Genomic DNA, 144,179 nt, shown 5'->3' on the forward strand with positions numbered 1-144,179 from the left:
ACACAGGAAAACAGAAGCAGCTGAAAAAACTTCACAGCAATGATGGAAAGGAAATAATACTCTCAGTCCCCTAATTCAGTTCTCCTCATGATCATGTGGAATTAGAAATTGCTGAAACTGTCCTACCTTATGCAGATTTTCAGACGAGGAGATGCAGAGCTGTAGTGTCAGGATCTAGCCTTGATTTTGCTGATGAATTGTAAGCAGAAATACTTCACAAGATGCAGAAAAGGCCCACCTGGTCTTCAATCCCTTCAGGGATGCAAACCCAATGCAAGTTTCCTTTCCATAATGTAAGAATGTGATTAAAATGGCACAGAAAAGGAATGAGGGCATTCTTGCCTTTGCTCAGTTTTTTTCAGCTTTCCTTGCAAGGAACTTTCTTTAAATTCTTGTTTTTATTTTTCAGATGTCACATTAACTCCAAAGATGTGTCACCTTCTCACATGGGTGTGGAAACAGAACCTTACCATCTCTTCCTCCCCAAAACTTCCCCCCTCTCCTCCGAAGGGCATGAGACAAACAGTGCGTTGCAAGGAAAGCTTCATACATAATTGATAAGCTCTGTATGCTTACGATTAAATTGTCACAGCTCTTCTTCAGTAATGCAAGGAAGCAAGAGAAAAGCCCTCCAGAGATAGGGGAGTAGGGGGGGCCCTTCAATTACTTACATAGATAAAAGAGCAAAGAGTTTGCTATTCTCACACAACCAGCACGTGGTTGGAGGGGGCACTCAACTCCATAGACAAATTTCTCTTTGACTAGCTGAGTAAACTGATGCCTCCTATCACGGCAGTGACACTGGTTCTATACTGTATGAGACACAAAACCTCAGCCTGATCTAGAGCTGGCAGGTGAAGGCTCCCTGTGCTCCCACCACTACAGATCCCACTGCTATGTCTTACCTTTTGGGTGCTTTTCCCTTCTCCTTGCATGCTAAGTGCAAACGGCATCAGCTATGAGGTATTTAGAAATCTCAAGTGATTGAAAACAGATGCAGGCTTTGGGTTTTATAGCAGATATAATTTAACAAAAATTCAAAATATATTTTTCTGACATATTTTTAACAATAGTTTTAAAAATTATTTGTCCAGGTCAGGTTAAAATGATTTAAAAGCATAACTATCAGGAAGCACTCTTCAAAAGTGACATTTCACAACATCATAATCTTTTCCATTAAAGCAAAGGTCATGGTTCTAACACGTTTTCAAATACAAACTTAACTCCAAATATTAATTAAGAAAACACTGAGTAGCAACACTTATTCTTCAAAAATCTACACATCTCCAAAGGTCAGTCCTAGCCCATTGCCACCTTTACTTTTTTTGCACATTCTAAAACATATTAACACAGGACTAAGGGAATCAGACCCAGTGGAGAACAGAAAGGAGAAAGAAAATTGGGAGAGATTTCCATAACCAGAATTGTAGACCTGCTGGTAACACTACCTGTAATTGCTGCCTTTCTCACTGAACTGGCTGCAGTAAAAGCCAAACCTCCTGTTGTCACCAGCTCAGATTGTACTAAGACTGTATACAGCCTACCTTCCCCTTTCCTTTAAGGACATAAAAATTCAAATCAAGTTTTATCATTAGAGTATGCCCACAGTGAATTTTACCCAGTAACTTTTACCCATCACACAAAAAGAAGTAATAAACAGAACTATTTCAAAACTAATTAACTTCTATTAATACAGAGTAAGAAAAAATAAGTAAGAACGTGAGGAAACAAGATCCAAGACAAGATTCAACAGTAACTAACTGCACGTTAACAGAGCAAACATTTTGCTTTGTGCCTGCACAACCAAGACACAGGCAACATCCTCTGATACTACGTGTCTTCTAGCTGAGTTCCTTCATAAGCACTGACAGCCTTGATACGATTGTCCTTGCTTTTGTCGCACTGAGTGATCTTGCTTAGTTATCTAATTTAATTTTATTGATTTCTTCTTCTTGGCTGCTTGTTTGGACACGGTACCCAGAGCAGATTCTGAAATACCCACTGCTGTCTGAGGCAGGAGTAGTTTTCCAGACTGTGTTGGGTACTTGGTTTTCATAAGGACTTTAAACAGTGGCTGGGACAACATATGTTTTAGTTGTTTTTTCATCCCCTTCAGCATCTTTTGCTTCTGGCTTTCTTCTTGCTCACTAGCTTTTCTTCCTTGGGGCAGAAATCAAAAGATACAGAATGTTACAAGAGAAGAACTTGCATTGACCTCTTTCACCAGGCTTTTGTAGTGCTAGGGGCAGATGCTAATCTCATCTTTCTCTCTATAACAAGGTCACACAACTCCCATACAGTCTTCCAGTCATCTGTGACACTTTCAGATCACCCAGGCTATCCACAAGGTAACAAGATCAAGAAGAATCCTGACTACTGAGTAACTATACCCCAGGTATCATTCTCCTAAATCATTCAGGTGGCTCTCAATCCAGAACAGACTCGGGAACAAAAGGAAAGGGAGCCCAGAAGATAAGGTATTAACCCAGGGCTTCTAGCTCAGGCAGAAGCTTCTTCTGTGAATTTCATTACTTTATGCATGCCTCATTTCAGCGCATGTAAAACAGGAAGCCCTTTCCTCCTTATACATAAAAAACAATGAGGTGCTCAGATTTAATAACATAGAAGAAGGGCATAGAAAAGACTGGAGATAGTTAATATGGTCAGAGGCCTGAAATGGAGAGAATAAATGAAATCAAGGTTGCTGTAATGTAAATTGAAAGGACATTACTAAATCCTTTGTAACAGAATAAGAGGCATTTCATTTATGGGAGGAATGACTGAGATTTTAATTGGTCTCCAACAAGCTACAGAACAATCGGAGACTGAATGCATTTTAAAGCATGAATCTGGCAAGATTCTAGGTGGCAATTACAAAGTGCTTCACTCGAGAGCCACAACTTACTTGGACTGGATGTGCTGTTTCGAAACTCATTTGAAAGCACTGCATACTCAGATTATGTCAAAACAAGACAGCAGAGTGCTAATTATCTGAGAGCGCTCCTCTGTTTGGACAGAGACGTTTAGTGCTTGTTTGCAAAGTGGTTGAGAACAAGCTAGTCCAGCCATGAATAAAGGAAGGAAAAAAATTAATCTGAACGTGCTTAAAAATTAAGGCATCTGCATATTTAGCAGCTAACAGGTTAGAGACATCTTAAGCTGAAGTGACCCAGGCAGCACTGCTATTCAGCATGCCCTCAAAGAACTGGTAGGAAATCATACTTTCAGCTCCTAAAATTTGAACACAATGTGGCATTTTACAGTGCATCTAAGCAGTGCAAAGCTTCATGGCACTGAACTAACAGGCACCTGTAATTGCACAGCTGTACACATTCTCTCAGGTGCAGGCTGCAGAACATTTAATTTTAAAAATGTAAGAAATTATTTACTTCTAACACACCACCAAAAACCTCCGCAACTTGAATGTAAGTATTGGCCATTTAGTCCACACAACTCAACCTACATAAGGCTCACATAATTTTTGGTGTTTGCTAGTGTTTCCTGGGTGTTCCCACACAGAGCTGTCAGGCTCCTGTCCTGCTGCCTGACTACAGGGGGGTGGGAGAGATAAGCCGAAGTGGAGAAACTGCTTTTTCTTTGACACAGAGGGGACAAGACTCAAGCAGGACATACTGGGCTGTTAGATTACCCTAAAATGTTTGCCAGAAGCTAAACAGTTCTTGTCCTACGACACGTGGACTTGTCTGTGACTTGCCGGAATTGTCATACCTCAGTTCCTCAGCTCCAGCACTATCTACTGCACAATCATCCTGAAAACACCAGCAACACCACGTACTAAGTAATGACACTCCTTTCCTTCCCCTTCTGCCCTGCAAGTTTTAAGAGTTCCTCTGCCACGGTGGGGCTTCTTCTGGACACCAGTGCTATGGGACCAACTGAGTATACCCATAAACAAATATTTCTACTTGCCCATAAACATGTCATCATCAAGATCAATCTCAAGAGCCTCTGCAGCTTGCTGGAGCCAGGAGTTGTGTTGCTTTGCTCGACTGTTGAAAAATTCTGCCTTCTCAATCTGCCGCGCCAAATTCATCCGCTCCTGCAACAAAAGTACATTGTAGACATTATCATCAGCTTTAAACGTGGGGCACTTCAGCAGAATCAGTGTTTGAGAGCATGCATTACAATGCAACTGAGGTGCAGAGACACTTTTGTTCCCTACTGCTGTCCCAGCAGATGCCCCACATAATAAAGACGTCATCATTTGCTAAAGTGTTTTCCTTCTTCAGATCCATGATAGCATCTAACTTCTAAAACATCTCAACTACTAAACATGCCTGAATGTTAACTCCTCAATCTTTAAACGAATCACTACAAACACTTGAGAGACATCAAGGACAAATCATGATTCAGATACCAATCATTTCCAAGTTACATATTTACATAGTACAGCTGGATCTTAAAGTTACTAGTCTCAGCAATAAGGGGCAGCTGCTAGCTTCTTCCCACTCTGAAGTAGTAAGCTCCTGCAGGCCATATGGAAGGAGCTACTCATGTTTTCAGAAATGCACCTGATCTTGTTTAGGCACAGGACAAAATGTCCTGTAGTTCTTCCCAGCTGCACACACATGGAACAAAGATGTCCAGCAAACCTAACCCAACCCATAGCCTTTCAGCTGGGCCAAGCTATCTTAAATACCTAATTCATTATGGAAAGAAAATCTGCACTAACAGTAAATAATAATCAACCCAGCAGCAAGTTCTGCTGTTTGGAATGTGCCTGTGGTTGCACAAAAAAAATCCTGGGCAGGACACCCTGACCACCCCAATGGAATAGTCTGGTGCTACACACTAAGAGCATCAGCCAGAACTGCCAGGATAATTAAAACGCAAAAAGAGAGGAAATTAAACTTGCAGTTGACTAATAAAACAAGTCAGTCACTTCTCCTTAGATCATTACAAGAAATTTTAAATAGTTTTTTCCATCTTTGTAAAACTTGACTCCTCTTTTGGTCTCTCCTCTACCCTGGTTCACCAATTCTATTCCTCTAAAGTGTGAAATACCTTCAGACTTTTCCTGAACTTCAATAAAGGCATGCAGAACCAGGGAAGGAGCGTGCCAAAGGGACAGACTTAAGAACCAGGAGCACTATTAGTCCCAACTACAATGGCTTTGTGATTAAGCCCAGGGCAAAGTGTAAATGAGACCTGACTATATGAAGGGCCTAGGAGGCTGGAGTCCTGTAGTTACAATTACAAAGACATCTTTTCTGGGGAGAGGAGCACTATTATGGATAGGAGAGAAGATCGTGAGATGGTGGCAGGAAAATTTACGTGTGGAAACAATATTTATTTGCCCGTTAATTGACAGAGCATGGTAAGAGCCAAGAACTACTCATCAAGAAACACAGAGGGACCTCTGAAGAAACAGTCTGAAAACAACAGATTTCTTTCAGTAACCAGAAACATTTGGTGGGTGGAGGGAGGCGGGGGAAAGATGGAAGAAAAGAAAAAAAAAATTCTCTTTGTTACTACCAAGAGGAGAAAAATGAGTCTGTGGAAGCATTTCTTTGATTTTCTTCCTCTTTCAGAAAGCTGCATCTCCTGAAAGATTCACACTAAATACCCCATCTGCAGCAAGCCTGGGCTTTGAAACTTGCTGAGATTATTCGCAAGGTGAGGATACCGCTGTTGCTGCTGGGGTAGATACTGGGCTCAGTCCAAGCCAACTGGATAAACATGAACCAGAATACCTTAAGGAAGATATCTGTTGCATTATCTGTTTGCGTTTTTCTCCTGTTCTCAATGACTGTGCAATATTCAGACACTCCAACCCCAGCTGGATTCCTTTTAAATGCAGTATTTAAATATGTCCCATTTGTACATGCCTGATGTCACCCAAACTGTTAAGAGAATGCTGAGACATCAAATGGCCTCTTGTTCAAGAAGTAGAAAATCTGTGGTGACTAGATGCTTTCTAAACTATATTGTTTTGTAAATCGTACCCATCTTGTGAGTTAGTGAATGACTGAATTCTCCTTAAAATGGGCAATAACCTAGAAAAAGGAAACATACCTGGTTTGACAGGGTTCAGTGGCAGCCATGGACTCACAGTATAGGAACTTTTAGAAAAGCAGACAACTCATTATTTCAACTGAGAAGAGGCAGATGAAGACCACTGAAGATCCCTGGACCTGCTACTGTTCTCGTCTGTTCCTAACACAAGAGGCTTTAAACAACGTACTTAACAGAGCCATCCCAGCTCCCCAGCCACAAAACATACTCGCTTCCCTGTACTGTTTTTGGGAATCCAGTCATGAGCAGCTCTACATAACAACATGCAAGAAAAAAGTGATGTTTATGTTTGAACACCTTTCTTGGGCCAGTTATTGAGGAGAAATCACAAATATTGCTTAAAAAAAGATAACGTGTGATTAACTTCCTTTTCAAATCCACATCCCGAAGAGTAAATTTCATCTGAAACGTGGAAAGAATGTGATGAGTAATGCAGTAATGTAAGTAAGGAAGCAACTACTCGAGCTGTAAAGAGATTGTTGTTTCTTTACCTTGACAGAAGTCATGCACTTGGTTTCAACTGGGAAAAATGGCAGCTCTTCACTCTTCTCCAATGTTTTATAGATTTTCCTAAAATTGATCAAGTCATCAGGGCCGATAAGCAATAGGCTAAGGCCTTCGTTGGCAGCTCGGGCTGTTCTGCCACTTCTGTGTACGTACAACTCAGAAGTACGAGGAACCTGCAAATATTCGGAAAAAACATGAAGCCGGCCACGGAAAGCTAGCAGCAACCTGTCATGCTTTGGCCAAGAGGTTGCCAGAGAATATTGTTTTTTATATACACATGGTACATTGCATGTAACACAGCTGAAGGTAAAGTAAAAGATAATGTCTGGAGACACTTTTTGTTCTCTAGTCCAGTATTCTTCCTTGCACAATCTTTTGTGAGTCTCTCCTAACTTCTGACCCTCTGCCATTTCATTTGCAAAGCCAGAAAAAACTGTATGCGTCCTCAGAGAAGAGTTATAGGGCTGAGTCATGTGACAACTTTGGATATCAAAATTAAGCAAAAAGCAAGGAGAATCATATCTGTTATGTCATTTCTCATATATAATCACACATTCATGAAGTGCTGCTACCTACCACAGTCAGTCACTGCAGCAATGAGATCCTTAAGTACAAAGCACTACAGGGCAGTTAAATTAATAATGATTAAATCTCTATACTTGGGACTATACTATACACAGGACTGAGAAGCACAGCTTTATCACGTTCAGGGTTTGGATCAGCAAAAGCTTATTTCAAAACCAAAACAGTAAAAGCAAAAACATGAAAAATATTTAACCTGATAGTGGATGACATGCTGCACGTTGGGAATATCAAGACCACGAGCTGCAACATCTGTTGTCAGGAGGACACAGCTGAGAAAGTGATAACATTTAATGAACATAAAATTGAAGAGTAAACCATCTGGCAAGGAACATAAAATACAGTGACCTAGAATTCTACCACAGCAATTTAAGGAACAGATTTGTACTATATCATCTGCTGAAAATATGCTATTTGTTTGCCCTTACAGAAAACGATACCCAATATTACATCAGAGGCAGTCTTGAAACAGCAATTCTTAAAAGAAAAAATGCAAATGTTACCTTCAGCAGGTCTATTCTGTTTCCAATAAAGAAATTCACTACCTCACTGGATCCTGTTTTCCTATGCTTTTATTCTCTCCTAATTCACAGGAACGCTAGCACAAATCGCTATTCAATGACCTAATCCAACCACTTGGCAGGGGGCTATGCTCCCCTTCATTACATTTCTCACTGCTCTGCCCAGGCTGGGTTTAAAAATATCTTTAGCTTGATATGATCATACCATTAACAACACAGTTGATCTTTTGGCAGGACAGAAAGGTTATTACAAGTTTCACCAGTTGAGAAAAATCACATTATTAACATTATAGATTTAATTAACAGCTTTTTGGGCTGAAATATCTTCTACCAAGTTGCACTCAAATAAGTTCTCTCAGTAAATTAAAAGCTAGAAATATAAAGGGGAGGGATTCTGTTCTGACAATTAGTATTTCTCCTTACCCCTAGAAATGAAGAACTACTCAAAGAAGTCATTCTTTTCTATAAACAGTCTACTACAGAGACAAAAGTCTCCCTAGGGCATGGAACAATTCATTTTAAAAAAACCTCCCAGCAACTGAAACGAATTACTTGTAGGTAACACGAATCTGTTAAGATTTTATGGCATCTGACTGCATACTTTATTGCTACAAGGTTCAAAGCAGAAGTAAACAGAGAAAATTCTACGGTTTGCAATCTGCAGGAGGCTGTGATAGATGGTCTCATAGATTTCTTCTTGCATTCAAAATCTACAGTCTCTGAAAATGCCCCGTCTGGCCTAGGCCAATGTTATCGATACTACATTTTGCCAAGGGATAGTGCAGATCTATCATGGCAATTCAACCTCTGTTTTCCCTGCCTATTACCAAGGTACAAATTCCCACACAGTCAGACAGCACGCAGCACTTCACAGCAGGACTAAACTGCGAGCCTTCTGGATTATGGAAGTACTGAGACCACCAACCTCCTCCCAAAAGCCATCCCAAAGCCAGCAGCAAAACAGTAACTCTTAAAATGGCAGGACAGGCCTGCCTGGGTAAACCTGACTGCCCACTGCTCCTGAAAGGCACAACTGCCCCTTCTCTTGCATTGCTCTAGGATACCTTGACCCTCAGGAAGCTGATTCATCTAATGAAACCCACAAAACCCTAACCCAGCAAAAAGTGGTTAGTTTTCTGATGGCTTAGTGAGATGAACCAACTTACAGAAGAATCAAATGAGCTGTAGAGCCAGGGCACAGGGGCAGAGAGGTGTGCAGGATGGTTGTAAAAGCATATGGCTGAAAATGGGGCAAATGACAGCTCTTTCAGCAGCAATGAGCTGCCAGACCACAGGATAATTCAGGCTCCAAGGGACCTCAGGACGTCTCTAGTCCAACCTCCTCCTCAAAGCAGGATTAGCTATAAGGTTGGACCAGGTTGCTCAGGGCTTTATCCAATCGAGCCTCAAAAACCTTCAAGAACGAGCAGCCTGTTCCAATGCCTGACTGTCCTCACAGAGAAAAAGCTCTTTCTTATATCCAGCCTGAATCTCTCGTTTCAACTTGCACCCATTATCCCTACCAAGCAGCACTGTGAAGAGCCTGGCTCCACCTTCTGGATAACCTTCTTCTAAGATATCGGAGGGCTGCCATTAGGTCCCCACAAAGTCTTTTTCCCAGGTGATATAAACCCAGTGCCTTCAGCCTCTCTCCTTGCAGAGCAAGTGCTTCTTGACCATCTTGGTAGCCTTCCACTGAACTCGCTCCAGTTCATCACCTCAACCATCCTGTGAAACCTCACCCTTAATCGTTAATAACCTGGGCTCATGAACAGGGGACTTGCATCCCCAGCTGACTCCCCCAACCTGCTCCTACTCTAACAGAGCTGTTTCCTCTCCCCACTATCCTTTACATGATTTCTTTTCTTCTCTGCTGGAAGTAGAAAATCAACTCACCTGTCCCGCTCAGCAAACCTTTCCAGGTTTTTCAGCCTTTGCTTTTGGTGCATGTTGGCATGCAAAGGAAGAGGATCGCAATTTAAGATTGTGAGGAGAGAACTGAGGCGTTTTACACAGTCTATGCTGTTTGCAAAGACCATGGTTCTTCCTGGATACTGGAGAAGAAAGTAATAGAGATAATAGTCCTTCTCGTTTGTGTTACAGTGGATTCTGGTTTCTGTCAGAGTCTCAACAGTAGCCTCTTTCCTTGTTAAGTCTATCACTTTGGGTTTGCCCTTTATTCCTACTTTTTCCATTAACAATTCTAGTTTGGTCTTCTTGTCCATCTTTTTAGCATTCTTTTTTTGTAAAACTCTTGTGGGAGTCTGATGGACTAAAGTCAAAGTGGCAGAAAAAACAAAAGTCTGTCGTTGAGGATTATACTGTGAATCATTTAAAATTTCCAGCAACTGAGACAGCTCTAAGAAGTGACCTTTCTCAACCATTCGGTCTGCTTCATCAATCACAAGGCACCTGTCAAATAGAAAACACACAGTAAAAATACACTTGTGCAGATAAATACAAATCTGATACACTTCAAAAGAACTTTTCCTGCGAAACACATAAGGGAAGTTCTGCATATAAAACCCAAAGGAACACAGGTATGCCGGGGTAGCTACAGCAGCCTTCCACTTTTCTTTCTGAAAAATCAGATTTCTAAAGGAAAAATGAGGTTTTTGCTATTGGCTTTACTTGACATTTCCTTCCATCAATATAACCACTGTGCATTTCAATAAAACACTCTGGCAAAGAAATAAGTGATCTTACATAGTCTAAATTATTTAATCAGTTAGTAAACATAATCTGTATGCAGTGATGCCTAGTTCAGTATCCAGCAGTTAGTCTAAAAGGCACCTTTACCTGAGCTGCCGAAGATTTGAGAGATGTGGGTGTCTCTCTTTAACTAACTCCCACAGACGGCCTGGGGTTGCAATTACAATTTCTGGCTTTCGATTCAGTACACGTTCTTGCTTCTGTGCAGCCATGCCTCCAACTAGAATTGCAGTCTTAATACCTAGAACATACAAATAATAGTTTTTAATCTCACTAATTTATCAGTGAATGTCTTTACATACCTCCACTCAAAGAAGTATTTTAAAAAGTCTATACTGCAACTTGCAGCAAGCATTTTGGCCAGGAAACTTCAGGGGTTTTATACAACACTGAGCACACAGCAACGCCCTCAATTTTACAGAAAAATCCTCACTGTAGTTAGACGCCAAAAATAAAGCAGTCTTTCTTTTAGTGCACCTGTCTTCCAAATGCAGGAAGAATCATTTATGTCCTCCATAGCTGTTAGCTTTGTTTACCCATACTTCAGAATCTCATGTTTTGTCAATTATATCTGCATGAACAAGCATTTTCCTGTTACGAATAACCAGCGGGCCCCTCCAAAAATAAGACTGTGAAATGCTTGCCTTGCTAATAACTGCTCATTTGCTATGGAATAATCCTAACAAGAATGCTCCCTCCCAATCAATGATTCTCTGGACTGCACAGTAACGCAGTGACTCTAAGTTAGCTTTAAGCAATTTGCTCAGATACTAAAAAGAGTTTAGCTTTGGAAGCACAGACTCCACACATGGCTTACTTCACTCTACTTCTTCAAAGAATACACTGGCCTATGACAAACTCCATGCTACTGTGCAAGTATCCAAGCTACCACAGATCTTTCTTCCCTACTACTTGTGGAACCCCATGCTTCCAGGTGGGGGTTTTTTTCAAAGTGAGTTTGAGACAATAAAACCAGCCCACCTCAAAATGTATTTTCTCTTCTGCTGCAGCAACTATACATCACTTGGGCAGCAGATTTTTTACACACAAATAGCACTGCTCCTATCAGAACTGTACTGACATAAATTGATTATTTCAGGCTAGGAGTTAAAATTAGCCTTGTAATCAGCTATAGACTGATGAGCACAGCAGGACGTATAGACAGCAAAGGAAGATGTGCTTGAAAGCAGTTCACTGTGCTACATATCCTCTTTAATAAATAAACAATTACTACTATTGGAGAAGTGGGAAGTTGTTTCCCAATTCTCCCATTTTGAACAGTTTCACATCCTCAATCATTCACTTAACAGATGTGCTGACCCCTGGTTTGGAAGAGAAAGGAACAGGATGGAATTGCTTTCATCAGGCATGTTACCCAGCAATATGCTGTGGCCTGACTGCTGTAAGAGGTAAGTCAGACAATCCAGCAACGCCTTCTACCCTTAAAATTTATGGCCATAATTTCTTTTTTTGATAGATAGAGCAAAATGATATACATAGATATATCTATTATCTATATAGATTGATATATCTGTCAAAAAAGGAAATTATTAAAAAAAAAAATATATATAATGAAATTATTTTCCATATACAACCTACATCATCCAAAACCAGGACAAAGTTAGCTGTGGCTGGGTATCTAGTACTGATTCTGCGTTGCTAAAGCATGAGTCAATAGCTATTTGAAGGAAGAAACATTTTAAAGCAAAATATCCCACGTTAACTGTTTACTTCCACATGCATCTCACTGAAGAATCTTAATGCATTTCACAAATATTAGTGACTACAAACCCTAACCCTTCAAAAGCCACCCCAATTTTATGATGCGGAAGAAACTGTGGCACACATTCTGGCTCAACACCAATGCCAAGATCCAAACCCAGCGTAATCTGGGACATGGCCTGTGGGGTCTACATACCTGTAAACTTTGCAACTGCATCGATGTGGTGTTTTACTTGTACAGCTAATTCTCTTGTGGGAGTAAGGACCAGTCCTAAAAGAGGTCTCTTTTTATGGGAGCCAACAGTATGTGTCTCGTCACCAGAATCAAATTCAAAATTTTCCAGCACCTTCACACAGCCTGTTGTGAAAGATGCATCATCTTCATCTCCACTATCTTCAACCTGCTGATGGGCCAGTTTTTCTGCTTCATCCTCATTTTCCCATCTTGTTTCATCATGATGCTGATGGGACTCTTTAGAAACACTGTCATTTCTGGTTGTTGAGCTATTTGATTTTTGCCACTGCAGCACAGAGTGAATCATTGGAATTGCAAATGCAAGCGTTTTGCCGCTTCCTAAAAAACCAAACAAGAATAATAATACAGACTGACAAGTCATTTATTTGAAAAGATGAGAAAAGCAACAGCCAATCACACACTTTTCTTAACACATACAGTTGTAACAGACACAAACTCTTGATCTTTAGAAGACCAGAAACTTGCAGCAATAGCATCTTTTCTCCTGTTCCCTTTATACATCTCCTTGAGGTCACCAACAGCATACTTCCTGGGGAACAGGTATTTTTCCAATCTCTAGCAGGTCAGGCAGATTCATTTGTTCTGAAACTGGTTTTTAAAAGCTGCAGTTGCAGCCAAGATATTTTTAAAGAACTGTATGCCCGTAAGGAGAATACCATGCCCTAATTGACAGTTCTGATCAATGTTGTCCAAATAAAGGAATAGCAAATGAGGCCAAGGACAAACTGGAATGTATTTGAAGGATTCGCTTCCATCTTCAATTTACAGTACTGTGTTTATGACTTTCTAAGAAACTGTATTTTGAAATACTCCACCATCTAATTTCCTGATCTATCACCAGCTCACATTTTTATAATCAAAACACATAAATCTGATTTAAAACAGACAATCCACTTTGGAGAGAAGGGGGCTGTCAAATACAAAAATGCTCCCCTAACTTTAATTTCAGGGGTTCACTGTACCAAACCGCAAGTCACATCCCTGCCACATACTCCCTTCTGAACTATCTGTCACTAATAAAAACGTTAGGAGAAGCCTGGTAGCACATCCACCCCAGCTAAGATTCTCATAAATATCAGTTCATTGATCACAAAAGCAGCATCCAGAGCACAAGACACTATTACACCATTCTTGTAACAGGCCACTGCTGGGAAGCAGTCCTCTGGAAATCTCATCTCCATTCCTTGAGCACCGTTTGTCTGTATCACAAATGGTTTGCCAAATTCAGCAACACGGAATTTTGCCTGTTTAGGGAAGAACCTTAATATTAGTTAATAAACAGCTAAGCCCAGTATCCTGACCAATACTGCTGCAAAGTCTCCTCGCACCCACTCCCCCACCATTCTGCATGTCTGGGAGGTCTCTTCTGACTTCTGCACTTGAAGCAGAAAATGTTTACAATCTGCATTTGCAGAGCACTTATACAGTAAGATTCTGTATTACCAGAACATCTGCTTTTAAGGTGAAGAACACTGCTGATCTTCAATTAAATGTAACACAATTTGGCTGGTGCAAATGTCAGTAATACACCCAGCTAGATTATGGCTGTGATAATCAGGACTATTCTGCAGGTACTAGATTCACCCACAAATTAAACAAATAATCACCTCACAGGGCACGTTATCTTCACAACACACAGATCACATACCATAGCCAGGCCTGCAAAACCAGGAGAAAAGTATATCTTGGTACCCTCAGATACTACAGCTCTGGCTAATTCATGCTCTTTTAAACGGTTTTAGATTGTAAGATTTTACAGAGATAAAATTTGGTTCCTTAACCAAAAACTTCACTAGTTCTACATGGTAATGAACAGAACTGGTTAGATCCACCGCAAAAACAACAAGCCTTGACATTTCCTGCATCTGATCTCCACAGGGATCTACCGCCGTATCAAAATCTTGCCATTCTCCCCTATGTTGCCACCAAAAAGGGAAGATGAATAGCTGTTTCACCTGTCACCTTCCTCCCTCAGGCCCAATGCTAAGGGAAGCTGTAGGATGTAGAATAAAGAACTGGAGAGTTTCAGCCTCTCCCAGCTGCAGCACTTCCTAACAGACAATTGTCCATATCTTCTCACAAGTTTCTGCAGGAACACCGATGACCCACTAGGCTCTCTGGAGAGAACCTGGCTTTCTTTCATGGAAGAAGAAAATAAATGAGCAAAACGCAGTCCTACTACCTCAAGGTTATGCAAAATTAGACAGCAACAACACAACCTGCTACCAACCATGCTTTCTATTCTGCAGCTAGAGAGGGATTTGCTTTCCAGCACTGCCAAAATGGCACATTTTTGCAGCACAAAAACACCATGTAAATTTTCAGTTCCATTTTCGAAAACACTCCCTGAAGGGTTTTCTAATCTTATTAAAGCTAATAGCACCAGCCTAGCTTCTAATTAAAATAAAAATGCAAATGACTGCGTATCTTATTAGTTACTATACTTTCATGTTTGAAAGCAGTAAATGGCTTTACAAGACAAGCAGTGAGATAAGGCAACTGGAACAGAAGAAAAGAATGCAAAAGAAGCCTTTAAACCAACACAGCTTCCAACTGTGCTTCCTATTTTTAGTTTTTATGGGGAAAAAAATGTTACACTACTAAAGAAGACAAAACTTCAAAGGTATGAGCAGCAAAAAAGTTAGAGGGAAAGTAATGCTCTGAGACTTCACAGCATTGTTTAAGTGAAAAAGAAGCTATAACAAATTTCACAAAGGCTAGCAATGCTCAAAGACAAAGGCATGAGCTGATCACAAGCTGGACAAGAGACTGTACCTCTCCAGTTAATGGATCAATGTAATACTTTAAGCACAAGCAGTGAGAAGGGCTGGTGACAACGTACAGGCCAAGCCCAGAGACAGGGCACAGGGTGGGCCTGTTTTGCTATGATAAAGGCCTAGGCCATATTCACAATGCCTAACACTGTGCCTAGTATTTATTTGCCACTCCAAGCTAGTACTGAATCACCTTCAGAGGAACCTAGTTCTCTGCTTTGCCTTGGCATGGGGACATCCACAGAAGTTAGGCTGTTGGAACATGACTCTGTTTGTTTCAACAATTCTGCCCTTTGCAGTGTATTGCCTTACAGTTCCCAAACTAGGAAACAATTTGAGAAACAACAGAAAAAGAGACTTCTGTCAAAAGCATAAAAACTCATTGAGACTTCAAAGCTTTGCACATTGTACTTTGTAAAGATGGAACATCCTGCGTTTGTAAGTTACAAAGTTTTAATACTTCACAATGAATCACTACTAATATATTGGATACGCAGAAGATACCAGCTCTTCTCCTAATATAAGTGCTTCTTCTGCTACATGTAAAAACTCGTAACAATAAGCTGCACTTAAAGAGGGGAGATGTGAAGCTCCCAGCATATACAACCAGTTTAACAGATTTGTACCTGTTTCTGCAGCACCAAGAACATCCATATTATCCCGGATGGCAGAAGGCAAGGCTAAGGCTTGAATAGGAGTTGGAGCGCTAAACCCCAGGTAGCTTAAGGCTCGCAACACTGGTTCAGGTACAAACAGGTCTTTCCATGCAGACACATCAGCTTTGTGATCAGTTGAGGCAGATAAAACTTCTGTTGTCCAGTTTTTAACTTTTTTAGAAGTAGTTACTGGTGGAAGAGCTTCTTGAGCTTGAGAAGCCTTATTTTTAGCTACCTTCTTTTTCTTTGGAGCATCTTTTGTGCTTGAAGTGCTCTCAGCCACATGTCCATGGTCCTCACAATTTGCTGCTTCGATTATTTCATTGCACTTTGCCTCTTTATCAACCAACACATCCATTTCTGTTGCATTAGGATCATTGCTTTTATCTGTTTTGCTTCTCAAATCTTTGTTTTTCTTTTTCTTTTTGGGAGGGACGACGGGTTCTTCCTCCTCCCCATTGCCTTTTTCTGAAACACTCTCAGCCTTTCTCTTCTTCTCTTTTACTTTCCCCACTTTGGTAGAACTTACTAGTTTGTACTCTGTAAGTTCCTCCAAGCACACTATATCTCCAAACTCCTCATCAGCAAATAGATTGGGGTCGATTTGCACAGTTTTCCATTTTCCTATTACTTCAATGCCTTTTTGTTTCAATTTAAAGGAAGATTTAAATCTCCCTCCTTTTTTGGTCTTCATTTTTACCTAAAAAGAAACTGGGGGGTAAAAAAGCAGGGCATCAGATCAAAACAATGAGGATTACGTTCATGAATTCAAACACACGGGAAGGCAAGGCATAATTCTTTTCCTTTGGGGCAAATAATATGAACGGCCTTAAGTGTGACTACAGCAGGCCAGGCCTACAGCCTCGCTCGTGTAACAGCTCCGGGGATACAACTAAAATCGCCGGAATAAGTCCCCGCAGGCCGCGAAGCGCTCCCGCCCCTGCCTACCCCGGGTACCACCCGCCGAAGGCCCGGCATGGCCCGGCGCGGCCTCCGCTGCCGCACACGCGAGCTCCGGGCACCTGCCGGGATCCGCGGCAGGCCCGAGGGGCCCCCCCGACCTGCAGCCCCGGGGCGAGGGGCTCCCCTCAGCGCTTACCGCGCTCTGCGGCCCCAGGACAGACAGGAACAAACAGCGACCGCGGGGCCACCGACAGCCGCCACCGCTAAGGCCGCCGCCCGCCTCGTGCGCTTGCCGGCGCCGCCATTACCGCGTGACGTCACCGCGCGGCGCCCGCGAGAGCGTTTCCAGGGGGCGGTGCCGGGTCGGCGGGAGGAGGTGGCGTGCGCATGCGCCCCTGCGGTGGCGGGGGAGCCGGGGGGGAGCGCTGATCGCCTGAGGGCGGCGGCGGCGGCCCGGTGTCGGGGGCTGCCCCGGTCCTCGTTCCCTACTTGTCCCCGTGCCGGTGGCTGGCTCTGCGGGAGCGTCCCGGGGTGCCCTTTCTTCGCTGGCCGGGCAGCCGGCCCTGCGGAGCAAAGGGCTCGAGGGCAAGCGCCTGCGGTAATCGGCCGGGTTTCCGCGCCGCCCGTCAGGTGCGCCTCGGCAGCGAGGGGAGGGTGGTGCCTCCGGGGGGGCACGGGGCGCCCTGGCAGCCTGCTGTCTCGGCTCGTCTCGTCCCTCAGCGAGAGGGCTGGCTGGGGACGTGCGGGGCGGAGGGCGGTGTTGCTGGCTGGGCCGTGCTAAGAGGTGCCGTGCAGCCGCCGGTGTCTGCTGTTTCTCCCAGAGGTAAAGCGTGCGTGCTGGTCAAGGGCGAGGGTTGTTCTCAGCAAGGCCTTAATTTAGGTGCTCTAACGTGGCCCCTAAGAGTGCTCTAGACTCCCTCTACGTTTGGCTATATGATGAGCTTAAGGACAAGCTTTCTAATGTGTAGGCAACTAAACTGAAGGAATGAGGATGCTCCCTCTTCTTTCCTGTTTTTGGGTTACTGGAGAGTAACGTCTGCTTGCTGGTGTTACTATCAACCTAAATTCTTACTGCAGCCTACATTTTAAACAAAGCAAACAGCAGGCTAGCTGTGGCTTGCAATTCCCTTGGACTGACGGTGCTGGTCGTGACAGCTACTTCACCAGCGTGGAAGAGGACATACCTTTTTTTCTAATCGGGCACTGCCTTTATCTTTCACAAGTGCATTAGTAGCTATGGCACTGTTTGCATAAATAATACTAAAATGTAGATTAGACATACTGCTGCAGCCCTGACAAAGAAGGAATAGGAAAATTTGTTTACGTTCCTGCAGCTGAAAATTTTCTTTCAAAATATAATCAACATCTCTATAGTTCATTTGTGTATTATTGTGTGCATAATACATCTCATTTAAGAAAGAATGCATAAAGGGCCTCTTAAATTTCAACTCTAAAATTAGCAGCTAAGGTTGAATGTCATCAGCATTGCTCATTCAATTAAAAAACTTGTTACTCACGCTTGCTGATGTGTTAATGTGTTCTTTATTATTCCCTGTTTAGAAGAGTATTGTGGGTAAAGTAAAGCAATTTGGAGACAAGTTACAAACAGCTATAGAAGCAAGCATACCACTGAGGTCACAGCATGATTTTTTCTCCTGTGTGATCAAGTGCTCTTTGCAGCTTGATCTTTGTGTAGGAAGAGGACGTCATAAATGATATACTACAATAATGGAATATTTTTATTTCTGCTAAAAGATTGGCACATGCTCTGAACAGCTTATTTTGCTATGAGACATGGGGAAGAGAGGAAAAAACAGGAGCTTTCAAGGTGGTAGAGACCAGGACAGTAGATTAAGGTGCAATTACAGCAACAATTACAATTACTTATTCTCTGTGGTATCTGCAGGTGCTTCTTGGTTCTGTGAGAAGATGGGAAAATGGAGGGTTGTGGGTTTTTGGGTTTTTTTTAATGTGTTAAGGCCAAGGGCAGAAATAAGCATATTAAATGTTTTCAAGGACAGTTTCAGTTCCAGGTAATCATCGTTAATGATCTGCCAATGCGCAACATGAGGAGTTGCTTCCAATTCGTATCCTCATGTAAGCAAGGCTAAAGGGCATTTGATGCTTTGTCCTCATATTCTGTAAGAAATTAGTTGAAATCAGTGAGAGTCCCAAAGTGAGTTCAGAGAGCAGGATTTGATACGGTAGCTTTAACACTTCAACCAGTAAACCTTATTTATGTAGTACTGAACTGGAGATAGCGATGACTGATAGTGCTAGCTCGCTGATAGGAGCTGTGACTGCATCTTCATGGTCAAGTTTAATGAGGGGTCTCAGCAGTCTATGCATTCCTTCATTAAAAGTCTCTTTCCTTCCAGGTTGCGTAGATTCAAATTTATAAGTGACAATTTTGCTAGTTTACTGTTTTTCCACTTTATCTCTTTTTATTTTACTGGTTATTAGCAAAAGCAAATTTGCAGAAGAAGAAGAAACTGATTACTTTCAAATTCTGATGTGGCTGACTTAATGCTGATCCCGAATAAAGAGTAAAAAAAAAAAAAAAAAATTGGACAGGAGAGTTCTTAGCCATTAATCTGTCCTTACATAGTTTCAGAGTTTACAGCTCTGTCCTGAAATAAAGATTTACAGGGAAATGACTTGCGAAATTATGTTGAATTACGCTTTTTAATGTAATTACGGACATATTTCTACAGGGCATAGGAATATTCTTATTTTTTTTCTCAAGAATCCATTTGTGGATTCAGCTGACTTTTCTTCTTGATCAGTATTGAGCTCTATATACTATTTATAGACTAAGGGACTGAATTAGAGGCCCTAAATCTTAATTTGAAAGAAGACACGTGCCTATTTGTAATGAGCGTGGAGGTTCAGAACAGTCTCACCTACATAGAGGTGCCAACTCTTCTTACTGCCATGGTATGAACTGGTTGTACAAGAGGCATTAATTTTCTGAGTTGCTTTGAAAAGGGATAACAAAGGGAACTAAACATTCGCTTAGTTTTAGAATAACATTCATCTTCCTGAGCCTTTGTAACCTGGAAGTGACACAGCTTTGGTATGTTGTGACAAGGCTTTGTCAACAAGAAGTGCACATTTGTGTCCTACCAGAGATTTGGCTGTTACACTCTTGGTAAGTACAAGTCCATTATTGACAGTGCAAGGCAAGCTCTTGGTTAAAATGCCAATGATAAAGGAAGCAGAAGTCTGCTTCCCATCCCCACCCCCCAAGACTTCTTTAGATCAACAGTTATTTAAATACCAGGAAATTGTGAATTGAAGATAATAACGTATTAATAATAGTTAAGGAGTCATGCCGTTTGTGTCCTTGCATAGCTCACGTCAGTACCTACATATTTGATTATTTTATCAATAATTTCCAAATGATTTAAGCCAGTATGTCTGAGGGCCCAAGAGAATTTGAGGGGTTTGATGTCTTTATTACAGAACTTTAGCTGACAACAGATCCTTCTGTCCTTCCCAGCTGTAAACTTACAGTCCTGCAGATCAGTAGCCCAGAGATCATGGTTTGGTCCGTACTGTGCAGTATTAGATATTAGATTTTTATGTTTTGTCAATTAATATTTTGATGTTTTGTAAAATATAAAAGATTTCTCCTAAGGTAGGTCAAGCCAGAGATCTTTTTGATCAATACCTTTAATTTTGGGTATTCGGGTAGCTGAATTCAGCACCAGGAACAGTTGAATCTGCATGTGAGCAACTGATGTAGGCTTTCACTTAGTAATCAATTTCTTTGGTTTCTCTCTTGTTTTTTTGTCTCTCACAGGAAGATCAGTATCTGCTTAACTACTGATTTTAATAGCCATTACTGGTAATAAAAGAATGTCACCGTACTGTGATTTATATTAATACTCATGGTGCATTTTGCACATTAAAAACATGCAGCCACTGGCCTGTGGGGTACCTGATGCCTCCTGTGCTTTGCAGGCTGTAGAATTTGCTCTTCTGTCTTTTCTGGCATGACAGATGAGGCCCGTCGTCCTGGACCTGAAGTGGGAAGGTAAAATCTTGGTTCTCTTGGGCTCAAGGCCTTTGTTCTCATATTCAGAAGTTCTGGAATATCGTTCTAGCACTGACAGGATCTTAAGACACAGCACCATAAAAAGAATAACTCTGGGAGATGGGTTGTTAACTGGAGTTTTAGGTTGGGTTCTTCTTTCTGTCTTCTGCAGCATTCTGGAACATTTTTCCTATGTTTCTCCAGTTTATTAGTTCTCTATTGTTAAACGTCATTTGAAAACATATACCCCTTTGCCTGTGCTGCCTTTTTTTTTTCCTCTCTTTGTTCTTTCTTCTAACTTCGCAGATGAGTTGCTTACTTATCTCTCTGAAGCATTTTTGGTATATAGTATGCTTTGTCAAAGACATAGTGCTGCTTCGTCAGCTAATGCATTCACAAAGCCAGGAAAACAAGATAATCTCCAGGCATGAGATTTAAGAGTACGGGCACATTTAACTCCAGTTATAATAGCAAAGACTTTTTCAAGTACAGATATATCAGGGTGAAGATTTTTCTGTGTGATTGAAGAACAGCAAAGACACCTTCATTTAAGACGAGGGAAACATTTGCCATCGTTGCAAATGCAGTCAGATGCAATAGATACCTCAGAATGTATTTTGAAGGGAAGAATGATAAAGGAAGTTATGAAGATAACAGGAAATTAAATAAAAGGCTGTATTGGTTAACCAAGGGGAAATGGGAAGTCAGGCCATGTCACTTGATGGGGCAACTGGTGTTCTGGGCAGAAAAATGAAGTTCATCTAATCTATCTGGACATCCTCAAAATATTTTTTTATATGAGAAATGATTAATAACAAGGAATAGGAGAGAACTTTGAGGTGAAAGGAGTTGGCTAAAGAGGAGGGGAAATGCATGTTTCATTTGGGGGAGCACATTGGCGTGTATATTGATAGATTAACCTATCAGGTATATGGAGTTTACTCAAAGAGTTTCTTAAATTCTTGTGAACTAATCTTACTTCATTAATAACTGTGATACAATATTAAATTTGCTGATGACACAGTTATTAATACATAGGGGAATTGTGATATCAGGCAGATTGAAAGGACCTCGAGGACCAGGATGATTGGATGAATTTACTCATACAAAGTGCAGCACCATTCAGCTAAGGCTAATAGTGAGAATTTATACTATGAAGATGGGAGTTAATTAGTTTTAGATCACTGTGGATGAGAATGACCTCATGTGTCAATTGATCACAAGATAACTGTGAGCTGCCAGTGTAGTATATTTGGTAAACTAATTCCTGTACAGACAGTCATTCTTCACAGGAGGCATTACTTCCTGGAAATTTTTATTTGCAGTACTATATTCTGATCACCTTAATTCAAGAGAGGTGAAGTCAAACTGCAGCAGATGCTGAGAGGACTGCTAGGGTGATCAGGGGAATGAAGAGCCTGTTTTAGGAGTGAAGACTAAATGCTGAGCTTAGCTCGTTTAACCCAGGATTAGAGCAGGTATGACTGCAGTCTTTAAATACCAGGAAAGGAAAAATAATTTAAAGGACAACACTGGCACAAGAAGAAACTCGGTAAACTGGCCAACAGTAATTTTAGGTAGGAAATCTGAAGTTTCTATGGCAACCAATGAGTAAAGAATACTTGAAGGCAAAAAGTTGTTAGTTTTAATAGAAAGTTTGACATGCGTATGACAGATAGTGTTCATGGTTGTCATAGCAAGGAACCGGACTCATCGGCTACCTCTGTGTTATGAATATAGCAGTGCCAGTCTTTGGCTCTGAGGCAGACCATCCTCCGTACTGGTAAACTCTCTCAACCTCCCGAGTTAGGGCGCTTGCATCCTTACTGCCTATGGGGAAGTGTCTGGGCTGGCGCTAACCCAGGGAACCATGTGGGAGAGTGCAGGCTGGCCTTGGGGACCGCACTGGCAATTCCACTGTGTGAAAGATTGAGCTCCAGTCCCTGTAGCGTGCCCAGTATTGTTTAATGTCTTACTGGTTCCAGAGATGTTTTTCCTTCCCTGTTCATTGTAAAGAGTTTAGAAAATTCCTAGTAGAATATGCTATAGACCTCCCTACTGACATACTGATGGCACTGAGATTTTTGCCATTATTGTTCCTATTTCTGAAATGTAAATAAATTCTGCTTTATGTGGATATTTGAAAAAAAATAGTAAACCTGGGCAAAAAAAGTGTTCTTTTTTTACAATAGAAAATAACTCAATTAAACTTCATAAAGTAATTTGCTATTAGATCCTACTCTCAGGTCAAAAATCCGACAAATAACTGGAAGATATGAGGAAAAATGGCACTTACTATTTGCTCTGTTGTTACTCTGTCTTTGTGCATGTGCTATTAACTACTCTTGGACAGAGGGTAGCAGATTAGACACTGTAGGAGGAGAACATTACTATTTCTTACAGAAAGACATGAAGAATGCAGTGATTGCACTATTACAAATTTTGTATATTATGTAAAAACAAATGTAAGGATCTTTTCTGTGTTCTTGTAAAATAATCTTTTTGGTTTTGTAGATCTTATTGGAGGGTAGTAAGTTACAGGAGAGAATATGGGAGACCAGTTTACAGACGACGAAAGCACAGTGAGTACATTCCAGTGTTTTTTCTTTTATACCCCTTTTAATTATATAGCTGTTGCAACGAGATGACCAAAGTGGCAAAAGAACAATCAGAAATTTTCTGCAAATGACAATAGTAAAATGAAGCAACAGTTTCTTAGCAACAAACTGGAAAATATGCTAAATAATATTTTTTTTCTGCTGAGGTTTGTGTATGCTATGTTCCAAGCATTGTTCTGAAGTAGACTTTTGTGTGTGGTTCTTTTGATGATTAATGTTCTTACAGGTTTGCCTCAACATGGAGTTTTTCTGAAGAACTATTGTTCGTGGAGACATTCTTACTTGGAGTACGAATGGAATAAAAAAAAAATCTTGTTTTGTAAGGCTAAGGCATTAGATGGAAAATTAAAGCTGCAACCTTTAAGGGTTTGGCGAACTGTGGGGTTTGTTTTTTTTTAAAAAAAAAAAAAAAAAAAAAGAGGCAAACCATTCCACTCAGAGGTTGCTCATTTGGAAGTGGTGAGCGACAGTTGATCCAGCTCTGGCCGTGTCTCAGTGGTGGTGAACAGACTGAACTGAACTTCTGCACAGTTTAGGTGCTGAGTCCTGAGCAGAACTGTGATTACACAGCGCATAATCTACATAGTGTACATTATGAAAGCATATTCATTTTTTGTGGAATATTACATTAACAGAAAAAAGGGGAAAAGAAGAAGAAAATGTTTAACTTAATTTTGACCTTTATGGAAACTCCTCAGTAGTCTAAATTAAAAAAAAAAAAAAAAAAAAGCCAAAAAAACCCCAAAAGAAAGCATTACTTTCAAGTTGACCCAAAATCTATTGCCTTCCCCCCCCAACATAATCCCATAATCCAGAAATATTCTGCTAAATTTTTAATCCTTTTTGGTTTGGCCATAGCATAAGAAATTCTGGCTTTTAATCTGGAGTGCACACATTTTGCTTGAACGCATTTCTTGGCATGTCTTTCTATATCCCCCAAACCAGTTCCTTCATATTCCAGCTGATTCAGGCATTGCAATACATGCTGAGACTTCCTAAATTTTCAACTTCTCTGTGAATAATTTGATTTATAGGTTAATTCTTTGGGAACATGTAACGGGTAAAGTATGAATAAAATATGAATGCTGTAAGAAGAATGGGCGGGGAAGACGACCGGCCTGGCTGAACAGGGAGCTTTTGCTGGGACTCAGAAAAAAAAGGAGAGTTTACCACTTGTGGAAGAAGGGGCAGGCGACTCAAGAAGAGTACAGGGATCTCGTTAGGTCATGCAGAGAGGAAATGAGAAAGACAAAAGCCCAGCTAGAACGCAATCTGGCCGCTGTCGTTAAAGACAACAAAAAATGTTTTTACAAATATATTAATGACAAAAAGAGAGCCAAGGAGAATCTCCATCCTTTATTGGATGCGGGTGGGAACATTGTCACCGAGGATGAGGAAAAGGCTGAGGTACTCAATGCCTTCTTTGCCTCAGTCTTTAACAGGCAGACCAGTTATCTTCAGGGTACTCGGCCCCCCGAGCTGGAAGACGGGGACGGCGAGCAGGATGAACCCCCCATAATCCAAGAGGAAGCCGTTAATGACCTGCTACACCACCTGGATGCTCACAAGTCTATGGGGCCGGATGGGATCCACCCAAGAGTGCTGAGGGAGCTGGCGGAGGAGCTCGCCAAGCCGCTCTCCATCATTTATCAGCAGTCCTGGTTAACGGGGGAGGTCCCGGACGACTGGAGGCTTGCCAATGTGACGCCCATCTACAAGAAGGGCCGGAAGGAGGATCCGGGGAACTACAGGCCTGTCAGCCTGACCTTGGTGCCGGGGAAGATTATGGAGCGGTTCATCTTGAGGGCGCTCACAAGGCATGAGCGGGACAACCAGGGGATCAGGCCCAGCCAGCATGGGTTCATGAGAGGCAGGTCCTGCTTGACCAACCTGATCTCCTTCCATGACCAGGTGACCTGCCTAGTGGATGAGGGAAAGGCTGTGGATGTGGTCTACCTGGACTTCAGCAAGGCCTTTGACACCGTCTCCCACAGCGTTCTCCTAGAGAAGCTGGCGGCTCACGGCTTAGACAGGTGTACTCTGCACTGGGTAAAAAACTGGCTGGACGGCCGGGCCCAGAGAGTTGTGGTGAATGGAGTTACATCCAGTTGGCGGCCGGTCACGAGCGGTGTTCCCCAGGGCTCAGTTTTGGGGCCGGTCTTGTTCAGTATCTTTATCAATGATCTGGACAAGGGGATCGAGTGCACCCTCAGTAAGTTTGCAGACGACACCAAGTTGGGCGGGCGTGTTGATCTGCTCGAGGGTAGGAAGGCTCTGCAGAGGGACCTGGACAGGCTGGATCGATGGGCTGAGGCCAACTGTATGAGGTTCAATAAGGCCAAGTGCCGGGTCCTGCACTTTGGCCACAACAACCCCATGCAGCGCTACAGGCTTGGGGAAGAGTGGCTGGAAAGCTGCCCAGCGGAAAAGGACCTGGGGGTGCTGGTCGACAGCCGGCTGAACATGAGCCGGCAGTGTGCCCAGGTGGCCAAGAAGGCCAATGGCATCCTGGCCTGTATCAGAAATAGTGTGGCCAGCAGGGGTAGGGAAGTGATCGTGCCCCTGTACTCGGCCCTGGTGAGGCCGCACCTCGAATACTGTGTTCAGTTTTGGGCCCCTCACTACAAGAAGGACGTCGAGGTGCTGGAGCGTGTCCAGAGAAGGGCAATGAGGCTGGTGAGGGGTCTGGAGAACAAGTCTGATGAGGAGCAGCTGAGGGAACTGGGGTTGTTTAGCCTGGAGAAGAGGAGGCTGAGGGGAGACCTCATCGCTCTCTACAACTACCTGAAAGGACGTTGTAGCGAGGTGGGTGTCGGTCTCTTCTCCCAAGTAACTAGTGATAGGATGAGAGGAAATGGCCTCAAGTTGCGCCAGGGGAGGTTTAGATTGGACGCGAGGAAAAATGTCTTTACTGAAAGAGTGGTGAAACATTGGAACAGGCTGCCCAGGGAAGTGGTGGAGTCCCCATCCCTGGAAGTATTTAAAAGACGTGTAGCTGCGGGCTTAGGGACATGGTTTAGTGGGCATGGTGGTGTTGGGTCAACGGTTGGACTTGATGATCTTAGAGGTCTCTTCCAACCTTTATGATTCTATGAATCGCAACCCTTTTAGAGCAATTTCCAGAAGGCAGACACCTAAGTGCTGGGTAGCAAAGGAGAACTGTGCATCCGTGCAACATGACAAATCTCTTCACCCAAGAGTCCTTAGGTTGAGTCAGCGTACCTGAAGAATCCTTCAGCTACAAAGTCCTCCCATCTATTTTATCTTTTTTTGATCTTAGTCTGTATTGCATTTAGAGTTCATTGTTTGAGAACACATGAATAACACTATTTCTCTTCTTCATTAGGTATGAGTGCCATTTTCCCAGGTGCTCTGCAGTTGTCTCCATCAGTGAAGGATTATTTAAAATCAGCCCTGTTTTGGCTTCGCAAGCTTACAAAGCTCCTGTGTTAAAATGGAGGCTCCAATTCGCTCTGGATTTCACAAAAGCAGTATGAAATAGCTCTTTATTCTATTACAATAGCTATGACAAGGTTCGAATGAAGCTGAAAGTAGAGCTTTATTTGGGAGAAGAAAGTAGTGGAAAAGGGAGGAGCTGAAAGCAGCAGCAGTAGAAGGGAAGTCATGCGTGACACTGATCGCAGATGAGGATGACAGACCACTTGGGGAGAATATACCTGCAGATTTACTATCAGAGGGGGTTAATTTTTATATATGTGGTTTTGGAAGAAAATATGCAAGCTTTTTTTTTTTCTGTGTGGCAAATGTGTGGGTCAAAAGGCGATACGTTGATACTGAATCTGGGCAAGCTAATTCCATGATCTTCATTCTGGTCCAGTATTCAATTTACAGAAAAAATTAATCTTATTTTTATTCTGCTTTTCACATTTCCAGGATATTTGTAGATCTCTCTGACATATCTACTGATTTTAAAATTAATGGGAGTAATTCCTGCACAGCATTTCCTGGACTGAGTTATAAGGACAGGTTTTTAAAGGCATTAAGGGAGCTGTTTACATGTTTATAAAAAACCCTCTTCTTCAGTGGCTTACAAAATTTATGTAAAACATAATATGATAAATCAGCCTAATTGTATATCTAAACTCCACATTCTTCAGCCTTTAAAACTGAGTTATGAAATACCTGATTTGAAAACTGCAATGAGTTACTAATTCAAGGCACACAAAAGAAAATGTTTTTGGTCTCATAAGATCTTTAAGATACACGGGAACTATTTGCAAGATGAAATAACCACAAATGGCTGTGAAAGAACTTGCAAAAGAATTTTCCTAGCTAATTGAGATTGGGATTTCAGTATGTTTTCCTAATACTTATCATTGGCAGAAGCCTGCATGTCAGGTTTCTGAATTTAAGAGAACATTTTATAAAACTCTTTCTTTTTTTTTTTCCCCCCCTCATGGAGCTAGTTAGTTAACTACTCTGAGAGGACTTAGGTTCAGTTATAACTATCATAGTTGCTGTCTGATGATGTTCCCTGGTTAAAAGGATAATGCAAAGGAGATGTTCAAAATAGCATTTCTCATTTTAATTAGTCATCATGCCTTGAAAACTCCAAATGGTTTTGGTTTTCTTTTACATAACAGTTTAATTATTTATATGTACTTTGGATTAGATTTTTCTGCTAGTAATTCTGTTGTACATTGAAATTAATGGAGATGCTTTAATTTTTTACTGTTTTGCTGGTTTAACTGACCACAGGATTTGGCCTAACTAGTACACAGAGAAGTAACAAAGGACTGTGTTTATTTTTTTTGCTAAATAAAAGCTGAGGTATTTACTGATCATAAAATAAAAGTCAGTCAAATTCTGGGCAATATACTACATAGTATTATCTAATCCTTACGATTTCTGGAATTATTTTTATCCTTTATCAACAAAACTTACTGCGTCATGTGGGCTTTTCACAGTAATAGCGAAACGTTGCACCCACTCAAATAAGCCCTTATACAATATTTACGGGGGTTTTTTTAACTCCTGGTGCGAGTGTGATTGTTTCGTTGTGTTCCATATAATCATTGCAAAGGCCACTGTCTTGAGGCCTGGAGAATTACTTAGCTCAGTAAATGCTAAGTGCAACTGTGTGTTGATTCTTGTCCTGCATGCATTTTGCATCACTAACCCACCCCAAAAGAAGCTGTCTTACTAAATTTTTTAAAAAGATAGCATTTTCCATGCTTATTTGTCCATCAATCGGGGACAAAAATGGCATACCTTTATTTTGAAATAAATACTCTCCCTTGTACCCCCAACGTAGTCTGTATTTGTGAGCCAGAATGAGAAATGCTACAGCATCCAAGGCGTATCAGGAAGAATATCCATATTGAAGTCTGCCCTATTGTAAGCATGAGCAGTGTGTAACCTGAGTCAAGGAAAAGGGCAGTAAAGGTGAAGAACAAGAAGTTACGAAGAGTGGAAGTGATGCCTTCGGTGTAGATTCACGATGCACTGCCAAGAATGTCAAAGGTTTTTCTTTGGGTTGGTTTTTTTGGTTGTTTTTTTTTTTTAATCAATATAGAAGCTTTCATGGGAGGGGGAACCTGCTTTGGACTTTTCATTAAAATCAGCATGTTTATAGGTTTCTTCTGTGTAATTCTGCTATGAAATAGTTGTGACAGTGGGGCAGGACACTGGTGAGGTGTCCTAGGACAGCTGGAAAGGGATGTTACCCGAGCTGAGGGGACGGTAGCATTGGACGAGGAGCCCCGCGAGGGAGGCCGCAGCAGTGGAAGAGAAGCGTCAGGTGGGCTGTAGCCGTGGGAGGGACAGTCCATGGAGGCCGCAGCAGTGGAAGAAGAGTCCCGCGGGGGCCACAGCAGGCCAGGGGGAGCCCGGCGGGGCGGGCTGGGCTGCGTGAGGCGGCGGGGGCTGGGGTCTGGCCCTTCGGCGGGAGGCGGCTGGCAGCGGGGCCCCGCGCGTGGGTAACGGCCGCTGAGAGGGCGGCGGCGCCCACCGCGCCTTCGCATAGTGCCGCGCTCGGGAGCTGTTTTGCCCCGCGGAGGCCGCTGTAGCGCCGCGTTGCCCCGGCGACCGGCTCGGCGGTACTGGGGCGGCCCCGCCGCGGGGGCCGTCGCCGTGCGGACCGCGAGCCTGTCCCGGCCCGGCCCAGCCCAGGTGCCGTGGCGCTCGCCCCCGCGCTGCCGGGGAGGGAGCCTGGGGGGCTGCGCCGCGGGAGCGGGACGGGGGCGGGGAGCGTCACAGCACCACAGCGACCGTCCCTCCTCCCGGGGTGGGGGGGGCAGAGGCGGCACCCGGGCACCGCGGCGGGGGGCTGCTGCGCTCCGCGCCCTGCCCCGTCGGTGAGGAGCAAGCCCCGCGCCCGGGCGCTGCGCGGAGGAGCTCCGCCGTCCCTTCCCCGCGGCCGGAGGCAGCGTGACCCCCTCCCCCACCCCTGCGGACAGGGGCGGCCCGCGAAGAGGGGAAACTTGGCTCGAAACTTCCCCCCCCCCCCCCCGCCGAGGTACCAGCGGCTGCACCGGGCTCCCGGCGCCGGAGGCTGCAGGCGCCGGCCCCGCTCCCTGCCCGCCCGGGCCAAGCGGAGCGGCGCGGCCGGAGAAAGTTTCCCGGCAGGAGGCTCGGCGGGGGCGAGCGGCGGCGGGCGGCCGCTGCCGCAGTGTGTGCGCTGAGGCGAGGCTGCTGGCGGCGGCCTCCCGGCGGCAGGAGGCAGGCGGCTGGCGCGCTCGGAGGGGGTGTTGCGCGGTGTCGGTCCTGCCTCCTTCAGTGCGATGTGAGACTCGGGGAGAGCATCGGTTGCCAAAGGCTTTAGTTGTTACATGCATCCAATAATCTTCTTCTCCAAAATGGATTTTAGTCAGAGCAATTTATTTGGATACATAGAAGACCTGCAGGAGCTAACTATTATAGAGAGGCCAGTACGCAGGAGCCTGAAGGTATATACTTCAAAATAGAACGATGCTTTAAAATCCACTTGAAATTGTGTCTGTTTTATTTATGCACAGCTAACTGAATAGGCAGCTTATTTTTTATGGCACCAGGATACTAAAAATTGTTTTCAGTCATTTTGGAATAAACAATCTCGAATTCTATATAGCAGGGACTTAATATTTTCAGTATAAGAATATTAAGCTGGAAAATACAGACTAGCTTAGGTCTTTAGATTAATTTATATGTGACTTGCTTATACTTTAAGTGATTAATAGTGATAGTGTCTGACATGGAACTGTACTTCTATTGCATCCCATCTTTTCCTGGCGAAAGGTTTATTTGATTGAATTTGAAATGTTGGCTAGAGATTTCAAGGATTAGATTCAAATTACTCAAGGAGCTATCCCTGGATGTGGGGAGGAAGGGGTTGTTTTACAAAGATTAAAATTAGGAAATAGTAAGGCATTGTAAACTCATAATCTCTATTTCACGCTTGACAGACACCAGAAGAAATAGAAAGATTGACAGTTGATGAAGAACTCAGTGATATTGAAAGGGCTGTTTATCTACTCAGGTATTTCCTAAAATATTACTGTGAAACATCGTGCTTACATATAGTTTTTTTAGTGTTTTACTCTTCACTCCTTTTATTTTCTTTCAGTAGTAGTTTTTTACTTTCTGCTACGTTAAACGCATAGACAAGATAAAAATAGGTACTGTAATTTTTTTTAAAAATGCCTAGAATAGGATGTCTGTGTACATGTATAAACATTTCTTTTCTGAGATTCTAATATGGCCCTCACCAACACTGAGTTGGACTTCATCTTCTTTCCCCCTGCAGTTGATTTTCCAAGATTCCCCGAGTGTTAACATTAATAACACCAATCATTCAGTGACTTCATATTCACTCTAAGGCATGAGCAGTTACCACAGACTGATAACAGAGCTGTTTGAGCATACTGTATACCTCTGGGCTTTCAGAAAAGGAAACTTGAGAGATTAGTTTTATAGTCCTTAGGAAATACTGTAGAAGATACTATATTAATACTTCCCTGTGTTCTGGTTTTTACCTCCTTGTTCTTTAAAGTATTTATTTGCAGCTACTTGAATAACTTAAATTTCGATAGTTTAAAATACAGATCTTTCAACTACTGTGTAAGTCCTCTTTGAGAGTACAAATGTTCGGAGGGATTTTGATTTGAATATGCATTTTTAAACAATACCTAGTAATTGGAGAACCAGCTGCAGCTCCCTCTGCTTATTCTGCTATTTTAAGTGCTCTTCTAGTCTATGCCTGTCCTCAACGTTTAGAGTACATATTCTCAGTGCCTTGATTTTCTCTTTTTGGGGTGCGTGGCATTATTTTTAGGTAAGCATATTTGTCCACTGATACTACTTTTGATACCAAATTTTGGTTTTTTTTTTTTTTAATGCTGAACTTTATTAAATAGTGGATTTTAAAACTTGCTTTTCTAATAGTTCCTGTAATCAAAGCAGTCTGTTGACTCTAGGGAAATTCAGAGGAAACAGTTTGCATGTGGTGCATATTATTGCAATGGATGCATATCAATTTTGGTTTTTACCTCACAGCAATCGGCATAGTTGACTCGTGGTTTTGTTGGTGGTTTTTTTTTTTCTTTTTTCCCTGTGTGGCAGCAAATTTCTTTGCTCTTTTCCCCATTAAAGATCATGTTTCCAGCAATATGTCTTTACTGGATCATTGCCTTGTTAAAGGGTAAAAGGTTCCATTTAGTATCTTTCATCTTACTAATTGCTTTTCAACCTGGCCTTGAACTTCTCCTGACATCTTCATCTGCTTTCTCTCTACTTGAGCAGCTGTTCTGGGAACATAACATTGTTTTCCTTGTGATGAAGTTTTCATTTTTGGCTCTGCATTGTCCTCATTGCTGAAAGGTAGCTTCATCTCTGCTTGATAGGCTTTTCGTAAGGCAATCACTTGCTGTGATTGTCCAGGTGTGTTAATACAATAATCCAGTGGAAGCTTTTGCTGTTCAATAGTATATTGCATTCCCTGTACTGAGTGGAGTATAAGCAAACAGAGTTGAAAAACTGCCTGTAACACAGGTAGTATCCTTTATATAATGTACAAAGGTATGTACTTTTGGCTTATCTGGTGTTTTTTAATCTGTAATAATACAATACCCCTGCCTGTTCCTGTTTGACAATAACGTCAGTCTGGTCTTTTCATGCCTCATTTTCTCACACAGATGCATTATTTCCTGTCCTTCAGTTTGTCCCTTATGTGGCACTCTCCTTGATGTTATCCAAAAAGACACTGCCTTTTCTGAAAATCCCACTGTAAAAATTGATTTGGTGAGATTGAAATGAGTTGTTAATGATGTCTGTGTCTTGTGCTCCAGTTGGAAAGGATGATGCTATCTCCATATACATAAAAAAAAAATAAGCAAGAACAATAATAGAAGGCGAATCTCTTATCTTAAATATCTACAAATAGTATCAAAATACTTAATGTTGTTTCAGTCTTATATTGTCACTTATTTATGTAACCCTAATCTGCAAGTTGGAGATTTTTAATTTACTGAGGAGGATATCTTTAGCGTTGCTTGTACAGTACAATGAAGCTGACTAATACTGAGTGAAACCTTTGTATGATACAGCAAAGCTAATGTTTAGTAATTATTTTCTGTGAAAGTCCAAAAAGAGTCCTCACATTTTAATGGCTTTCATTCTGAACAAAAAAGCCCAAACACTTTCTTCTCTTTTTGCATTCTCCTTTCCCTCCAAAACCTGCCCCCAACTTCTCCTCCCCACCCTTGAACTTGGATACTCTGGTCTGTTTATATGTGGAGTTGTTGTATATTTAGTAGATACTTGCTTTTTCTAGATTTCTGCTTCTGAAGTCTTTACTATTGTAGTCTGAAAACACGTACATTGACATCCTAGTTGGAGAGAATAGTACAGCCTTCTACTGTCTGACTTTTTGTGCCTGAATAGTGTTTTTTGTTTGTTTTGTTTTGGGTTTTTTTCTTTTTTTTCTGTGATTGATTCTTGCTATACTGTCTATATGAGGAGGTATTAATTTCCCAACTCTCATCAGTTTCATCAGTTCATTCTTTTTTCCTCTTGTATTACTTCTTATTTGCCAGTAATACCATGGGATTTCTGGCATGCTCTTTTACTTCTTGGTATTGTAAAGTTATTGGTTTTGCTCATCCAGTATGTATTCGTATCCATCTGATGATTATTTTGCATTTCTGCAATGTCTTGTCTGTCTGTATCTAGTCATGATGTATTGTCACAGATTTTGTAAATTTCTGTTCACTGTCTTCTCATAAGTATGACACAAATATGTCTACAAATGTTCTTAGCACATGGCGAGTACATTGACACATTAATCCTGTTTGAAACCTCACTTTCACAGGAATGTGGCTTCATTTTAGTTGGTTTTCTATTGTTACCTATCATAGTTTGGTTTTACATTCTAAAGTGCTAATTGTAATTTTGATAATCCTAACAAGTTTTTTTATATATATATTTAATTATTATTTTTAGGGGATGACTTTGCTTTCAGTATCCCCTTTTCTGCCAGTAGTATTCTTCAGATAACTATGTAATGAGGTAGATTGACAAGATGATCTAGCTAAGGCTGATCATTTTCAGTCAGATTAGTTCTCAGCTAAATCAACTCCTTGATTTGGCTCATCATGTGGATATAGAAACAGTAGTGCAAGCAAAAGGAAAGGACTCAGTAGCTCTCCTGGTGGCCAGAGTCGCTTTAATATGACATAAGCATGGGTGAACTTCAGCTTTTGATCATTGTTGCCCGGAGTACTCAGTTTTAATTAGATAACATTCTGCAATTAGAGTGAGCAAGTTCTAATTTAATAAGAATGCAGTAGCAAATTGGACTGTCATTTGTCGTAATCTCAATTAACCTCGATTCTGGTTGAAGAACTGGCTTTCTTAGACCAGATTGTCAGGGATGTTTATGAACTTGCCATGGAAGTCAAGTGGATTCAGGTACCTAAAGAGGGAGAGGTATCTGAGTGTCTAGGATCTATGTTTTAGAGCTTCGGCCCAAGTGCTTGGGGGTTTCTGGAGGGTCTAACTGGAATCACTGAAGAGTTGTATTCTGACTGTATTTTGGATGTTGCTGGCCCAACAGAATAACAAGGAGAGCAAAATAGCTATGTGCATCTCAACGATGTCGGTGTCAAGATTGATGGCTTATTGTAAAACCATCAACAGATTAAGACAAGCTGCCAGACTTTGCACTGAGGCAACTGAATAGTTTGCATTCCACTTCAGGGCATTGTGACCTCTACCAGGACAGTGGCAATAAGCAGCTCAGGGACAGTAATTTTTATTCCTGCTATGGACTCTTGCCAGTAGTCTTAGTTTCCATATTTGCTGATGTTTGATTGATGTTATTATGTATTTTTATTTGTCTTACTGTAGCTCACCCTTTTATGGCATGCAGCCGATAGCAAAATACATATTCTTTGCCTGATGTGGATCTGGTTTGGATACAAGGATGCTTACTGGCATGCACACTGTAGCGTGGTTTGTTTTCTGAGGACTTTTCTGATAGACTTCCTTAGGGGTTTTACATTGTTGTGTGTACTGTATTATTTTGTATTCAGCTACTCTTTGTTTATTTGTGCCTGCTTAGTGTTAAAGCTTCCAGGCCTTGACGTTTCTGTCATACTCAAAATAACAGGGTAGTAATGAGTTACCAAGGTGGAAGATTGAATTATTCACCCTTTTGGGAACATACTGTACTTTGGTTTTGGAGTGATCCTATCAGTTTAGCAAACAACAAACCCTCCCTACAAAACATTTAGCACAGTTTTTGAAGACACAATAGATACTTTATCTAGATTGGAAAGAATTCAATGCCTGTAAACTTAGCATGTCTTAAAAAAAAGAAAAAGTTGTACTTTATTGTAGCCATCTTTGATTAGCTAGAGTATTCTCAAACACTAAACAGCTTTTTATACAGTATATGTTGTTAATTGTGAGTGTCAAAACCACTGCTATTTAAAAGATTTTTTTTTTTTAAATTTTTTATTTTCCTTTTAGTTTTTTAGTCTTCTTCATGTTTTGGAGATTTTCTTTTCTCTGTAGGTGCAGGCAACTCACCTTTGAATTTAAATGAAAGCTTTCATTTAAATGTAACTTCAGGAGCTGATTTTCTAATATAAACATTGTGTCAAATTTTTTTTTGTTACATAATTTTTTTTTTTGTTGAGAACTGGCTACTCTATTCTGATTATATAGCTTCTGAATTTATGATCCTGATGCATACATAGTATACTGCAAGATCCAGCTGTCATGCTAAGCACGTTGGAAAATAATTCTTCCAACTATACTGGCAAGCTGTAAATACTAACATAAAAAGTATTTCTTCAGTCTTTTTTTTTTTTTTCCTGGGCATAATTTAATAGTGTCTTTTATTTTTTAAATTACAAATTAAATTTTATAAAAGTTTCATTCCTGATTCACTTAGTTGAATGGATTAGTTGCTTGACCTTGACTTTGTTATGCAAATAAATTAATGTATATGAAATTGATTCTTTCACGTTAAAGTGAAAGGTGTACCTGTAGTCTTCAGAAATGATGCTGTCACATACTTTTACTAAAATTTAGATGTGTGCAAATACTTCTGTTGATCATATTTGCTGAGTTGAAACTATAGCTGAGGAACCAGCTGTAAATATACAGAGCAGAGTTAATATCATGCTCTGAGAAACCTCAGAAAAAAAAAAAAGAGAGAAAAATCTTCGTTTCCATTTTCTTTCTCAGGCCACGGTCAGTGCAGGAAGATGGCAGTGCCAGTCCTCTCCCTGTTCTAGCGTTTGTGCTACGTTTGCCCTTGTGCCTGCATAGCACATTGGGGAATTTATCTGAGGCAAACCATGAAAATAACAGATAGTTTTAAAACCGATCAACTATGTGATCCAGGACTTTGTGCACCTGAGAAGCCCTGTGCCAGCACAAGAGAAGTGTGCAGCAGCATGGGAGCTGGGCTTGGGAGTGGGTCAGATGGCTTTCAGACTTAGCATTACGTTTGACTGGCTTTTGGTATTCATGAAGCTAAGGTTTCCTGGTGTATAGTTTCACAGTCAAATTAAGCTGAATGAAGCTCTTCCTGTATCAGAAAGAGTAGCTCTTCTCTCCTTTCCTTATGTGACTGCGTGTTTCTGATATGTTTTGTGCACCAGCACTAATGCTATTGCAGCCACGCAGTCTCGGTCAGATTAGGGAACTGATACTAATTCTAACAAATTTTTCAGGTACTTGCTTCCAACAAAATGTGCAACTGCATGACTGCTTGTGCTACTATAAGTGGGAGCATGAGCAGAGAAGATGTCATAGCTGGTAGATCGCGCCCTCATCAATAGCAGAACAGATTTAGTTGAGGTTACGCTAATCTTGAATCTATACTTTGAATCTGTGAAGTCAAGTACTGGTTGAAATGAGAGAGTATGAACTATCAGCTGTAGTGTATTTAATGAGCCCTTTGACATTAAATGGACTTCTGGAAGTCTACATTAGAGCTGCAGTGAGTGACATCAGTGGTCGCTCTTCTGTATGCATTGTCAAATTCTCCTCTGGAGATGTCAATTATATTTATGTTTCAGAGCATCTTTATGCATGACATAGTAAGGAGAAACTAGGTAGCTGTGTGGATGCCTTTTTTAATAGTAAACACAGTTGAAAGCACTGTGGATTTTCGTAACTTCTAAAAATTGTTCTGTTGCCCTGGGAAAATGTTATCATGCTCTCCTAGAAAAGATCTACATAGGAATATCCAGCTAAATATTTACAATGTTTCTTTCTACATGACAAATCCCATACAGGAATAGAATGTTGCCCAGTAGGAGACTGAGTTTGTTTTGTTTTTATTTAGATGAGCACTGGCATTTAAGAAATAACTAACAGCTGCACAGTTCATTTTGAGATGGCACATAATTAATGTGTAAGTATAATAATTCTCCTTTATATCACCTTCCTTAGAAAGCTCCAAGTGTTTATAACAACATTTTGTACTTGTAAGGAGCTTTTATCCTCATGCTTGCTCAATGTTACTAATTTATGTTTGTATACTTTGCCTGATTTGGCAAGAGATAATAGCGTTGCACTAGTGTATGTCATGACCTGGAGATGCATCCAATGGAAACTGCTTTAGGATGTAGATGGGAAAATGTAATGTTTTGTGTTAGAATATATCAAAGGTACAAACTCCTCAAAGAATAGGTCAAGTTGTCCATTTATGGCAGGTCTGAGAACACTTTCACACGATGGTGCCCTGTAATATAATGACTGTCATATGCTAGTGACTGAAACAAGTATCTAGTGGATTTTCTTGCAAACTCCTGGTGTTTTGAGGACTACTTTGTTGTAGGCATAGGGAGCCCTTCACATGTCATGGTGTGGTGCTTCCATGGCCCTGCACTCTAACTCTATTTCATTTGTTGCTGACAGAGAGAAGAAGTAGCAGTTAGTACTGGTCCAGCTACTCTTCCCCTAAAAGCATTAGTAGACATTGCAGTTTCGTGAATCTCAGGATAGTAGCATGCACCATTACCCGTCCCAAAAATCTGAGTACTCTGAGACTCTTCAGAATAATGATTCTTAGTGCTGATACACCACATTATTTTTACATTCAGAGGTCTTTCAGATGCTCCTCTGAATCTCCACAAAGCGAGGCAGATAACACTCCATTATGTATTGGTTCACATTGCTGCACTTTGTAAACTTTGTGCGAAGGAAAGTTGTTTTACTGAGGTGAAATTCTGATTATAATTTAAGGACTTCAGGAACTAGGACTGCAGGCTTGGGCCTGTGTCTGTGCCTCAGCACATATGCTATGACAGGAATAATTTGGAATGAGACAAGAAATAGCTTTATTGAGATTGAATATTAATCCTGTTCTCTGGGATATACTTGTAGAACTGTTTTATTTAGCTATTTTTAGAGTTAACTTTAGTAATATTAATGTTTTTGTCTTTGTTCCACCAGCTGGTAGTCTAAATGCCAACACTGTGGTAAAGTTACGCTGCATCTTTGTCAAGCCTCAGAGCCTGAAGCTTTATGTCACAGGAAAGAAACCAGGATTATTTCATCACTTAAACAGAAATTTTTACACTAGGAAAACAGAATGGGAATGTAGGACAGTTCTTGAGACTAAGCAATTCAAGGAGATCTCCATTATTCTTTAAGAGGTTCTCCTACTTTGGTAGGGGCATCTTATTTAATCTCTCAGGGGCAGCTTTTTGTATAAGAAAAGTTCTCTTTAGGTCTTGAAGACAAACTGAAGAGGAAATTGGAAGTGATTTCTGTAGTAGAGGATTTCTATTGACATAGTCTGGCAGAACCCATATTACAGCTAAAGAACCAACTGTTTAAATTACACACAATTATAGGACTCTGTGCCTCAAAAAGAAGGTCACTTCAGACTCCAAAACTGATGCCACAAGTGGCATCTCTAGCCAAAGACAGAGTTATGCCCTCAGGGAAAGATTTTTAAAGATAGGCTAGTGATGCAGAAGTAGCAAGAATCTTTTCACTTGAACACGATAGTGATGGGAATGCTACGTAACTGAATTGTTCTCGAAACTCACACTTTGAGAATTAACATGTCACTGGCATTCTTACATCTTGATTCCCCCCTCCCCGATGTATAATTACCTTCCTAGATCAGGTTGTGTATGGGTCTTTCCAGTCTGAACAGTAACAGTATCCTTTACAGGCTTTGAAAATAGGGGTTCTCTAACTCTTATGCCTCAGTCTGTTAAAACTAGTTTTATATGGCTATCACATTCACTATAGTTCTTGCAGTCGCTCCTCTCTCCATGAATAACCTTGCTGGTCTCATGGAGACACTTTTTGGCAAGATGGAGTCTTTCCCATTGAATGTTAATTCCCTATAGCCTATAAGATGAACACCCCTGTCCAGGGAAGAAAAATGTCTTTCTGCTTTATGAGTCATAATAAAACAGAATGAGAAAAGAGACAGAACCACTTGGAAACTTCTGCTAGATCTCTTAGATACATCTGTCTGAGGCATACTGTATTGCCTCTGGCTGATACTTTTATACAAGCAGGAAAATGTACTAGATATTTCATATCCATGTTATTATTTGAATGGACTCTTGATGATGCAGGTATTCTTATTTAAATTCTACCTTTTATCTGCTTTTGTATTCAAATAAATGTTTGTGCATGTTTCTTTTTGCAAAGCATTACCCTACGAGGGGTTAATGATAAGGAATAAAAATATCAGGCTCTGGATATGTTCCTCTGTATCTTGGTAGCGGTTATTTCAGGAGCAGTTTTCTTTATTCCATGTTGTTGTGTGGCTGTGGGTTCTGAGAATGTGTACAACTCTCATGTGCAGATTAGCTGAGTCATTCCTTGTCAGTCGTATCAATTCCCAGCAGGACCGAGGGGAATTGCTATGCTTTCTTGAACTTGTTAACTATTGTTGGAAATGTCTTGCCCATCTACCCCTTACATACTAATGGATTTTAGATACCTACCCCTTTCCTAATAGACTCTACGGATAGACAATACTTCTTAGTCATTGTATAATTCCAAAATTACACACTTTGTTTACAGAAACATGCTACAGTGTGATTTTTAGTCCCAGTGTTTCTCTGTAATTCCTACTTCCCTGTTCTTCCACTGTTCTTAAATTTACTATAGCATAAGAAAGTCAGATTCAGGCTGTTTGTAAGCAGGGATAGATGAACTGATATGAATGAAATTCGATCATTTTAAGTGTGTATGAATCTAAGCTGAGTATAGTAACTAGGGGTCTTGTTTTATTGACTTTATCTACTTAGAGTAGTCAGGGAGGTATTTGTAGGTCTGCAGACATTTTTTTTAACCTTACGTTTTCTGTAAGATTATGTAAAGGTGACCCACATCACCAAATAACGTATAATGATGAAGAAAGACTGAAGCCTCAAAGAGCATAGTCTTACATTCTTTCTAATGGGGGGGGGGGGGGAAGTTATTTATCCATTCTTCTTGTCCTTATCCATTTTTCAATAATCATCCAGTTTTAAGAGAATTCTTCTGGCTTTGCAAAGAGATCAATACAGACACTTTTTCCTCAGGCATTTTTCTCATAGGTTTTTAAAGTTAAATATTCCACTTGATTGTGAAAAAAAACCCATAGGATTTTTTTTTTCTTTCCCCAGTGTATCTTAAATCAGAATGAGATAATTTGGTTTTATTTTTTTTAAACGGCAATGCACTGTAACTTTGAATAAAATTGCAAAAGTTGCCACAGGGTTTTCTGTGGCAGTCCAGGAGTAGGGGGAAGGGTATAAGCAGAAAGTCTTGGAGCCCCTGGGTTTTTGCTTATGAGAATACCTTTGTGTACAAATTGTCAGTTATGCCCCTAGTAAAAAGCTTTGAGTCCACATTTCTTGAAGTAAAAACAGTGAATTAATTTGGGTAGGTATCAATTAGCTCCCCCCCCCCGGCTGTTGTTGAACAAACCCAACAACATTAAGCACTGGAGCCATCAGTTTATGCTAAGATTAAATACAAATTGTTCAAAGCTGCCTGTCTAACTCCAACACACTTCTTTTTACTAGTTGGAGAAGAGCAAGAAAGTTGGACTCAAGCTGGGTCAAAGCATTGATAAGTCAATTGATATAAACAGAGCTGCACAGTAGGAGAAGCTCTGTTGCACTCAGTAATACCAATACATTTTGCTTGCAAGGGGTTATGTCTGCAAAATGGGATGATTTACTGTTTACCTGTGCTGCATGAGAAGTGCAGCTGACCAGCTTGTGGTCTGACTTTTCAAAGTAGTATATACTCTCTCTTCATTTCTTTTTCTTTTTTTCTTGTTTTTTTCCCCCTAGTGAAAAGGCTTGGTAACTCCTGTTACCAAGAGTATATTGAGAAGGCTAGACTAGGGACAGCAAAGAAATGCTTTAAAAATGCTAACTGTGTTTTTGTTGTCAATATGAATTGATTATATTGTCTCTGACAGAATAAACATGTGTAAAAGAGAAATGTGAAGGGCATCTGCTTTAATATACATATTTACATGGTATTACTTACATTGTTGAGCAGACCTAGTGATCAAAATGCTGGCTTTAAAGGGAGAAACCATTTTCACTGCTGAAATTGTAACGGAGCTTTTTGAGGAGGAGGATTTATGTCCATATTAAATAGCAAAACATGAGTCACAGCCTCATTGCTGCTTGCACCAAAATTCTTCTTTTATAAACAGTTAATCTCCTTTATATAATTTCATTTAAAAGCTCAGGATTAGGATACCTATTTTTCTGCCATTTTGGGAGCTAGAAGTTATTTAGGGTATAGTCTTCAGGGCAAGATTTATTTTTATTTTTGCTTTTTACAACTGTATCAAGTACTAACCACGAAATCAATGGAGAAAAGAATGACGACTACTTAAAATTAACCTGCTTCTTTAGTACAGGTTTTAACCCAAGAGTATGTCTGTTTCCTCTTATTCTTATCACCATGTAAGGCCAACTGTAAGTGCATTTTTAAGGGTTACTTGTAACTTCTTTTGAACCTTGCATGCCTGTTGTATTATACACAAAAAAAATACTTGCACCATGAGTTTGTAATAAATGATTAGGTGCATACTGGTATGGAAAAATCACCTCTTACGGGCAGTTCAATACACTTGTGCTTTGATCACTTAAACTGTCCCACCTATTTGAAAGCGAAGTGTCAGAGAGTAGACAGATCAATAAAAGTAATATCCAGATCTTTGTATCTTATTTATTGCCAATTCTGAAGGCTTTAAGTACTTACTTTTCCAGTGCCTCATCTTACTTCTTGATTAAATGGAGAGGATGATTTTTTTTTTTAAATGAAAATTGGGAAGTGGCAGCTTTTGGATCTATTGTGTATAATGCCTCACACCTAGAAGACCCACGAGTTGAAGAAGATTCTAAGTAGATTTTAGTACTTGTTAGGTCATTTGAGGTGTTCGTGACTCACTTTGCATGCTTTTTGGTGAAGGATGCAAGTACTAGGTATTTTTTTTTTTTTATTCTACTGCTCCCCCTTTTTGAGTCCAACATACAGAAGACTGATTTTATTTTTCCCCAAATGCTATTCCTTCCCTTGTAAGTGCATACCTCTTATTTTCCTTTTCTTTGCCATCATCCCTGTGACTGAGGGTTTGCCTTAAGCTCATTATCTTCAGGAACTACACACTGAATACCAGTTGAGATGGTTTGTGTGACACCTGTAAAGACTATGTTGGCCCTGTGGTACTTGTACAGAACTTTGGAGTCCTGGATGCGCTGAAATAATGTTGATATTCTAAGCACTGTGTGCTGTTTTTAAGGTAAATTCTAGCTGTAGGTATCCATTTGCATGGATGCCATATCAGATACCTAATAAAAGTATTATTCATGAAAATAATACATTGTGTTAATATTCCACAATGAGTTTAGACTAAAAATTTACTGTCCCACACCTTTTAGTGATCAGTTAATTCTGTTCATTTTCGGTAACAAACAAACCGAAGGCGGGGGGGAAAGCGGTGTGCAAATGGTATTGTATCAATGGTTGCCTTTTACTGTAATTTTTCTTTTTCCATGTTACTTTTGCTTCCATAGAAGGATATTGATACTAACATAGTAAATAGATAAGCCAGATATTCTGGTGGTTAACATTGGTATGCTGTGAAGGATCTATGCAGTTAAGCATATTTGACATGCAGTCAAAGGAAAGAGATTCTTTTCTTCCAGAGATGATTCTGAACTAATTTTAGTAAATGTGGGTGGAATCACTGGTAAATGCTTTATTTATTCTTTCCATTGCAGAATGTCAAACTCTTTTTGGGATAATTGTACCATTAGAAATAAGTTAAAATATGAGTATGTGAGGAAAAAATAGTCTAACAAAAGGCTGTTTAAGATCATTGTAGTGATTTTGAAGGTAGGGAATGTTATGCGGATTATAATTACCTAAACCTGGTTGGCTAGGCAGGAGGATTCTGATGGTATGCTTATAATGATTTTAACAAGAATGTAAATACAGATGAATTATCTGTATATATATTACACTCATTTTTATCTACTGTTTGAAATTATTCTGCCAGAGAGCTGGAAATTTGCAAGACTTGTGTCATCACTTCAATTTGTTTATTATGTTAATTGTATTATCTAGTTTGATTATCTGTCCACTCCAAACTGTATGCCATCAATGGAACAAATCTCATATATTTCTGAGAGACATGACTCACTCTTTCTTCATTTTAATTAAGTAGCTGAATTTCATCCTACTTTCCAAAGTGAACATGAATCAAGTAAAGCATTTTTGTGTTTGACAGGACGTGAATCAGCAACAGCTTGGAATTGAAGTAATTTTTAGTTATTTGCATGTTTACCTCAGAAAGCCGCCTTTGATCTATGGTTGCTTCTGATGGATGAGAAAACAACACTAGAGTTAGCTGCTTGACATTGTATTGCATGTAACTGACCTTGATGCATTTAACTGCATCAGTCTGAAGTAAATGTCCAATACTACTTGAAAATATTTGAATAATGAACAGAAGGCGAACAAGCAAGGCTTTCCACTTCTGAGCTGTCTAAAAGTTAGCTTATATGAGGAGTAAGTTCACAGTTTTGTGTTCGTTTTCTAATTATTTTTTTCTTTTGAGTCACCAGGCCCTTTGAGTATGACAGCAATAATTTGGTAGAAATTTAGTGTTAACTGTTTGAAGTCATTCTGAGGGCACAGTCAGATTTCCTTGGTTGGGAAAAAAGAACTTCTACAGCTAAAGCTTCAAAAGAGTTTATAAAATTTCAGATATATTTTTCAGTGCTCACAATTTCACTCCCATATTTTTCAAATTGAAACATGAGTTCAGCTTATATTATTATATGTCTATCTACTTACAATATCTCTATAGATATATAGATATATTTCTCTTGCATATGGGGGAAAATGCTGTGAGCAATAGCTTCAAACCCTTGGGTTCAGTCTCTTTACCCTTTTTTATTTTTCTTTTCCTTGTGGCTTTTCACTTATTCACTGTACTCATACACTGTCTTTTCATTCATTCTGTACTCAGCGTTCTTTACAATGTCTCTACTGGTCTTTTACATTTGCATTTTCTTTTGATCCAGTCCGTGTGATTTTGAAAATGGATGGTCAACTCATATACAAAGTATGTTTTATATACCATTTTTCTGTGTTACAGTGGTTGATGCAGCAACTTAGATTTTGTTGTTCTGGATCTTACAAGCCTATTCTAAAAAGTTTGAATTTTTTTGGAAGATGGCTCAAAAGTCCTACTTGTACTTTAGGTCTTAGAAGGTTATGGTTGTTTCAGGCTTTTACAATGGTCTTCAATATAAAACAAAACTTGTTTATACAGAAAAGGCTTTTTAATGAATCAATGCAGATGTAGACAAATAGAGCAGTAACGGTTGTTTTCCTAACCTTTGATGTGCTTTTCCTAATGGTATGCAGAGGAATTTCTAATGGAATTAGTATAGCATAGTTTGGTTTTAAATGATTGAAGATACTCATAGCAAGGGTTGAGGTGGAGGGAAGTGATATCTTCTGTTAGAGCAGTCAATAAATCTTGAAAAAACAGACAACTTTTTAGCTCTGCGAGTCCATTTTCTAAAGGAGAAGTTGAAATGTACGGATACTGCTTTCTGGATCAAGAACCTTTAAATATTTCTCAGAAGATTCACATCAATTTCCACAACTATTAGATTAGAGTTGCTATGAAAAAAAATATGGAATTGATACAAGATGGAATATGTTATGGTCAGAAAGGATGAGAATGCATGGTAGAAAGGCACACAGATAAGTAATAAAGTGGGAGCTTTTGGATCTATTGTGTATAAGACCCATGAGTTGAAGAAGACTCTAAGGAGATTTTAGTACTTGTTAGGTCATTTGAAGTGTTCATCTCTTTCATGCCACAAATAGCTACCTCTCTGGATGAAATATACTGATACAAAAAAATAAGACTGGAGAATGAAAAGAGATCCTGTGTCTAAATTAGACTATAAGATAAATTTAGGTCAGCAGAAGTAATTTACCCTTCTAGAATTTGGTTAGCATCTGTGATTTTTTTTTCTCACTTTCTGTGTAGAAAAATTACAGGCCTTGTACTTTTTCAGAAGATTTCTTACATCATATCGTATGCATGCTGTGAAATGACAAATCTTGTTGCAAGTGAAAATTATAAATTCTGAGTCAGCGAATGAGGACTGGGCAGAGGGAAAAATAATATCAGCTACTGGCTCGTTTTTGTTATATTACCTATGAATTGGAAATTGCATTATCTTGATCTTGGAGTGAAAAGACTGGGTTTACTTTTCAAATTTAGATTCAAAATAAAAAACACCAAGATGAATTCTACCCAGAGACCATACAAAATGCAATATGTGTTACAAGTCATCTAAGGAAGAGGAAACACTTACCTTCTAGGAGATAGTAACGTTGATACTAGGGTAATATTTGAGAGGAAAAATGTGTTCCTTTGAGGCGCTTTTTATATTGAAACTTTTCTTAAAATTCAAGGGAGAAGAGCTTAATGTTTCCTCATAGTAATTAGTGTCTAAACTCGCAGAAACTGATGATATTAGGAAGAATGAAGTTATTGTGTCATTATAGTACATTTATTTTGGCTCAAGAACAGAAAGGAGTATTTGTATGAATTAGAAATCCTTTCTCTCTTTGACAGCTGTTCAGCAAGCAAACAGAAATAAGAAACTTCAGTTGACCAAACTGATCCTGGTAAACAAGGTTACTATGAATACAAAACTACTGTGCAGCTAAATCTGGGTTTTCCATTCTTACTTTAATTGCACTAGAAGTTTCACGTGTAGTGGTGCATGTTCAGATGTGTACTAAGATCAGATTAATTTCTTCTTTTTTTAACATATAGATCATGTAGATTTTATTCAGATGTGCTGTAAAATGACCATGGGCACATATATCTGAAGTAGATGATCAGGATGAGAAAGTGGTTTTGAAAATGAGATTTTAATAGAAAAGGGTTACAATGTCAATTGCAAGGAGATGTTCATACCGTGATATTATCAGGACTTCTGAGTTCTTGAAAATTAATATTAATCAGCTGTTACATTTTCAGATTCATTTTATTCTATCTTATTTTCAGCAAAATTATAGAACCCTGAAAATAGAGTTTCTTCTCTTTATTTGCTCTGGCTAGACAGGTAACAGAGGGAGGGAGAAAAGGGTTAAAGGACAAAGCTGCTTAATTCTTCTTTGGCCCCATCACAGTTTTGGACTTAGTTACAGTCTGGTTTATATCCCTATTCTAGAATCTTGCATATTATCATAGATTTCATATATATGAAGGCTTGCATACATAAATGTTATAGTGTATTAGTACATACAGAAAAAGGCCATTGGCTTCTAGGACAATTTAAATGAGTTTTGAGGTTGTTACATATGGTGCCCAGCTAACGGTGGTCTTCAAAAGGTGTTCTGACAGTGAAGAAAGCACAGCATACAGCTTAGGAGCCCCGATATCATATTTTAATACGTAAGATTGGGTTATAATATATAAAATAGTTCATATGATACACAGATCTGTAATTATATATATGTGTGTGTCTAAATGAGTACTGTTTTTTAAATTCTTGTACTAGCTTTTTTTGAGAAGGAAGCCTCTTTTTTTTTTTTTTTGGCGGTTACTGTACAATGCCAGAAATGTAAGCAGTTTGATACATCAGGTATGTGATTTTAAAAATATATCCCAAATATCTCGTGTATCTTTACAGTTTCAAATCCCAGGGCAAATTATCAGATAAAACATCATTTTGATTCCAGATACTTTTATTTGTCACTTGCAACATGGCAGAGGATAATATACAAACAATTTTCTACAGCACTTATGGTCTATAAAATCTCACTTGTAATATATAGTTTCAAGACTGTGTTAATATTTGTACAGCTCATGCTTCTCAGCCTTTGTTCAACTGACGCTCTTAAAGGAAGTTATTTTGATGAAATGGCAGATCCTTCCATGGGTCTGGGTCTGTTTATAATAGACTTATTACAATATATGTCAAATAGATGTTCAGACACTCCTGTTATATAATTTATGTTTACAGAACTATACTTAAAATGTAAGCATACATAACATGAAATAAAAGGAAAGTTACTGCTTTACACCGATGTTAAGAAAGGATTGTACTTCTACAGAAAATACCAGATTGTATTTTATCAAAGGAGTATTCGAGTATTCACCTTGAAATAAAATGAAATTTAGTCTTAAAATCACTCATCAATATTTGTGATTTCAAGACATTTTTCTACTTTCTAGAATTTTTTCCCCTTTTTGTTACCAAAAACCTGAAATTATACAATCAAAAACAAAATTAAAAAATAAAACTTGTAAAAGTGTTAGTTTTTACTTAGCGAGAGTAGTACGTAGAAAGCAGTTTAATAAATTTTAAGGCTGTCTCCCCGTCTGCATAGGAAAGACTGCTATACAAAAATCTTCACAATAAAAGTAAAGAAGATTCTCTAAGGAAGTCTTAGGGGCCAAGCACTTTTATGTTATTGACAGAAATATTTATCTGGATTTCTAGTTTGCCTTGGCAACCAGTATATTGTACAGGAGAACAGAAATCCTGCAAGGAGAATTGATACTGAATCATTCTGAATAGGCTAAATCCTGTCAGATACTGAGCTTTTATACAAATAGGAAATTAAGTTTAGGATTTACGAATCACAGTCATAGAATAGTTTATGTGGTTGGGGACCTCTGGAGGTCGTTTGGTCCAATGCCCTGCTCAAAGCAAGGTCAACTGCCAAGTTGTACTGTAATTTGGTGTTAGATCAGGTTGCTCAAGACATTGTCCAGATGAGTTTTGAATGTCTCCAAGGATCCCCCAACCTCTGGGCACCCTGTTCCAATGTTTGACAAGGTTCTTTGTGAATTTCTTTTTCCTAATACCTAATTAGTTATTGAATACTTTATTCATTTTTTTTATCATGTTATTCTAGTCCCTCACTCATTGAAGTTGGTAAATTTTTACTTCTGTTTTCAAGAAATGCAGATTTAGGCCAACACAAAGCATTTTGGAGTCTTGCACTGAAAACAGTGTCACTTATGGGGTGTTAACACTGTAATCCCCTGCAGCCATCCATCAGAACTTCTAGCTTTGTAAAACTAAGTTATGCAAAGCACAGACTTCAGTGGTTGATTCAACAATGACTGTTTAGCAAATAATTTTTGCTGAACTGATACAGTTAGCCACAGTGTTAAAGAAAAGTCAGTTCATAAACAGTGCTTTAGTTAGGGCTTGGGCAAACATTGTACCTCAGTCGTCTTTACAATGCTGTATTCTGCTCCTGTCATCGTGTTTTGCAGGCTAGTGCAAATGAAGGACAGAGAGATGTAAATCTATATTCTCTTTTTCAAACTCCTTTGTGGTAATATTATCTTGGGGAACATTCAGTGACTAATCTTCTTTCTTCATGCTGTAGAAGGAGCTGTAGTCCTTCATTCCCTTTCCAGATACAAATGTTCCTAATTGAGTTCCCAGGGACTTTTTAAACTTTTTTGTTCTTATTTTGCAGAATCTTTTTTTAAAAATGCTTTAAAAATTAAACTCAAATTGAATTTTTAAGCATCCATTTTAAGTAGTTAGTTATTTTAAATGTAAGAAATCTTATTGTCTGCCCTGAGCTTTCTGAAAGTTTGCGAACCTGGAAACACCTATCCTGAATATAATCATAGAATCATAGTATAGTTTTGGTGGGAAGGGACCTCTGGAGATCATCTAGTCCACCTCCCTGCTCAAAGCAGTGTCAATTAGAACAGTATGTTCAAGGTCTTGTCCTGAACTCAGGATTTTGAATCCTAAGGATGGAGACTCTACCACCTGTCTGGGCAACTCATTCCAATGTTTGAGCACTCTGACATAGCAGAACTTTTTTTTAAGGTTTAAGTGCAATTTTCTGTGTATTGAATTTGTCCCCATTGCCTCTCATCCTGTCACTGGGCATCACTGGGAAGAATCTGCCTCAGTTTTCTTTTTATACGTATTAAATAAGGACCCTGAGCCTTCTCTTCTCGAGACTAAAAATCCCTGTTGTCTAAGCTTCTGCTCAAATATTGGATGCTGTAATCCCTTAATAATTTTAGTGGCCCATTGGTGGACTCACCTGTCTATGAGTTTCTTGTGCTGAATGGAGAAGAATAATTGCCTCCCTTGAGCCGCTGGTGATGCTCTTCCTAGTGCAGCCCAGGATGCTGTCAGCCGCCTTTGCCACAAGGATGCATTGCTGGCTTCTGGTCAGCTTGGTGTCCATAGGAACCTTCAGGTCCTTTCCTGCCGAGCTACTTTCCAGTTGGCAGGCCCCCAGCCTGTACTGGTGCACGGGGTTATTCCTCACAGCTGGAGGACTTGCATTTCCCATTGTTGAACTTCCTAAGATCCCTGTTGGTTTGTTGAGGCAGCACAACCATCTGGTCTATCAACCCCTCCTCCTGGTTTTCTGCCATCTGCATACTAGCTGAAGGTGCGCTCTGTCCTATCATCCAGGTCATTAATGAAGACGTTAAAGAGTATTGCCCCCAGTGTAGACCTCTGAGGTAAACCACTTGTGGCTGGCTTCCAGCTGGGTGCCTTGCCACTGATCACAACCCTTTAAGCTCGACAGTTCAGCCAGTTTTCAGTCTGCATCACTTTCCATTTACCTAGCTTGTACTTCATCAATTTATCTATGAGGATATTGATGTCAAAAGCTTTGCTAAAATAATATAAACAACTCCCACCATCCAAGCCAGTCATCTTGTTGTAGAAGGCTGTCAAGTTGGTTGGTCAGGCATGATTTCCCCTTCACAAATCCAGGCTGATGACTCCCAGTCACTTTTTTTGTCCTTCGTATGTTTATAAATGGTTTCTAGGAGGATTTGCTCCAGTCTCAAGGCAGTCCCAAATATAATGTAGATTTCTTTTTATGAGGGTAGAAAAATCAAGTAAAAAATGCAGGGGCTAGAGGGAGAGGCTTAGTGCTACGCTTGCGCTTGAGAAGTACCAGCTCTTCAATGAGCCTTGTAGCTAGACCAGTTCTGGTACTGCCAGCTGGCAGCGAGCAGCTGGTGTTGCAGAGGCAGTGAGTATTAGGACAGAAGTGTTCAGGCGTGAGAGCTTTCCCCTCTGGTTGAGGATTCCCAGCATTGTAAAGTCACTGGGATCTCCTGTAGGATGAACTCAGAAGATGAGTCCTGAAGTTTTATATTTAAATGATATCTATGTGGATTTTGCTAGCACAAAAGAGGTTGAGCTAAATTGCTTCTAAGTATAGGGCTCTGTTGAGTTCTTCTATAGTTAGAACTGTTAATAAAGGAATGGCACCTTCATTACATTGAGCTTACTGTGACTCTGAAGAAAAGATTTAGCATTTATTTTAATATATTTATTAGTACAAAAATGTCTAAATCTGAGCATTTAGCAATAATTCACTATAATCCTGAAGCCTTTGATATTTAAAGAAAATCTATGGTGCAGCTTCTTTGGTAGAAATAGAAGAAAAATATTGCGCAGTTGGAAAATTACAGGCTGTGTAGGTGTTGAAATGCCTCCTGCTTCACATTCTTAATTGGCAGCAAGCCAGATACTAAGCATTTCTGGTTTAAAGGGAAATACTCCCCTTTTCTTTAAATTTCTGATGGATAAAGGTTGCATTTTGGTTGCATTTTTTAGCAGTTAGGATTTTTTCTATCTTGATACAACACGAATAAAATTTTCAATTAAATAACTTCTCCAAGTTACCTTGACCTTTTGCATTATTGCTGGATAATACAAAAGTATGCATCTTTTCCTTGCAAGTTGTATTGTAAGAAGTTGTGGAGCTCATCCACCCTGTGACCCTTTTCTACCCTGTGAGCTCTAGGTTTCTCAGTTCTGCTTTAAAGCTTTGCTGGAATTAGTATGTGGTACTTGGAGAAATCTGCCATAAACATGAAAGGCTTTAATATTCATGGCTTTAAATTAGATAATAAAATGGTTTTGAATAATGCAAAAATATTGCAACCTGTAAATAGACCAGATATTAATCACTAAGTACATTTTCAGTAGTTGACAGAATACTGTCCTTTCACTGAGTTTAGATGTTACTTGGAGAAGTGTTTTTATAGAGAGAGCTCATACATGTTTACAAATAAGATTGCAGGGATACTAATATTAAAATCAGTCTGAAAATCTGTACTCATCCATTCTTGCTGGTTTTGAATGGCATTAAAAAGGGCTTTGATGTAGCTTTGCCCTGTCAAAACTTGTCAGCATTCTTGTGTTTACAGACAACAGTTAAAAATACAGAGTGGTGTATATGGTAACTAGCCAGAAAATTGGTTCCTAATACTTTTTAAGAAAATCACATTAGCTTAATTTTACATCAGTAGTAGTCTTAACAGAGGATTAAAAAACTACAAAAATACTGATACATTTTCTCAGTTAGAGTACACACTGTATTTAAACACATGCAACACAAAAAAAAAAAAAAAAAAGGCAGTATTGGATTAGTAATTTCCTGTATTCCTAAAGTAAGGTAGATACCAAGAGAAAAAGATAACCCGTATTAAAAAAATATAGGAAATGGTGATTGCTTTTATGCTCTGTCAAGCCTTTTCTTCTTGACCTTAAAATTATGTATCTTAAATTTGTCCTGTTTTCAGCTTGTTAAATTTTGTTTATAAGTATTTTTGTTATTACATTCTGATATTGTGAATTTCAGTGTATTTTTTTTTTTCATCTGTGCTGACCTCCATCCCTGGCTGTGATTTTTGTTCACTCTTTATTATTATAAATGTATAGGCGCAATAAAGGTGAAGTCTCTGCTCTGGGAATGATTCCCAAATTTTGCTCAGCGGGTCAGGATGTTGCAGCCCTGATGGCAGCAATGTGTGATAACCTCAGTACAGTGCTCACAGCTTTCTGCTTACTTGTTACTTACCTTAGAATTTATGATAACTTGTCTATTTGGGTTCTTATCCTTGTAATATTTAAGGTGTATATGGTCCATTAAAAAAGACAAAAATACTGGTTCCCGGCATTCATGGTGTATAGCACTGTTTATAACAGTTATTGCCATGACTAAGTTTGTGATGGATCCTTCTTGATTGCTCTGAAATTCAGGGAAGTAGGGATGTTTTGTTTTGTCCCAAATTAGCTATATTAGTTAGGTGCTATAATCACACAAGCATTTCTAAAGATGTTAATATATTACTAGGTGAGAAATCAATGGGACTACTTGCAATGGTGAAGTTATGCATAAACATGAATGCCTGTAGGACTGAGGCTTGTAATGTGTTTCTGCGGGCAGGAGCCATCATTTAATTACAGTACAGGTACATGCAGGAGTGCTAGTCTTTGTGTCTGCCTTTACAGGCGGTAGAGGGAAACAGGCACTTCAGTGGCATGGTTCATCTCATCTATTTAGGCTGAGATAAATTGCTCTTTATCGAGTCCTACTTCTCTCCATTGATTTTAAAGGGAAATTATCTTAGAGGCAGACACACATCATATATGCTTTAGATACGTGCTTTCAGATTACAGGCGCTTTGTGTTATTCTGTACTAAAAATGAGACATATCTGCCATAGCAAGATTTACTGTTTCTGGAAGGGGAAGGTTTTGTTGGGGGAGAGGTTTTCCCATGTTAAGACCCTTATACAGCGTGATCGTTTGTAGCTGGTGAGTTAGGTAATTACACCCGTCTGCAGAATGGAAACGTAACACAGAAGTGAACTGGGGTGTGTGTGACTCTCCACCTTGCAAAGAGGATTTGAATTCCTGCCTTCCAGCCTGTACTTAATCTTCCAGAACATACTGCCTTCTAACATGGAAAATTATCTTTGCGAGGATAGTGACGAATACTTTCTTTCAAAAATACACTGAAATTGCAGTTTGCTAAACACTATTAAGTTAATGTTGGTGATACCTAATTGTTGTTTGAATATTTTCACTGGGAAATTATAAAGTGCAAAGAAAAAAAATCTTCCCAGTAGGATATTACAATATTTCTGTTGGGGTATTTTAATCTCTGTGGATTTTAATCAAAGCTTTTACTTTTGCTTTTTGCTTATTTTACAAACCTATCCTCATTTTTAAAAGCACATTTGTATGCATTTAACAAAATAGATCTAAATTGGCCTGCTTGAGTGTACCTATAATATCATTTGATCTTCTGAAAGACATGAATGTTGAGGATGATGTGGAGCATTAATGGAATGTGTAAAGATCTTTTCAGCTCTCAATGCTGCAGGAAGGCTTTGCATCTTAACTGTGAATTCCCTAATATACTTCAGAGGCAGAACAAAACTGGAAGGTGGTTGTGCAAATCTACTGTCCTGTGACCAATTTAGGTACCTAGTCCCCTTCCTGAGCTCACGTATTTCAGTAAGAAAACTTGGAATGATGACGGAATGGGGAGTGGTATATGGAAGTATTTAAAAGTAGTTTTACTATGATTTTTTTTTTAAATTATGTGTATACTCATATTGTACATTTAATAGTAATGTCACACTAAGAAAAATGCTTGCATGTGTACAGTTGAGCTCTGTGTGCTTATTTAAAAATGAGCTGCTTAGGTGTTGGAACAAATCTGAATTTGTTTAGCAAAATGGATTTTATGCATTTAAAGAGGAAAAAGGATGTGTTGATGTTTAGTTTTATTTTTAATTTTGGCATCCAGACCCTTTCTCTTTCTGATTCTGTTCTGGAAGCCTATCCACTTGGGTAGTTTTTGTTTTCATCTCGCGCCTTTTCTTCATTGCTGCCTACCCTTTCCCTTCCATCCTGCTCCCCCCCCCCCCCCCTTTTTCAATTGCAGGATACCATTGAGAGAGACAGGATGAGAAACGTACAAGATCTGTAATCTAACCAAGTTTTTGCATCGTGTTTTAATCATGTTTGTCAATATACATCTGATCATACATCTGACTGTTTTCCCTACAAAAAGGAAAAAATGGTAGATTTCTGTTAAACTGTTGTATGTTGAGTGTAGTTTTCATTTATATCTTGTTTGTCCCCTTCCTGTGCTTTATCACTTGTATTGTTAAAATATAAAAGCTTCCACAAAACCACTGCCTTGATCATCCAGTTTGAAAAGATCTTTCAAACATTTTATATTTTTTCCAAAGCTACACTAAAAATTAGAACATTCCATATTAGAAATGATACGTAACAGCTTTTATGGTTGATATTTTAATGTTGTTTTCTACTACATATTATATTAAAAAAAAAAGTAATGCCTCTCTTGACTTACTATATGAACAACCTTGGGTTTGTTGTTGTTGTTTTTTTTGTTTTGTTTTGTTTTTTTAAATGAAAGCTGTGAGCTTGTAACCATCACAGAGAGTAACGTATTGTATGTATATATTTTTGTAAGTTCTGGCCAGGATATCCAAGGAACAAGTGTGGTGGCAAATCTTCCAGTCCTGATGCGACAGAATCCTGCAGAAACACTTCGTCGGGTTTTACCGAAAATCAGAGTAAGTTGTGTGTGGGGAGGTTTGAATGTATCTCTTTCTGCCAGTATAAGTATTTTAACAAAGGCAAAAACCCCTCACTTTCATTGCAAGCTCACTCTCTAGGAGAAGTATGTCCAGTAGATCTTCCACGTTAATTCACTGAATTTACAAAGTATTGCAGGTATTTTATTTTTTGAAAACTGTTAGAACAGGAAAAGGAAGCAGAATTAATACTATTTACATATTCTAAAGATTTACCAGTGTGTTTGACAGCTTTTTGAGAACTTTTTTTGAGGACCAGCCAGTCATAATGATTCATTTTGACACTCTCAATCTCCTTCCATCCAAACATTAAGATTTTCATGCCACTATCTAGAAAAGTATACTTTGCTTTTAGCTGTCTGAATTTTCACGTGCTGCCCTCCACATTTTTAGTAAGCCACTGCTAGCTGTGGTAGATGCATGCTGGCCATATAATGTTATACAGTAATTTTATATGCAGATGTGTTTGTATAAAGGATATTTGGGTTGTTTCACCTGGACAAGAGAAGGCTCCGGGGAGAGCTCGTTGTCGCGTTTCAGTACTTCAAGGGGGCTTAAAAGAAAGATGGGGACAGACTTTTCAGTAGGGCCTGTTGCGACAGGACAAGGGGGAATGACTTTAAACTAAAGGGGCGTAGATTTAGGCTAGATATAAGGAAGAAATTTTTTACGCTGAGGGTGGTGAAACACTGGCACAGGTTGCCCAGAGAGGTGGTGGATGCCCCCATCCCTGGAAACCTTCAAGGTCAGGTTGGACGGGGCTGTGAGCAACCTGATCTAGTTGAAGATATCCCTGCTCACTGCAGGGGGGGTTGGACTAGATGACCTTTAAAGGTTCCTTCCAATCCAAACCATTCTATGATTTTAAGGAAGATAAATATCTCTGTATTTTCACTCTGCCCCAGGTATGACCCCTTGCCTAGAAGAAATGAAAAAGTTCATTTAAGGTGTGGTTTAAGGAGCAGCTTCAGCCAAATAAGAACAAACTGCATCACAAACGCAAAGCCTAGTAACTCTAAAGCTAAATAACTTAAATAAGTCTGATAACTCTGTGTAAGGCTACAACAGGAATTAAGACTTTGATTATGTTAGCCTGCCTGTTAGAGTGATTTTCATTGATTTTAAGGCTACCAGCTGAGTGGAAAAATACATTGGTTTTGGCTATCAAAATATCTGAAAGTTTATTTTGGTAACAGCAAATTTCTGAGGGTTTTTTTTTCATTGGATCAGTATATTGTCAGTCTTCTACTGATACCATTGACAGTTTTCATGTGATTAAATCAAAGTTTTGATTTAGAACAGTCTCTGGCCTGGTCTCATGCAATTGATCAGTTTGATACTAACCTGGTTCTAATTTATACAAATCGTCAGCTAAAGGAACATTATGTTTGTTAGTAGCTGTTTGGCTGTAGTAGCTGTTTGAATGTATGTTCTCTCTGTGGGAAAAGAGGTAAAAATCTCAAGGGTTTCTTGTAGAAATTTTATTTTCAAAGCATTGAGTTGTGTTCATAATTTTATGGACAGACTCAGTTTCCCCATACATTTTTAGAGATATGTTTGACATTTTCAGTAGTGTGATTCAGTCATGATTTTACCAGGATGCTTTGTAGAATTTAGGGTTTTTTCCCCCCATATAATTTAAAATTCTTTCCCTTTTTAACACAATTTGCCAACAGGAATGTTATTTTCTTGTTGCAAACAACTAATGCTTAAGAAGAATATTTAGATCACATCAGAAAGACAGAAAGAGTTTAACTAGTTACTGATTCAAGCTAAATATGAATTTGATGATCTAAAATACATTGAACTGAAAGTTTGAGTTATGTTAAAAATCTCCTCAGCTACCACCTTGTCTTCTCTATCTCAAGCACTTTAGGGATGAGAAGAAAAAGTCTTCTGTAGCAGCTGCTGTGAGTTTTCTTGCTATATCTGTATGAGATTCTCATTTCCAGGTGTAAGAAAGTATGTAATTTTATTAGTAACAAAGGTGACATGGCTGAGTCACATGCTTATGTTACACAGATTTCTCTCTACTGAGGAGATGATTACTAAATAGCAAAGTGGGCCCATGTGGAAATTATACTTGTTTGCTCCAGTAAATTCTCATTTACATTTCATGGTTTTCTTTGCTGAAGTTTTGAAGAAATCAATTGCTGCTTTTATTGAAAAGCTTTGTGGATATATCTCTCAGCTTTTTTATTTTTACTTTTAAGGCAGCTACCTTAACATTATATTAATAAAAGTATTCCAGAAAAAATACCATATTATGAAAAAGTACTTGGTGTATTTCTTACTGCCTGTGGAGTTGGTCTTAAACTGAATCCTCCCACTGTCTACTAATCTTAAGAAAAAGGCTGCTCAAGGAATAGTTCAGTACTTGTGAAAAACTAACTTAATGAGTTACATTCTGCTCATTTGTTATGAATTGATTGACTGAAAGATGAGGAACAAATATGTAGGCAGTCCTCAACTTGATTACTTAGCAAATATTCTTCTGTAGGATATTTAAATGCAAGCCCTACTGCGGAGTCATCTTAGGTTCCATGTGGTAGATGTACTCAGTAATATTCCATGCACCGATACATGCTGGGGGCCACTCAGCTGGAAAGCAGCTTTGCAGAAAAGGGCAAGGGGGTCCTGGTGGACACCAAGTTGAGCATGAGCCAGCAGTGTGCCCCTGCTGCAAAGCATCCTGGGCTGCATTAGACAAAACATTGCCAGCAGTTTGAGGAAGGTGATCCTTCCCCTCCACTCCACCTTTTACTCTACTACACCTGGAGCACTGTCCCCAGTACAAGAGAGACATGGGCATATTAAAGAGGATTAAGGGACTAGAGCATCTCTTCTGAGGAAAGGCTGAGAGGGCTGAGACTGTTCAGCCTGCAGAAGAGAAGGCTTGAAGGGGATCTTATCAATGTATATAAATACCTGAAGGGAGGATGCAAAGAGGACAGAGCCAGGCTCTTTTCAGTGATACCCGGTGATGGGGTGAGAGGCAGTGGGCACAAACTGAAACACGGGAGGTTCCCTCTGAACGTCAGGAAACACTTTTCCACTGTGAGGGTGACCGAGCACTGGCACAGGTTGCCCAGAGAGGTTGTGGTCTCCCTCCTTGGAGGTATTCAAAAGCTGTCTGGACATGTTCTGGCTCTAGGTGGCCTTGCTTGAGCAGGGGGATTGGACCAGATGACCTCCAGGGGTCCCTTCCAACTTCAACCATTCTGTGATTCTGTGAATATCAGACATCACCTTTCAACTTTATATTATCTCCTGAAACTTCTGTGATCCCAGGAGACTCCTATTTCTTAAGAGGAGCTGTTCCAACTTGTCTGATTATTTAAATTCAGCAAATGGCCAAGAAATAGCTGTCCTCAGAACTGAGGACTAGTATAGACTGACAGATTGTTTAGAAAACATTAAAGTACTTCTAGTTATCATATTCTGTGCTATACGATGCAGGTCAATAGGCATTTTGTTTAAAAATATATATGTGTATTAAAAAAAAATGCTTTGAGAAAAAGAATGACTTGAAGTTGCAAAATAATTGAAAACCCTTTAACTTACATCAAGTTTCTGCAGTTACTACCACATGTTATTCTGACATTCATAATGCCTTCTTTCCTAAACCAACCTACTGGTTTCAAGAAAAGTGGGTTTTTTTTTTTTTATTGTCTGTTTAACATACCAAATCCATTTTTGTCTCTGGAGTTTCTGCTTTGAGAGCAGAGTTCTTCCTGAAATGAAGGAGTAATAATAAATGCTGAGGTTTTTTTACCCTTGTTTGTCAGGGTGTGGAGGATTGGTAGTCTTTGCCTCTCTGTCTTTAATAAACAGTCTAATATGGGAATACAATTTTTGATTCTAGTCTTAGGTTTTTTATATAGGGATGGAGGAAGAATTTAAAAGGATGATCATTAGCATGATTGGGGCCTAGGGCCTGGAAAATACTTGTATGGTGGGAGTTGGAGCTCAGTGTGTTTAGATCAGGCAGTACTTAATTACTCTGTAAAAATATCTTCCTGCATAATATTGAAGAACATTCAACTGAAAACAGTATATGAAAAAAAAGAGTTAGGAATTGAAGACAGAAATATTAGAAATGAAGCAGACAATTTTAATAATAAATCCAATCAATCTTTGAGCAAATAACTGAGAAAAGTAGTGTGTTTTTCATCTTGCAGTGTCATTTAAATCCAAACTGAATAGCTTCCTAGATGATAAATTAAATGAAACTTAAGTTCATGTGCTCAAGGCAGAGGTAAGAGAGTGAAATATAATGAGGTCAGTCTAAATCTAAGTGTTCCTTTCAGGTTTAAGCTTTATAAATTAAAACTTTCTGCAATGTATATGAGTTAAATTTCTTTCTGTGGCTATACTCTTATAAAGCAGGTTCTTCAATGGTGTTCTGTTATCTAATATTTATTTAATCTGTAATAGAAGAACAGTTCCGTTGTACCCATGTTCACTGCACTTTTAACTGCAAAACCGTATTTGGCATCATTAAGCACTTGATTTTTTTTTTTTTTCCCCTTATCCTTGGTTTTTTTGGAGGAATAGTCCTGACCATTAAATGGAAACTGTTATAGCCTATAAAGGCATAATCGAACTCAACTGCGATTAGAGTCTTGCAAATGTAGTCTGGCATTGCAGGGAAATAAGCTGACTTAAATTCCTGCACTTGGTTTCACTTCTGTAGATTGGGAAAAATAATATGTGAATTCAAATTTGCACATGAAAAATGAGTTGTATAGTAGTTTCAGGGTGCTATTTATCTGAAAGTATCGTCACCATATAACTGTGTAGGGAAACCAGTGTACTTATTTAGCATACTTGCAGAAACCCAAAAGCAAAAAAAAAATATTGTTTTTATTAGAGCTGAGGATAAAACAGATATAGGAAGAAATAAATGCAAGGAATGTTCTGGCTGGGTACATTACAAATTTTTATTTCACTTGTGAGAAATTGATAACCTGGTTACTTTTATAAATAAATATAGAAATAGATATATGCAAATTGCTTATCATTCCTTAAAACCTAATTAAATTAAAATGATATCAAAGACCCTTTATATATTTAACATAAGTGTTTTAGGTCTGAGATGAGCAAAATCAAACATACAATATGTCAACAAATATGCCAGATCTAAGTAATGATTAAATTGTGTGTCAGTATTTTGGTTATGCTAATAAAACAAATATGTTGTATATCATTTAGATGTTAACATAGGAATGAGATTATGAAATATTTTTTAAAATTCTACAGTTAAAATGAAGTGTCATCCTTGTATGGGTTCTTTTGCATAGAGATCCCCACTCTCTGGATTTCTGCATGCACCTCCTCATGAACCTTGGAAGTCATTGAAATGAGATTTAGCGAAAGCTTAGACTTTCTTCTCAGCGTTTCTTGTTGTGCACCAAATGGCTCCTTTCAAATGATATTAGTAGTATTTTCCCTGTTTTCCATCTTTGGGCACTGCCGCCAGAAGCAGTGGAGGGAGATTGCAGGTGTCTATCTGATTGACTAGTAAGAGAGATTTCCAAATGCTGTGATTGCAGAAAACTAGGGCTACTCCTGTTGAAGTGTATACATCAAGCCTTATTTGGTGCTGTCTGATTAGTTCCAAACGAATTTTCACAGTTACTTATTTTCCTAATATATCAGTCTCCCCTTGAAAGCTTTTCTTTTTGCCTAGTTGATTTTATAGTTTAAGAAGAGGTGGGGTGATTTTCACTCTGTCCTATACCTAACATTGATTTTTTTAAGGTCCATACTCATTGTATCTTTGAGCTTCTGTAATCTCCATTATTTCTGTCTCTTTCTAGTCCTAAATGAAGATTTCTGTCATATCAACGCAGTTACTAAAGCGACTGACAATGTTTCTGCTTGCAGCGTTCTTTCAAGAGAATTCTGTTGCTGCAGGACATAAAGTGTGAGGTGAATTTTCTGTTTTCCAATTAATGGAATAAGCCAGGCTTTCTAAATTTTGCAAGTTTTGATGCCTGAGTTTAACTCGTAGACATTAGAATAGTTCAAGAACATGCTAATACCCTTAAATTCCATTAAATACGCTTGTCTGAATAAGATAGACAGGAAAAGCTTTTTTCCTCCAGAGTGAGAAGCTGTGGAGGATCCATGTATTTCTAAATTAATTAGAAAATTAATTACTTTCTAAATAAATAAATTTATATTAAGTAAATTTAAGTCACTCAACTTGAGTTCAGTGAAATTGGAATGAGGAGACCCATACATTTTCATATGTGGAACTGTACAGTTCTGAGTGCAAACATCAATGCAGGCAGGTAAGCAATCTAGAAATTTACATTTCAGTGTCTCCCGAGGTCCATGAGGAGGCACATCCAGAGAATGTGTTCTCACACATGATTATCCAGAGTTGTGTGGATCTGTGGAGGAGACTATTTGGAAACTTTATTTGATGGTAAGTAACCCTGTTTGCATTGCGTACAGAGTGAATTCGTAAATAAAATTGAATTCAGCTCCATTATGTTCTGGTCTGCAGTGGTGTCTTAGCATCTACAGTGTGTAGGTAGTTCTTTTGATTATTTTGGGGATTTTTTTTTTTTTTAACAAGCGTAAGCCAAAATCCCAGAACAGTATGCACAGGTATTCTGATCCCAGAAACATTCAAATTACAAAATTGGTAGGTGTCCTTATTCTTGGCTGTTGTAATAACAACGGAGGAACAAGGGCAGAGATAGGCTGTTGAGATAACAAGAGGGCGGTTCCTGTGGCTATTGAATGCAAATATTTTATCACACTTTGATTGGTAAGCTGCACAATGCTGTTTCTTTTTTTCATTTGGGGGAGCAGGGGCACAGAGAATGCTGTTACAAGTATACACAGCTGTAAACTGAGACAGCTGTTGAGAGATAAGTAATGGTTCTCACTGAAATCAGATAAACTAGAAATTATACATTTGCACACACAAACTGGTTGACATTTGTGTAATGAAAACTTCTTGTTGTTTTACTTTGAAGTAAGCAAAGTCTACTAAATAATTTCTGAGATGTTCTCTGCAAACTGTATTTTCTCAGCAAAATTCCTCTGCTATATAATACTTAGGTGCATAATGGATATTTTCTTATTTTTAAAATTAAAATATCAGCTTATTGATTTTTGATATGTGATCTGAGAAAACACGGTTCCTCTCAAGCACTTTAAAAAAAGAAGCAAAACCACATATGTAAAGTGTTAAATAGGAAGTAAGGGCATTAAACTCTTACTGACTTTGGAATAATTTGTAAAATGAGTGTAATGCTTTAGTAGTAGAATAATGCACTTTATTTTCTCATGAGATAGAGAGATACAGTTAGAGAAGTAAACAAATGCAATGTTCACCTAGCTGATAGATATGTACATACTTACAATGAATGCTGTGTCATAGATTGCATCCTACAAGCTCTTAGGCATGTGCATAAATCTGAAATTTAAGTTTCCTTTTTGTTTCATTCAAAAAATTTAGTAATATTTCATTCCCGTATTATATTTGTTTAACTTCTGAATGGGTGCTTTTAAAGACAGCCTAATTAATTGTATTCTTGTATGTTAAAGCTAAGTACTAGTAAATGCTGCTACCTAGATAAATATTCTAGTACATCTTGCTTTATTCTTAAGACTATATATATATATTCATTTTCATTTGTGTTCTATGTCAGTTGGCAAGGGATGAAATTTAAATTGCCTTCTGCTATTTTAGTATCTCTCACTGGATGAATGAAATATTTCTTTTTTATTCATGTGCATAAACAGCAGAAGTGCAATCGTTGGCTGGTCTCTTTTTACCTCTCATTTTGTAAAGCTGAAAAATCCACTCATATGCGTTGGTGAAACTGAAAGTACAAAAAATATTATAATTAACTTTATTTTTCTTAAAAGGTTCATGCTATAAGAGATTTAATATCTCCAAGTAATTGCTGTTAAGAGAAAATAATTTTGCAGCCAATTTTGTAGTTTACCCAGGTTGTTGCATATTCACTCTAAAAAGTGAATGTAAGAATTTGAATGTTCTTGCAGTTTATTTCTGCCTCATGCTCTAAATTTGATATAATTTGTAATTATACAGGAGGTGCTGCATGTTGCAGGAGTGGAAATGCAGTTAACAGCTGCTGTTTCATTTTTGACTGTTCTGCAAGAGGAGTCAGTGTCCATTCATACGTACTCGCACTCCTTCCTACACATCATTCTCCAGCACCTGGAACACAGAGATGCAGGTCAGGGCTGTACAACTATGCTGATTACTCCTATATGTTTTGTTTCCTTAGTGATTGTACAATACTGTGTAAAGCAGTGAGTGCGGTCACTGTGACTTTGTATCTAGACTTGCATGAATGAAAAGATTTTTGCATGCTGACCACTTACATACTGATATTTAAATGTAATTCTGATTGAAGCAAACAAAAACACTTTGTCTGAAGGACTAAATCCCAAAGTTGTTACTAAGTCCAAGCTTCTACTGAAGTACCAGGGTTCCATGGCTGAGAAAATAGAGGGAGAATGGTTGACGTTTCTTCTGTAATGATTAGTTTTTCTTAACTTCTTTGACACTGTTTTTAGGATAGGAAGAAAAAAGGACCTATTGTAAAACTAGAAAGTTTCAGTGGGTATAAGAAAGAATATGCTTCTAAATGAGGGAAATCGTCTTTTCAAAACAAACAGGATAATTATTTTCCTCTATCGGAACAGAATTTGCTTCTCATCTATCCTACACTCTTAATGAGTGTTTGAAGTCTTGAATATTAATTTAGTGGCTTTTAGATATATAGCTCCTTGAAGAGATGAGTTTAAAAAATGGGAACTAATTTTGTAAAACTGGTGTGTGTTTTGTTATACTTGTTATATGTACAACATAACACATAACCCATTTCTTTCTAACAGGTGTCAGCAATGCATGGCTAGAAACTCTTCTTGCTGTAATAGAAGCTTTACCAAAAGAGACTATCAGACACGAGGTAATAATATTCTCCCACTAACAACAAATTAATAATATTTTGTAAGATTGTAGTTCCCTGCAAGTCTCATTCACTTCAGTAAGATTTGTGGCAGTTCTGTGCCTGTGAAAACAGTAATGCTTGCGGAACATGCTGTGAGAAAGGAATGTGCTAAAAGGCAAGACAGAAAGGTCATCCTAAAAAATTTTAGTGTTCTTCAGCAAATAAACTATTTACTGTAACACTTCCCTTGCACTTAGTATTCTCAGTAACTTTTTCATGTATCCTGTTTTGGTTTACAGGATAGTATCTCATTCTGTGTCGTCTTCATTAAAGAACTACATTTTTGTTTTCTACTGGACTAAAATTCTGATTTCTTCTAAATGGGACTGAATGCTAGAGATCCGTTTCATTGTGTATTTCAGTTGTTCTTGATGTACCAAAAACCTAATGCCCTGGAAACACCCTTAATTTTTCACTGTGTAGCTCAAGAAAGAGGAAGAAAATCTGTCACTAAGTCATAATGTCACTCCCCTTTACTCAGCTAATTTATTCAGTTTTGTTTTGAGTATTCATATTTCATTGTTAAGTTTAAAAGCTTTGCAACAGGCATATTTTACTGTATTTATAATTCAAAACAATATGGAGATTTAAATATATTATCGTTTGTGTAGTACAAAAATACTCATGAAAATTAGTGGGTAATTGAAATCCAGCACTGTTTAAAAAATAAACTTCTGAAGGGTGAAAAGTTAGGTTGGGGAAAAAAAAGAGAAATTATTCTAGTCACCTCCAAAATCTAATTGTAATGTAATTTTAAAGATGCCATTTAAACAAGATGGAGTTTCTCCCCTGATTTGTCTCTAGGAACACATTTATAAGTTTCCACAAAAATTTGCTTTGGGAAGATCACAACTTGATAAAGCAGTGTTGATTCAGCAGCTATACAGAAACCGGAATCTGAAAAGGAGCCTTTCGTGTTACTTGAAGGATCTTTGTATCAGAAAACTTGGAATATTCTAGTTGTTAATTTTTTTTTGTAAGTAAAAATCATAGGACAATCCTAGATTTCAAGGACATAAGGAAAGGTGTGTGTGTCAGACCACACCTGGGTTAGGTCAGCCTAACCCAGTATCCTGTCTCTGGCAATGGCCACTTCATGGGATAGACTGTGTCTAGGTCAGTAATTGGAGTTAGTATTATTAGACATGGTGTGTTTGCTGTCATAGTTCAAAGACTAAATAAGTAATACACAGTTTTGTAGGTAATAATATGTTTCTTTATGCAGTGTTACAGTTAGAAGCATACTTCATGTACTAATTCTAGTCTGGGTGATATATTTGTCCTTACAGTGGTAAGATTCTCTTACCTCAACATTTCAGCTGGTAAGAGGAGGAGAAAAATGCTTTTAGAATTTTGTTGGACTTTCCTGCCCTGGATATTATCCTTTTGTGGAGCTCTGCACAAGAGATTGAGTGAGGAACTGTGGCAGACTACAGGAGATACCTCTCTGTAATGTTCCTTTTGGCCTGGCACCTGGATTTCTGTGATTATTTCTGGGCAAAAAAAATGTAAATATGGTGCTCTGCAGGCCTTTCTTAGTTTGTTTCTGGCACCACAGAGGTGATCCAACAAAGATGCAGGTTTTCTGCATCTGTATGGAAATGAAACCTCTTCCCTACAGATCCCCAAAGTATGCATGATCAAGAGGGATCATTGCCTCAAAACTTTACATCAGAAGTGGTGTTTCCTGGGAAAACTTATGAGAAAGAATCTCAGAGAAGCTTCCTTTTCCTTTCTCTGCATTTTTTTTTCTTGTGCAGGAACATATTTAACAACTTTTGTGAAAATTACCAGTTAATAGCTATAAATATTTGTATACAACTTAGTCTCAAAATAAAGACACAAGTAGACAGATGTAAAACTGTGGCTGTGATGTGAATCATAAACTGCTATTTGGGCCAAAATATGGGTTTCGTATGTTATAGTTAGCACTGAATATTAAATACAGCTTTCCAATAGACTGTTAACATACATAGGCATTATTATTGTTAGTACTGATTAATTCCATGAAAGGGGTATATGACATTTGGGATACGTTTTTATAGATTTTTTTTTTTTAAGAAGGGGAATACATTATTTACTGCTCACATTTCTTCTGTTCACATTTCTTCTTTTTTCTTTCATATAGATCCTGAATCCACTTGTTTCCAAAGCACAGCTTTCTCAAACACTTCAGTCCCGCTTAGTTAGTTGTAAAATCATGGGAAAATTAGCTAACAAATTTGAAGCTCATATGTAAGTAGACACTACATATATTTTCATTCCACAGTATATACCACTATTTCTCTATTAGTGGGCAAAAATTACTACAAGAAAAGTAGACTTTATTGCAAAATTAAATATTTTCTTTTTACAGATCCCTTTATCTGGATATTTATTAATAGTAAAAAAAATGTTCATTAGATAACTAGCATATTCAGACTTGCTGATGTTTATCAGTTTATAACTTCAGTGTGTATGTTCTTCCACAGTTTTGAATGGGTACCATTTTCATGCCATTTTTCCATATTGTTTTTCTTACTAGGAAATAAGCCAAACTGGATTTCTCTGCAATTTACAGAGACAAAACACAACTTCATCACCTTAGAGTTTCTTGTCATAGAGAAGAATACCGTTCCTAACTTTTTATTTGTCTAACCAAATCTAATATATAGATATATTTTTTTCTATCCCTAATTATACGGAGATGTATCAGGAGCCATTGTTGTTGCCTGGTATTATCCAGCTCTTAGATTCAGTGTCTGTGGGTTTGGACAGTGGTGCAGAAGAGGGAAGCAATGACGAAAGTAAATCTGTATAATTTATCTGCCCAAAGCAGTTGGTATGGTACATTCTTTGGACAGTTTATCCAGTCTTACGATAGTAGGACCATTTCACCAAATGTTTTTGCTATCCAGGCAATTGGCCACATGTGATTTTGCATTACGAAAGAAATCTACTGAGGGCTACTAAATGCACAGAAACCATGCCTAGCTGAGGAAGTCCACTCTAATAATGATTTTGATCTGCCCCAGAATGCAAGAATTCAGCATAACAGAAAAGATGAACAACAGGACCACATGACAAGACATTTAGGAATAAATTTCTTTAAATTATGATTTTTTTTTTTTTGTCAATAAAAAAGAACTAGAAGCAATGAAAAGGAAATGAGCATGGTAAAGTAGTTTGAGAATGTTACCAAAGCCTTTGAATCTTCAAAATTTGTAGCATTCTGGCAGAATCACAATTGCTTTTATTTATTTGATGTTATATTCTCACGAAAATTAAGTGAATTTCCAGATCACTTGGAATCTTATGAGAAATTACAATAGTGTTAGCCATAAAAAGTTCAAATAATCATACCTTCTTTTGTTGGGTTTCTTTAATATGATTCCTTGCTGTTCAGAAATAGGAAACCCCTCATTTCAGTGAACAGATAATAGCACAATTTCTGTACAGAAGCTACGTGTTCAGAAGATGGCTGAGAATTTTCTGGGACATATTGATCCTCCGGTAGAGGGCTCTGAGTGCAGTTCAGAGGGCTGAAGAGAGACCTGGATCCACAGGTTTAGAATGTGGCAGGCTGAGTAAGATTCATGATACACTCTCATTCCCCTTGCAGCAGGGGTCTTGGTAGAGGCTCAGGAGACGTGTCTGGCCTCAGGAGTAGGCAATATATAAGCATATCTTCACATTCTTCTTCAGAATGGCACCATTTTTCCTCATAAAATTTATACTATAATTAAAAACCTTTCTTTTGTATTTCACATGACTCCCAGGTTATTTTATAGACTATTGAAAAAGTCCCGACCTTGGAATAGAACATTAGTTTTTCTACCCTCTGTTCCAACAGCTAGTTAAAAACAAGTCTTTTTTGGAACTAGTCCCTACTTCAGAGTATTCTCAAATGCCAAACTCCCAAGACTTTGTACAATTTTTGAAACTTGAGGCCAAATTTTGCTGTAAGAGGTAAATTAATTTTCACTGGGATGGGTGGAGGCTGTGCAAGCTGGCTTGAAAATTTGCTTGTCTGTGGCTTCATATTGTTTCTCTTGAGTTTTGCAACAACATAAGGATTTGGATAGAGATATTTTATGAATACTCATGACAGCATCTTGGGCAGTGGAAGGAAACACAATGGCTGATTCTGCCAATTATAGTATGTGTTTTTACTTAAATAGAATTCAAAATAGTTATTTTTGTATCTGCCATTGATTTAACATGAATACTTGGCTCTACTTGCATAAAGACAATTGCACTACTGAAGCTTGTAATCTTAAGTTGTTTTTCTACTTTCTTCCCAAATATCTCTTTGGTGATACATGCATACCAAAGATGAGGTATTAGAGACAATTAATTGGGCTTTGCACTTCCATTTATATAATTCTTTGTATTCTTACAGTGGCTGTTCAAAAATTGTACTGAAGATGGTTATTAAATGAGGACAGCATCTCTAAGTCTACCTACTATTTTTGTAGTTTAAAAAAATAATAGATGAAATATGAGCAATTTATGACTGTAAATAATCCTTTTTCTGTTTCTTTATAGCACATATTTGTGTCTGATGTACAGTATTGTTTTAGAATTGCAAATTCTCAGAAAAATCATTTACCATGTGTGATAAATTAGTTTAAAAAAAATTGCCATTAGAAGTAATATATAGGTAAAATTTGAGTACTGCAGAGTGGATTTTATATGTTCTTGTTCTGTGTATTAATAAAAAACGTTCACATTTTTAGTATTAAAAGAGAGGTTCTTCCATTGGTAAAATCACTGTGCCAGGATGTGGAATATGAAGTTAGAACTTGCATGTGTCGGCAACTGGAGCATATAGCTCAAGGAATAGGGTGAGTACAATTTGCATAACTGCTTCTAAATGCAAAATTTTTCTCTAAAATATTTAATGGTAACCTAAAAACTCCTTTTAAGATTTCTAACTTAATTCATGCGTACTTAATAATGAATTTGGAGTGTACAGATGTGTTCTTAGGAATTGGCTGTCGGCAGTTGGCTCTTTTCCATTTTCAGATTTTTGTTTCTCTCTGATAGTAAAATTGCTGAACCATACAAACAACAGTTTTTTGTAAATGAGTTCATCTATAGCTTCTTGAAATCATCTCAATTATCCATTCATGTCATTGGGCTTATTTAAAAATGGAAGAGGATTGTGGCAAGTGTTAGCAGTTTCTAATAATTACTGTGCAGTTTTTTGCAAAAGGCGAAATGTGTTTTGTAAGCAAATTCCAGTTCACTATCAACTTTTACTCTAAGCTTGAAGACTTTCAATATTACATATATAGGAATAGAAAAAGTCTGGAATGTTTATTTTAATAAATAGAACATGTTAACTACCCACACAGGATTGGGCTCTGAGTGAACAAATATTTTAAAATTTCAGGTCTGTCCACCTGTTACTGTGTCAGGAAGGAAAAAAAGCAGTAACTTCTCTTAACAGATTTGAAGAAATTATTAAGTAAGGTTCTCTGCCCTGTGTTATACAGTGGGGATAGATTAGATCTTAAGAGTCCCTCTGGCTTTTAAAATTGTGAATTTATGAGCAAATTCAAGGATGAGGCTGAAACTGAAGTGTAATTCGAAAGATACGGTAAATATGCACTTCAGTTTGTTAGTACTGGTGTTCGTGGAAAAGATGCCTTTCTGTGGCTGTGGAATGATTTTTTTTTTTTTTTTTTTTTTTAAATGGAGAATTATGTTGTGGTTTAGAATCTGGGTTATTTAAAAAAACGAAAACAAAACACCAGAAATTCCTGAAGCAATGCGATTTACCTCTCAGCCATGGAATACTGGAAAAGTGTATGTTCAGGCAGTGTTTTATCTTACTCAGATGTAGGGAATGAATATTCACAGCAAGAACTAAGCATTACTGCCATGTACTTAATTTAACTGTTTTGGTAAGGTCATGCAGGTTAGTAATTTCTAGATTCCTAGATAAACTTGTCTTTATTGCATACGAAATAATTTTATATATGTGCTTTAGGCACCTCTTCTGCAAGGTCCTTGTCCTGCAAAAGTTCAGAGGATGTGCATAATGTGAAAACACCATGTTACTCATCTCACTAAAGTTACTCATTTGTTTTTGTACTTTTTTTTTAATAACAAAACATAGGTTAGCACGGTAAATCACTTTACCATTTTCCATATTGAATGGCTTTGAATTTAAAAGAACTTGTGATTACAGAAGAGAAAGGTAGTATTTGTCGATATTGTTGATATTTGTAAAACTGAGAATTTAACACGCATTTTACTAAACTGAATTACTGAATAATTTGAGCTTGCATTTATTTTTACTGTATGCATTTATCTCATGCATCTTTATGTATCTTAAAATTGAATTCTGTTTAATGGGAGATTAAAGATGAGTGAAAGAGAGGGTTCTGTTTATCTTCAGGGAGTGACCGGTTTCTTTTTTTTTTTTTTTCATAACTATCAAGTTTTGAAGGGAGGGATGGTTCTAAGTGTCACATTAGTTTGAAGATTTTTGATGCCACCAAAATGGAAATCCACAGAAACATATTTGGAAAGCAATTTTTTTTTCCTTTCTCCCCCTCCCCCTGATTTCTGGGTCTTGATTTAGGATGGAGTCCTACTCTTCTCTCCCCTGACCCTTCCTATGTCATATGTTCTTGTCTGTCTCAATCACTGTCCTTCCTCTTTTCTCATTTGTTATTGCTCAATCCCATGAGATTTTTTTGGTGTCTTATTTGAGATACCATCTGCATATCCATTGATTCCTCTAACCTTCTCAGTTAACCTCAGCTATAGTCAAGAGCTGAGAAGTAATCATACGAATTTGGCTTTGAAAATTTGTGACACATAATACAGCAAAATAATTTTTTTTTTTTAAATAGCGTAAGTATGTTGAGTTATTTTACCCAGAATATCTAGGGTATGCATATAGTTAGAGAATATTCCTTTCAGATATTACTGAAACATTTTTTATGTTTTAAAAATGTACGACTGCACAGATTTCCTTGCCTTGTGACTCAGTCTATTGAGAAGCAGAAAATGGGTTTGGTGGTAGCCTTTAAGAAGCACTCACAGTTTGTGTGAATCTGTGTGAATTTGCTTTCAGCAAGTTTATTTTACATTTAAGATAGGTATATGTGCAGCCGGGTGTTAAATAAGAACTAAATGTGTGCATTTGTGTCGTTTTCCTCACTCCTCCTCCAAACGCTGTTTAAGTTCAACGTATACTAAGCAGTGTGAAAGAAGAAGCAAAAAAGTTGTTTTCATTTGTAACAAGGTGGCTATATCTTATACTAACAAGTGACCATTTTAGAAAGGAAGTAAAATTTTCTTCATTCCGTTTAGTGTCTTTAAAATGAACTAAATTGCATTTATTATACCTGGGAGATGAAAGTCTTAAAACAAGATAGGTGTTATGCCGTGGCAAATGACAGTATTACTGGCAAATTACCCAGCCTTAGAGTGGTGGTTTAATAGGCCTAAATACATAGTCATCAATTAGTGGTCCATTCTGTATATTTTTCTTTAATTCTTTCCTCCCTAACTTTTATTTTTAGTGTTAATGTATCCATATACACTGTTTTCTCTCTGAGGTTTCTGCCTATTCCCTTCCCAATGATTTAGGTGCTTTAATCTTTAATCTCGTAAGAAACAGTGAACTGTCGGTGTATTCAGTACGTAAACTATTGCAGTGTTTCATGTTGAGGATGAATAGGTAGTAGGAAAATAGAGACAATTAAATAAACAGAAATAAGCACATTTTTAGGTAAATGTTGAAGGCATAATGTGACAACAGTCCCAATGCTTATTTTTACTATTTAGTGATGTTACCACTAAATGATATGTCATTTTCTCATAATTTTATATGAATGATTAATCATCTGTTTGGAAGAATACCCTTAAGCTACATCCTGATTTGCTGTTAAGAATAATAAACTCTGTAAGGTGCAAATCACTTTGATGCTGATTATAAACATTTGAAACTATTATTGGTTTACAAAAGGGACAGCTGTTACTTGTTTAGTTTGATTGGAAGGGGTATTTTGGGCACTTTTATTTCAGTAAAAATCTGTCATCCTGGAGGTTGTGATTAGTTCTGTATTAAAAACTGTGATTGGAATGACAGAGCCTAAATTCTTCATACACAGTTGCTCAAAGTGTCAAACATAGTTTTGATTTTGTCATCTTGGTTAATGCTCATGTAGTGTAATTTTATCAGTGTTTCCCTGCAGGTTTATGTTTTGGGCAGTATAAACATTGAGGGCCAGATCCCTGGCTATTGTAAATTGCTGAGGTCCCATTCTTGAGATGTGGTGCTTACAACAGCTTTCACTAATTGACGAGCAGAGCTCATACACGAGAACAGGAGTAAGTGGGTTTCTTAGCTCAAATGCAGACAAATTCAAACACTAGAAATCTTGACTACTATAAATAAAAAATGAGCATGACAAAAAAAAAAAAGGAAATACTGGGTACGTCTTCCCAGTTCTTTTTGGTAGAACAAGATCTTTCTGATCTCTTAAAGCAATCAACAATTTGTTACATGCTGGGACATGGGAAATTACGCTGATTGGTAGCTTCTACAGAAGCTATACTTTTGCTCCAAAAAGCGAACCTCTTTTCATCTTACTTATGCCAGTCACCTTACTGCCCAAATGTTTCTGTGTCAAGAGTATTTCACTCCTCCTTAGTCACCCCTCTGATTAAACTCTTATTTCTAAGTCAGTCCCTAATACAGCAACCTGCTGCCAACGTATAGATTCAAGTTGTCAGGACTGTCACACACTCAGATAGTGCTAGTAATTACCAAGGCAAAAAGAGACAAGCAGAACCCTTTCTTTACTACTTTAAAACAAACCTAAAAGCTAGTGTTTGGGCTAGTTGGGAAGACGTGTTTTCTCTGAGCAGTAGTTGCTTACCCTCTGTAAAGAAGGCTCAGCTTTGAAGCGTGAGATTTCCAGACACTTCAATCCAACATGACTCATATTTAATAATGTTTGGCTTTGGACCATTGCATTGAGCAGTTTCTGCATATTTGATCAGAATAGTTTTCTTAGTGACACAGTGAAGTAGCTGGACTCCTTTGAGGTTTTTCAGACTGCATTTTCTCTGATTTATTTCGAGCTAATTTGAATGTTTTTTTAGTGATGGAAGCTCGCATTTTAAACTTGCATGTTTCTTTGGCTGACAAAGAAAAAAGTCCTGAGATTGACTGGAGGTTTTTATTTAATTTTCATTTCCTTACAACTTTGTCAGTTTTTCCTTCTTGACTACCCAAAAAATATCTAAATGAGTATTTCAAGGAAGAATTCTGTTTTGCTGTGGCAATATTGTTTCATTATATGTTTTCTCTTGACTGCTTGCCTCACTTTGCAGGACAGAACTAACAAAAACTGTGGTGCTTCCTGAGTTAGTAGAACTGGCAAGAGATGAGGGCAGCAGTGTACGCCTTGCAGCTTTTGAGACGTTAGTGAATCTGCTCGATATGTTTGATGCAGGTAGGAATTTAATTTAGGCTTACTAGCCCAGTTCTTAAGGCTTTAATGGATCTTATAAATGTATTTAAATGCTTTTTGTTCTGCCTGCATTCTTCAGACACTTCTGATTTTGTTTATTGTTTTACCCTTTATGTATTTCATGTCTTGCAGTGCTTCATACATAGTAAGTTTTGAGGAAGGTGAACCAGTTGTCCATGAAATCAGTTATCTTATTCCAAGTTTCTAATATAATATGGCTAAATGGAATGAGTAAAATTACTGTATAAATGATAGGAATATTGGGTTGTTAGTATTTACTTAATGCTATCAATACACAGAATCAAAATGTTAGCTCAACAGATGCCATTGCTTGTGCTTTTTTTGCTGTTAGCTAGTTTTTGCCTCTTAACTGACGTAAAGCTGGTCCTAATAAGTAAGATTAGATATAAGGAAGAAATTTTTTATGCTGAGGGTGGTGAAACACTGGGACAGGTTGCCCAGAGAGGTGGTGGATGCCCCATCCCTGGAAACATTCAAGGCCAGGTTGGACGGGGCTGTGAGCAACCTGATCTAGTTGAAGCTGTCCCTGCCCATGGCAGGGGGGTTGGACTAGATGACCTTTAGAGGTCCCTTCCAACCCAAACTGTTCTATGATTCTATGATTCTAATTACAGACTGCAGCCTGCCTTCTGAGCTGAAGACCCCAGACTGGGGCAATGATATGATATTTGTGTGTGTATCAGTAAACCTTGCAGCTTTTAACATCCAGTGTTATATGTCAAATACATTTGTAAATTTTGGAACAGAAAATATTTCTTTATGTCCCATAAACTGCAGTGTGCACCATCGATCGGTTTTAGAGGCACTAAGCATCAGCAATTACTATTTAAATCCCTTCAAACTTGTGGCTATAAGGCACTGAAAGCTTTCTTCTTTGCAATGAGAAAGTGTGTGTATTTTATAAAGCTTTTCTGTATTTAAAACAGAAAATGTAAATGCTTGTATTTTTCTCAGTGCTCTATTTCTTTCCCTATATCTTTCTCTGTATCTTTTCTATATCGACGTGCATATTTCACGCTTCTCCAGGTGTAGGGGTGAGTGTCTGTGTCTTCATGTTGAGGAAGGAGAAATTCTCTTGTATCTGGTTCTTTTGGCATAGCAGTGGTGGGTTACCTACACGTATGGCTCTCAGGTTCTTATCACAAGCTCAGTTCAACACTGATTGGGGCAAACTTTAAGGAGAGCTACTGTGACTGATCCAGTATAGGGGAACATTCTGGGTAACCTCTGTGCCTTGTCCTCCAGTGAACTGCTCTGTCTTGATTTTTTTCTGGGGGATGTAGAAGACAGTAACAGCCAGCTTTTCTGGCTCTGTATCAATTATGCTCTCTGCTGTTTGTTTTGTTTGTTTGGTTGGTTTTTTTTTTTACAACTGGAAACGTACAAAGCGGCAAAGTACATGATAGATCATTGCTATAGTGTATATGAAAAAAAATTTTATATTGTTGATCACTGCTCATTATTTGCCACTTTGCTCTTTATACTGTCTTTTGCCAAGCTCTTCAGCTGTTTATCTTCATTAGCAACTCTGTATTTTGCACCACATTTCCCACTCCCACTCCATCTTATTGACTATGCTGCTCCTTCCTGATACATAAGTGAGGAGCAAATATTTACCGTACAGGAACTTGATGATGAATTACTAAAATACATGATTGCATATAAGCCATATGGAGTACATAAAGAAGTAAGATAGTTTTGGGGAGAATACCATAAATGGACTTTTTAGCAGTTAGTGCTTATATCAGTAAGTATGATAGTAAGTTAATTTTCAAATTATTGAGCCTTTGCATTGATGCTATCAAGTTTGTGCTTCTCTTTGCACCTCCCAGTCTTCATTCCTCCCCCCACCCCTCAATTGCTGTAGCTACTGCTTTTAGCTATTGAAAAAAGCTTAGAGAAAGCAGTCGGGGTTTATTTACAGGTTTGTAAAGAATGTGTTTCTAGAAATTCGGTTTGTGTAGTTTTTTGGTTTCATGGTTGAACTAGAAAATGAACATTTTGAAGGCAGATGACCCAAAAGTATATCCTAGGGTTTCTTTCCCACAATATCAAAATATTTCTTCAGATCAACCTAAATATTTTGTTCAGCCATAATTATTTGCTGAATTTTGGAGTTAATCTACCATTAAAACATCCTAATCCCTTTAAAACTTGAATATTTTAAAATACAGTGGTTTTATTTAAAACAAGTCAAAACACATAAACTTCTTCGAACATTTAGTCCTTTATTTTATAAGGAGGCAGAGTGCTTGGATTTTACAATTTCTAAATGATCTAATTTCTTTCCTCTGCCCTTAATTTTTTTGTTTCTCTGTGAATTTATTGTTTACCAAAAGATTTTCAACCTCTTCTCAGTAGGTTGAAAAAAAATCATTTCCAGCATATCCAGATTTTTCTTTTTACTTGTCATGGTCATGTTCGGTCTTGATCTCCCTGTATTCCTGCTATTGTAGGAAATCTTATTGTAGGAGTACTGCGGTATTCTTGGTGAATGGTGAAGTTAGTGACTGTTCATTTATTCTGTCTCATCCTATACTGGGGGATGCTTTTTCCCTAAAAACAAACAAACAAACAAAACAGGTAAGGTATTAAAATTTAGGACCTGTATTATGTTAGTATGTTCACCATTCTCTATTCCTCTTGTTTTCTACCTCCAGTGAGTGCCTGCGAAAAATAGTCCTGAGCATGTTAAATGATATTTTTCATAAATCATTATGGAAGTCCACTCTCTGTGCTCTTTTGTAGATGTTGACAAATGGCTAACTTTAAAAACTTTTCTTTTGTTTTTCAGATGATAGGAGTCAAACTGTGCTCCCCTTAGTGAAATCATTCTGTGAAAAATCCTTCAAAGCAGATGAATCTATCCTAGTTTCTTTATCTTTCCATTTAGGGAAACTGTGTAATGGATTATATGGTATGATTTAATGTTCTTTTAAAAAAAAAAAAAAATCTTAAAAATGAGGGAAGATTGGAGAATTTGAAGCCCTTGGAAAATATCCAGATTTGAATGTATCAAATGAAATGATAATTAGGAAAGGAAACATGGAAGTAAAAGTCTGAAATAACCTATTGCATAAATATTGAATTTTGTGAATTTCCTCTTTGGGTGTCCATCTGTTTATTGGGTTTTTTATGTTTCAACAGGGACAGAGTTTTTTGTTTAGACAGGGTCAGAGATGGAAACATGGTGGTTTGTGTTTATTGGTCTGACTGATTTATTTTGATTCCTTCTTGGATATTCTGGAGCTTGTGAATTGGATGACTGAATTGAAACTAGAAACCTTTGAAAACACAGTATGATGTTAACTGTGTATGTTCATTTCTGTGCTTGATATCCTTTTTGAGGTACAGTACAGAGTGTGGCCCATAAGGAACTTCAGGGGAGAAAGGAGACCTAATACCATGTGGATTCCCAGCTGCAGCTGAGGCCAAATCTGTACCCATAATTTTTGTGGTTTTCTGTACCTTAATGCTTGAGCACAGCAGATCTTTCCCTGATCATTCTGCCCATCATACACCCTCTACACAGAGCTTGGCTGTGGAGGGGCGGCACAGAATCATGGTTTTACATGATAGAGAATTTCCCCCTAGACTCTTATATCCTTTGATCTTTCTTACACATCTTTAAAATGATCCTTTATGATCATGTTAGGGACTATCAAAGTGACCATTGCTTCTCCACAAATAACTCAAAAGGGCTGTTCCACAGTGTCAAACTCTTATTTACAGAAACATAGAGCTAGGATATTTTCATGTCTTCACAGTTGTCTTTTCTCTAGGTTGACTGACTTTAATTGCTGATCTTTCTTCACCTCCGAACTCTGTCTGGCAAGTTCATATTTTTCTTGAAGTGTTAGGAGAGCTTCAAGAGCCTTAGGAGAGCTGAACAAAGTGAAAGGGTTACTTCATGTGTCCTGCAAGCTATATTGCTGTTTACATTTTTCAGTATGAAAAATTGCCCTTTTTTTGCAACAGTTTGCAATAGTTTGACATTATTTGTTCAAGTGCAGCCTTGTTTATAAACAGAAGTAGCTCAAAAGTCTGGGTTTTTTTATTTGGTTTTTTTGTTTGTTTGTTTTTATTTTGATAAAACTGTCACCTAGTTAGTCTTTCTCTTTCCTGGCCTTGTGCAGGGAATGCATATCTGGCTAAGCATGGCACCTTACCTCTGTCCTAATGGAATAATAGTCTAAGGTTTTAAGACCATATGTCCAGTTTCTGAAGATCATTTTAAACTCTATCATCTGAAGAACTAACAGTCTCCCTCCTAGGTTGCTGTTATCAGAATATTTAATCAGCGTATTTTCTAATCTAACATCCAGAAAACCAGTGAAAATACTGAATACTACCAGGACTAGGATAGACCTTTCTTTATACAGTTGCCTATCTTGTCAGTGACACAGGGGTACTTTCTCTTAACTGCTTTTCCAAGCAGTTTTGCAGCAACTTTGTGGTTTTTCATCTCTCTTTCCTGATCCCTTATTTTGCTTATGAAAAACATGACCTTTACTGCCTCTTTCGTATTCAGTCAGGATATATAGTACTGGATAACAGGTCCTGTTATCCCGTACTGGAAGGAAATGGAATCAGTTTGTCAGGTTTTGCTTTTGCCATGTTGGCTGCTACTCATTTTCTTGTTTCCCTTTCAGTAGATTCAAGTAGATTTTTTTTTTTTTTTTTGTTCCAATTTTTTAAAAAACTTGAAAGTAATCTGACTGATCTGTAATTATATAGCTTGTCCTTCCCGTCTCCAACTACTAAATATCTGTACCACTTCAGTCCTTTTCCATTCTGATATCTCACTTGCTTTAAGATTTCAGCAGCTAGTACTTTAAATACTTTTGAATACTGGAATGAAGCACATCTGACCCGGCACATTTTGAAAACCTTTCATGTTTAAGTATTCACTGACCTGTTCCTTCTCTACTTAAAGCTTGAATCTTTGTCACTGTTACTAATTGTACTGAACCTGATGATACTAATAGAGTTTGAGAAAGAAAATAAAAGCATCAAGCATTTCAGCCTTCCAATCACTGATAGCTTCCTCTCTCTCTTGAGTAAAAACCTGAGCCTTTCCTTGATTGTTCTCATATTACTAATGTACTTATAAAATTACTTGTAATTTTTGAAGTAATCTTGCTAGTTGCCTTCCAGTTTATTCTGAGTTTTCTAATTTTGTTCTTAAATCTCTTTATTATCTGTAGCAACATAGCCTAATTTTTCAACTTGCTGCAGACATGCATTCTTCACGTGACTGAGCTCCATAAAGATCTAAACATTTAATCAAGAAGAAACCAGTATCAGTGGAACAAATATATTCACAATCCTGCAGCTAAAATCCTGAGTATTTCAAGAATTATGTAAACAGAAATTAGGATTCACTGTATTATAGTTAGTGATTACAGAAAAATGACAGCTTTTTCTGTATAAAGTGTACTGATGATACTCTGCTAGACTCACAGTATGGGAGGGGAGGGAGACTAAAAATTGGCGTATTTGATAGATTTGTAAATGAGATTTGGGTTTTGGACATTATTAATAGCATTTGTAATGAGGAAAGTAATATTCCCTCCCCCCCCCCCCCCTCCCCAGGCATTTTTACTCCTGAACAGCACTTAAGGTTTTTGGAATTTTATAAAAAGCTTTCCACGCTGGGTTTACAGCAGGAAAATGGGCACAATGATAATCAACTACAGCTTCAAACTCTGGAACAGGAAAAGAAGTATATTTCAGTGAGGAAGAACTGTGCTTACAATTTTCCAGTAAGTAACTTTAATTTAAGGTTAAATAATTTTTGTCATGCATATAGTTCACTAAATAGGACTACCTGAATGATAGAGAAGTTATTGCCAAATTGTACGTTGTTAGCTAGATTCTAGCTCTCTCCTGGAAAGTTCAAGTTAATGGCTTAAAGTAGAGGTTGTCCAAAAGAGTTACCAGGAAAGATTCCTCTTTGCAGTACCTCAGAAAATTATCGGCAGGTTTTGACTGAAAGAGTGCTGTTCTAAGAGGTCACTGGTCTCATGCTTTCCTACACATTTTCTCCAAACCCTTAGCACAAAGGCATTGAGAAAATGACTGTGAAACAGAGTCCCCAGTTTCAAACCACTCAAAGCTAGGTTTTTGCATTTGCTGTGTCGTGGCATTACAGGGAGTAGAAGATTGAATCTGAATGGTTAGATTCATGTTTTAGTCATGTTCCTGCCTGAATACAAAAAGACTTTTCAAGTTTATGTGAGGTCTTCAAACTTACCACTCATGTTTCTGTAAATCTACTTTGTATTTTGACATTCTACGTTTATATTTAAAGAAAATATGTTTGTACCAAGAGCCAGTAGACAGTTATTTTTATTCTGCCTTTTAAAGACAAGCACCATGTATATAGGTAGACATCTGTTGGTTTATTTGAGCAAAAACAAGGCATGTACACACACAATTATGTTGAAGTTCAGATGCCTCCTTTGCTGCTTGCTAAAATGTACTTTGTTTTTGAAGTCTCCAATTGCAGCTTCCACTAGTGTATCAAAACATTAACAATATTTATAAAACTAAGGTTTTATATCTTGTGTTTTTAATCTGAGTGTTCAGAAAAAAAAGCCTGCAGCATGTCTGGAAGATATGTAAATCCATTTTAGTTCTCAACTCTAGAACTTGTCTGGTGCCTGTGTTTTGACACGGCCATCAAAAATGCCACACTTCCTCTTTAAAATCACAACCTGTTATCTCCCAAGTGTCTTGCTGGTTGTAACTCAATGTTTTCATCTGATAATTTCTGATGGTGTGGTCCTTTAGCTATACATTTAATAAAAGACTTTATCTTTCCGCAGGCCATGATTGTTTTTGTGGATCCAAAGAACTTCCATTTAGAACTATATTCTATATTCTTCTGCCTTTGTCATGACCCTGAAGTTCCTGTCAGATATACTATGGCCATAAACTTCTATGAAGTAAGTCTACAAAGGTACTTTGTTAGTACTTGCATGTTTTTGTTTTATGTTGTTTTCTTCTTTAAGCTTACTTTTGTGACTGTTCAACCAAAAGAAAAAGACTTGAGAAAACTTCTTGAAATTTAGTTTGTGAAAGGTGTTTAGTCCCTTCTAATATATAAATACAGCCCATATACACACATTAGTATTTAAGTTGTGTGGCATTTGGCTACAAGAGCCTATAGCTAGGTGAGCTCTTAAGGAGCAAAAGCTGGAAGAAACTTAAACTGGTCTAGTACCACAAACATAAGCAATTGTACTAATTAGAATATTTTAAGGTTTTGAATACTATTAGAAAATAATGAGACAAACAAGAGAAAGGAACTTGTCACTTAAGGTCCTGAAAACCTTCTTTAGAACTGTACAATTTGCTACTGTGCTGGTGTTCTGTGGAGAATGTTTATATGTATCAAATCTAAGCTAAATGCTCAAATTTAATATGAAACTACTTGGAAATTTATGCAGATGTAAAAGCATATATATCCTTATTATTCCATTCAGTTTACATAAATTCAGCTGTATTATTTTCATAAAAGTTCAAAACTGTAGAGCTGCACAGATATTATTAGCTATATGGGGTGAATTCCAGTAACGAATATACACTTTCTACCCATATAGGGAGATCTTAAAGGTTTTCATAGTGTTTTACTGAGAATCCTTGTGTTTCAGTCCTCGAGCTAGCTTTTTATCCCATTTTGTTGCTGTGGAAATTGGTAAGTTAAGCAGCTTGCTGAAAGTATTTAAATCACTAGTAGAGGCATAAATGAAGCCAAGGTGGCTTTATTTCTACCATCTTAAGGAAGATGGATGGTTTTCCAGTTCTCTTTACCTGTTGATGCCTTGTCTTAACAAATGATAATCCAAGGTAATTGTTGAAATTATAAAATTAACATATAATTGTACATAATGTTTCATGTCAGATGTATAACACTTTTAAGGTACTGCCTGAATATAAGTAAAGTATTTTATCTCATTTAAAAAAACCTGTAAAGTTATACCGTGGTCTGAATATACATTTAGTGCTGGTTAATTTATTTTTAACGCCATAATTTGCAACCACGTGACAGCCAGAAATGAGTAATTTATGGCATTCACTGCTAGGTGGAATTTTTTTTTTTTTTTAAAATAAACTCTCTGTAGCCACTTCTCTAAAGCTTCACCTTGATTGGAAGTAAGGTCTTATTTTCACCTGGCTTATATAAATAAAGAAAACCATTAAAAAAATCATCTAAATACTTTATATGGCAAAAATCTCATTCCTCAGCTTTTTCTCATATTTGCTATAAAACCTTTTTATCAGTGTGGAGCTGGACTTTTGGTGGTTTTTAGAAATTTGTGACTTACGAATCACGGTAAAAAAAACCCTAAAGAAGTAAGGAGTGAAAACTTTGGATGGAAGGTTGGGGAAACTTAAAATCCAGAACAGACTAAGCCGATTTTTATATTTCATCTTTTGTAACTTACACAGCTGACTGACTGTTAACTTCCCTAAGGAGCATGAACTACAACATTTGACTATTGCCGAAGGAATTTTTCTAGCCTTGCAGTGCAGTCTTAAAATTTTTTGATAAATGTGAAATAGAGTTAATTCTAAAAGCATCTTTCATGGTTAGGTAATAGGCCTGTTTCTTGACTCATATTCTTTGTATAAGCATATTTTTAATGTGATCGATGGCAAAGTACACAACTTTAGAAGGTTGATATTAAACAATTGTTCTGCCACCCTTCCTCATGCTTGCTGTAAAGTAAGCACGTGTAGTATAGTTGTTGTAGTGCCAAGGAACTAAAGAATGTTTCAACTTGCTATCTTACTGTCATTTTTTTAGGTCGCTAAGCTTTTAAATTCTGGTGTGTATACAATACATAAAGAACTGGTTACACTATTACAGGATGAGTCACTGGAGGTAATATACTTTTATTGGAACTTTCTTTTGCTTGTTACATTGAGGCAGATTATCTTGATGTTTAATAATTCTGCAGTAAGACAGTACAGTAACTGAAATGATCAACAGCTTTTACTTGTGTTTCACAGACGCTTTATAAAGATGCCAGCCTTCTGTGGATAAAAAGGAGGAAAATAGGAAGGTGTTTGAATTTAGTAAACCCATACTGAATTTATTAGCTTTTAAAAACATTCATTCTAAATTGTTTTAATTGCTGTATTATTTATTACCTTACGAATTCTGTGGAAAGATTTGGTTTTGATACTATATTAAAATAATTATTGATAGCGTTCAAGGGTTTTGCTTTGGATTATTTTAATTTCTCCAACTGAAGAGGAGATGAAGATGTTGTGTATGGTTCAAAGATCAAGATTTATACAAAGAGTTTCAGTCCAAGATCTGGTACAGAATCTGTGAGTCTTTGTGAGACAATTTAGTTTAGTGTACCTTGGTTTCAACCTGCGTAAAACATGAATCACTTAGCTATATTATAGACAATATAGTAAGACTTTTGGGTTGAAAAAGACAAATATTTATGTTTGAGACAAAATCACCATTTCCTCTGATACTAGTTATTCCAATAGTTGATCTTTTTTGTTTTCTATGTAGGATCTTTGGATATGGCATGGAAAAATGAGTTTTGCTTTCAGGTGCTCCTTTTTGTTTTGGTACTCTTTGTTAGACATTTTCAAGGAAATTAAAAGTGTTCATAGAACATCTTATAATTTATGAAATTCTGACCCATCTTAAAAGATTTCTCAGGTTGAACACCTGAAAGTTGAGACTCAGAAGCAGCTGGTCATTTTTAAAAATTCCTTGGTTTGATCCCTATACAGTTACCTAAATAATAAAAAGTATTTAGTCCTTTATCTTATATACCACCTCAGTCAGAATTGGTGCCAAAAAATATTTAATTATGTACTTTTCTAGTCTAGTTTCAAGTATCACAACATTTGAAAGTAAGGCTTTTCTATTAATATAGGCTATATATTCTATTTTAATTTAGCAACTGCAGTTTTTCTTAAAGCAGGAAAAATTGCTTTTAAGATTCAGCTGACAGATACAAAAAAACCCACTTTGTGTTTGTCAAGGCTCTTACTTAACTGTCTATGAAATACAGATCTTTCTTAAGAATAAATGTTCATTTTAAAATATTGCATGCTGTGAATAATTTAGAAAGCGTTGACTGTGGTATTCATATAAATCAAAACTATAGTTTGTTTTCGTAAACTGAAACCTACAATACTTATATGACTTACTATATTAAAACATCAATTTTAAATCCCAGTTCTCATCAGTGCAAATACATTGCACCTCTTTTTTTTTTTTTTTTTTTTTTTTAAGATGGATGTGAGAGAACAGTAACATAAGAGATGTTGGTGGGGTATGTTGGTGAGAGATAAAAATTGAGTCAAGTTAATTTACAGACCTCATTCATGCAGTCTTTCTTTAAATAGGTCTTAGATGCCCTGGTAGGTCACCTCCCTGAAATCCTTGAACTAATGACTAATGGAGGAGAAAACAGTGGATCAGAAAGCAAGGTGGGTATTCTCATGTTTTTTAAATTTGCTTTCTAAATGAAGGTAGTAGCAAAGTTGTTTAGCCATATATTGTATGAAAAGGCTTTCATGATTAGTTTCTGCTTTGGAGAGATACAAATCTTCTGTGGTTTTTTGATTGTTTATTGACTTTGTAAACTTTAAAATTAAAAAAAAAAAGGTTTTGAAAGATTACACTTAGTATAAAAATGAACAGTTTATCCATGTTCTTTTTCTAATTAACCACAGATTTGCTGAAATAGATAAAATTTTGAAATACAATCATTAAGTTAAAACAAAACTTGGTTTCATGCTAAAGAAGTGATAGCTAATACCTAATTTTTTTTTTTTCTATTGATGTGGCAACTGCCCATGGTTGCCATTTTCAGACACAGTTTCTGCTAGGACGATGCCTGTTTCCTGTGGTAAAGGCACAGAGTTAGGATTTAGGAGATCTGTATTCAGCTCACAACTTTGTTAATTTAATTCTATGTGGCTCTGGGTGATGGTTTATTCAGTGACTCCTCACCTGTAAAATAGTACATAAAAGATCATCTCCTGTTTCAACATGCTGTTTTGAGCATACTTCCTAAATGTATAGAGAAATTCAAATATTCCAACAATGTAAGAACTGAATAAATTTTTTTCTTATATGGACAAAAGTTGAGAGTGTAATTTAAAATGTGAATTTGTCAGAAGTTTACAGCTGTATATGTATATAACATAAGTGCCATGTCGTGTGGCAGTCTGTTTCATTTTGCTTAGTGCTAAAGAGAAGTTAGCTTGGCTACTATAAAGTCTTCGCCTCCTACTGAGAAAAGGTGTATAATTCCTACTAAAATTAATTAGGGAGTTGAGAAAAATAACTGCAAAGTTTGAGGCTAGGAGGAAAATGGGTTTTATTTGTTTTGAGAAAGAGAATACTGGGGAGGGTTATCGTAATGGCCTTTATATCTGTGAAAGGGTATTACAAAGAGAATGGTGATCAGTTTTTCTTTGTCAAGAGGGAAGGGGTTGGAAATGAAATTGTGTTTAGTTAGGGACTGGAATAGCTTTTTGACTAGTTAAGTGGAATTTACTGCTCAGGGGATATTGTTTAATCCCGATTGTTAATTTTTTTTTTAAGAACAAGTTAGACTAGTATCTACTGGAAATGGTCACAGTGTAGCTGATACTGTCTGAGGAGAGGAATTAATTGACCCCTTAAAATCTCTTCCCTTCTTACATTGTTATGATGTGCTTTTTGAGCGTAGTAACATGACATACAGCTAGAAGATGTAAAATTACTTTAATGTTTATATTTTTATTTCTAGTTATTGTCTATTCCTGACTTGATTCCTGCATTAACAACAGCAGAACAGAGAGCAGCAACTTCTTTAAAGTGGAGAACTCACGAGAAGTTACTACAAAAATATGCATGTCTCCCTCATATCATATCAAGTGATCAGATTTATTACCGTTTTCTTCACAGAATGTTGACAATCATTTTGACAAATGTGAGCCCGTCTGTCTCCTATTTTTTTCAATTGTCTACTGTATTTAGAAAAATTAGCACTAGATATTTGCTATGTGTAGCACTTTATGTATTATATTAATCTTAAAGTAGTATTTCTCGTTGAATTGTATATCAGGCTGGTTTTTTTATATAAGACTGAGAAATTGCTCTGAGAACTCCCCCCCCAGTTTGAGGAGAAATTAGTTTGGCAGATTGTCCTGTTTTTCCTCACACCCAAGACTTCTTTCCTTTCCTTGTGCTCATTATCAGTTTGTTCCTAGGTAAATCAAAACTTTTTCCTCTGAGATATGCCTTCTTTTTCCCAATTCCATAGATTACATTGCATTGTGTTCCATTCTTTATGAAAGAACACTTAATTCTGAAAATGAATGATCATTTAGAGCTACTGGTCTGAAAGTTTATTGAATTAATTGAAGAATAAAACTTTTGTAAGAGAAGACATTGTAAATTTTCTTTTCTAACAGCCACAATATAGAAGGTGCCTTCCAAACATGGAATACTTTTAAGCGTTTATGAAATGGTTGAATAAACAAGTTAGGCAGGGGGGATAAAGAAGTGTCTCATAAATTGGCCAAACTTCATTATTCTCCCTTACTTTATGCCAATTATTTCAAAATTTCAAAGAATCATTGAATCATGGAATATCTCAAGTTGGAAGGGACCCGTAAGGATCATTGAGTCCAACTCCCCGCTCCTTGCAGGACTACCTAACACTAAACCATATGACTAAGAGCGTCATCCAGATGCTCCTTGAACTCTGAGAGGTTTGGTGCCATGACCACTTCCCTGGGGAGCCTGTTCCAGTGACCAACCACTCTCTCAGTGAAGAACCTTTTCCTAATTTCCAATTTGAACTTCTCCCAAGCTTCGTTCCATTCATTCCAGAATTTATAAAGTTAGGCTAATTTTTAGCTATTTTTGTTACCTGAAAGAATATGACTAAAAACTTATAAAAATTCTAGAAGTATGTTTAACTGTGTTTCCTTTATTTCTTTCAAGAATGTTCTGCCAGTCCAAAAAGCAGCTGCTCGAACTCTCTGTGTTTATTTACGTTATAATCGCAAGCAAGAACAGCGGCATGAGGTTATTCAGAAACTGATTGAACGTAAGATAATTTTTCCTTGATTACTTAGAGATGCAAGTTAGTTTTGACTGAAGATCTATTTATGGTTATATTTATTCAGTGTAACTTCCTGCCATCATTGGTGGGATTACACTTAAAAGACATTCAGTTGCTCATATATTCCGTGCATATGCGAGGAATATATCTGAAGCTTATGCAAAGGAATTGGGAAAGAGGCAATATGGGAAATTGATAATATGCCAAGACCCCTCCAACCCTACTTCTTGAATCCAGAATTGCTTAGCTGTAGGTGCTGCAATATACGAAGCAGAGTTCCTCTATGCAAGTAAAATTCTCTAGAGGCTTCAGCATAAGAAGTGATGGATAAATCTTCTCAGAAATTAATTTATCAATTAGTTAGTCACCTTAGTTCACTTTCTGGTCTATGCTATGGGTTTTAAAGATAGGTTAGAAGACTGAATAGTTCCCATTAGCAATCCTTTAATGTTTACACAGTAATTTTACACTGGTGACATGGTGTCATGTCATATAGGGCTTTATTCAATACAGTAGCTAGTTCACTTACTATTTTTGCTTTTTCAAATGGCTAAAGGCACAGGTTGAATTTCCGAAAAAAAAATGCTCACTGACAGAATGAAAGAAAGAATTGAGGTAGGCTGAGAAGGTGTGCCTTGTGATGCATGTGATGATCATCTTTGAGTCAAAGGTTAACCTTTGAAATGTTTTCTAGCCGACATTGAAAACTTAATAGATAATATCTGTGGATTGTTATTTTTCAGAACTGGGCCAAGGAAAAAGTTATTGGAACAGGCTTCGGTTTTTAGATACTTGTGAATTCATTATGGAGCTGTTTTCAAAATCATTCTTCTGCAAATACTTCTTTCTACCTGTGCTTGAACTTACACATGATCCAGTGGCAAATGTGAGGTACTGTATGAAGAGTATGTAACAGTATACAGGAAAAAAGCTTTAAATAATATATTAGGAAATATTGTTACAGGTTTTACGTCTTGTTTAAATAATGGGACTTTAGTAAAAAGGTACGGGCCCTTCAGAGTGACAAGTATTAAAGGTGTAGGGAACTATGGGAATAATGTTAGAAAACCACAGCAGGGTCAGTCAGAATGTTTGGGGGACTGATTGAAAGTGTCAGGTTTTGGGAGTGAGAAAGGAACCGTGAGGCAGAGGAGCCAGCAACAGATGAGAAGAAACTAATACGCTGTTTCATGGGTGTAGAGAGAGAAATGTAACTTCACAGTCTCCATTAATTTCCATCCATTTCAACATCATGATATGTAAAGTAAAACACACAAGCAATTCTTTCAGTGGTCTGAGTTTAACAAGTTAGTATAGGTTTTACCTTATGTAAAAGTTTTCTACTTCATTGTTAAATTGAAAAAGAATAGAAAAAATAAGTGAATTTGGTATGTTATTCATTTTTATACAGTGTTTTTTCCGTTATTTTTGTAGTCAATTTTTTTCTTCACTAAACAGATAGGGACCAGGCAGTTATTACCAGTAAGAAAATAATTCCTTTTTTTGGTCATGTATTTTGTGTGATTATACGCTTTTAATCTTATTTCTGATGTGTGTAATTCATGTTGTCATCATTAACATGTCCGAACATCTAATACTAATGCTGCATAAAGATTTACATAAGCATAATTTGCACATACATGTGTACATTCAGTAAGCTTCACTAAGTACACTTGATTACCAAGTGAAACTGTTTAAATAAACCTTGTGTTTAGTATAACTACCACATCTCAATTCTGCAGGATCCCAAACCCAAAAACAGCCATTTTGTGCATATAGGTTAACACTCATGTGTCATGTCCTTATGTTAAGAGGATTATATTAAAACAATAAACTAAATTTATATATAGTTTGAAGTATCTTACTGCTTTTAACAAATATTTTAATTAAAAGCTCTATTGATACAATATTAAAAATTAAAGGAAACTTGGAATAAGTTGCAGTCTCTTAACTGACATTAAAACCAATTTTGTCATAATTGTTTTCTGAATTGGTTCCTAACACTTTTTTACAAAAGGAATGCATTGTCTGTGGTGGACTGAAGTTTAGAAGTCAAACACAGCTGTTCACTCATGATTTTAAAACAAACTTGGGGAGGTACTATTCTAGCTTTCTACAGAGTGGTGTAAGTCTTTGTAATGGGAAGTTGTGAAGGCTAAAATGTTTTGAAGGTATAAAACCAGTAAGATGAATTCGTATAAGAAAATTTTTTTTGAGTGTTATTAATCACAAAGTTACCATCTCTGGCACCAGATTGTCTCTTATCACAAGCCAGTGGAATTTGAGAACAGCAGAGAATATCACCATATATTGTTCTTGAGGGTTTTTTTAATCTATTCCTATAGATTAAAGGTTTTCACTATTATATGCTATTACAGTCTGACCAAATGCAGTGATTTTTATTTTCTTAAATGTATGAAATATTTTTTATTTAATCTGCAGAGCATTTTGGTTTTAATCATATAAAAAGCAATGGACACATTTTTTATACAACCAGTTTAGAAACAGTATCTAGCAATCAAGGCAAATCAATTATCACAGAATCATAGAATCGTTTAGGTTGGAAAAGACCTTTAAGACCATCAAGGCCAAACATTAACCTAACACTGCCAAGTCCACCACTAAACCATATCCCTAAGTGCCATGTCTACACATCTTTTGAATACCTCCAGGGATGGTGACTCAACCACTTTCCAGGGCAGCCTGTTCCAATGCTTGACAACCCTTTCCATGAAGAACTTTTTCCTAATATCCAATCTAAACCTCCCATGGTGCAACTTGAAGCCATTTCCTCTCGTCCTATCGCTTGTTACTTGGGAGAAGAGACCGACACCCACCTCGTTACAACCTCCTTTCAGGTAGTTGTAGAGAGCTGTAAGGTCTCCCCTGAGCCTCCTTTTCTCCAGGCTAAACAACCCCAGTTCCCTCAGCCGCTCCTCATAAGACTTGTGCTCTAGACCCTTCTCCAGCTTCATTGCCCTTCTTTGGACGCGCTCCAGCACCTCAATGTCTTTCTTGTAGTGAGGGGCCCAAAACTGAACACAGTATTCGAGGTGTGGCCTCACCAGTGCCAAGTACAAGGGGGACAATCACTTCCCTAGTCCTGCTGGCCATACTATTTCTGGTACAAGCCAGGATGCTATTGGCCTTCTTGGCCACCTGGGCACACTGCTGGCTCATATTCAGCTGGCTGTTGAAAAACACCTCCAGGTCCTTTTCTGCTGGGCGGCTTTCCAGCCACTCTTCTCTGAGCCTGTAGCATTGCATGAGGTTGTTGTGACCCAAGTACAGGACCCGGCACTTAGCCTTGTTGAACCTCATACAGTTGGCCTTGGCCCATCGATCCAGCCTGTCCAGATCCCTCTGCAGAGCCTTCCTAGCCTCAAGCCAGTCAACACTCACGCCCAACTTGGTGTTGTCTGCAAACTTACTGAGGGTGCACTCGATCCTCCTTGTCCAGATCATTGATAAAGATATTAAAGAGAACTGGCCCCAGTACTGAGCCCTGGGGAACACCATTTGTGACCAGCCGCCAACTGGATTTAACACCATTCACCACAACTCTTTGGGCCTGGCCATCCAGCCAGTTTTTTACCCAGCGCAGAGTACACCCGTCCAAGCCGTGAGCAGCCAGTTTCTCCTGGAGAATGCTGTGGGAAATGGTGTCAAAGGCTTTACTGAAGTCCAGGTAAACAACATCCGCAACCTTTCTCTCATCCGCTAAGTGGGTCACCTTGTCATAGAAGGAGATCAGGTTGGTCAAGCAGAACCTGCCTTTCGTAAACCTATGCTGACTGGGCCTGATCCCCTGGTTGTCCTTTATGTGCCGTGTGACGGCACTCAAGATGATCTGCTCCATAACCTTCCCCAGCACCGAGGTCAGACTGACAGGCCTGTAGTTCCTTGGATCCTCCTGGCCCTTCTTGTAGATGGGTGCCACATTTGCTAACCTCCAGTCAACTGGGACCTCCCCGGTTAACCAGGACTGCTGATAAATGATGGAAAGTGGCTTGGTGAGCACTTCTACTAGCTCCCTCAGTACCCTTGTGTGGATCCCATCCGGCCCCATAGACTTGTGTGTCTCTAAGTGGTGTAGCAGGTCGCTAATCATTTCCCCTTGGATTATGGGGGCTTCATTCTGCTCCCTGTCCCTATCTTCCAGCTCAGGGGGCTGGTTACCCCGAGAACAATTTCAATCCCTAGTACAGAAAAGACATGGTTAAGTGCACCTAAGTACTTTATGCTGTTCAGTTTGAAAGCAGGCAAAGTTGAGCTTTACAGGGGCACTCTAGTAACAAAAATATATCCACAGTGTCAGAGCAGAAAGGTATTAAGTTTGAAGTTTCTCGGTTATTTTATATGAATAATTTTTCTCCCTCAATTTACTGCATTTAAAACTGCATTCTCAGTCAATAGAGCAGCTCACAGCTTCTGAAAGCATCATAGCCTGTTACTACTTTTCTTTCATCCTGATTCCTAACCACACTGTCCACCCCTTCCATTGCCTTGAGGAGTGCTTATTGGACCTTTGGTTAGACTGATTAAACTCACTAAGCCATCAGAAAACTGTCCACTTTTTTCTGCCCTCCCCCTCTCAAGTAAGTTGGTTTTCTGCTATGTTAGTCAGTTGAGGGTTGGGCTGACTGAGTGTCCTGGTTTCAGCAGGGATAGAGTTAATTTCCTTCCTAGTAGCTGGTACAGTGCTGTGTTTTGGATTTAGGGTGAGAACAATGTTGATAACACACCGATGTTTTAGTTTAAAAGGACTGTCGTGGTTTAACCTCAGCCGGCAACTAAGCACCACGCAGCCGCTCGCTCACTCCCCCCTGGTGGGATGGGGGAGAGAATCGGAAGGGTAAAAGTGAGAAAAACTCATGGGTTGAGATAAAGACAGTTTAATAGGTAAAGCAAAAGCCACGCACACAAGCAAAGCAAAACAAGGAATTCATTCACTACTTCCCATCGGCAGGCAGGTGTTCAGCCATCTTCAGGAAAGCAGGGCTCCATCACATGTAACGGTTACTTGGGAAGGCAAACGCCATCACTCCAAACGTCCCCCCCTTCCTTCTTCTTCCCCCAGCTTTGTATACTGAGCATGACGTCACATGGTATGGAATATCCCTTTGGCCAGTTGGGGTCAGCTGTCCTGGCTGTGCCCCCTCCCAGCTTCTTGTGCACCTCTAGCCTGTTCAGTCAGTAGAGCATGGGAAGCTGAAAAGTCCTTGACTAGTGTAAACACTACCTAGCAACAACTAAAACATCGGTGTGTTATCAACATTGTTCTCACCCTAAATCCAAAACACAGCACTGTACCAGCTACTAGGAAGGAAATTAACTCTATCCCTGCTGAAACCAGGACACTGAGCTGATGAAAGGTCCAGCCAGTAGCAGAGACAGCACAAGCAGGGGGAGCCTCCAGACAGAAGCAGGGAGATAGGGTAAGGGGAAGAAGGAGCCAGTAAATAGTTAAATCCTTTTAGTCTGTCTGATACACCTTCATTTTTGTAATTGTATGGAACTGCAGTTACGTGATTTTTGGTGTGACTTAGGCTCCTTTGTACTGATGGACCAGATTTCCAGGGTATTTAGGTACCTGATAGTTAAGTGCGTAGATCACTTTGAAAATCTAGAGGTCTGCTTATCTTTCTAGGTTAAAAAAAAAAAACAAAACCAAAGAAATCTTTATTAACTTTCAGATACAGGACTGTAGTCCTGATCTATGGAGAAGTTCTTGAAAATGTTACCGTATGTCTGGAAACAACACATAAGCAACAGTCATTTCTGAAGAATAAAACCTACTAACCTAATTATTTTATGTCAAATGCTAGCATTCAATAAACAAACTAATAATGTTTATTAAACATCTCCATCAAAAGGTGAATGTTTACTTTTTTTTGTAGAATGAAGCTATGCTATTTGTTGCCAAAAGTAAAATCTACTCTGAAGATTCCCACTGATAAACATTTACTTCAACAGTTGGAATTATGTATAAGGAAACTTTTGTGTCAAGAGAAAGACAAAGATGTCCTGACTATTGTAAAAAGAGTAAGCATTTTTCTTTTCCAGCAGCATTTTGTCTTAGGGTTGTCATTAAAAGTTAAGATGATTAAAGTTATGCTTTCTGTTGATTCTCTTAATGTAAGAACAGGAGACTAAAGAATTCTGTTGTCTATTATGTAATTTTGAACATTTAAGAGAAGATGTAGTATAGTGCATTCTGTCAAATTTAAGAGAGTTGGTGTTTCCTTGGTTACTTATATTGCAGTTATTTTCTAGTGACTGGGATTCAGGATTTTGGCTCGATGACCATTTGTGAAAAAATAGCAGATGACTAAAGATAGGATTAAAGGTTGACCCTAGTAAAAATGATCAAGTCTTTGAGATAGAGGTATCTTGTTAATCTGTTTATTTTACAATGTACAGACAAACGATTTGCAGGATTTTGAAATGTTACAAATGTCTTTCTAATGTGAATATTCACGAAAAAGTACATCTTTAAGGGATGCCCATGCTTAGTCTCAAAGAAGCCATGAAATGAAGTAGCTAAAGTAGATGGCTTCTTATAGAGCCAGTCTGCAGGAGAGATTGGATGAACACCTGCCTGGAGCATCCTGGCTTATTCACAGATTCCTGAGTTGTTTTTTCAGTCTTGGTTCCTAGGTCCATGCTCCAGCTATGCATGCTTCTATGCTTTCCTTGACTGTATTTTGAGTTCCATATAGATTAGTCCTTCATTGTGAGTCTCAGCAGGGCTCTGAGAATACTCTGACAGTTTTTAACTGCATTTGTAGCACAAAAATACAAGCATAGGCTTCAAATGTTTAGGAAGAAAAGGCATGTTTAATTTTGAATACCATTATTCTAAGCTGCTTATCTGGACAGTTTTTTAGTTAAAAGTGTGGCATGCTGTTGAGTAAGGATAAATAATGTTTTGATTTTCTTTGTAGACAGTGTTAGAATTGGACAGAATGGAGATCTCTGTAGACGCTGTAAGTACTTACTAACTTAAATACTTACCGAGTACTTTTAATTCCCATTTTCATGTAGTGATTTTTTTATTTTTATTGATTTTATTTTGAAGTTTCAGAAAAGATTTTATGAAAATGATTTATTGGATCAAGAAAAAGAGAAAGAACAACTCCTTTTGGAAATGGTATATTTCATCAGTATAATCTGTCCTTTTTTTAATAGTTTGTAGCTAAATATTAATGAGGCAATAATTTTAATGTAGGGGAAGTGCATATTATGGAGAGACCTGATAGGTTCATAATCTCTGTGTGTGGTTTCATTTTACACTTTTCAATAGGGTTAAGTCCTTCAAAGTAACATATAACTTCCTTTTCTTTACTGCCTAAATTTTGCTCTATCAATTAGAAAGGCAAACTGAAATTTCTTGAAAAATACTCAAGCTTGATGCCTCTCTAGTTCTAAAATCCCAAGCCCTTCAGTACACCTTTATGAAATCTTTTTGAGGGAGCTTAGCAATTTGTCAGGCATGTATAACATAATAAATTGAATAGTGAAACACCTCAGAATTCACATACAGCTTCCATAGGCAAAGAAATTAATGTCGTAACTGCTTTTGTGCCAAGGAAGCCGAAAGAGGCTCTGTGTGTTACGAGCTTTCCTGTTAGCCAGAAAAAAAGGAAGAAAGAAAGGCCATTCACATCTGCAGCCTGGCAGGAGGGAGACTCAGTGCAGGTTGTATAGAGCAAAAAGAGCTACAAGTTACTTAGGATTTGGAAGAGAAGTCTGCAGAACACTTTTCCAACTTATAAAACTATTTGTCTTCAGTCGTGGCTGTAAGCAAAAGCTGCAGCAGGTGCTTCACCACATAGCCTACTACATCTTCACAAAGCCTGGATTAGATTACTGCAGTCCTCCGTTCTGCTGCCTCCTCTCCAGCCTGAGGTGGGAGAAGCTAAGAAGCTGATAGGATTTCATAGAGGCCGAATTTCATTAGCACAGTTCCTCTGACTTGTAGGAATTGAACTCCTCTGTAGAGAACCAGAACAGGTTCAAGACTGTTGAAAAAATGTCACTTTTTCTTCTTTGGGATTGCTACAGAGGGCTATGTTTGTGGCCCACTTTGATATCAATAGGTACTGCAGGCCTTCTCTTGAGCAGTTGATTTTCTCAGTTCACGATACCTGTCTCATGTACTTCCTGCCACCTCCCATTAGCTCGAGCCAAAGGTTCAAACTTTGTTCTTAGGACCTGCATACACATATTCAAAGACTTGAACTTAGTTTTAGCAGTTTTTAGGTAGATACAATTAGTGTTTTTATAGTGAAAGCATTTGGGGCTGTGGTAAAACATCCTCTGGTGCACTCTGTGTTACCGTCTATTGTATGATAACATTAATTTTGACATTAGCTGTTTCTACAGCTAAACTTTAGAAGAGCATCTGTATTTTTATGATATATCCCATTGATATGAGCATACCTTCTGTATCACAAAGGTATCATTAAGCATTGTCTGTGAGAGGCATGCTCTTGAGGAACTGGAGATGTACACAGTGAATTGTGACATGTTGCAGTCCCAAATAGATGAGGAGCCACTGAACCCAGTTAAATGTATCTGACAGCTACAGCTTTTAATACTGAATATGTTAATAAGTTTCCTTAATTTTAGTAATTGACTTAGTAGAAACTATATTCCAGCAACCTTGACCTGAATTAATTACCTCTTTTTTTCTTTTTTTTTTAACTTGGGTAGTAATTAGAATGAAATGAAAAAATAGAGTAGAACAATTACGGTTCTCTTGGCACTTTTTATTATGAACATAGTACAGAAAATAAGCTAATATTGTATAGCTTTTTGAAGTTGGAGTGTTATCTATTCACCAAGAATCCTGAAGCAAGTATTGGCTTTTGAAATTATTGATATAGCTGTGTTAACACTGTCTTCTGTCTGTGGATGTGCTCTCAAAAGGTATTCTAAGGCTAGCTAATATTACAGAAAGGCAAATAAATTCCTTAAACTTGAAGAATTGTAATACTTGGTTTTGCTTTGCATAAAGGATTATCAACTGTAGATGTTAATTTTAGACCTTTAAAAAGTTTGAGCATATGTGACACACCTTACCATTTGCAAAAAACATTTTCATTGAATTGTATGTTTGAATTAATAATATTGCCAGCTCTATTATCAAACCATCTGTGTAGCACAAAAATTTTACATTGTCAGCTGCCAATTTCTGTATCTTTTTAACTAAAAAAAAAAAGGCCAGGCATAATTTTAATACTAAGTTATCAATGCAAACTTCAACTCTGAGGTTCCTTCATAATTAAAGTCAACATTTTTTGGTGTGATTTTTATATAGAATATGTACCTTGATTTCATTCTGTACTATTTAATTGGTTCTCTGGATATTCACTAGGAGTTGTACTAGTAGCAGGAGGGAGTAGAAATTGACTGTTATTTTGGTGATTTGGAAGCAATCCCTAATTGAAACACAATTTATTTATTTTTTTCTGAGTAATACCTAAGAAAATTATTCGGTTTTTTAGGAACAATTAGAAAAAGAGAAGCAGCAAAATGAAGGAAGATCTACAAATGTTAATGACAAAATGTTTGAAAAGAAGCGTAAGTTTGTTTATTTGTGTACATATTGTTTGTGCATGCAATACTCTTCTACAAAGGTGAAGATGAGTGGACTGTCCGGTGGGTGAGGAATTGGTTAGATGGTCGCATCCAGAGGGTGGTGGTCAATGGCTCAATGTCCAGATGGAGACTGGTGATGAGTGGCGTCCCGCAGGGGTCCATCCATATTGGGATCGGTATTGTTTAATATCTTCATCAATGACATAGACAGTGGGATCGCGTGCACCCTCAGCAAGTTTGCAGATGACACCAAGCTGAGTGGTGCAGTCGACATGCCAGAGGGACGGGATGCCATCCAGAGGGACCTGGACAAGCTTGAGAAGTGGGCCCGTGTGAACCTCATGAGGTTCAACAAGGCCAAGTGCAAGGTCCGGCACCTGAGTTGGGGCAACCCCCGGTATCAATACCGGCTGGGGGATGAAGGGATTGAGAGCAGCCCTGCCGAGAAGGACTTGGGAGTACTGGGGGATGAAAAGCTGGACATGAGCCAGCAATGTGCGCTCGCAGCCCAGAAGGCCAATGGTATCCTGGGCTGCATCCAAAGAAGCGTGGCCAGCAGGTCCAGGGAGGTGATTCTGCCCCTCTGCTCTGCTCTGGTGAGACCCCACCTGGAGTCCTGCGTCCAGCTCTGGAGCCCTCAGCACAGGAAAGACACGGGCCTGTTGGAGCGGGTCCAGAGGAGGGTCACAAAAATGATCAGGGGGATGGAACACCTCTTCTGTGAAGAAAGGCTGAGAGAGTTGGGGTTGTTCAGCCTAGAGAAGAGAAGGCTTCAGGGAGACCTTCTTGCAGCCTATCAGTACTTCAAGGGGGCTTCTAAAAAAGATGGCAGCAAACTTTTTAGCAGGGCCTGTTGCGACAGGACAAGGGGGAATGGCTTTAAACTAAAGGGGGGTAGATTTAGACTAGATATAAGGAAGAAATGTTTTACGCTGAGGGTGGTGAAGCACTGGGACAGGTTGCCCAGAGAGGTGGTGGATGCCCCATCCCTGGAAACATTCAAGGCCAGGTTGGACGGGGCTCTGAGCAACCTGATCTAGTTGAAGCTATCCCTGCCCACGGCAGGGGGGTTGGACTAGATGACCTTTAGAGGTCCCTTCCAACCCAAACTATTCTATGATAAGAGAAGTGATCAGAAAAGAGACACTTTATAGAGTAAATAGCAGATTTTTAGAAAGTGGCAATAATTTTTTTTTTTTATATTTCTAAAGATATTTAGGAAATCTGGCCTCATTGTATTAGAAGAAAGACTTTTGGCTTTATTAGTAAAATACATGACAGTTTTAGTTCTCTGGTGTTTTTCATTTTGGGATGTAATGTAAGTACTTGTCTGTGGTATTTCTGAAGTGTTAGTAGCCCTGGGTTAGATATTATTACTGTATACCCCAGGACTGTGATATGTTATGTCCTCTTTCTTTATTTAAAGGTAAACTTTAAGAGAGAAGTATTTATACTAGACTTTTTTTTAGGTAGAGACAGTAAAACATCATCAGTGTTGGCAAAAAGTATCACACTCTCTGTTCCTGGAAGCTCTTCTGGCACATCATCAGGTAAGAACTCTTTAAAAACTCTTCTAGAATGCTTTGATCTCACATCAGCAGGTTAAAACCCAGCAAAGCTGCTGTTGGAATTTGTGGGCCAGAGTTTCACCTACTGCACAGAAGAAAAGATTCCACTGCTGGAACTGAATGCGTTTTCTGTGGTTTTTAGTTTTCTTTTATTCTTTAGTATATAAATAGGTAACATAAGGTTTATTTATTGTTATTGAAGTATTTAAATCAGTTCCTTCAGCTAGCATAGGTTGACAGAAAATTACATTAAAAAGTGTTCTTAATTACTAAGGAAATGCAATGATATCCACGTTAAAAATTTTTGCTACTTTTCATTTTAGGCAAAGACGACAAGAAATCCAAGTTGGTTCGAAGCCAGTCTTTCAGTACTCAAGCACTACACCCAAAATACAGCAACATAGACAAGTGTCCTAAGTATCTTTATTGTCTTCATTGCTTACCTCATAGGCAACTGTTTACCTAATAGACAACTGTTAAGAAACTATATGCACATGAATCTATGAAAGTAGTGATGTGCTCACTGAATTGTGACCTAAATTTTCAGCTTTCTGTTTAATTGATTAAGGTATGCAGTTTTGAACTGCGGGAAGAAATACCATCTTAAGGCATAGAATCATAGAATCATAAAGGTTGGAAGAGACCTCTAAAATCATCGAGTCCAACCGTCAACCCAACACCACCATGCCCACTAAACCATGTCCCTAAGCGCCTCATCTACACATCTTTTAAATACTTCCAGGGATGGGGACTCAACCACTTCCCTGGGCAGCCTCTTCCAATGTTTCACCACTCTTTCAGTAAAGAAATTTTTCCTCACATCCAATCTAAACCTCCCCTGGCGCAACTTGAGGCCGTTGTTGCTCCCCTGGCACAACTTGAGGCATGCTGAGACCTATAAATTCTTATGAATTCCTTTAAGTTAATGTGTGTCACCTTTTATCATATACTAAAAATATTTTTCAATATGAACTGCTAAATCTAAATTCGTATGTTTCTTAAGAAAATTTCAGCATAACTTCCTCATTTCATTTTTTCACATAAACTCAGAAATATCCTCAAATATTAAACAGCAGCATGATAAAATTGAGAAGAACACTTTTCTGTAATAAGCACTTTGGTTTTGTTTTGTTTGTTTTTTAAGTAAAAGCTCTGCTACAGGATATACATCTTCAGTATCAGGAATGGGAAAGAGTTGTATGTTATCCTTTAGTGGTAAGTAGGTTATTATATTAGATTTTACATTAGATTTTTGTGTGGGTGCTGAATATGTGGGCCCCATTAAACAGGCATACTGTAAAATATCATACTCCTAAAAAACGTAGAATAATAAATATCCAATATGTTTCAGCACTTCAATGCTAGTCTAGTTTTCAGATTCTTTTTTTTTTTTGTTACACGTTTGTTTAAAGTTACATATAAAAGTAGTAAAAGTAAAATGAGTTTATCATTTCTCGATTGGCATTTTGGATGTCATAAAAAGGTTGGTTTTGCAGTTTGGCTCCACCCATTTTACATGAGGAAAGGGATATTATACATAAATTCTACTGAATTAGGGGAGAGAGACTGCTGTCGAGAAATGCCCCTCTCCCCATTTGCTGTTGTTTGGATGATTAAAGATTAGAATGAGATGAATTGCTTCCTAGAGGAACCTGTCTTTTTCCATTCACTACTAATAGACACTAGACAATTGCTTAGATGAAATAGCTGAATTTTAAGCAGCTAAAGATTGGCCAATTAAATCCCACTATTTTCATCTATTAAATGTATTAATCTTCTTTTCCAAAATGTGTCTTCTAATTATTTTTATTTAGCGTTTTTTCATAAAAATACTTGACGAAATGTTAAGTTGAAACCATTTCCCTCACAAAAGTTAAACTTTTGGATTATTGCCATAGGAAATATGCCACTATTGCCACAGGAAAAACAGCTCGTTCTGTTCACTCTGTGTATTTTTTTCAAACAAAATTCTTTGTCTAAACTGCAACTCTTTATTTCAGATGATTCATTCCGGACTCATTCTACTGGTAATAGTGGGAATGCTGCCTTCCCTTCCAGTTCTTCTCGCAACTTATTTAACTCAGCTGACCAAAAGAACAATGGAAATAAGGAGAGTCAGTCCCGAAAGATGAGCATGTAAGTGGTTGACAAGAGGTTAAATCAAGCTTATGGGTAACATTTTCAAAGGGAACTCAAAAGAGCCATGTAGAACTAAGCCTATATTTATGATAATTCTGCACCCAAATTTTGAAATACTAAAATAGCACGGTAGAAATGTGATGTGTGCAATTACAAGTGTTTTTAAGATTGTGTTCCTTTTCAATTAGTCTTTCACATTGTTTCTCTTGCATATGTTTGCATTCAGCTGGTACATTATGGGGAGGGTGGAATGGGACAAAGTGGAGGTTAGTGCATTTCATATATAATAACTACAGTCACAGTGATTTAGCTGCCTGTAGTTGGAGAAATAGAATGTATGTATTGTTAGATGATTTATTTTTTCCTTTTCCTTCTTTTTATGTGCTTATATATGTTTATGTATTATTATGTAACAACTTCATGATGAATTTTGAGAGTTACAATGAACTGGTACTGCTACTTGTTATTAAGACTGCCTTCTTTGCCTTACCGTAACCATTTCGATAAAAAAAATTCAATGCTAGGCATCTCCCTCAGGCTGATTTTCTTTAAACATCAGCCTAAACTGTTCAACATTTTGCAAGAACAAAATCAAAGATTAATTTGTTTGTTCCTGTGGTAAAAGTTTAACAGTCTTAGAAAATCGCTGTGATGTGTACTTAGTCAAATCTCTGTAGACTCTAGCAGCTAATTCCCTGCAGATTCCTTTTACACTATAACTTGTAGTTCTAAATTACTATCATTGGACTAGTTGTAATTTTGGGTGCTCGAACTGGATTTTTCTTTGCTATCAGAGATTTGCTTTCTTAGCCAAGGAGGAATGGAGAAAGGAAAGGAGCCAGCTATAGCAAGAAAAGGAGGTTGTTTGGGAAAGTAGACTTAAGTGTAATAGAAACTAGAACTAGAAGCTGAAGTGTACGGGGAAGTGCAAGCTGGGCCTTGGAAGTCTGAATAGGTATGAGAGACCAAGAATGAAAGGAAAGTCCAGAATGTGAGGCTATGACTTGCTGGTCAAAGACAGTGGAGCTGAGCTATGGAGCCTGCACCAGATAGGAAAGAGGAAACACCTTACACTGGTTTGCCAGGTATAAAGAGGAAACAATAGTGACAGTGATATCTCTGGAGTGGTCCTTTCTGGTGGCTTAAGTATCTGTATGAACTCATATTTTTCCACTTCAATATTTTCAGGTTCCTTTAAAAAACAAACCAAAACAACCCCCCTCCCAACTTTACTCACAGATATAAGTTAGTAAAATTCCTAAATTGTAAAATAAAACACTCAAAAGTTTAACAAATGTAAAAAAAGTTCTCTGAACAGCTTGCATTCAGCTACTTGTATACATTATATTATGATACAGTCTCTTGCTGTGTGATCACGTAAGTTTTTTTTCTACTGGAATTTTACCACCTTCACTGTACAAGATAAATTTGTTATGGAATGAAATCAAGTTTGCATAGTGACCTGTTGTTTTTAAAACTGCATTTTCTTTCTAGAAAAGGTTGGAAGATAAGTAGTGAGTGAAGGTGGACTGTTTGTGTTAAGTCAGTGGTTTCACAGCAGAAGTACCTTAGGTGCCAAGTCAAATTGCACTCTCTCCCTGTCTTTGCCAGAGTCTAATGCCTTCTCTTTAAATATTACCCACAGTACTTACTCAGACTTTTTGTAGGTGATCATTAGGTGGTCACTTATTTCAAGGTGCATGATTTCAAACTCAACAGTTAGATTAGTAGACATGCTGACATTTTCAGCTATCTATAAAGTAAATGGGACATGTATCTTGAGTACATAAAATGACATACAGTGCTACATACTTTCAAAAATTAGGTGTGCTCAAAAACCCATGTGCTTTCACCCTAATCACTGTATACCTCTGTTCCCTCTCTTTAAAACCAGAAAATTAGTTCAAATATTGTAAATTTTTTTAGCAACCATTGTAGAAATTCCAATTACTCATCCGTCTCACAAGGATTTGGGGAAAATAAATGAATTAATATTCACAAAGCTGTCAGATGCGAAGATTAGTTAGACATTTTTTGCATCACATAAAACTTTTCCGAATTTCAAAGTTTTTTCTATCTGTCACTTAAAATAAAACTGATATCTTTTGTTTGAATACAAAGGGACAGAAAAAGACCCACACAGCAGTTTGTACCTTTGTCTTAAGGCAGGAAAGTGGAACGTAAGAGACTCAGCTTCAAGTCTCAATGTACCATTCCCAAGTGAATACCTTAACAGCAGACTATTTGAAAGTAGGTATCTAATCAAACACAATGATCTGGATCCTCTCTCTGGTTCAGAAAGTCCCTAAACTGCATAGTGTCAGAAGCCGAGAGGACATTCTAGGGGAAGAAAAACATTTTTGAAGAAAGAAGAGCAGGCTTAGGATGACCTACATTTAGCTCTCAATAAGAGTTTTAATGTTCTGTGTTCTTATGGGAAAACACATCTCTAGTTGGTATAATATCTGCTGCACTGTAGATTCAATGTCTCTATTGTAATCTAGTCCAATACTTAATTGTTTTAATAAAAAATGGATCAGCTCTATGAGGAGATATGAAGAGATACAGGAATGGTTGGTGGTAAATGCATTCATCCGCATAACCTTGTTCATGACAGATATGTTTAGGTGTACTTCTTTTATCTTTTGTTCAGAAAGTCAGTCCTGGTGCTAAATATACACATACTAAAATACAAAAAAAGTCAGTTCCAAGGAGACATTATTTTCTGACTTGAATGATGGAAAAAATTAGTATCCAAATACATAAGCAGTTGACAGAAATGACACTGAGAGGAGAATTTGAGAATTGTACCACGAGAGTTGCAATTGAATAAATGCTCATGAATGAGTGTCACCATCTATGCACTCACTAAGGCAGGAAACTTGTGAGAAAATAATAATTGAATATATATTTAGACTATATCATCATGTAAATTTATGTATGTGCTGGTTAAACATGGCACTGACCATCTTAATTCTGGCAAGTCCTAGCTTTTAGTTTATTGGCTCTGCAACATGAGTAAGGTAATTTCTAAAATGTTTCTTTTTCTAAGTAATTATTTGTGTTTGTGAAGAATGGAAGATTGGGCAGTAATATGTTGTTTAATAATTAAAATATCAATAGATATAATTAATGATTCTTAGTTCAAAGTGATGTATGTTTAGACAAAATATTATTTAATTGCTTAAGTGTAATCTTTTCCATAAAACTGCTCTACTGAATACTGGCAAATGTTCACTTTTGACAATATAGTGCAGTTTGCAGGGATGAAGTATTTCTGATTTCATATATTCATGTTCCAGGAACTTTTCAAAACCCAAAGTTACTTTGGTGCAGAACTGAGGTCTTTACTTAACCATACTCATGAGTTCAAACATTTTGTTTATCCCCTTTCAGAGATATTTGTGCCAATTAAAATATTCCCTCTTTTTAAAAATAATGTATATGCAAGAAAAAGAAAATCTCAGTAAATCCTGATCCACTACTCACAAGCAGGTGACAAGAAAATGACCATTAGCTTTGGTGTCATTTGCTAGACCTTAGGTAATACTCATACAATAGGAAATGCAAGAATTATGCTGAAGTTGCACCCGTATAACTTAATGGTGGAGTCACAGAAGAGATGAGTACCTGATTTTAAGCACCTTATGGAATAGGAAAGAATCTCAAAGAGCACTGGTTGAGTATTTCATCCCACGAGAGACCTTACTTCAGTCAATTTGCAAAGCAAACATGCTTTTCTGATTTTCTGTCGAAGAGTTGCCAGTTAGATCATGAATCATCCTAGTGCAGAAATTGACATGATTCATAAACACTGCGTTCCATCAAGTAGTCCAATCTTGTATTATTATGCTATGTAGCTTTATTATCTTCTTTTAAATGGTTTTGTTTTTATGAGATTAAGGTATTTTCTTTTAGGATGAGAATTGCTGTTTTGCTTGAGTTTACATTACTGTAATATGACTGATTTCAATATGCAATTGGTTAAAACTATTTTCCAGAACTTTATAGATTCATCAATAAAAATATCCAGCTTTATAGACAGCATTTAAGAATTTTGCATCTTGCCTATAGACATACAGATAGTGCCTGATTTTATTTCACTTTCAATTAAAACCTAGTTCAAGAACAGGGTGTATAGTTTTCCATCCTGTAAAAAGTGGGAGTAGATTTATTGTTGCATAGAAATAAACTTCTTAATAATAAATTGATACCAGTATTTTATAAAATGTCCACAACTGACCTTTAAGACATCCACACTACTGTGTGACCATGTTGTAACAATTATATGCATATAAGTATCTTAAAGTAGTGTCTTTCATCCCGTCATATAATTGCTTAAGAAGTCGAGCACGAGACGAAGTAGTTCTGCCACTGATCTACTACACTGAGTTGGTTACTTACAGCTTCTAATCATGTTTTCCTTCTGCTGGTAAGAGTTCTGAGGTCCAGTGGGACTGGCGTGTGATTTAGGTGCCGTTTCTAAGACAAAGCTAGTAGGTATCCTAACACTGGTGTATTATCATGAAAGATTCCATCAGCAATTTTAAAAGGGTGAAACAGAACAGTATCTTGCTTTGTTTGTAAATGATATTATAAAATATGGATGCAAATATTTCCACAGAGTACTAAAAGTTAAGCCCTGTTCTTCCAAAGATCTCTGACCATTACAAACAGTTGTTAATTGACATAGCTACAACTCTGCAAAGCTGAAGAACAATATATTTAAAGATTAAAAAATTAAGGCTACGAAAGGTGCAGAAATTGCCCAAGTGACATGATCAACAGAAGACCTAGAAATAACACTGTAAAGAGCTCTAAGCTTCTCTCTCTTCCCCATCTCCACTTTCCCCAGATTTTATCATGGGTTAAGCTGGAGACCTCTGGCGTTATTTGTAGCCATGAGTAGACTGCTTGTACTACCTTAACCATCTCACTTAGAGGGATCTCTACATGACCACCTGTAGAAAACTTAATGGAGAGATACACCCTTCTTGTGAAGAATGCCCTCAGAATGTGTCCATTTGGCTTTTTCAGTGGGTGCAGTAGAGCAGCTAGTAATTTTTAAAGTACAGCAGCGAAGAGTTATATTAAAATGTTGCATGCAATAGCAGTTTATGATGTTATGTTATTTAATAATATAGCAACAACATATTATATGTGTTTCTTCTCTTGTATGAAGAAAAAACAGAAAATCAAACTCCTAGAACTTCTGACAGAAAAAGAAGGGAACCAGAGACTGGTGGAAGCAACGTTCCGGCGAGATAAGGTGGGAGCGGCAGATGGGACTCTAATGCCTGGAATGAATACAATGCATCTTGCAATGTTAAAACTTTTTATCTTTTAAATAAAAACCCAAGCTGTAAAATATGTTCCAATAAGTAATGTAATGGTTGCAGAATTCTAACATTGTAGTGAAATGTTATGAAATATAACTTCAGCTATGTGCTCTTAACTGCTGCAGCTAAAGAGAGGATTTTGTTTTCTTCAATTATGCCTTTGTAGTTCAAATTCTTGGATTTAGAATGCACATATCCGTTACTTAATTGGCTTATTTCCAATTTTAGCAATTCTTAGCACCCATCTTTTATGCAAGAAAGAGAAGGAATTGTTATGAATATGAAAAAGTAATCCCACATTTTAAAGAACCTTCAAACCTAATTTAAGACCAAAGTCCAGAACCATTGATCAGTCTATAAAAAAATCAACTTCAGTAGCATTGTGCTGTGAATTTGGAGGTAACGTTTTTACAAGTACTAAGTAAAGTTCATAAAAATCCTGTGTAAGTTTCAAAGCAATCTAAAAGCAGATGTCGCCAGATGATATAAAAAATAATTTTATTTCGTAAGTTTTGTTGTATAAATACTTGTTTTAATTTTTAGTATTTCAGATTGTATTTTCACTTGAATAATTTATAATGATGAATCTAGTTTTTAACCAGCTGCTATTGCAAGCTATCATGCTTTAGTGATGTCATCTGCATTTGTTTGTATTAATGCTAATGTTTCTATCAAAATTTGTCTGTGGAAAAACATGCGATTCTATTTTAAAAAGTTCTATTTATGCCAATACTTGAGAGAGAGCCTATGAAGCTATTGTCAGCTTCTCTATTTCAAAATGGAAGCAGTATAAATATATTGATATCAGAAATGTGTAATTTTTACAATTTATTGGTGTATGATAAAGATCTGATCTGTGAATGCATATGTGTGTGTGGTTACTTTTTATAATGTAAAAATACAAATGATGATTTACTCGAAATAAAACCTAGGACAATGCTGTACATGCATGTTCTTGAAAAAAAAATTCTCAGGGCATCTTTTATAATTAAAATAAATAAAAGCATTTACCTATAGAAGGTATTTCTTTTAAATAGTAATAATGCTGGATGTATGCTGTCTTGTGTGAAGTACAAAATGTGTACAAAGCAGTGTTTTACTGTCTGAATTCTTAAGCTTCATATGCTGCAGTTGGATTTAGGTGTATTCTCTGTCTTTAGTCACAGACGTTGTTTGGATTCTGTGGAAACATTCAAGTTTTCAGTTTGTTCTGCAGCCTGGCATAGGATCTTGAAAATCACAGATTTCTTTAAAAGCTTCTTCAAGTATTGTGATATTTAACATGCAATATTGATGCAGATATACAGATAACCTGTGCTGGCTCTCCCAGGTTCTGCTTTTGTCTCATTAACAAAAGCAGATACTCCCAGGTCCCCGGGGACAACTAACTCGACGTGCCAGCTACAGCTGCTCACCCATGGACCACAGGAGGCTGCTCAATCTGTTCTCAGTCTGACTTCTGCCAGGGACCAAACTCAGATCAGCAGTACCCAGCTGCAGGACAGGACTCAAAACTGTGTTTGACCCTCAGATGCCTTTACTAGAGCAATGCAGAACAGCCAGTAAGTTCAGAAACTTGAATCCAAGCTATTTCTCCCCTTAATAAGCATGTAATGAGTTCTGTATACAGTCTGTCATTTGTTTCTTATTGACTGTCATTTGTCTGTCATTTTTAACTGATTAATTTAATGCTGATAACACGTGCTCCACTCAGTAACCCTACAACGTATTAAATTCCTGCTATGTAATCTTTAAATGCTCTATTTAGACATTTTTTGGTCTGCACATCTTCCTTGTACAAAACTCCTGCTGTCTTGTGTATGCTTTCATCAGTCCTTCACACTACAGACCTCCATCCCAGCAAGCTTTTTTTGGGGCAGCTTACTTCTGGGTTACTTCTGTTGGACAGCACCAATACTTTTGAACCCTTCGTAGCATTGTTTTTACATGCAACTCAGAATAACAACTGGAGGTCAACTATACAGTGATAACTGAGTGGTTCTTTGTAGCAACATTCTTCCTATTAATCATTTGGAGGCAGGAAGGAGTGATTCTCTTTCTTTCTGGGTACCTTCATACTGCAATGTGGAGTTAGGTTAGATGCACCTTTGTCATCTAGTCAGATACCACAGTCTGCCTGCTAAATCCTTTTGTGTGGCTTACACCAGTGTCTGGGTTGCTGTGGGTAGACATCTAATAGTAAGTGAGGTGATTTTTAGAAATGTTCACCAGCTTTACCCTGTAATGTATCTTTTGTATCTTCTCTTGTGGATGCATCTATGTGCGTTTACTGATAGACACCTTTGAAGCTTCTATGCCAAATGATTTTGAAAACTCTTCTGCCCCCTTTTGGGCAGCTATTTTGTGAAGGCTGTGTAAGCAAGTAGAGTAATGCTTAGATCTGTTATATATAGCTAGAAGTAGCTTTTTGCATTATTTCAAACTTTATATATAGGGCTCTGCCGCTAATTAAAATTTACTAAATGTTAAAGATTTTGCTGTTCTGTTGAAATCAGAAACTGCACTACTTGAATAAGGTTAATTGTATTTAGATCATGGAAATATTTTTCTGAAACACTTTGTCAAAATTCTGCTAACATCGAGGTCAGTAGGCTCTTAAGTCTCATCACAACTGAAGATAACATTGAGGAATATCAAGCTCCAGTGTTTGGGAATGAGCTTCCTGAATATTTTGGCATATGAGTCTTTGGTTTTCATTCACGCTTTTCACTAACATGTTGAATTTTGAAAGTTCAGTTCTGTGGGGATTTTTTAATTTGCATAGTAGATTTTACAAAACACATTTTTGTCACTTTGTGCCTTAGTGAATTTAGCTTGTCACTTGGGCATTAATAAAATATTAATAGGATGACCTACTGCTAGCTGGAGAGACAAAACAGATTTTCACATTTTCATATTTCACTGTCCTTTTTATTCTGATGTAAATTAATAAAATAGAAATAAAGCCTCTTACATACCACAGAATAGAAACTGTTACCTTTATTCACATTTCTGTTGGATCAACCACCCTGCCAATGAACAGCAATGTTTTAAAAGTTTCTTCAAAAATCATAAAAAGGAACGGTCGGTCCACCTTGATGACAGGAGGCACTGTGAATGCAGTTATTTCTGACCCAGTAGCTGCTGTGGCCTTAGTTCCTTCTTCATCCACTTCAATTACTGCCTTTTGGACAACCTGAAATGCAACGTAGAAATAAAATATGTGACAGAAATAAATATTAACATGAAGAATGTTTTGCAAAGTGCAAGGCATTCAGTTGAAGTAGGCTTCTATTAAGGATTAAAATGAGTCGGTTTGTGCAATCTAGCTCTGTCTGTTAGACTGGTAGACCCATATGCTGTCTACTTCAGCAGCAGAGGAGTTGGTACAGCCACCGTGACCACAGTACTTGCAGTGTGGGTACTAGTTCAGGTGTCATTGTGCTTTTCCATGTTTCTGAGTATAGGCCTCACTTAAAGATTTTGTTCTTGCAGCTGGTAGCATGAAGCAACCATTGCATTTGTATAGCGCTCCTCTGACACCTAACTGTACAAGGGAGAGTGTCTCAAAAGTGGGAGGTGTGTTTTCATCAGTCACGCTGGCTGGATATGTCGCTCAGCTGATTTTGTGAGAGCCTAGGCAAATGCACCAACCTTGGTTTTTTTCCTGTATATTTCTAATTTGTACATTTGGTAGCACAGAGTGAATATGTACAGCCATGAGGTACAATCCTGGATTGGTCTGAGGACCTTCCCTTCCCAGTGAAATCGCAGCCTTGGCAGGGTCTGATTCTTCTCCATTTTTGTTCTTTCAGCCTACATGTACCTCTGAGTCCTTCCCCTGTATTTGGGTCTGTGTTGGTGAACTGCCTAGTCAGTTAGTGCATTCCCAACTCCCAGACTCCTAATTCTAGGAATGACTTATGTGAAGACAGTTGAAGGACTTTACCAGTGTTGAGTTCTCTGCTAAACATTCTTAAATAATGAAGCTGGCTATCATGATTCACAGGGACAGGATGCTCCTCTGGCACTTTGTAGCTGATGCACATATTGCTTCTAATATCAGTTAGCAGCTACTATTCAAGTGTGATTTTTTTTTTTTTTTTTTCATAACACAATAGAGTTAACTGCTGAGAATCGGCATGGAATAGTTATAAGATCAAGAGCAAAGGAGAAAAGTGCTGCAGATTGCCATTGTATTTCCCAAAAGTGAAATAGTTTATGACTGTCGTGGTTTAATTTCAGTCGGCAATACCAAACTGAAAATCAGTGCAATTTTATCCATTAAATATTTATTCTTAGGATGTTACGTTTTCCCAGAAAAGTTATTTTATTAAGTCAGCACAATTTTGAAAAACTAGTTTAGGGCTTAGAGTTTTTGAAACTTGTCTAGAAGTGTTTATCATACCACCTATTAACAGTTTTGGCAAATCACAAAAGCTTCTGTAAGGAGTTGGTGTAGGGAGACTTGTAACAGCAGCACCAGCAGCTTAGAAGGATTCTTTCTGATAGGGTACAAATACTTGGAGGGAGGGTGTAAACAAGATGGAGCCAGCTCTTTTCAGTGATACCCAGTGATGGGGCAAGAGGCAGTGGGCACAAACTGAAGCACGAGAGGTTGCCACTGAACATCAGGAAACACTTTTCCACTGTGAGGGTGACCGAGCACTGGCACAGGTTGCCCAGAGAAGTTGTGGTCTCCCTCCTTGGAGGTATTCAAAAGCTGTCTGGACATGGTCCTCAGCAACCGGCTGTAGGTGGCCCTGCTTGAGCAGGAGGATTGGACCAGATGACCTCCAGAGGTCCCTTCCAACCTCAACCATTCTGTGAAGTCTCTCCCAGAGTTATGGTCCTAGGTTATCAACACTATACAACCACAAGCAGTTGCATTATATAAATTCCTTATATAGGTTTGTAGACCTATGTTTTTAAATGCTGCGTCAAATTAATCTCATTTCAGTCTTGTTTTCCTCAACTGTTTATAAATCCAGCTTGTTTCATAAATTTTGTAACTTTGCAACTTCATACATTAGAGTAACTTAGCATTAATTGCATTTCATTTTGTTCCGGATGCTCCAGTCCTTGAGGTCACCAGTTTCTCTGTGTGGTATCCCTTTTATCTTCTTTCTTTGACCATGCCTCTTAATTTTCTGTCATCAGCAAATTGTCTTTTGTATAGACTAGCTGTTTCTTCTTAATGGGACATCTCCGGTCACACAGACCTGCTCCTTGATATTGATGTGATTGTCAAGTCCTTTCTCTTCCATTCTTTCCTGCTTCTCATTCTGCCTCTGTTTTCTATCAGTCTTCTGAAATTCATCTTTGCTGACCCTTAAATAGTGGTACTGAGTTATCTTCCCCTCCTCTTTTTCAGTGGGGCTGTGTTCTTGTCGTCTTGGCCATTCACCACCCTTGCCTTTGCCTATTTAAGTGTTGATCTTTAAAAGTTTCGGTGTATGAAATGGAACATTGGAATGGGTTGGAATACAACTCTGTTGTGCTGATGCTTTGCTGTGAGATTCTGTTTTTTCTGTGCCAGGGTATGCAGAAGGAAAGGCAGGACTGCTTCCACTTCTCTTTCTCACTGTTACGTTTTTGAGATTTTATTACTTGAACTTTCTATAGTTCTTTATTTCTTAAGAAGAATACCTGTTCCTGGACTGTGTGTGAGGGATTCCCTCTTTGGGTTTCCTTCCTTGTTCTGGCTTTTGCCATTTGACTGTCATTTACAATGTCTTTCTTGTTCACAGTTTTTGTTTAATTGTACTCCTTTCCTGCCAACTGTATTCTTACTGAGGCAGAGCTTTCCTCCTGTGATGGGTTAGCTTTGGAAGTTGTTGAGCACATATGAAACGTAATCACACTTTACTTCTACACACCTCACACCTGAACTGGGATCCATACTGATTAAGGTGTGCAGATTGCATATACTTGGCAGATGAGGTCCTTTCCTATTAGTGTCCCTATAAGTGTATATGACATAGTCTCTTGGCTGGGTCATTTATATACTATTACAATCCAAATAGCAAATAATTTTAGAAGGCTTACCTGTGAAACTGCTACATATCCTTGATCTGTGAGATGACTAAGATCTGCCATACGTGTAAAGAGATTTTTAATTCCAAGAGCATGAAGCAGTTTCTTCATTTTGTATTTTTGCTCTAGTTTGAACTTTGGAAATGAAATATCCACTTTTCTGTTTGGGGGAAAAAAAAGTTCAATGCAAACTTGGACTATATAGTAGATCACTGAGATGCACGCTACTCGGGAATTAAGCTTTACACAGAAAAAGAAGGGGCAAAAATTAAAGAGTCTCTGCTGGAATTTGGTTGGCAGCATATCTTCTCTGACCTGTTGACTGCCAAAGACGCTAGAAATCATTTCCTTTTCTGTATAAAATACTTCCACCAGCACTTACAGTGCCCCGATACCAGGGTGACACACTAATTTATTGACCAGTGAAAAGAATTGTCACTTCAGGAATCACATTTCACAGGAATAACTTGGGTTTACATTTTCATATTCAAATTTATCCATTACTCTGGGTTTCCAGTGGTAGGAAGGGTTTCATAAGTATACTGCATATCTAGATTTATTGTGCACTTTGCCTGGCAGTGCTAAATTTAAGGAGAGAGAAGGGAAGGCCTAAGGAAGAATTTGGAAAGACTTGATTAACTATGCGCTCAGAGAGACAGATATTTCTAAATGAGACAAGCCACGGACTTGTCACCTCAGAGTAGAAGCTTTCACGTGCCACTTGGGCTGTGGGTAGGCCATTAAAGGACCTCTACTCTATAGATACCTAGCACCACAGAGACACCAGCATGTGAAAGGGTTAGGAAGACCAGCTAATCTTTGTTGTGCTTTGTTGCTTTGCTGCAATAGACATAAAAGACATTAAGGCCAATGGGTGTCAAAGCAATACCTGGTTTTCATGTTTCCAAGCCAGGATTCCACAAGCTCTGTAGTCAAATGGTCTTCAAGTGAAATGTAATCTCCCTCCTTTTCTGGGATGACAATCAGCATGTGGGCTTTCCCTTTGTAGGGTAGCTTTATCACAGTGCATCTTAAGTTCTCATCGAAAGTTGAATTAACTTTATCTGACTTGAACATCATGGGTACCTGTACACTTCTGTATTTGTTTATGTGGAAAGTCTCCGTCTCTGTGAATTTGGAATTAAATGGATAGACCCACTTACCTGAGGACAGAAAGAAATTAAATAATTATGTGCATTCAGACTTGTTCAGAAACCCTTAAAAAAAAGTATGGGATATTTTCTGTACCTAGTTGGAGGTGGATGTCAGTTGTGTCTGGGATAAGTGGATGACAACTGCAGTATATTTAGTGTATGTGCTTTACATTTTTTGCAGCAGCAAAAGGAAGTAATCCACAAAATAGACTCCTTCATTTGCAGGGAAAGAAGGGAAATCTTTTTCTAAGGTTGATTAGTGGCCAGTCAAGTACAGAACAGATATCTTTTTTGTTTATTGAATGCCGTGTGAGCATCTGTCTTTTATTAACATGTCACCTTCACTGAAATTCTCTACCAGCTATTCAACATCCTGTTTTTAAATTAATTATACAATCTTTTGGATGGGGATTCAGCAGTGCGCTTACTTGTAAGGTGCACTGGAATGTGACCTTTTCTATACTAATGATTCTGATCTCTACTATCGCTTTAAATGTAGCCATAGCCACTTACCTCTTCTCTGATTTTCTGTCAGGGAAAGTAACCTTGGCATTGGACAAACTGCACTTTTGTAAATACGAAAGAATAAACTTAGTCTGTAGGGAGACTGTATGGCTGAGGGGTAATTTTCTTTGTTCTCATGTATGCATTTATTTTAGTGGGGTTTCCATGGATGGCATCTGCTGAGCGCTTCGGACTGGAGTAGTGGCTGTGACTGCGGGTTCTCTGCACAGCATTCCTCTTGCTCCCTTTGTCGCCCTAGCTCTTTGTCTTTGCTTTTTACCTAACCAGGTGTCTCCGGCTTCTGTATGGCTGTTTCAGAGTAAAGGGTGGGCTATGGCTCCTTGTCATTGCCAGGACCTTCTTTTGGAGTCCCTTATCTATCTTCTAAGCCAGTGGTCAGAAAGACCCCAAAAGCAGGAAAAGGAGCATCAGATATTTGGCAGTAGAGGACCTCTCCACAGAAGCCTCTGCCCATCACAGCTATTTCTTTCCCTCACCCTGTAAGGTAATATAATGGGGTACTTTGTCACTTTGGTTCCTCTGGGAAAAAAGATTTTTGACTGAAATAGAAAATTATTTTTGTTTTCATGATTTTGTGTACTATATAAAATCAGACAATGATTTTATGCCCAGTATCCAGCATTCAAAAGACTATCATGATTAAGGCTTTTTCATTTTAGTTGGTGAGTGAAAATTAAACATCCTTTTTAGTCATAAAGAGGGATCGAGATAGTTTGATGCAGGGCTTTTTGTTCTCTGATACTCTGTTGTATGGAAGAAAGCATAGAAGAATCATGGTTCCCTATCATGAAAAATCATTTCCTAATAGAAGAAAGTAAATCTAGATAGAGATGTAGAGAAAACAGGACATCTGAATTCATTTAAACTTCCCCTAATGTAGCTGAAGTTAGAGTCCTGATTCTTCTAATAAATAATCATTTTGCAAAATAAAAACAACCTTTAAAGTTACCTTTAAAGACAATGTAGTCCACAAGTAGCAGTTTATTATGGTGATCAAGCTCTTCAAAGAGCTCTGGAATTTTTCCTTTGGTCCTTTTGTTAATATTTTGATTTATGACAAATTTTGCCTGCGTAAAGTTCTGAAAGTCCACTCTCAGGAATTCCATATCAAAGTACTGCTTAGATAAGTTGAGGAAAGACTCCTTGAGTCTAAAGTCCTTTTGGATAAAAGAAAGAGTACCTTGCACGAGGAGAAGTTCTTCATTCATTGTGATGTTATCTTTCAGTTGTTTAAACAAAGCTGGTAGATGATGGCGATCCACTCTGTCCTTCAAAGCATAGAGGTTTAGACTTTTTACTATTTGTCTGTGTGTTTCCCCTTTGGCTGCCAGCGTATATGCAGTCATGAGAGCTGATACAGAAAGGGGAGAGATGATTACATTGTTATCGTGTGTCATTGCAATTTTTCTGTAGAGGTTAAATCCAAAATTTGCAGTCTTTTCAGTGAAGTTGTAAAGAGTGAACTCTTCGAGGCCTTGCTCTTCAAAAGGCTTAGAGATATTTTTTTGATGATGCCACTCTGCAGAAATATTGACATTTTTATTTCTTTCCAAGAAATTATTCTCTTTTTCCTTCTTTGGAGTTTTAGGTTTGATGCCAGCCTTGCTGATTTCAACACATATTTCACTTAGGAGAAGCAGGTAAATTCCTGTTTTCATGTTGACATCCAGTAATGAGCTCTTTTTTTTCTAGTAAAGAAAATGGAGAAAGGAGAAGGAAAAGAAAAAAAGGCAACACAATGACTTTTTAGCTTGTTCTTCTATTCACAATGCAAAAGGTCATAGATGTAGCGAGGTGGTCTTTCTGCGTCTCCAGTGTATATACTCTAAACCTAAGACCTGGTTCCTATCTGAATGGTCAAATTTAAATCAGTGAGAGAGAGAGAAGTTTCCAACATCATTATGTGAATCCAGAAGAAATATCTTGATCTTCTGGTATTGGTGGTTCATATTTCACTGATTTTCCCTTGCTAACTTGTAATTCCTTTACAAAATCAAACTCAGATTTCAAGTACAATATGCAGCTCAAAGATGAAAAAACAGCTTGTTGGACCCATGTCACAGCTTTCGCTCCTGTGAAATTGATGTCATCTATAAGCACAAGAATTCCAGGCAGCATGTGGTGGAAATGACATTTTCGCTGGAGACCTCTGATGCAGACTAATCCTAGAAGATTTGGATGGCGACCTACTGAAAGCTGAGAGACCTGTAACTCCCTTTCTGCACTTTATTGGCACTGGCAGGTGGATTGTGTTCTCCATGGTATGTGTCTTAATCATGGTTGCCATTCCTATTGGATCCATCTTTTCCTGGATAATGGTAGTGGCCTGACAGTTACCATCCCTTCTGTAGAAATGTGGACCCTTACTATTTGTTACCTTACTTGTTTTATATTAGTGGCATGCTGTATCAACAAGATTCGACTCCTTAGGGAAAAAAATACTTGAGAAGCACAAAAAGTGTCTGATTTTCTGGTATGATAAATGCCAACCCAGGAAACAATCTGGTTTTGAGAGTTAGAGAATATTATTACAAATTGTCTTTTTAAAACAGACACTTAAATACCTGTATGTTATACACAAAAATCAAACTACAGCCACTAGGTTTTGTTCCAGAAACGGTAACTTCCAAGAACCATGCAGAAAAATATTTATTTATGTAAACATTTTTTAAATATTTCAGATGTAACTCAGAGAGTGCTGGAGTTCTACACTGCAAATTACTTTTACAAACTTTGAAAAACAGAGTTTTGCCATGTGACTTATGCCTTTTTTTCCCAGAAATTTTTTTTAGAAGGATATATTTATCTGGTTATGTAGAAAATTAAAATCGGACAAAACCAGTCTGTCAAATCTGAAAATTCATTCTGTCAAAATCAGACAAAACCAAGAGACTGCCTTAAGCCAAACTCATCAGAATAAATCAGGATTAACTCCACTGACATATGGATTGCACAGAGCTGGTCTAAGGCAAGGCAGAATCTGTGCCTATGGGACTTTTACCCATTCATTCATCTAAAAAAGTGAAAAACACAGTCTTGAAATAGGTAGCCATAGCATAACAGGGAACTACAAAGTAATGACACCTAGTCAAGGTGAGCTATTTTCACATATGTGAAGGAAAACAAAGATCCTAATGTTAATAATGTGGCACAACTTAGCTCTTTGTCAAGCAAATATTCTTTCAGGGATACTGACTATTACTGAAAGGTTGTTGTGCTCAAAGACACCCATAGTTAAGTGCTTTTATACTGTATCTTGCTCTTTGGTTCACTTACTTACAGACTAGTTCATTTGGGAAAAAAACGAGACACAGTGCAGATTTTAATGGTATCTGTAATCATACCCCTTGCCCGGTCAACTCTTCCCTTGATACGTTGTGTTCGTAGATTGTTGGAGAGCTGTGCTTCAGACACTCTCATGACAAGTATAAAAAACCTTCTATCTATCTAGTTCATTTTTAGTATTAATAAAACATCTGGAGCTTAGTATAGAAGCAATAGGTGAAGCATTTCTACAACTGTGAAAGAGTGTACTGATGTGACCCTGGAGAATCAGGAATGATTTAGACATAGGAAATTTTTGCCTGTGAACCTGATCGGCGCTCCACTGCTAAAAGCAACCTCAGGAAGAAAGTCTGTGAAAACCTAGATAAATATTGTTAAGACATACCAGATTTTGTATGCAACGTACACAGCAGTGGTCAAAGAGACATTGTGGCTACTGTGTTTGAATCCCTAGGGACAACATCCTAATATATGGCTGCATCAAGAGGGCCAGCCTCTAGCTCGGCAAGAGAATGAGGTTCAAGTTCTGACCTCGGTATCTGTACGGAGCAAGGTGTTGCAGCTGCTAGTGTACTTCTGTTGAGAGCCTGGTGTGTACTGTTGTTTCTAGTAAGTCGATGGGAAATTTCTATGTTACTGCCCATACTTAGCAAGCCCTGAACAGGTTAAGGGGCCCAGGACTGAAAATACAATGTCATTGTGAGGAATGCTTGCCTTTCATCATTTCATTTCACTTTTCATCCTTCTGCTATAGGTTGTTTATTACTCCATTCAGATCATTCCTGATCACATGCCGTAGGATTCCCTGTTCTTTTATGCTTCACTGTCCAGCAAATGCTGAAGCAGGTTTGTCAGTGCCGTCTCCTCCCTGAAAATACCGTGTTTCAATGTCAAATAGCACAAGGATGAAACAGTTGTTCTGTGCTTAAAAATACAGTATTTTACATAAGTTGTGATTTCTGAGCAAAGTTAATACAGGGTCTCTCATCTGCCCAACAAAATGTTTGGAGAGAACTAGACACATCTTACAGAAGGCCTCAGGCAAACTTTAACATCAGACATTGCTTGTGTAAATTTGCACATACAAATGCACTTTTCAAGCATAAAATACAAATATGCTTATCATTCATCTTTCCATCAAAGCAATATATGAATTTCTTTCCCATACAGCAGTGTTGAATTGCACCTTACGGAAAAATCTGGAATGGCCATAATCTTTGGAGACGCATTTTCCCATTGTAAATTAAACAGGATGTTCAAGACCACCAAGCCTGCACAGAATCCTTCTGTATAGCAGTGGCATGCAAATGGATAAATGAGATGAAAAGATGGATTATATGGCCCATCATTAAAGTAGTAAGTGATTCAACAATTTAGAAAACACATGGCAACTATTAACTACTCCTTTTAAGTTAAGGATCTGTAACAGCAAATTACAGTCACTGTATAATTTGTGATTTGGCATATGGGAAAGCTGGTTTTATTTGATTGCCGTTTATTCAGAGTTCAGCTGAATTTCACAGTTGCCTGATTCAGGCTGTGGGAGTTAGTCCTGAAAAGGTATGTTGATGTGAGTACTGAGACATTTGGGTGCCAAGTCACAGGGTGCTTTTGGCAGTCAGGTGGTGTGCTATTTTCTTTTGAGATAATAGGTCACGTTCTGTACTTGGTGCAACGCAGATGGGCTGTAATGACTTAATCGGGATGCAGTGAAATCCCTGACTGTTATGTCCCCTCTCGAGTGCATGGCAGCCAGGGAACAGAGTAAAATATGCAGCGTACTGTGGTTGTGAATATTTTCTCTTTATTTTTCTTTCCCATTAACTCTTGCTTTATTTTCAGTGAGATTCCTAGCGTCCAGATTCTGCAGGACTGCAATAGGGAAGGGGATGACTTGACTTCAGCTGCTGCCTTGCTGGCCAAATGGTGCATGCGACTTCTGCAGAATTGGGATGCTTACTCTCCCCTGACGGACTGCAAGCAGTGCTGTCAAGAGCTATTACAGTAACTGTAAGGCGTTTCTGCTCCTAATATAGTGACCCGCTTCTGTGGGAAGTAACATAGGCAGCGAGGTACTGCTATGCCTGCCCTGGCAGCGAAGGAGGTCCTTTCCGCTGGGAGTCATCCCTACTTCAAAGAGGTATCCTTGGACACTGTAGAGTCAGCTCTAGCATAGAGACAGGGATTGGAAAATTTTGCTTTTGTTCAAATTCAGTCACGCTGAAAGGGCTTTCTGCAACAGCAGCAGTCCCTCTAAAAGAGCATCAGGCCTAACTGCTCACTAGGCATTGCAGAGCGCCAGCTCTTCCCCGTCTTTTCTGGGGATAGTGTCATTCCGTTGCGACATCTGACAGTGTTGCATTTGGCAGACATCACTGTTGCGTCTCTCTCTGAGAGGTCTGGGACAGCACTTGGCTCGGGAGGGCCAACCAGATCCCCGCCGGGAGATGTGAAGGGACTGAATGGGGAAAGCAGTGAGCTGCCTTCCAGAGGGCTCTGCCTTCCTGACGCAAATGGGTTTCAGACTGAAAGGACGGGGCAAACGCAGAAGCCCTTGTTTACAGGCACATCCCAGACCATTCAACACTCAAGAACAGAGTCCTGCATCCTGAGGCATACACAAATGCTACTGATGTGGGTGTTACGAACATCACAGGAGTAAGAACCTCACACTTGCATATGCATTCACTGCAAATTTGAGATTGCAACAATTTAAAGTTAACGTTACAGAAGCTTTGTTGTGCACCTTTAGTAACGGAAAAAAAAGCATGTCCTCTAAGACAAGGAAACACAGTTCTGGAAACAATAAAGTGATATTTTTGCACATTATAGGCTTGTATTGTTAGACCTGAGTGAAGATTATTGCTAATTTTAGAGAAACCACTTTATGCATAGAGTAGACAGTTCATTAATAAGCATATAATTGGTCGAGCAAAGTTAACATTCTTTCCATTTTAAGAAATATTTCTTTCTAGTAGTCTCAGATATCAAAGTATTTTCTTGCTCAAATGCATTTTTCTTCTGAAGAGAAAAATCAAATATATTAGAATGCTTATTAAGATTTAGAGCCATTTAAAACATCACATTTAGAGAATAGCTGATAAATATATATAATTATGGATATATATAAAAATATAATAATCCACCCTTTGCAATCTAAATGCTTCATATAAATCTTGTCTTACCTGTTAGGTAGCTCCTCTGTTCCTTTTCTCAATCAACTAGGTTTAAAAAGCAGATGAAGATGTCTGTCCCATATAGAAGTTTTCCAACAAATATTTGCTCTTCCAAAGAATGATAATCTGGTTTTGTCTGTTACAAATTAACTGCTTTATAAACACCAAGTACTGTGTTTCCCATAAATGGCATAATGAGGGAGGGTTATATTCCAGTAATAGGCTATATCTTTCATGAGAAACAAGAGAACAGTAAACTCTTTGCATCCAGCCCTTCAGCACCCCGGCAGGATTTGGCCCCGCATATCCAATCGCCCATGAGAATTATTTTACAGGCAGGCTCTGAGCTACTGAGTGGTGGAAGCAGTATCCAATCCTGCTTAAAATGCCCCCCTTCATAAAAGGGTAGGTCACTATTCACCAAGGCAGGGAGGAACAAAAGAGAGGGAGGGAGGGAGCAGGTACAGAACATCTGTAGGGATGTTGTCAGCTCCCTTGCCCTGCGATTCGGCCGTTCCTTTTAGAGGAGAGACCAGGGCTCCACTCCCTTTCAAGAGCATGCCAGCTATTCAGTAACATATCCGTATGCCAAAATTGACCGACTGATAAGCACTGAGTGATGTTTCTCCTATAAAAGACAAAATGGGGGAAGCTGATATTCCTGCAAAAGTTGTACAGAGCTATGGGTAGTAAGAATAAACTTTTTGAATTTTCAATTGGTCTTGCTTGGACAGATCTGACAGGCTGGTTTTGGGTCTTGAGCATTATTAGTTGGGCAAGGCACATTCTTTAAGACAGATCGTTTACTCAGCAATTTCTGTAGTGTGGGCATGATCTAAACTCTTCACAATTTTGATCATTGGCCTGATTCCAAATAAAATATAAACATGGACCTCCCTATCTTCCCCCCATGGTCCTAAATTACTTTCTAAAATACTCCCAAACGAAACAGAACATTTCATTCTGATTTGGACTGTAGAAGAAAAAGAATTTGGCCTTAAAACTTCAGATAAGGGGACTTGTCTCTATTTTTCAACTGAACTGAAAAAAAATTATTATGTGCAGTCTAAGTGGAAGCATTGCCAGAGAAAAGGATGAAATTTTAGAAAGCCCATAAAGGACTTGGGCAGCCAGGACTCAATGCAAAAAGGCTCTTGTTTGTTGCTGATGAGTATTACTTCTATAAAAGTGACAACAGTGTTTGCTTACAAAGCGCAAGATTTGATTAGGAAGCGCTTAAGACCTGAACGTAGCTCCTCCATGGTCTGACCAGGTTTGTATCCACGTTGCAAGGACATGTTACTGGAGGGCACTTGGGGGTGTTACGCACTTAAGAAGTTCAACAGAGGGGTCATGAAGGCTCGCAGGCTCTAGGTACCTAAATTCTTTTAAAATATTCTTCCTTTTAGAAACAATCCCGGTCATAATAGGCCCCAAGTATAGGCATTGTATTAAAGAACACAGGAACATAAGACGGGGTTACTGAGCGAAGGCCCTGCCCTAACATCATGTGGTCTATTCCCTAAACATAAAAAGCTCCACTGTGAATGCCCCAGTGACTCCAGAACTTCAGTTCTCTGTCCAGATGACGACTGGTTTTTTCTACTTCCTAGTCTATATTTCTTTGTAGTTAACTCAGTTGGATTTGAAATTCAAATGTCTTCTCATTACATGGAAGAAATTTGCATCTGATACAGTCGAACAAAGCTGCATTACCGTGATGTGCTTCTGAATCTGTGTGTCTTCTGGAGACTGCTGTACTGTGGTTGTGGCCCAAGAAGACAGTACAAGGAAAACCTGATGCACACAAAACCATACCCAGCTTTTGTGCTCAGCAAAATCAGCAATGATAATAGCAACCACGCCTCTTCCTAGCCCTCGTACCAGGACCCTGACACGCGTGGTCACCACTGGAAGCCCTGTCTGAGTTAAGATGCAACAATATTGATATTTAATATTCAAAACCTGAAGTCTTATTTATAGATGGTAGTGAAAAGGAGGGTTTGAAGAAATCTTAAAGTCTTTGAATCTCTCAGTTAAATCTTTTCTGGACCACAAAAACCACATCAATCCTATTTTATCTCGAAGAAAAAGAAGGCTGCTATGAGATGTATTGGCTGTGCACAGAGATCTGAGGGAATTGTCTTCCTCTCTAGTTACTCACGAAGCCCTTGCTAGTTTTTCATGCTGGGTAACACCTTGCTGAGAGTATCCTCCACACACTATTGGGAGTAACGTATTCCTCCCACCAACTACTATTTATATTGTCAGTCACCCCTTGGATTCAACAGAGCTTTCTGAGCAGTAAAACACCACAAAACATATGGGTAACACTCTGCCAAACTGTACATATTCACAGAGTGATTTACTGGGAGAGGATTGCTGGTGTGTCACACTGGCAAAATTGCACTTTTGCACAGTTTAAGACAAAACCACTCCTGAGACCAGAACAAGCCAGGACAATACACGTGTATTGCTGCCCATTTGCGTCTCCCCTGGGAGCTTGTGCCAGCACAATGCTGAGGCTCGGCAATACGCAACTCATATGTCAGCAGTTGAGCCAAAGACCGTCTGTTCTCTAATAGACAAGTTTTTTTGGATGCATATACAACTCTGCAAAACTTGGCAGGGATTATGTAGTCCAGGTTCTCACCAATCTGTTTGTCAAAGGCCCTGTGACTCTTGGGTACCTGGGGGTAGATACTGCAGAGGCAGGCTCAGCTGCTTGTTCCAAATATTCAGAGGATTTCTGTTATAAGACCCTTTCATCCTTTTGCAGTTCTTCTTGTGGGACTGGCAACACCTCTGCTTCAGTGGTTGTGTTTCCTCTTACTTACTTTCCCCAGTCTGGTTTAGGAAAACTTCAGTGACCATGGAGCAACCAGTCATCTTAATACTTGGTTTGTTTTGGGTTTAGGTTCCCTGTGCTAACTGTGGTTCCTTCCAAGTACAAGCTCCTTGGTACAGCAATAGTGCTTGCTTAGCTAATGCCTTTGTTTCACTTACCGTACCCCATTTTAGCAATGTTTGTAACTTGACCACAGCTGAGCTTCAAAATGGGCTCTGAGGTAGGATGGGCATGATTGCAGTACCAAGAGATCAGGTTCCATGAAGGAAACTGGTGATTTAATTAAGTGTATCTGTACCAGGTTCCCAGTAAGATATTTTTTGGAACTGAGTTTCTTGCCTTGCTCAACCAAGGTAGTAACCAAATAGATACTTTTCACTCAAGGCCCTACGAATTTCCGTCCCTAGCTAGTGGCTACCCGTTTGGTTTCTCAAGGGTAGACACAGGATATTTACCCCTGTCTTGATGGGGCTAGTTGAGATCAGGCAGAAATACTGTCCAGGCTGGAATCTGATGAGAATAATTAAGGTAAAAAGTGTTAATTTAGGAAAATATTTGGGCTGAATGTGATCTAACCTCTTCCACATTTCTTAGACTAAATAAAATACCAGTGTACCAGGAGTAGTGCAGGAGATACACAAATTATTTTCAAGGACCTGTATTTCTTCTGAAGTCTCACTGTGAAGTTACTCATAATACATAAACTAATATGCTCTAACAGTTATAAAACAGCTCTTTATACAGTCTCTTGAACACACTTAAGTTTGTCAATGAGATGATTCATCAAGGTGGCTGCTGCTTCTCCCACTCAGAGAGTGCACGTTATAATTGAAATCGGCTGGATGCAAACACCCTGATGGCTCCATGCCTACACTGTTGATAAGCCTGATCCTTTTTGTAGAGAACTAGGCCTATGCAATTGCTCATATGGGAGGATTCCTGTAGTGAAAGCATCTTTGAAAGGTACGTATTCCTGCATCTTACCTGGGGCGGGTTGGGTGCGTTACTGTAGCAGATGGACAAAGCGGTAAAGCTGTAGTATTTCATAACATAGGGCTGAAGTATCTATCTCCTTTATATTTTCAACTTCACAGTCAAGTGCTGTCTAATTGTCCTTGAACGCACAAATAAAATTATAATTGTCTGTTAATAGGACATCTTACTATGGAAGCTTTTATAGGGAATGCAAAAATGATGAAACACTATAGTAGTGTGTCCAGAGAAGTACTGTCATTTTTCAGTAACAGGTAAGACAATCATCCATGAGGTATGATGGAAGTAGCATGAATCCTGCTTTATTCCAGGGGATGGAGTAAACGACCTTTTAAAGTCATTCCCAGCCCTGTTTCCTGTAATCCTCTGACTCTCAGCAAAGGAACATTTGCATTCTCAATAATCTATTTGGCCTGTGTTTTTACATACAAGAATTCAAGAGCTACAGCAGGGAGTGGTTGGTGTTTGCCTAGTCCCCGTGGAGCCAGCAGGTGTCATCAGAACCTTTATTTCTCTGATGGCAAGAAGGATAATTTTGTGTGTTTGGACATCTGCCCTTCTCTGTGTCTTACTAAGTTTGTATGGTGAGGCAGGACTTAAGCAGGCAGGAGACACAAACTTAAACAACCGGCACTGGAAGATACTTCTGTTCCCCTGGGAGGGCATCTCAAAGTTTCTCCAGTAGATGTGAAATGCAAGTGCATTTCTATTTTAAATTCCTGAAAAAAATCAACTTTAAAGGCAGGAATTACAAAGTGTCTAAGAGATTGGCGTGTCTAAGGGGGAAAAATATTATTATTGCATCTTCAAAGTGGCAGAAAATACTGACATCGATGACTTCTGATCACCTGAACTTGGAATATGATGTATTTTCCCACTGTTCCTTATCCAAATTCCATGTTTACATGCGCTGCGCATGCATCTCCTTATTGCTGTGATAATCAAGTTGAGTTCCTGTGAGTTGCACTCTTTGGCTGTCTGGCCTGAAGCAATTACCTGATGTAATGAAGAAATCTCTGCTCTTTGGCCTCTGTAAAAGACAAGCAAAAGATGCTCACCTGCACTTGTGGAATGTGCTGAGGTTTACTAAGTAGCAAATAAGTGCAAGTTAGCGTTATCCACATTGCCCAGCGTGGCTGGCAAAGAGCTCTACGTTGCAAGGTTGGGGTTTCTGTTTGGTCGTTTTTTTTCCTTTTAAACATGGATATCAATACAGTAACCTGCTACAGGTCTGGTACTAGTTCTCATGGCTTGAGCGTGGGCTTCCTGTAGGCTGCGTGCTGTGGGCATTCAAAAGCAACTTGTCTTCCTAGAGAAAGTATGTATCTACCTGGCTGTGCTTTCACAAAGTATTTAAGCAGGCGTTAGTTTTCATGCAGGACCTGGTGTCTTTGTTTGAACTGCTTCAGCACTTTACTCTATCTGGTCTTCAATGAGACAAGTCAGTATCTTGCTGATATCTGCTCCTATTCATTTCTTCATGCTGGTCTTTGGACCCGTCCCTTCTTGAGATTTTTAATGACAATATCCAAGTTTACCTGAAAACAATAAAACTAAAGTGAAGAAGCAAGGGCAGATAAACAAATCTTTAAGAAGACATGAACATTTTCTTCAAATACTATATGAAGCTGTCATATGGCAACAGCATAGTTCTTGTGAGTTTGGGTTAAAAGGATAATAAATTACATGCTGCTACATACAAGAGACATCCATAATGATCAGTCTCAAATATAAGGCCAGTGACACTGGATATTTGTGTCTATCACTCGATCACATATATATTATTTTTCAAGAAACAGACATATTATACTAAAGATCCACTATCAGTTGAAAATTTGTAACTAATATTTCCATTGTTTCCTCCCTGTAAGGAAAAATATTTAGACAGTGAAATAGTTAAATGGACAGCAACCCCGTCTATGAGCTGTGTGGTGACTCAGATACGGTTTTCTTTACCTTTCATAAGAATATTGCATTTAATATGTGGGCAGTGCCAGATGTGAGGTGTTAATTATTCATTTCCTTGATTTAAGCGTTAATGTCACTTAGCAACCTTACTCATCTTTGAAATGGGACTTTTTAAGGATCACATACATTGCTAGTGAGAATAACATATTAGAAAAATTATTTCGGAAATGGAGCAAACGCATGAATCTCTCTCACTCCTGATGGGTGCCAGGTGAAAAGTTTATAGTTCTTTTGAGAGGCTTCCTTAGAGCACTACAGTACTTGGTTGCTCTTCCCGGTTCCTGATATTTTCTGGCTAACGTGCCATCCAACTTTGCAGCTGTGACTCAGTGAATTTTCAGCTTGTTTTTTTTTAAGGAAATTCAGGTTATACTTTCTCTGTCTTATTCTCTCTCTCTTGCCTTCTCTTCATTCCACTGTATATATTTTGAAAGTATTCTCTTTTTGCATCCAATCTGACAAAATGATAAAGGTCTGAAACATACCAACTTAATACAAATTTCATGAGGTTGAGTGACCTGATCTAGGACAGAGACACTTTCACAGCCTGCATTGTGGGAGGAGCCAATGAGCTTGTCTTTGTTAGACATCAGAGAATCCACACCAGAGCAGATACGGAAACCAGGTTTCACTGATTCTGTAAGCCAGATAACTGTTTATATACACAAAAAATAGTGCATGGGTTTGCTTTTGGATATTTATTTTTATGCTGGTAAGTTAGGCCCATCAGTGTGTTGGAGGTAAATGCAACCTTAATATTCACTTGCTGCATAACAAAGAGTAGTGTGATATGTTCATGCTGAGCAGTTTTTACATAAGTATCCACACCTAGAGGGTCATAGGACAGCTGGAAGGAGAAAAAAAGGAAGACAGTCAAGGTAGCAGGAAGGTGAGACTTTATTGAACAGAGCTCAGAAATAGTAACCATCCTTGGAGATACTCAAAACCTGGCCCAAGATTTCATCAACTCATGAAGCATAACTGGCCATTAAAGGACTGTTCCTTGGCTAGTGACAGCATTTTGCCATGTGGTTGGCGCTGGCAATGCAGTCTCTTTGGACGCTGACTCACTTGGAGTAGAAAGTTGTGTTCCCACAGGACGTGGACCATGGGCCAGCTTAAAGCACCTTCACCGCCAGGGCCTCTGTGAAGATTCAGCTGTAGGTCAGTCTTGCTTTTCTGTGCTACAGCCATGAGCACAATATCAGCACTGCTCTATATGCCTTTTCTTGGAAAGATTCCCGGTCTCCTACAGTCAGGACTTTGAGCCAAACTGAAGCACTTAAAAGCCTGTAATACACTGTATTATATATTCCTTTAAAGAGAGTGGTGTCTCCAGCGTGGGAGCAGTCTTACTTCAGACACTTCCTGGGTCTGTGGCCAGATTGGAATAAGTCACTGAACACATCCAAGACATCCTCCTTGCCTCCCAGAAGGCTTCATCTAGCATCTTTACTTGTTTCTTCTTAGTCATTTTTGATTGAAAGCACCTATTTTGCTCCCTATATAATGAAACAATTTTTGGATCCCGCTGAAGTCGCTCCATAGTGAATGATAGTAACCTTGGTCAGCGGCTGATTATAGAATGAATGTGAGATTTCTGCATCATATAATTTGCCTTTGATGGGGGTATTCATTTTTCTTTTTGGCATTGTAATGAGCATGGAAGCATTTGCATTGACAGGAGGTTTAAATTACAATTCACCACCCATTCTTCTTCAGTGAGCAGTGGTGTCTTCAAGTTCCAGTCATTGTCCTTCTAAAGGACAGCCAGTGCTGTGGTCAGACTTCTTGTCAGCCAACATTTCTATTTAGCAGAAGATAAACGTAGGGTGAATATGATATTTCAACTACATTTTATTGAGCGAGTGGCTATATTTAACAAGACTTTGCTCTCTCTGACCAACAGGAAAACAAGTGCTCTTGTGAACGCCAGTGCAGTAATAGCATGAAATTAAGGACTCTGTATCAAGAGAGCGCTTGAGAACAGACTTTAGTCTTTAGCGTCATGGTTCATACACTTACCACCCAAACTTATATCTTCAGCTTGACTATAGTTAACTCATAGCTTAGGCACATCATATCCATAATACACATTGGAAGATCTAAGCTTGGACACAAAGATGTTCTGCAGTCCCTTTCTGTAGTAAGAATACAGTCATTGGACCTACTTTGATGCTTGTGGTAGGTCAGACCCAGTGATCATCCACCTCCTCCGTACTCCATACAGGTTGGACTGTGTAGGCAAATGTCTTTGCTTCTAACATGCTCCAGACATCAGGTCTCAACTCCTTCTTAGATTTGTATATGAGTAATGTGGACTGTATGTGACAATGTGCTCAGATGCTCAGACTCCTGCTATTGTGTACCAGATCCAATTGTTCTTCACAGGTAATGTGTAGCATGATGGGCCACAGAAGATGGACGTCTGCTGGCAGACACATTGGAAACACTAAAGAGAACATGAAAAACAGAACTGATGTTTTTTATCTGAAGAAAGAAACCTATAAGATACAGACCACTACAATAATAGAGGAAAATTAACAGTCTTTTCAGTGTGGATATGTTTTATCATTGTATCAGTAAAATTTAACTGACATAGGGCTGTCTACGTGAGGAAATAATGCAGTGGAACAGCGATGAGGAAATGTTACTAACCTAAATCCTTGTGTGGACTTTCATTCCAGTGTAAGAGTGACTTCTTGGCTGAGCTTAAACTTTTTGCCAGGTGACAAATTTAAAAGGATTTCTTATAGCAGAACAAAAGTTCAGAAGATTTTCACTCTAGAACTATATTGCTTTAAACCAATCCTTTAGATCATAGCAGAACCTTGTTCTTGTGTGCACACAATTTTAATGTGAAGGTGGAATTATTCATCAAATATAATTTTTGGAAACCAATGCAACTGTTTCTGCCTTTTTGACTAAAATTCAACATGTGAAGCCTTGCAAAACTCACAGTTTCCACTGCTAGCTAGCACAACAGGAGTAGATATATTGCCCCCCATGTCTGTGTGACTGCCATACTTACCTGACTTACAGAGCAGCTCTTACCCTAGACGTGCCCAGACCTGCCATGGTGTGATGGGTTTTGAGCTCTCACTGAGAGCTGAGACAGTGAGAGACTCCCTGTAGGAGCAATTGTATTGGTCCAGCTGTGCTTATAGCAGTACAGCTCATGCTGCTCAGGGGAAGTGGCATAAACAGTCTCCGTATGAAACAATTGTATAATGACATAACTGTATTACTTCACTGAGCAGCCTGTGGGTTTAACTGTCCTTGCTCAGGCAAGGGCCAATTTAGTAATTAATCATGCACATGCTGCAGTTTATGTTGGTAACAGCACATCCAGTTCAAGTAGATGTGATAGGTGCAGGTGTTGAGGCCAGTCTGCAGAATGATACTGAAAGCCTGCAAGCAAACAAGCTCTAACAGATGAGGTTGCAAAAGCAAAAGTTAAAGCCAGGCTGGAAATTTGGTCCTAAGCACTCATGAAATGTAAATGCCTCTTCTCTTTTTCAGTTCTGCTAAAATGAAAATTAAGCTGTGCAATGGAGTCTTTGCCCAGAGTTTCAACTCCTAATTTAAAATCAAGCAATAGGGCATGGGGTGGAAGAAGTATGCAAAGTCAGCATGCTAGCTGCAATGCAAACATGAGGGTTATCTTAAATTTACCTTGAGAGACTGGAAAACAAAGATATAAGCTAGCAAAGCATTTTCTCATAGAATCTCCACCGCGCATTGAGAGTGTCTTAGCCACAATCTTCTATAGTCATTTGGTTTAATTATAAACCAACAGTTAACACAATTATAACCAGCAGTTAACACTTTTGTGACCCCAAAACATACAAAAAAGATGAGTGTGTGTGTGTGTGCGCACCTGTGCACGTGCATGCATATTTGTGTGTGAATGCATCTGTAGGAAAGAAATACAATGAACATACTGAACATAGCTAAATGCCAGGACATCAAGCAAACAGGCGCAAACAGGTGCAGAGCTGGCAGGACCTGGGCTGTGTCCCTTTGCCCGTCAGGTTTTGCTCAGGAATGGTTGCAAGTTGCAGTCAACCTGCGAGCAGATCTGGGGGAGGAAGCTGAGAAGAAAGCATGCCTTGGTGGAGCACACTCCACCCAGGGAGGCCCTGCTGGCATGTAAAGCAGCACCAGCACTGCTCAGTGGTGGAGGGGAGCAGGCAGGAGGGAGCAGAGTCCTAAAAACCACTGTTCCTTCTGTATCTCAACAGTGATGCATTTGAGCTGGGAAGAAACCGCTGTTGTAAAGTGCTGTCATCACAGTCTCCCGGTAATCTCAAAAATGTCCAGATTTTGTGCTACCTTGTTGTACGGTCTTGGTCACTTCTCCATCTGCATGGGGTGTGGGGCTCACCTCTTCTTGAAGCACTTAACGAGCCATTGAGATATGCCCTGTGTTGGTAAATGCAACCTGCATTGGTTACAATATGATATACATGGTAGGCAGAACTAAGCTGAAACAAAATATGCTGGCTGTCTTGAAGTGTGTATTTTTGATTCTGCAATGATATGGTGATCCCAGTTGTCATATCCTAAAAAAGTGGGTTTTGCTCATATCAGGTTAAAGGGGACATTTGGAAGTTGGTATTTCTTCTGCAGGGGAGATTGTGCCTCCGAATGTGACAGCAAACACACTTATACTCCTGACTTCAGGCTTCCCGCTTCATGGAAGTCTCTGCTTTCCCCTGCCGTCCCCATCTGTGCTACCCAGGGGAGGACAACATGGGCAGGGGCACGGGGTGGATGACACTGGGGCTCTTGCATCACGGTCAGTGGCTCTCTGCTTGGTACTGAGGCTGGGAGCCACAACCCCGTGGCTCCTTCTATCCGAGCTCCTATTTATCCTTGGCCTCCACTGTAGGGATACCCCCGGTTTCTTGACCCAAGTGGCCTCGCACGTAGCCAGGCTCGGCCCCAGCACCACCAGTCCTGGTGCCATGGGCAGAAGCAGACCGAGCTAACCTGCCTTGCTAACCAAGAAGGCTGAGCTTTTCCGCAGCCGCCAGATTAAACACGCCCTTTGTCTCTGGAACCTTGCATTTGTATTTCACTAAAGTCTAGAATCGTTAGAAAGTTTTTCTTCTGTGACTAGAGGAAGCCAACTTCATGAAGACAAATGCATACAAGACCTGCCTGTTTGGGAAGACTGCTGAGTCAGCCAGGGTTCCCTGACTGATGCCAGTGGGCTATGTGGGATGGCATCACCCTCGCTGCCCAGCGTGACAGGCTGAGCTCATTTCCACTGCAAAGCCACTCCAGAAGTGTATCTTTTCCCCACTACTGTCTGAGGAACTCAGGATATATTTTGAGAATATATGGAAAATAAATCCCTCTAGTGTATATTGCTAAAGCTTTTGTTAAAAGTTTTGGATGTTATACAAGTATTAAGTCATGCTAGACTTTTACCTGTGGCCAAACGTTATGTTAGTTAAACAGTTATCTCACTCACTTTGAAGCCAGCTATTTCAACACACTAGGTAGTCTAATAATCTCTCAGCTGCATCATTTAGCAGGCAAATAGCTTCTCTGTTTTTTACACAGAGAACATAGCCAACCCAGGGATATAAAAGAATGGATAGAACTAGATCAAACTGTAACACAAGTACTTCAAATTCATATCTTCAGATTGCCTGGAGAGCAATCACAAACACAACCAGATTCTCACACTGGTCTCCTACAACCAGTGACCTGCACAACCACATTCACACCTGGCCTGCAACAAGCTGTCCTTAAAAATGCTGGCTGTCATCAATGCCCCAACAGCAACAAGACCGTGTGTTTCAACGTCAGTTTTGGTTAGAGGCTGGGCACTCTGGGAGCGGTGATTTTGACATACGTGAAAGAGCACACAGGGGTTTTGCCACAGCAACTTCTGTGTAGCTGTCACAGAAGGACAGTTGCCGTCATTTACAGCTGGGAAGATTTGTTTTTAAAGAGTTTTTCCATGTATGAAGAAAGCAACCTGCTAGAGTTTTTAGCTGTGATTTCACCTCCTCTTGGTGAGCTGCTGTCCCATGCCAGTGAGTAGAGGCATGCTGATGCCTTCCACTAATCTGTAGCTGACTGGCTCAGTTACTGAAGATAAGACAGAATAAATAATGATGAAATCTTATTTCTTATGGCTATCCAGGAAAAAAAAAAACAAGCTGCTTTTGGTCAAGTTGCTAAATATCTAGTGACTGAATAACAGAGTATCAGTATATCAGATAAGATAAGGAGGCAAGGAAAAAGGAGTTGTACTGATGCCTGTTGTACTGCCTTCCTCAGTTTCCAGACTAACAAGGCAGTTCGAAATACTGTCCATGGAACAGGTCTCCTCTGACCACCTCAAGAGCGTGGAGGGGAGCCTGTTAGCCCCAGAGTGGTGGGGATTTTGGTGCTGCAGCCTCGGTGCACCCTGGGGCTGCTCACCTTCTGTGTTCCCCTTTTGCCAAAGAGACGAGTTGGACAGGTCTGTTGTCACTGATACATCACTGCATGTGGTATGTCAGCCCTTCAGGTGTCGCTTGGCAGAGGGAAGAGAAGCTGTAGACAGTCATGGGGTAGTGGGTGCTGGTGCCTCTGTGTTGAAAGCTCCCTTTTTTCCCAGCCCTGGGGTCTTGCTTGGTATCTTGGACAACCTGCAGTAATTACAATGACAGAGAGCAAGTGAGATATTAGTCATGCTTGTTCACATCTGTGGCCTGCAACAGCCCCCACCTTGAGTCTCTGCCAGGGGAGCGCTATGTTTTCTGGCAGCACTGTCTCTTCTCAAAAGGCCAGGGCTCTGGCCATGCTCCTCCTCCAGATCCACTCATCTCAGAGGTTACCTTGCGCTATATGGGGTATTTTCATATTGCATATAGGAAGCAAGAAAACAATAGGGCTGTTCTGTCCTCTGGCTCTACCCAGGTGTGCAGGGGACTCACTTGCTGATATTACCAATTTTTTTGCATCCAAGTAACAGAGTAGGTGGCTTGAATTCCCACCAATTTCTTATACTCAAAATCCTGTTACGGTGAAAAAACCCCCATGCCTTGTATGCAAAGATGAGAATTTATCAGTAGTGCATTTAAAATTATAACAGTCTTACCCAAGAATTATTAGTCTGGTTACAATACTAAGACTTACAGTTCAGATTATGTATCGTTAAAATTAATTTACACAAACTTTTTAGTATCTTCCCCATTCTCTGGTGTTACGCTCACCCTTTCTCTGCCCCACTGGTTCCTCAGGTCAATGGCTTCAGCCCTAAGGGAAGGGAACGGCAGGATGGCCACATCCTGCATCTTTGCTGGGAGGAGTACGAGGGTAGTGGGTGCAACCTCTGTGCTCTGGGGTCTGCTTGGGGTCATTTTGACATGTTTGCTCGTATGCTCTACCCTTTGCTCTTCCTTCATTGGTTCACAGGTCCACATTACACCTGAGTTTACTACCTGTGCTGTGTTTTACATACACTGGGTACTTAATCTCTGTTCCCCTAGTTATCCCCCAAACTGGTTTTACCCAGCTCCCAAGGCTGCAATCCTTTGATGACCAGTAACTGAGCACTGGTGAGCAGTTTATAGCCCTGAGGCCTCCAGTATCATCCTGTGCCTGTACTCTCAAGTTCCCTGCTATCACCCTGCCATGCCTGTACTCCTTCATTTTTCATTCTAGGGCCATAGACACTTCACTCTATGCAGAATAACTACTTATTCTTAATATCTCCTAGTTATAGAAATATCTATATTTGTAACAATATGTAAATGTTATACCATACAATCATATAAAGCTAAGGAAAAATTTAAACAAATTAGGTAATAGCACCTGATTGCTGGGTAATTACTGTTACAAACAAAGAAGCTAAAACAAAACCCCAGGCAGGCCAGGACAAGTCCAAGCAAAGCCTGACAAGTGCAAGAGACCCGAGGCCTGCGCTGTTAGTTTAACACAAAGCAGGGAGCTGTGTTACAAGCAACAACACTGCTGTATTTGCAAGGCTAAAGACTATGCTGACCCATGTCTTTCTTCATGCTGAACAAGAGCTACCAGATTACACCTGCCTGAAATGTAAATAGAGTTTCTCCCTTGACTCCTCTTTGTAGAGGGACTGAAGGACTTGGGGTGGGAAGTGAGGGGAATTTCAGTTCCCTTCCTCCAGGTACAGCCTTGGACGATCATGAGAAAAGAGCAAAATGTACCCCAAATGCCTCCTTCCAGAAACAGTGTGTGAGCCGGGGTGGCTGTTGCAGTCTTGGGACGTGGTACTTGGAGCACTTGGAGGCTGTCGGGCTACAGCTGACGGCATAGCCCTGGTGCAGTAAATGAAACGGGGCTTTCGGCTGGCCAGGGGAAAACCAGGTTGCCCAAACCTGAGATCACCACAGGTGCATCTGTGAGTCCCGTCCCCATGCTCATTAGCTGTCTCCGCTGTGTCAACGGCTAATGAACCTGCTGGTTAATTGCTCCCGAGATGCACCTCTGGCTCGTTTATATCTACACATTGCCCATAGCACTGAATAGGAATAGCTCAGTGGCCTGACGCCCTGCCTTTCTGCCCAGCCTTCCCTGCTCTGCCGTGAGTGCCCTTGGGGTGGTCTGCAGGAGGCAAGGACTTCCGTTGCCTCCCGCCCTCCATTTCTTGGAAGGAGGAGAGCAGGACCTGCTGGTGGAGTAGGCGCTACAGCCGAGCCAGCAGCGTCAACCTCCCACACGAACAAATGGCACCGGCGGGTGGGAGGGATAAAATGTTAGTCTGCAGGAGGGAAAGTGGGAGGCTGTGAAAAAGAGCTGATGCAGAGAGGAAACGCGAAGAGCGAGCGTAATAGGGAAAATCTGTTTGTTGTTGCTTGTGGCGACGAGAGCAGGATTAGGAGAGTAGGACTTGGTGGATGGGGGGGAGAGATGGGAACAGGCCACATAACAAATGGCACAGCGCAGCATGGATGTAGGCAGGGAGCGAGCTGTCTGCTGCTCTTTTGTGCTAAGTGTGGTGCCTGCCTCTTCTTCAACACTGTCTCAGGCAAATCTTGCAGTGGAAAATCACAGCACGATGTCAATACACCAGGAGCTATTGCCTGATGAAGCAAGTCTGGCAGACAGCTCCCGGACGCCGATCTTCGCACTGGCAGGAAATCCCCTGTGGGAATGGCAGACACCCATTGTCGCCACCGCTCTGTCTTCCCATGGCTCGCACGCAGGTACCACCTCGCCTGCTGTCCCTGCAACCTCCCCAACATGTTTTACAAACACAGAGAGATCATACAGGAGATGCAGCGAGAGGGGAAGCACAAGCTGTGGAGCGCCAGTTCTGTGCGGTAGCACATTTGCCTCTGCTCCTCCCTCCTACAGCCTTGTAGGCTCGTTTTCCTGGAATATGGGAGGAAAACAGAATTCCCACATCCTGCTTCTGAATGGGGCACGTGTCTGTGAGACCACCAAGATACTGAGGATAGGAAAGAAAGGAGTCTTCTTCCCAAACTATGGATTAACAGCCTGCAAAAGCTGATGTAGTTGATGTGAGGGATTCTCTTGATCTTCAGATCTCTCCCAGAACCACATGGGGACAACCTTCCTCCCAGTATGCTGTATTTCTATGTATATGTCTCCATCCACTCCAAAATGGTTTACAAGGGAGCGAGCAATATTTAGTCTTGCAGCTGCCACAGGTAACTGCATCTGGGACCTCTGTTTCTTCCACATTTCTTGATGTAAACTGAGGATCACTCTACTAAAATCAATCGTATCAGTTTTTCAACTGGTGCAAATTGGTGTGACTCTAGGGAAGTCAATATATAGCTAAGGATCTCACCTCTTTGAGCTCTCTCATCCCTAAAGGTTTTACTGCTGCTTTGCTGGATGCCCGTTTGTTAACAGCAGTTAACAGTAGGAGTGATAACGGCTAAGAGTGACCCTATCAATGCTGCACTGTGCAGTCATATTTCAGGAAGACAAGAAACTTGTACCGTCAGATAGGGTGTCTTATGAATTATTGCTGTGTGGACGTCAGGCCACAAAGCTACCCAAACAGATGGAGGTGAATGCAGGAAGGAGCCAGGAAGATGATGTAGCGCACATGCATCTTTTTCACTGGGAGTCCTGCCATCGATGCTTGTGAGTTGTCCATACACTTGTCTATACAGAGACTGTGTCTGTTTAGTCAAAAAACACCGTGAAGCACCATGTATGGGAGTTAACAGGAGCTTTTTACTAGGAACACAGAGCAGAAAGGAGGCTTTCCTTTTGACTGTGAAAGGAGAGACAGTGCTTTGCACCAGACTGGTAAAATCACACTTGCTCTTAATTTCACAGGGGGCACACAAGACCTTGCTGAGGCTGTGTTAGCTTCCCAAGCTATTTGACTGCTCCCGACATGATTCCTGATGCCATGACACCATTCCAAAAAACACAACTGTAGGGAAGAAAGGGGCAACTGTACTCTTTCTGGTACCTGTTGCCAAGGCAGGTCTGTTGAAAGCGGTTACCAGCCAGCCCTCAAGCTGCCCTATGTCCTACCTGGGTGCCTGCTACCATCCCCTGGGTCAGACGATCTACTTATTGGGTGCTCCCTACCTACTTTGTTGGCTGTAAAAGGACGGCACTTGAAATATCTACAATTTTCTAGACCCTCATTATATGTTTTCCACAAGTCTCAGCTGACAGTATGTTTGTGTAATTGCCATCCAAACACCTCACCTGCCCATCCAGCTACATCCTCCTTCTGACCACTGATGGATACATGTGTGAGAAGTCAGCTACGTGCACGGGCTAAGTCTGTCGAATTGGCAATACGTGGTTGAAAGTCTTCAGGTTCAAGAGCAGATTTGATCTTCCTGCTCTGTTTTGAGCTGCAAGAAACTCAGGAAGATTTGCTGCTAGATTAATGCTAAAAATGATAAAAGGTTTCTGGTGGAGAAAGGAGATTTTTTTCTCTGTTGAAGACAGCTTTTCACATTCTGTCTCCATTAGAAACTTCAGTCTCCCGTGACCCTGCATTGTTGATCCAACTCTTCCTATCTCTTGTTTACTTACTTATGGTAAATTACAATCACTTTTGCTTTGTTTGCAAGAGTATTAATCATTTTATCTGCTATTCTGGCTGACAACCACCTATTAAGCAGGAGTCTTCCATTGTAACACAAATGTCTCTCTCTGAATGCTGGCAAATCTTAGGTCTTTCCTTGGCTTTCAGTCAAGTAAAAAAGGCATTCTTTGCTAGCTGAATTTAAAACATTTTCCTTGCTTCCTCTTAAGGAAGTGTCATGGTCAATACCAATAGTTTTTGATAATGGCATAGAATGACAACTCTTGCTAAAAAGGAACCATATACTAAGCTGGTACAAATGGAAATAAATCATGTCATGCAGTTTCACGTCTTCTTTAATCAGTAATAGCAAGCAGAATCCATATGTCACTTCAGCTAGTAATAGTTGGGTTAACTATTTTTCCTATGAAGAGTGTACTGTTTGTATCTCTATCAAAAATCAGCATGAGGAAGGGATGGTTGAATTCAATGGTTGGAGGAAGAGACTCTGTCATTATTTCAGCAGCAGTTGCTGCTGCTGCCTCAGTACCTCTCTCATCAACATCCAGAGCAGCCTTATGAACAACCTAGGAAGAAAGAAAACAAACAGTCATTCTGGGCAGACAACGGCCACCTGAGAGATGAATCAGATCCTTTTTAAAGCAGCCCTGCTTTGGAGGATCCACTGAGAAGTGAGTAGGAGCAGCAGAGATGTGAGCTATGTTGTTGTAGATGTGGCTGTTTTAAACAAGGACCAGGACAGAGCTACAGAAATCTCCTCAAAAAAAAAAGTCCCAGACTATTTTCCCTCTGTCCCAAAGATCGGATGAAGGATGGAGGCTCCGCTTGTAAGAGCTTGTCTGCACCTCTGCAACTGAGTCTCCAGGGTGGGAGGACAGGCTGTGGTGTGCCTGCCACATTAGCGGCTCCCCTCAAGGAGCCAGGGGTTGATGTTCCTCTCATGTTCCAGATACCCCCCCAAGAGCTCTCGGACGATACCAGTCTTGGAAAAAACAGATGTGCAGCAAACTAATCTGATCTCCACTGTAAACTCCTCTTGTAAGTTTGCAGGCTGAGGCCAGGGTGAGCCCAGCTGCAGGCAAGCTGGGAAGCTGTGAGCTGTATTTAGCTGGTGTTTCTGGATGCTACCACAGAGTGGTTTTCCTGCATGTTCGTGAAAGAAAGGAAAGGGCTGACAGCCACAGACTTACTTTAGAAACCTTCAGCTCTGGGGTGCCAGTGATGCCAGAGAGATCTGCCTGGTCAGTGAACACATCCACAATTCCCATCTTGCTAAGAGTGTTCGTTATTTCATAGCTCCCGGAAATAGAAAATTTGGGGAAGTAGAGGCTCATCAGGCTGTTAGGTAAAAGAGAAACACAGAAGGTGGTGAGAAGGATCTTTCACCAAGGTAAATGATGGTGGGAAAGCTGTGTAATTCCCATGAGTGTCAAACCCCAAGGGGCTGGACCACCCCTGAGTGTACAACGAGCACTAATTCAATTGTTGGTGGTTCTCATGGTGACACATGCACTATCATTCGTAATAATAATAACAATAATAATAATGGCAATTATTATTATATTATATTACCCTTTAGGTAGCTCAAGTCTATGCTGTCTCACCAAGAGATAACTTGGGTTGAACAGCAAAATGGACGGGATCCAAACCCCACTGCTGTAGTCTTTATGTAATACTGCCCAGTGCACTAGAAGATGATGGGACCAAGTCTATTAGCACTGGCATCAACATAATAGTAGAACTGAAATTGCCATTTGGTTTTCACAGCCTCTCCCATTAAGAACTTATTCCTATGTTGATCTTGAAGGAACTTGCGCCAAGAATTCATTTAGATAAGGATTTTCCTCATTTTACAGCTGAGAATTATACATTTTTATTTTTCATATTTGAGATATCACGTTATTAGCTCATATCCAATTTGCTATCCATTATGTTTTTATTAACTGTGCTGGCATTTCTATAATGATGCACCAAGAATCATGGGTGTGAACTGCACAGCCTTATTAGTTGTGAATCAGGGCAGAGCTTGGTAAATTAGGCACGTATTAACTTGATATTACTCATCTACCGGTGCTAAGATTGCTTCCCTCCCAGACAAACAAGGTTGTAAAACGTGTTAGCTGATGTTAGTGTCAATGGTAGGAGCTAACAGAACCTCATTAGATTTTTATAGTTTCAAAAACAAAATGCCAGAAAGTCAGGACACCCACAATTAATCACTAGCCTGTTCTAACAACCACTGTGTGTTGCAATGGTTCTTGTAAGGAAGCTATTTGTGTAGGACATATTATGTATGTATGCATTACTACAAACTTTAAGTTATGGTTTATTTAAGGTTTAGACACATGTCTGAGTCACAGTGTGTCAGTGACATATGAGAGGTAAAACACATTAGCTGAAACCTCAGTATAGGAGATTTGCCTTAGAATTGCCACCTTCCCACTCAGTCAATGGATTGTTTTAGAAATGCCAATCTAGGCTTGTTATTTGGGACTCCTGGGAGCCCATCAGGATGGTCTCCGCTCTGGTGGGGGGAGCAGCAAGTCACTCAGGCATCAAGAGAATAGTTAAATACCAACCAGCTGCAAGATTTTTACAGCTAGGGCACACAAGTGAAAAATAACCCACTCAGTTCCCAGAATCAGCAAGTTCATAGTGTTTGCATCCCCCCCCCAAAAAAAAAAAGACTATAAATCTAGGTGTCACTGCAGCTGACTGGCAGAAGATTACCTCTGGAAGAGATGGTCTGACCATTCCTGGATGGTTTCCTTGACCAGAGTTTGCTCTAACTGCTTCATTTTCCCTTTTGCTGGCAGAACCAGAAATGCAGTAGCACTCCCATTATAATGAAGCCGTACCACGGTGCATGACAGCTCCTCATCAAAATAGAAGTCGAATCTGCCTGTCTGGTGCATCATGGGGACTTTCACAGTAGTTTCAGCATCCACAAAGAACTCCCTTTCTTCGGTATGCTCTGGTTTAAAAGGCTTTTCCCAGTTGCCTGATACAGAGAAGGAGAATGCAACTGAATATCCCATGTCCCATCCCATCATAAATTGAATTTTATATAACTAGTAATAATATTCACCCATTCCTCCATTTGTTAAATTCAGAATGTTCAAACATAATATTTTAAAATGTGTATCACAGTAAGGCAAGAATCTTTTACGTGGTCAAAAGAGTGCATTAGATTCCAATTTCACTTTATTTTTCAGACGCCAGTAATGAACTAGTTAGACATTTTCTTTGTACCTACCATTACTTTTCTGTTCAGGTGATCTAAGTGGCCTTTCTGTAAGTTGCCATTTAAGGGCTTATCTGACATCATCTGTGTGCTCATATACTGTATGCATTTCATTTCTATTTACTTTAATCATAAGCCTGAATTTGTAGATAAAATTAATGTAGGATCTCATATCTGAGTGCTGTTGTGTCAGGCTTAAGAGCACATCATCTAACCCCCATCAGAAATGTACCATGTTTCCACTTTGTTCCTTAAAATGTCCTCCCCTCTTCATCACTAGCTTCTTCATATATAAATGTGTTAGTGTGTATACATAAAGGATTCTGATAGGAAAAAAAATGGAGTATGTAGTAAATTAGGCTATTGAATCATAAATACTTTAAAAGAGAGTCATTAAAAGGATTAGGTCATGCATGCTTCTCAGCGCCTTCAATGAAAATTAGAACAACGTGGGGCAATTGGAGTTACAGGTAAAACCACAAAAGTGAGCTCAGGCTGCATGGGAGACTGCGGCTTGGAGCAGAGCTCCTGTGGCTGCCACAGACAGAACCAAGCCTGTGTGGTCCCCAGCTGCCTCCCCGTGCCAAGCAGGATCCTGCCACCTCTCCACCATACCTCCAGTATGCCATCAGGGGCTCTTCTGGCCCAGCAAAGAGCATTTGACATTTCCCCCAGAGCAATTTCCAGATGAGGTAGCTGACATTAGATCAGTTGATAGGAATGAATAACGTGAATGTGAATCCTAGAGGACCTACCTTTAAAGAAAACAAAGCTAGCCAGAAGCATTACAGTCTGTGGATTCATGTCCTTGACCAAATTAGTAATTTTCCCATGTGTTTTCCTCTCTATATAATCATTGATCTGCTTCTCAGCCTTTGTGGGATTGTTAAAGTCAGTGGTAAAAGCCTCCAGCTGATATAGAGCTTTGGCGTCATCTAAAAACTTTTTTAGAGGTTTCAGCTTCTCTGTTAGAAAGATGGCATTCCCCATGTTGAGCTGGACCCCGCTCTCAGGATGGCTCAGCATGTGGACAAGGTTGTGGAAGCCTTCATGTATCTCTTTCTCCTGAATCTCTGTAAGGTTGAAGGTGAGTCCTTCCAGGATTTGAGTCTGAGTGGTTGATCTAGCCCCTAGGGCCAGCATCGCAAATGCAGTGGAGATGCTTACAGGAGAGAAGAAAATGTTCTTATTAGGTGCCTCCAGTGTAACCTCTTTAAAAAATTGAAATGCAAAGTCAGCATTGTTTGGCACTAGTTTGAGGCAAGCGATTGCTTCACCTCTGTGATGCATGTGGTATTTAGGTTCATTTGGATCATGTCCATTGTGGTGGTTGGGTGGGAGTTGACCATGGGCAACAGCATGAAGCCCAGCCAGTAGCAAACTTATGTAGAATGTGGTCTTCATCTTCTTGTATTACAATCCTATGGAAAAAAGGAGAAGCTATTACTAAAGTAAGTAAATTAATTAAGTAGAAATAGTTATTCTGTCACTCCCACTGAATAAGAAATCTTATGTCTTTCTTTTGTCCTCAGTTTCCATGTTCTCCAACTCTTGCCAGATTGTTTTTATTTTCCCAGGCCTCCTGGCAAGCCTCCGCCAACACTTTCTGCCACCCTCACCCTAAATACCTGCAATGACAAAATTCAACATTGATTAGCTGAATACACAGCACCCTCAACAGGCCAGAGAATGGAGCATATCCCATCAGAAAACACACCACGGCTAATCACTGGAGAGCTGTGATACCACTGGGCTTTTGACACTAATGGTCTAAGATAATTCCTGGAAAGCGCATCACAGAGGAAGTCTGGATGTTTTGTGAGTAAAGGAAGAAAGAGGAAATTCATGCAAGTGGGCAGCAATCAATAGCTACATACAAACAGAATTTGAGCAAACAGGCATGAAGGAGATCTTTAAATAAACTTTTGGTCAGATTGATAAGGCACCCTATGTCAAGAAAGGAAAAATGGCGGCAGCTGTTTTTCAGTAGCAAACTGAATATAAAGCCCTATGTCTCTAAGGAATAGGTGCTCTTTCTTTCTGAATAAAAATGATGTAATGCTTTCAATAAGAACCTGAAATAATGTTTTCTCTTAATAGACAAACTAAACCATTGGAGTGGGTTCATTTTCAGCACAGCAGGAGTCAATGTTATTAACTAAAACAAGGCCTTATTTTTGTCAGATGCTCTGCTGGTCAAAGGGCAATACATTTATCTTAACCTGTTACACTTGGCTGTGGTATCTACGTTCCTTTGCAGAGCTGATACTCTGCACTGTATAAACTCTTACAAAGGGACCTTGGAAATGTGGATGTGAATGTCCCAGTGGGCCTCATGTCTGAGGAGGAATCTAGGGCAAAGAAACAGTGAGAGAGTTGCAAAGGATTTGGGGAGATAATGAGCCAGATTTGCTAAAACTTGTACAAGGAGAGGCATATTAAACCGATTGCACCTTTCTGTCCTGGCATGATTCAACTTGAGACACTGTCGTCAGAAAGTGCTATGCTAACGGTCCTGCTTTCTCCATAACATCAGAGGGAGCAATTTGTCTTAGTAGTTGAATATCCAGTTACAGTTAGACCTGCATAAGAATGACAAAACATTTTTGAGCTATAATCAAATATTCAAACATTTACATGTTTGATATAAGTATTTCTAAAAAGCAGGCCTGTTTGCAATAACACCTACTGTGTTATTGACAAATGGAAGAACCGTAAGGGTTCTTGGTAACTACATATTCAATTACTGTGCACAGTAGCTTTAAATTATAGTTTGGCCTCCTCCTCTGATTTTGACATTGAAGTGATACTTCTCAATATATCTAGCTTCTTGTAACTCAGCATAAGAGCTCCAGTTCTGAATATTTAAAATGAGCTATCAGTGAGCCAATGTATTAGTCAGACTTTGAAAAGAAATCAACTCCCAAACAAAAGCATCAGAGCTAAGCCTAATCTATTTCCACATATCCAGCAGGCCAATTCAGAAGCTGCCTCTGGATAAATTATTCACTGTGAACTATTTACTCAGCTGCAGTCATGATTTATTAAGAATAACATGAATACCAAAGAATGAAACATTTCATTTTAAACATAAGTCACCACCTGTTCTCTATCTCATCACATTTAATATTTATTACAAAACTCAGCAGATAGATGGACTTTTCTATATACACATTGAAGTGTCAATTTCTATTTATTTGGAATGCAAAGTAGACATGGAATTTAACTGGCCTGGTCTCAAAATTATGGCTAATGCATATAGCATGGTTTTGCTGTAAGGGTTCTGTAAAATATTGGTTACAGTTTTCTGAAGGTTTCTTTCCTATCCTGATATTTTTGCTTTATGTAGTTATGACATGTTTGCATTTTGTGGTTAATTTATGTACTTTCATGGAATTAATTTCATTTTATTACAGCTCTGAATTCACAGATAATTAAATACAATCTGAATCTGAATCACCCATCTGTTACTTAGTACTGGCCAATCACAAACAGTAAAGACTCATGAGTTAGCCCTCACAAAAATCTTGATAATGGTTGATTTTAAAATCATAAGATTATAAAAGACTCAGAAGCTGCAGTTTGTAGAGGTCTTTTTTGTTGCTTAAGCCTTGAAGATACAAGTGGCCGCTTCTCTTAGGCCCTTCTTTGAAATGTTAAGGTACTTTTATAATAGACTTTGCATCATGTAAGCCTTTAGAATATGATTGGGAATTGTTAATTCATACTTGATATTTACTATTCCATTTGATATTATTGTGGCTTCTAGGTTAGCAAGTGATCAGCCAGTGATAAACTGACAACAGAGACTCTTTCAGTATGAAGCAGAAGGTGCAGATTCTCATACAGTCTTAATGACTGAGGGATTTTTCCTACCAAGCACACTTGCTAACAATTTATTAAAAAGCAAAAAGCTGAGAACCTGTGCTAAAAAGCCTTTAGGGAATTAGCCCCCTGTCTGAAGGGACTAATTTTGCAGGAAGCTTCCTATCTTAAGACTTTACTCATATAATCTCCAGAAAAACAGTTTGTCCATAAACATGGGAGTAGAAGTGAAAAGCTCTTCAATTTTAATTCCAAACCTACACTGAGTTGTTGAATAGCCTGGAAGGAAACCCGTTTACCTCTCTGCCTCTTTTCTTCTCTTTGGCTATGTTACGCAATTACAATATATTTGTGGTATTCAAGAAAAGGTTGCTTTCATGAAGAGCTTTCAATCAAACCAGACAACGGCACAAGAGCATGCCAACACCTGGAGGACAGTGTTCCTTTAAGCAATTTATCTGTAATAGATTTGGTGATAACACTTGTTGAATATATTACCTCTTCCCTATCAATCTTCCCTACCATGCAACCTAGAATGGCAGTACTTATTTTGAACAGTATCCTAGAAAGCAAATGGAGAAAACTGGAATTAGCTGAAGTTACCCCAGAATAATTCCACCAGAAGACCTGGAAGTGAGCTGGACTAAGTTTTCGGACTGACAGAACTTGCTTCTTTGTGGATATAGCTAATTTGTCCACTTTAGGGCTGATTTTTATCTCTGTGATTTGGAAAGACAATTCTGAAGACAATTTTCTGCCTTTAGAGTCCCATGTAATAGTCCAAGAGATGAATATTCATCTCATGCTACTCCCATGAAGGGTCCTCACCAATAATCTCATTGCAATGAAAATTTCCAGTGCTCAAAAACATATGCAGGCACGAAATAGAAAAGCTGTTTGCTCACCAGATGGTGCTGCTTCCCTCCTGATTGGTTCTAAATGAGGAAATCTGAGAAATGTTTCCTGAAAGCTGCACTGTGAGGGCACCAGGCACATCAAGACATGGCCCCACCACCACCAGTGGTGTCTGCTGAACTAATCTCAGCTACTCAGGGCCATATTGAAAAAAAATC

At 38.9% G+C, this 144,179-nt stretch overlaps 4 protein-coding genes across 17 annotated transcripts in view; 1 reads left to right on the plus strand and 3 right to left on the minus strand.

Annotated features, from left to right (window-relative positions):
- Positions 1–1,008: 1,008 nt before the first annotated feature.
- Positions 1,009–16,985, minus strand: DDX24 (DEAD-box helicase 24). The gene is made up of 9 exons (XM_076345348.1): positions 16,866–16,985; positions 15,737–16,477; positions 12,277–12,654; positions 10,446–10,599; positions 9,543–10,058; positions 7,322–7,397; positions 6,528–6,716; positions 3,931–4,060; positions 1,009–2,160 (listed from the first exon to the last, which is right to left on the minus strand). Exons 2-9 carry the CDS (start codon positions 16,458–16,460, stop codon positions 1,925–1,927), a joined length of 2,403 nt encoding a protein of 800 aa, XP_076201463.1. The 5' UTR covers positions 16,461–16,477; positions 16,866–16,985; the 3' UTR covers positions 1,009–1,924.
- A 111-nt stretch (positions 16,986–17,096) lies between these two features.
- On the plus strand, positions 17,097–107,130 carry PPP4R4 (protein phosphatase 4 regulatory subunit 4). Of its 13 annotated transcripts, none has more exons than XM_076345353.1 (28): positions 17,097–17,299; positions 19,689–19,820; positions 20,475–20,708; positions 23,223–23,290; positions 26,673–26,817; positions 54,622–54,724; positions 62,826–62,973; positions 63,638–63,711; positions 65,882–65,988; positions 68,472–68,579; positions 73,096–73,217; positions 76,051–76,173; positions 78,852–79,021; positions 80,087–80,206; positions 82,072–82,149; positions 83,646–83,729; positions 85,040–85,222; positions 86,242–86,347; positions 87,106–87,253; positions 92,263–92,407; positions 93,310–93,351; positions 95,875–95,950; positions 97,438–97,518; positions 97,860–97,953; positions 98,681–98,751; positions 99,537–99,672; positions 104,858–104,944; positions 106,345–107,130. In XM_076345353.1, the coding sequence occupies exons 6-27, from the start codon at positions 54,674–54,676 to the stop codon at positions 104,880–104,882; spliced, it is 2,292 nt and encodes a 763-aa protein (XP_076201468.1). In that variant the 5' UTR covers positions 17,097–17,299; positions 19,689–19,820; positions 20,475–20,708; positions 23,223–23,290; positions 26,673–26,817; positions 54,622–54,673; the 3' UTR covers positions 104,883–104,944; positions 106,345–107,130. The 13 variants fall into 13 exon arrangements, with proteins under 13 accessions (XP_076201468.1, XP_076201470.1, XP_076201466.1 ...); XM_076345355.1 differs by lacking the exon at positions 19,689–19,820 and having other exon boundaries at positions 20,475–20,519; positions 20,636–20,708; XM_076345352.1 differs by lacking the exon at positions 17,097–17,299 and adding an exon at positions 17,407–17,492.
- Positions 107,131–107,999: 869 nt separating this feature from the next.
- On the minus strand, positions 108,000–119,299 carry SERPINA10 (serpin family A member 10). Of its 2 annotated transcripts, none has more exons than XM_076345364.1 (5): positions 119,200–119,299; positions 113,910–114,417; positions 111,940–112,213; positions 111,063–111,210; positions 108,000–108,210 (listed from the first exon to the last, which is right to left on the minus strand). In XM_076345364.1, exons 2-5 carry the CDS (start codon positions 114,385–114,387, stop codon positions 108,019–108,021), a joined length of 1,092 nt encoding a protein of 363 aa, XP_076201479.1. In that variant the 5' UTR covers positions 114,388–114,417; positions 119,200–119,299; the 3' UTR covers positions 108,000–108,018. The 2 variants fall into 2 exon arrangements, with proteins under 2 accessions (XP_076201479.1, XP_076201478.1); XM_076345363.1 differs by having other exon boundaries at positions 113,679–114,417.
- A 17,055-nt stretch (positions 119,300–136,354) lies between these two features.
- Positions 136,355–144,179, minus strand: part of LOC143162866 (alpha-1-antiproteinase 2-like) — an 8,881-nt gene continuing 1,056 nt past the window's right edge. Inside the window, exons 2-5 of the mRNA XM_076343435.1 lie at positions 140,037–140,702; positions 138,768–139,038; positions 137,228–137,375; positions 136,355–136,603 (exon numbers count right to left, since the gene is read on the minus strand). Coding sequence (XP_076199550.1) covers positions 136,409–136,603; positions 137,228–137,375; positions 138,768–139,038; positions 140,037–140,685 — 1,263 coding nt within the window. The 5' untranslated portion in view covers positions 140,686–140,702 and the 3' untranslated portion in view covers positions 136,355–136,408. The remainder of the gene's footprint in view (positions 136,604–137,227; positions 137,376–138,767; positions 139,039–140,036; positions 140,703–144,179) is intronic.

This window comes from Aptenodytes patagonicus, chromosome 7 (genome assembly GCF_965638725.1).
Source record: "Aptenodytes patagonicus chromosome 7, bAptPat1.pri.cur, whole genome shotgun sequence".
NCBI lineage: Eukaryota > Metazoa > Chordata > Aves > Sphenisciformes > Spheniscidae > Aptenodytes > Aptenodytes patagonicus.

Coding starts and splice junctions, on each gene's coding strand:
- SERPINA10 (XM_076345363.1), bottom strand. CDS start 114,387: ATGAAAACAGGAATTTACCTGCTTCTCCTAAGTGAAATATGTGTTGAA. Junction 112,214..113,678: donor GGACTACATTGTCTTTAAAG/GTAACTTTAAAG, acceptor TTCTGTCCTCAG/GTAAGTGGGTCTATCCATTT. Junction 111,211..111,939: donor CTTGGAAACATGAAAACCAG/GTATTGCTTTGA, acceptor TCCCCCAAACAG/AAAAGTGGATATTTCATTTC.
- PPP4R4 (XM_076345362.1), top strand. CDS start 30,118: ATGCATCCAATAATCTTCTTCTCCAAAATGGATTTTAGTCAGAGCAAT. Junction 79,022..80,086: donor ACTGTGCTTACAATTTTCCA/GTAAGTAACTTT, acceptor ATCTTTCCGCAG/GCCATGATTGTTTTTGTGGA. Junction 82,150..83,645: donor TACAGGATGAGTCACTGGAG/GTAATATACTTT, acceptor TTCTTTAAATAG/GTCTTAGATGCCCTGGTAGG.
- DDX24 (XM_076345348.1), bottom strand. CDS start 16,460: ATGAAGACCAAAAAAGGAGGGAGATTTAAATCTTCCTTTAAATTGAAA. Junction 10,600..12,276: donor TGCAGTTGCAAAGTTTACAG/GTATGTAGACCC, acceptor TGTATGTTCTAG/GTATTAAGACTGCAATTCTA. Junction 6,717..7,321: donor AGCATGTCATCCACTATCAG/GTTAAATATTTT, acceptor GAATATTTGCAG/GTTCCTCGTACTTCTGAGTT.